At 38.6% G+C, this 107,403-nt stretch overlaps 2 protein-coding genes across 4 annotated transcripts; one reads left to right on the forward strand and one right to left on the reverse strand.

Moving 5' to 3' along the window:
- Nucleotides 1–3,837: 3,837 nt before the first annotated feature.
- Nucleotides 3,838–82,661, reverse strand: LOC102223739 (rho GTPase-activating protein 7-like). Of its 3 annotated transcripts, XM_023333310.1 has the most exons (17): nt 79,069–82,661; nt 75,142–75,276; nt 74,861–74,974; nt 61,918–61,951; nt 21,560–21,631; nt 19,950–20,031; nt 18,443–18,506; nt 14,830–16,481; nt 14,167–14,346; nt 12,104–12,263; nt 11,019–11,226; nt 10,403–10,619; nt 9,059–9,173; nt 7,410–7,625; nt 6,334–6,551; nt 6,050–6,223; nt 3,838–5,533 (listed from the first exon to the last, which is right to left on the reverse strand). In XM_023333310.1, exons 1-17 carry the CDS (start codon nt 81,274–81,276, stop codon nt 5,434–5,436), a joined length of 5,949 nt encoding a protein of 1,982 aa, XP_023189078.1. In that variant the 5' UTR covers nt 81,277–82,661; the 3' UTR covers nt 3,838–5,433. The 3 variants fall into 3 exon arrangements, with proteins under 3 accessions (XP_023189078.1, XP_014327487.2, XP_023189079.1); XM_014472001.2 differs by lacking the exons at nt 61,918–61,951; nt 74,861–74,974; nt 75,142–75,276; nt 79,069–82,661 and adding an exon at nt 51,014–51,382; XM_023333311.1 differs by lacking the exons at nt 61,918–61,951; nt 74,861–74,974; nt 75,142–75,276; nt 79,069–82,661 and adding an exon at nt 28,127–28,423.
- Nucleotides 82,662–90,057: 7,396 nt separating this feature from the next.
- Nucleotides 90,058–103,235, forward strand: LOC102217388 (choline transporter-like protein 1). Its single transcript, XM_005815160.3, has 16 exons — nt 90,058–90,313; nt 90,551–90,637; nt 92,843–92,991; nt 93,544–93,680; nt 94,423–94,516; nt 95,265–95,434; nt 96,800–96,889; nt 97,018–97,160; nt 97,359–97,545; nt 99,640–99,808; nt 100,809–100,965; nt 101,080–101,163; nt 101,263–101,400; nt 102,103–102,339; nt 102,815–102,889; nt 102,981–103,235. Exons 1-16 carry the CDS (start codon nt 90,290–90,292, stop codon nt 103,002–103,004), a joined length of 1,965 nt encoding a protein of 654 aa, XP_005815217.1. The 5' UTR covers nt 90,058–90,289; the 3' UTR covers nt 103,005–103,235.
- Nucleotides 103,236–107,403: the final 4,168 nt, after the last annotated feature.

Genomic DNA, 107,403 nt, shown 5'->3' on the forward strand with positions numbered 1-107,403 from the left:
TAATTCAATGTGATAAACTTGGAGAAGAGAAAAAAAGATATAAATGTGTTACATAACTCTTTAAAAGGGTGAGAGATTTTATTTTATAAAAGTGATACATTTCGGCTCTCACTTCCACTTTGGTTTTGGGATCCATAAAAACACAATTAACACTGAACATCTGATGCGTACAATTTCTTTGCGGTATGATTTAAAGAAGCACATAATGCAGGACGTCTGGATCACAAATATTATGGAGGGACACTGCCCTCTAGTGGTTTGCTGTTGCTCTGCAGTAAACGTGTAATAGATGCTGCCTTCACGGAAATTACGGTAATCCTTCTGCGTCAAACCAAACCAAAGACCAGCAGCATAATGAATAAAGAATAAAATATTCCTTAAATACAAGTGAATCCATATGTGAATAAACCATTCCTAGGAACAAAACCACTGCTACATGCTGCAAGATGGAAATGGCTGATATAAGTATTTACAGCAAAGCATGAACTTTCATATTTTAGTTCTTTAAGCTCTTTGTTTTCATGTTATTTCAGCTAAAACAATCAACTGTTGAAATACTGAAAGGTTCAAGCTGATATCTGTTGTCCGTTTACCTTTTTACAGAGAAAATACCAAGACGAGGCATTCTAACAAACACACACTCACACACTCCTCTGTTCAGGTGAGATCAAAGCTGAACTTTCAAAACAATGAGTATGACAAAAAAAAAATCAAAAATCAGCACAGTGCTATTTGAAAACACTACTTTTAGGATGGGTCGTGATGGTGGCAGCAACATGCTGTGTGATTGTTTTTTTTCCCAGTAGGGGCAAAGAAGTTAGTTAGAGTTGATAGGAAGATGGATTGATCTAAACACAAGTTAGTTAATACTGTTAGAAACCAATGGCACTAAACATACAATCGGACCTGCAATGAAATGGTTCAGGTCAAAGCATATTTGTTTTACGATGGTCCAATTGAAGTCCAGATCTAATTACAATTAATGATACGTAGTTAGATGTGAAAACTGATGTTCACAGAAACTGTGGATCACATTTGGGAGCTTGAGCGTTTTTCTTGTTTTTTTTTTTAACCAATGAATGAAGATGATGTACATAAAATCACAAAAAAAGTATATTTGTGGTTGCAACACACTTTAGTATGAAAATGTTTAAAGGTTTATGAGTAGTAATGATGAGTACTTATGATGTACTAATTCCAATGCATTTTACACTTTGAAACAGTGTAAAGTGAGCTAAATGTGCAGCACCCAGACCGAATTTACATGGTACAACCACGAGAGGGCAGCATGGAGCTATCAAAACAAATGTAGATTGTGATTTGCCCGTAGCAACTTAACACAGAAGATTAATATTTCCTTCACTTCTATGTTTTTTTTAAACTGTTCAGGCAAAACAATACTTTGGTCAAGGAAAAGGAAGCTGTGATTCTGAGATAATTATGTCGGTGATCAAAATATCCCGCGGTGTTTCCGTCCATCCCAACTCTACTCATTCAAAATGTTTTTGCTTGTGGTTGGCTTTTTATTCTTCTTTTTTTTTTTTTTTCAAATAATGCTCTTTTATTTCTGGTATAATAATTTTCTTCTCCCATAAAATCTAAGTTATGAAGTTGAACATGCTCCATTTTATATAAGCCAAACAGTGAACCGTTCATTTTTTGTGAGAATTATGAAGATGGGATTATTGCTCTTTTGACAGACTTAGATAAAAGTTTTATCTTGCAGAGAAGAGACAGTCACATCCATTTTCTTGAGAGCAGACACTTCTTGGGCAGCCGTTGGAAATGTCTGAAACATCGAGCCATGACAAGGAATAATACGAGCAAACACCGAGACTAAACTTTCCTGTGTTGACTCTTAAATTATAGTCTTATCACAATGGCATACCGTTCCTGTTACCACAACAGTACTACAGGTCATCCATCACAATGTCTTACGCCAAACTGGATATTTTATAGTTTTTCCTTCTGGATTTGCCATCTTTTTTTAGATTTACAGTGCCATGAAAATGCAGTTGTTCTCTTGGAGATTGCTTGCTTCTCTTTTACTTTTTTGTCACACTGTCATGCTTTAGATCATCAAATCCAATATCAGACAAAGGTAACCATAATAATTACAAAGAAACTGTTTCAAAGGATCTAAAAATGTATCCAAATCAACCTGGTTCAATGTGGAAAAAGTAGTAGCATAGCATGTCCTCAAGCAAGTTTGAAAAGCCTCCAAAACAGTTCTGCAAAGGAAAGTGGTCTAAAATGTATCCTCAGCGATTTTAAAGAATCTTTTCCAGTTGTTGTAAATGCATAAAGGCAGTTGTTGCTGCCAAGCATAGCACAATCAGTTACTGGTTTAGGAGTCAGTCAGATTAGTGAGCCAGGTTGGTATGGATTGCTTTATTCCCTTAATAAATAAAATCATGGGCCTTTGTTGTGCATCTACTTTAGTTAATTCTGCCTGATGTTAAATTTGGTTTAATGAGCTATAGCATTTCAAGTATGATGAAAGAGAAAAAAAATGAAACAAATTTGTAATGGGGCTTGGGGTAGTGGTGCTTTATTACAGCTGCCAGCTGATGTTGGATCTGAAAATGGTGTTCAACTTATTAGTCATTACAACAAATGACTAATGGAGGATACATGTAACGGTCCAGTTAAGAGTCAGATTTGTTCTCTTTAAAAAGAGAAAGCACTGGCTGAAGAATGTACACATTCATATGCATTTATCAATGTGGGAAACCTTCTGTGACAGATTCTCAAACAGCAGTGCGGGAATGCAGCCCTGGCGCTGACTCCTGCTTATCTGGAGCTGTGCAATCTCTGTGAGGTGTTTGGGCCGCTCAGGGGAAAAACACGTACACAGCCCCAAAAGAAAAACATGCCAGTCAGGGGGAGAACAGTTCTCTCTGGAGATGTTTACGTTATTCAAAAAAGGAATAAAATCAAGCCTGATGAATGTTATTATGGCGGCTGTGAATTGCTATTACTTATGCAAGATGCTTACTCACAATAATATTGAAAATTACACAGCACTGACTAGGGTAATTTTCTGAGTAAATGGTTGCCGCATAATAATCAATCACAGAAAATCCCACAGACTTTGGAGCAACAATGTTTTTTTGAACTGTATTTTGTTTGGCAGTATAGCAGTCAGAAATTATCAGCAGTGTAGAACTGATGCTTTTCTAGTGTGCTGTAAACATTTAGCTGTCACATCACAGTTATGATGTGGGCGACTTGGAGAGTACAATAGTCATATTGCGATCGGAAGATAGTAGGTATAACTCCAGCTTTCTCCTGTTGAGAGCAAGGAACGGACAGTTTTCGAAATGGGTAAATTCCCCTTTAGTGTAAGGTATGTTGAATAAGCATTTCCAGGTTTAAGGAGCGTAAGGTCTACAATGGTAAGATCAAATTTCCTGATATATTGTAACACTTTCCCAAGTGGTTAAGTCAAACAGCTCAAAATTGGCAAAAAGGTCCGTCCTCGCACGGTTAGAGCCCCTCTTGCTTTTGCCACATGACTGCCTGGCCTCTTATTAAGCTTCCCCACTACAGTACAGCAGACCCCACAGTGTTCTGATAACAGAAACTTATGTAAGAATAATAATTAATAGTGAGATCACTATCCTCCTGGCCTCTCTAGTCCTATCACAGATTTACTGGTGTGGAATGGAGTCAAGTCATTTGAGATTTACGGTGTAAAGGGTCAGCGAGAGGGAAAAGCTGCAGTTGGAACAAGCTGTGGTTTAAATAACTGCCTGCAGAATTTTGGAAGGTAAAAAACAAGCCAACGAAAAAAAAAACTTTACAATTTACAAAAGAGAACAGCAAACAAAGGCATTATTTTAATACATTTAATAGTGCACTTTAATTAACCTGTACAGAAATAATATTAATAATAAAAAAGATAAAACACATTTCTGTAGCACAAAGCTTACCATGTACAATAAAATAACATAAAATGATACAAAAACACACATATTTGAGGTATAAATATATTTGCTTTAAATTAACTGTCATTGTCATGCGTTATTTGGCAGAGACACTGTTACAGGTACAAACTAGTAGGATATAAACAAAGGACTTAGTGAATTAATTACACACTGAGCACAAACAGCTTGGACAGTCTCCTATCGAAGAGCGTCGGTGCTAGAAGAAGTTACGTGGGCACAAATCTCTATAATTACTTTTTAAACACAGCGAGACAATAGAGAGAAAGACGCTTACGCAAATAGATTTTTATCCTTCTTGTGAAAAAACACATTCAGTCTCCCCTCTTCTTTACAGTAAAACCTGTAAAATCCCCACCTTTATAAAAGGACATTTTTTCTCTCTCTCTCATCTTTCGTGTAGCTGGAGGTTTCAGTTGCAGTGAGTTGTGTCTTCTGTTCACTTGTGCACAATGAAAGTGGAACATGTATAGTTTTCAATATATTCCTAATAGGATAGAATTGCAAATAAAAAAAGAATGTGAACTGTGCTGTTTTTGAGAATAAAGCAAACATTGATGCCTTCTAGGATGAGCTTTAGCTTTTTCTTTATTTGGTCCATTAAATCTGCTCTTTTTCTCTCTTTTTTTTTCCTCTTTCTGCTCTTCTCTTCTCTTTAAAATCACTAACGAACTAACTTTTGGCACTAGCACGGAGACTAAACCCGTCTTGTGAATCTTCGCAAACAAAGATCAGCTTCCACATACAACCCATGACTCACTCAAATCCTTCTGGAGGGGATTGCAGCGACTTTTATCTGTCAGTAGATGAGATCCCGACTGATCGGTGCTTTCATTCTGGTGAGCCAGCCACCGGTCCTCCTCCTTCTCTACCGGCAAGCACTAAAACCCTGCGTGCAGTCGCCCACCTGTCATCTCACCATATCCTGTCTTTTATTTCCACTCTGTCTGTGGATTTGCATCTGTCCTCACCCACACATTCATTCATCAGCTCTTAATAACATCTACAGGTCCTCCTGTGCTTCGCTGTAACAGAAAAGTTGGTCAGAGGCAACTTGAGGCGGACGGCCACATCAACTTTTTCTGACTAGAATATTTTATATGTACATGCTTTCCTCTGACTGTAAACCAACACGACAAATATGCACTTAGCATTTGTTGCTTTGCACACACCCGCACACACAAGCTCACCCATACCTTGAGTCTTCTTCGCTTCTCAGAAGCCGTATCATCCCTTTAGATAAAGTCAAAACCACACATTCCGAATCAACAACAAAATGTCTCCAGGATGAGACATGGCTGTGTGTGAGTCCTCACAGCAGTCCCAACAAGACCAGTTTAGTCAGTCTGTTTTGACTCTGGGGAAAATGAGTCCTTGAATCGGGGCTCCATACTTTGTCTTTTTTACTGTGAACATGACGACGACTTGACCCCATCCAAAGTTGCAGTCCAAGAATTTGTTGTGGTCTGAATTGCACGCTGCCTATTTATTTATCCATGGAAACGGTGAAGGAGTCTCTTATTCGCGCCACCTCAGCAGCACACAGCTGTCCGTGGAGTTTATTGTACCACTCTGGAAAACGACCCCTACAAAAGAAGAAAGAGATTTAGTGTTAGGATGACGCAGCTCTATGACAATGTTGGCGTATTTAGTGACAAGCTTGCTTTAATCAGAGGTGCAACGATCAGGTTTCTATTTTTGGGTTTCATTAATGGTCTGACCTGCTGATTCCATTTCTAAGATTCAGCGATTTTTTAATAGATTATGACAAATAAAACGTGAACACTATTGTTCATGATCTTTGATTGTAGTTTAGTTTTAAATGGGTAAAACAGTGAAGGATTTTAAGATTATACCCATTCATGCACCAAAGTCCACATCCCCAAAACTTATCTAATTTTTACTGAATTCAGGAAGCACTTAAAGTACATGTTGGTAATTAATTAATTAATTTTTTACTAAAAACAGAAGGAGACTTTAATTTTGATGCATTTAATGATTTGGGAATTTTTTTCCCAGTGTTTGATTGAGCTGATTCTGATCTTATACTGATTGGTGCATCTCCAGATATGATCATCCTGGGTTCTGTGTAAGCCACTAACCTGAGGTCAGTTCTGGAAATGTGCGTGAGTCTGGATTTGTTGGTTCCACAGGGCTCTATGTAGTAGCGTGAAGTGAGCACATTGGCGCGGACACCCACCACTGGCACCCCTTCGTGGTCCACAGACGTAGATACAAGTGCACACGCACCTTTTGGTAGGTCCGTGATCCATGTTCTAATAGTAATAATCAAAATATTTTTGCATTAATGTGAAACTGAACTAAAGCGAAATTTTTTTTTGAAAAAAAAAAAACAAAGCATGAGGTGAGAAGAAAACAAGCTTACCTTAGCACCAGGTGGTCTCTGGTGGGATGCGGTGCCATGACGTTCCGAACATACTGGTAGATCTCTGTCTGCTCATCCAGCGTCTCCACTACTCTGCTTTCCAGTAGATCCTCATCCCAGTGACCCTGCTCTCGCAGCACTCGGGTCAGAACTTCATCGGGACTCGCTGGAATCTCTACAGTGACTTTCCAGAGCCTCAGTGGAAATCCATCGTGAACCTGCAGGACAGAACAGAAACGACAGATAACATTACACAAACATTCTATGGGACATTTTGTGTCCTCTGAGATAAACTTGAACATATTAATCAGTTAAAAATTATTGTCCTGTTATAGCCACAATCTACTAAATATGTTGTTTTGTACTTTAGGTGTTTTTTATGTGGTAAAGGGGATGATACATGGTCTCCATTTTCTTTTAAAATTAAAAATCCGAAAAGTGTTTGGAGGATATATTGAGAGAGAAAAGGAATACGTATAAATGGGCACCAAATTTTGAAAATCCTGGATCATTTCCCTTTCACTTCTCCATTTTGTGCTACTTTGAGTTGGTCAATCACAAAAGTCTCTTCAAAATAAATTCAAATTTGTGATTCAGAGTAAAAATCCAACTTAAATTTTACAGCTGTATTTGAAAATGATCTCATTATGGTCCATCAGCTGCTTTGTTCTCCCATCTGACAGTAAAACATAGCCGCTGTGACTTTCACACAGGAGAAAAGATAACTCTGTCCAAGTCTTTAAGCACGTTCAGCACAGGAAATGTAGGCCTGGGAGAATGGAGAAGTTGTGTTTGTGTGTGTTGCGAGATGAAGCTGATGTCATTCTGGGAGAGAGTCCAGAGCAGAAGGGATGGGAGCGAGAAGCCAAGAGTGAAGCCGTTTTCACACGGATGCCTTTCTAGACAGGAAACCCTAATTTCTGTTTTTCCACTCACTATTTAAAAATGCAAGTTGAACATGAAGATGATAGGAAACGGAGATGGCAGCTTGTTTACATACCACAGACAGACTAACCCATATTTCTTTTTTTTAAAATGAATTTCACCAGCTGGGTGTTTACTTGAGGTGGACTTACCTTCCTGCAGGCCAGCTCTGCATGCTCAGGCGTGGAGCAGTTGTCGTAACCTTTGAACTTGTCTTTTGCCTCCTTCAGAAGCAGGTCCAGGCTGTCCTGGAGACAGGCTCTGTAGCCCCCCTGCCCGGCCTCTTCACCAGCCAGCTCCTCGAAGCGCTGCGGCAGCAGAGCCTGCTCCAGGTATGAGTTTCTGCAGCGGTTCATCTCTTCGGGGATCTGGAAGGAAGAATCCAGCAGATGGAAGGTCAGGCCATTGCAAACCGTGAGGTAGTAATAAACGCTGCTTCACCAATTTTGTTTTGAGAGGCTGAAAAAGTTTTACTACAGCAGTTTTAATTGGTTTTACAGATTTGAAAAAAGTGATCAGCTAAAACTCTCTAAGGTCTCCCTTATCACAACTATCTCCCTGGTTTATCAGAAACTATTACGTTCTCCTTGGACATATCCGTGTCTCCTTGGATGCAGGATTTGATTCATTTATATTTCTAGGCTTATGCGGCTCCTTTCTTGTTGTTTATCTCTTTCCTCCTTAAATTGAATCCTGACAATGTATATGTCAAAGGTCCTCTGAAAGACTAGCTCAGATCAAGATAAATATATGTTAATTTCACGCCTGCTTCCTCCTGAGGAAATGCAAATCTAATCAAATATCATTTAAGGGCTTTATTGGGTTTACTCACTGGATAAGAGCACAACGGGAGGGCAGGAAGTTTGTCCACAATCTAATAAAGGTTTAAATGACAAAAATAAGTCAAATGTGTGTCCCTTTAGCTTTTACATGTCTGAGATGAAGTTGCAAGACAGAGCATGTTTCATAAAAAAAATGTTGCTCCGATAGGGTTTGCTGATTATTTAGTACACCTTGTAGAGGGAACACACAGTACTCACTGGTATGTGCTATACAAATAATTGTGTAAGGATAAACTGAAGACAAAGTAAATTGTTCAAGATGGAGTCAGTCGGGACATTTGTCACAGTGCTGCTTGCATGACATCCATAAGAATGGCAAAGATGAGTTATATAAGAGGCAGTGTGTTTACATGACAAATGCATGGACAAAAAGCATGTGACAATGACTCAATCAGCAACGCAGGGTCAAGTCGCATTTAAGCCGTAAAAACAAAGACTTTAGATATGACGTAGACTTGCAGCCTAAAGACTCAGGATTTGACTTGGATTTGCTTTCTAAAAACTAAAAACACTTTTTTTTCCGATAGTTGTTTAGCTAACAGCAAAAAAATAAATAAAACAAATTATATATATATATATATATATATATATATATATATATACTGTATATACTGTATGTTATTTAAAATAAAAAAAAGTTTGTATCATTAATAAATTCATCATAATACCATAATAGCAGCTACAGTTAGCTAAAAGAAAAAACAATCAATAAAATGTTGTCAAATATTTTCATGTTAAAAATCAAGCCATGCAAACCAGTAATTTAGGTCGACTAATTAGGTGCACTTTAAGTATGTGAATGCTAATAAAGTTAAGAAAGACTTGAGACTTAGAGAAAAGTATTTCATTGTTCTCTGGAAAGTGACGGGCGGAGTGAGGTGGAACTGAAATCAAAACAACTTTATGCTTCAATCTACCATAAAGTACAAGTTTATGTCCTACTGCGTTTGAGAACTGACCCTGAAAAGCTTCCTGCACTCCTGGATCATGTGTGCCAGTCCATGCGTGGCAGCGAGGTTCTCATTCAGGTCCCTCTGGTCAGGTTTTCCCAGCATCTGCTTCCGGTTCATCACCCTGTCACAAGCCAAAAGAGAAAGAAAGAAGATTTATTCATCACGACAGAGTGGAAACAAAGGGTCAAACGGTACAGAGCCGATGAACCCTCACAGGCAATTCCTATATGTGGAACAATGTCTGTCTAAGTAGGTTAAGATGTAACCTTTTCTATTTCCTTCCATCTCTTCCCTCCATCTACAACATCCTACTCTTTTGTTTCCCTGGAGTGACCTCTTCCTGTTTTTGAAATATCCAGGATGCTTCATGTTATGTAACATAAAAAGGAAAAAGAAAAAGACACAGATCATGTCAATCACAATCAACAAGCTCCTTACCAACGTCCACACAACTATCAAAAGAGTCAAAGATGAGACTGTTGAGGTATTTCATCTCAGTGTGTTACTCTAGCTGAAAAACAGCAGACAGGAGGAGGCCTTGAAAGGTCACTGGAGTGTCTTTCACCAATGTAATACAGGATCTGCATCAGATGGATCAGCTGCACAAACAGTATTTATAGTCACAATCTTTCCATTAGCGGACCTCAAGGTAAATGTAGAGAGGCACTCATTAGGCTTTTCCAGCATGTTTTTAGGTTTCTTTAAGATTCAGTCTATTTTTTTTTCTTTCAGAAAAACAATAACTCATTGAAGGTAGATAGATGTCTTACTCGGCATAAAAATGAAAAAAAAAATCCAAATTATTCTCATTCATGCAACAAAGCATGGAACCTAAACTCTATCTGATTTTTATTAATAGAAAACAAAGTTCATCTAAGGGCGCCACGCTGGGTTTTGGGTTTTATAGATGAAAAAAGTTGGAATAAGTTGGTTTCAAAAAAAGAAAAAAGTACAAAACTCCTTTTTATGTGTTAGACCTACCAATCACTGATCAAAGCTGATAACTGGCCAATTCTGACATGTGGATGATTAATTGGTGCATCTCTAGGCAAATGAGACCACCGCATGATAACACACAACTTTTTATTTGGTTTGTCACTTTCATTGTCGGTACTCTAGTTCCCCACCCCCACCTCTTTCTTCTTCTCTGTCCTTTGTCTCTTTGTAATTGTCGTAGCTTGTCCAATTTTCTGCCTGAACCAGATACAGCCTTTGGTGCATTTAATAGTATACTGCACAATGGGAGGAATAACTGAATTGCAACCCTATAGAGAATAAATCTTAATAATAAATCAGATTTTTAAACTGACTGGTTAGTTTTTCAATTCCAGACTGCTCACACTCGCACACCTGGGAGAGGAGCTCTCTTTGCGGCGGAGAGTGTTGAGGTGGAAGAGTGACGGCGCCAGACACACGGCCAGGTTGGTGGGCGTCATCTGGTTCTCTGCCACGCTCGCCGTCACATCGCAGAGCAGGCACAGCAGGGTGCGCAGCGCCTCCCGGTTCTCGTCTGGCAGCAGCAGCACAGCTGCGCGGGTCGCCTGAAGACGGAGTTCCTTGGGCATGTCTGCAGGGAGGAAGAGAAGGCGGCATTTGTCATGGCTGCTTGTTAATACAATTATCCGCCATCATGCAGCATCATGTCATCTTTTTATGCAGAAATTGGTTAATCCAATAAGGATATTCTGAAAGGAGCCACTTCGTTGGCAGAGTATGAGCAATGGCAGGGCTTGAAAGTGGTGTGTTATGCAAGACACAGGATGTTCATAATATATCTTTTTTGGACAGGACTCTGTTGACTTGATCTTATTGAAACACTTTGTGAAACAGTAGGGATTAAACATTGTAGGATTCTTATGCTACACAGAATTATACACAAGGTGATAAGTATCTACAGAAGCAAAAAACATTATTATGAGATGTAAAGCTGCCTACGTGAGCCTTCGTCTTTTTTTTGCTTCCTTACATTGATAAATCTGTAGGAAGGTCTCAGACAGCTTGCTTGTGAGCAGCGGTTCAGGCAAATCTCTGAAATACTGCTTCAGCATGTCGGCGACGTCATAGGCCGACTGGCCCTCGTAGTTGACCCCTCCACCATCTGCGCCGCTTGCCTCGTTCATTTGGCGAAGAGCTTGTATGCGAGATTTAACTCCAGATTTCCTGAAAAGGCCAACCTGGGAGGAAGACGGAGGAACGTCATACATTCAGCAAATATCTGAAAGGATAACCCTCCTTCCTGGTTGCACGAGAGTTTGTTTTAGGGCATAGGAGCTAACAGGGCTGAACTCACAACTATGCAAGGCTGACGTTTGATATAATGTGGAAAAAAAATATGAAGATGTTCAAAAGATAAGAAAATACAAAGAAACACTGAAGTCCAAATTCCTTACCCGTTGTGGTAAGATTAAATGTTTTCCCAATGATCCATGCCTCACATCTTTTGAATCAATAATTTGTTTTTGAAAAGAAAAAAGAACATTCTTGACTCATCCACACATTAAGGGCTTACAGTTAATTGGAGTTACATCATAACAGAGATTGTTGACTGTATTCGAAAGAAGCTCCCATGACACCCAGTGTGAATTCTTGTACAACACACTGTGTAGGACCTCATCAGAGGCCTTTTTGGGCCGTACGAAGAGGCACTTGGGGAGAAAATGGGGGCTAAGCGTCCAGGCAGAATATTTTCTCTGAACAGAGGCGCCTTGTCCCATTTGAGAAAAAGGAATCCTTCTTCTCTCTATTTTTGTGCTGCTTTACCAGCTATTTTCTCCACATACGCCCATTCTGTATGTATGAATGCACAGACGCGCTTTGCTAAAGGAAATGAAACAGCATTCACAGTGCCTTGCGAAAGTTATCATACCCCTTGAACTTGTTCACATTTTGTAACATTCCACAAGATTATGAATACTTTTTCAAGACACCGTATGTTTGGGATGTAAGAATGGAATTGAATGGAGGTTTGATTGACCAGATGTGTAGGAACAAAGATGTAATACAATTTGTGCTAATCTGTTTACATGTGTACATCTGGGCAATTAGACTTACCTGGTCAAGACACTGATTGCGTAAATAGCGCATGGCCTGCTGAATTCCCTGAGGAAGTGGCTGGCCGGTTCGCTGGACGATGACTTGGAGCGGCACACCGAACACGTTCCGGTCTTTGTAGTCCCGCACTTTGATTCGCTTCATAAACTTTGGCACAGCCCTGCAACACAAACACGCAAAAAAAAAGAATGTAGCTGTAATCCTCAAGCAGGTCATTTTGCTTGAGACTTAAGGTAAAAGGCCCCCACCAAAAAAACTAAATCAGAAAACTAATCCGATTTCTATGGAAATAAACTAAAAAGCATGCATGTTTAACATAATATCTACAGCATGCCTGCAGATATTTGTCGCCACAAAAACGAGGCCAGGACAAACCAAATACAAATACAAAAGATGGAGGTTGAAGGGAGATGCCACAAATTTACTGTGGACAATCTTTAGCACCTGTTAATTTCATTGGATGTTCACTGACATGGCCACTGTTGGCCAGCATGACAAAAACCACAAAAGCTGCTGTCACCACCATCCTGTTTCACACAAACCTGCCCACAGATTTATAGATTTTTTTCTGTATGGGTGTGAGTGTGTTTAGCAGAGTGCCTCTGTGCGTGACTAGGGACAAATGCGTCTTTGTAAGACCAGCTCACAAGACTCTGGAGTACTTCTGAGAACCCCAGTTTGGGAAAAATGAAGAAAAAGAAGCATTTTATGATCATGGATGGAATTCTGAATATGTACGAGGGACCAACAATCAGACTCTGTCTTTCAGAAAGACTGTGATCTGCCATATGACTGTCAAGATGCTTTCTGTTTTCAGAGCAATAAAGGCCCTGAGCGAGAGAAAAACATAAGAAAAAATATTCTATTGGCTATTAGTTGATCAGAAAACTTGAAAACTACCCCAGGTCCATTTGGACACACTGTAAGGGCCCCATAGAACTTATTGTTTTTCTGTTAAGACTTACTGGGAATTTATTGGCTGACTGGAGCTGCTTGATTTTCAGATACAACAGTGACAAATACGCCTGTGAGTAAATATACCACTCTCTTCAGTGTGGATGTTGTTATTGGAAGGAGCTAGAATTTAGTTATCTTCAATATCTGAACTGAAAAAAAAATAGTTTAAGAACTGAGATATTTCCAATATTTTCAAAGTGTTATGCTTTGCCATGTGACTCTTTTAGGCTGTAAGGTGGTAAGAGAGAGCAAGTCGTTGGTAGATAGCAAGAAAGTTGGACATATTTTATTCTGAGCTTTCATCCTGTTTTGAAATGACTTTAGATTCACTTATGAGTCTAAAGTCAATTTTCAGTATAATCATTTTCTTTTGTTTTAAAATCCTCTTTTTGACATTACACTTGTTAATAATACAAATAAGGACCTCTCATGGGAGAAGAGCAAGAGAAAAGTGTGTTGAATGCTGTTCAAGAGAAGTTAGAATAGGCTGAACTGTATTCAGTTTCAGTTTTGCATGAACTGAAGATGACAAAACATTTAAAATATTGGTATATCTCCAATTTTCTGTTATCTTTCAGGTTTATTATGACTTTCTAGAGCAAAACTTTAATTTGCATTATAGGTTGGAGCCTGGGGGAAAATCATAACCAGTTGTTATACATATTAAGGACAATGAGTGAGAGTGAATATTTTTTAAATAAAGTGGCTCAGGTTGCTGGCTTAGAGGGTGTTCTTGAAATGATAAGTTAAGAAGGGGGCAGCTCTTTCGTGCCTTCAGCACAGCACCTTGCGTGTGAACAGCCATAATTGCACCGTTAAAAAGAAGACAATGTGCACCCCTTCCCAGCAATTATGAGCCTGGGAAAAGAATGTGAAACCCAACCTCTGTGGACAGCCGTCACAGTACCATACAACAACTTGCAGATGGACTGCACTGGGAGGCGGGTGGAACTGAAGGGTAGTGCCTGGTTGAATGGATTATGTTTTGGGGCTTTGAGAGGGGGCCGGGGGGATAACTTATAAGAACAAATGTGACCAGTTGCAGCCTAAGGGCAAACAACTTAAGATGGCTCTAAAGGGCGTAAACTCCAAGTCCAACCACTCACCAACTGAAGCCATGCTTGTTTGTCGGAGTGTGCTTCTCCAGGAGAGCAGTGAGCTGCAGTAGAGAGAGTTTCTGCAGCAGATTCATCTGCAGCACAGACTGGCAGCTGATCTGGAGCTGAGCCGAGGCCAAGCTGGGGCGGTGGGAGTTCTGGAAGCTTGGCCAGCGGAGCTTCTGTGGTCTGGAAAAGAAGAGGAAGGCACAGATTGAGAACTCAGAAGGAGGAACGATGATTAACAGAAAGAGCAGTTAACCCCCTGGGACCTGTGTCATGCTTTCGTGTGTACAGGAATGCTAAAAACAACACAGAGTATCCAAATACTGTGTGTGGTCGAGTGATCTATGTAGGGATTACGAAGACGTATGCGTACAGCAATCAAGAGATTACCTAAAAGAAACCAAGAGTAATTCTGCTGGTAAATTCCTGAGAGTGTAGAAACAGTCTCCATGGAGACAAGAAGGCATTCCTGAGAACCTAGCACCATCATGTAAGAGGAGAAGCCTCAGCCTGTTCTTCTGTTTATCGTTTACTGGCAATTTCATTTAGAATATTCTTTGCTTGTAGGCAACTTAGCATTCATGAATGAATACCAATGAAGAGAAAACAGTTCTTTAATAGCCTTAAAGCCTGAGTAGGAGGAGAGTTTAGCTTGTTTTTACTGACCTGCTGGTTCGAGTAAGAGACGCTCCCACGCCTGAATCTCTTCTCTCCCTCATCCCATCCTCGACGTCGCCCAAGGGGTTTCCTGTGCTGTCCTGGTCACTTCCGTTCTCTGTCTCTTCCAATCTGTTCTGCAGAGGTGAGGAGGGGCACGGTGATGCCGAATCCAACGCAGAATCAGAATCTCCTTCTTCCTCTTCATCCTCCTCTTCCTCCTCCTCCTCACCGGCCACAGCCTCTGACCAGGCATTGACGAAGCCGGTGACATGCTGGAGTACCTCCTCTAGTTTGTGTTCGTCTCCCTCCTCTTCCTCACCGTCCTCTTTTTCGGCATAGGGGACATTGTCATAAAAGCTAAGCCGGCTGTCGATTGACCCTGAAGAGGCGCGACGCTGACGCCTGCTTTGCCGTCCCCTGAGGATCACTGAGTTCCCATTATCATTCCCATTGTTGTTGCGCAAACTCCCATCCTGCAGGGCTTTGGGGAAAGTTCCAGGCTTGTGGCCTTCAGGCAAATAGAAGAAGATCGTGCCCCCTTCTTCATCCTCCTCCTCATCTTCTTCTATTTCTTCTTCTTGTCTACTTTTGTCTTGAGCACTGCAGTTATTCCTGCGGTTCTGCTCATTGATGGACATCCCATCACTGGCCTGGCAGGGGATGGGCGGTGCTGATTTGGGCTGCGGCGGCTGACGACTCAGCTCTTGTTGGAGGAGGCTAAAGGGATCAAAGCCCTCCAGATACATTCCTCCTCTCTTACTGGAACCTGCTGCTGTGCTGTGACTGCGAGCTCGAGTCACCGGACTCGGTGTGCTCACCGCACTGCCACTGCTGGCTTCAGACTGACTGCTCCCAGTGCTTCCAGTGCTCCCATTGCTAGTCTGAGTGGAGTACGATACAGAGCGGTTCCGGTTGAGAGTCATGGTCTGAGCAGGATTGCAGTGGTGATTGAGGTTGATGCTTGAGATGTCCACACAATTCAGCCTCCTCAGTTTGTCGTCATCAAAGCCTTGTTTGATGACAGGTCCGCTGATTTCTATTTTCCCTCCGACTGCGCTCCCTTTCTTTTTTCTCTTGGAAGAGGTGCTGCTGCGTAGTCGCAAACTCTCCATCCTCTTCAGGAAGCTTTTAGCTCTTGAACGAGTGCTTTTGCCACTGCCACCTTCTCTATCAAGACTTCCTCCTACTGTTCCTGCTTTGACATCAAAGGTGAAGTGTCTGAGGGTCTCCAGGGGCGATGGTGGCAACCCATCAGACAGAGAATCCTCATTTTGACCTGCTGATCCCCCGGTGCCTGAGGATGAACACATGCTGGCTACTGAGCTAGCCCGTGTGGCACCAGCAGGTACCACTTCATTTATCGAGGCAGCACCATGGATCTTTTCCTCTCCTCTTCCTCCACTCCCACTGCTATGGATGGAACTCACTTCAGGCTGCTCACTGAGGTCAGTCAGCACGCTCTCTGAACTGTTCCCTTCACGCAGAGTCAGCTTACCCTTCTGGGGTACTTGGTCTTTAGGAAAAGAAACTTGGACGGCATCTGTTGGGAAATTGGAGAAAACCTCCAGCTCTTCCATCCGGGACCATCGCTTGCTGTCCCTCTGGAATGTCCAGCGGCCACTGATGGCACAAGGCTCATCCTCATCTGAGTCCTCACTCTGAATAGGAAGCGAAGGAGGGGACAAGAGAGGGAGGAAGCAGGAACATGGGAGGGGTGGGGGGGAGGGCAGGAGAGCGGGAGGGAGAGGAATAGTTAGGAACATTTTCCACATCTTTCACAACATTCCTCGCTGCAATCCAGGAAACTCGTTGGAGTTATGAATCCTTTTTCCAGAATTGTTCTAATTTTAACCTACATGGCATATAATTATGTACAATACCTGACAAATTCTGTCATAACACAGGATCCTTTACAAAATGTCAGAGGATTTATCAAAAGCCAGTGACATAATAAGGAAGCAAATTTGGACAAAATGACCTCAATCTAAGCTTACGGTAAGCTCATTTCTCTCTCTTCAGGTTGATTGACAGACATATACATTACACTATGAAGGCAGCTGCCTTTACTGAGCTCCAATTAATATAAAAGCACCAAGTCCAAAAAATGTAACCCCCCTAGTTTGGTTAATCTATCGCAGACCCTGAAGGGCGTTCAGGAAATTCCATTATGACCCCCGTAGCTCGCAATGCAGCCAGCCAGACTGGGGTCACCACCCCCACCCAGTCGTCGTCAGACAGAGACGGACTTATCTACACTAATTGAAAATATAAAGCACTAAAATGTGGGAAGATTTTGTCTTTTATTTGGGTTAAAAACTCAAACCTAGTTTTATTTTCAGCTTTGATGACCTTATGCACCTTAATTTGTCTTAGGAAAATATATACTTTATTCAGTGATGTCACAGATCATGTATGGTAAGACAGTTTGTTAACTTTATATTTAAATTTTAATAACCAAACCAACGGATCTGGAATTAGTTGATTTTGAACTATTATTGTGGTGTCTTTTTCATATGAAAACCCAAGAAAGTTGTCAGCTAAGGGTTAAACATAAACAGCTTCCAAAGTTCAACTGAACATCAATTCAAAAATTGGGAACCAAATAATTCTTCTATTATTGGTCCAAAGTCAGGAAACATCTAAAGTAGGTATCCAAATACAAAATGGTACGATTCACCCTAACTACACATCTGTGAACAATTAAGTTACACAATTTCAAATAAAAAAAACATAACTGTGCTCAAGTCTCCAGTTATGCTGGCAAGCACGTGAGAAAACAGTCATGTTTCATTTGCTGCACACAACGAGCACCGACCACTCTGAAGCCGAACTGAAGCCATTTGTCAAAGTTTTGCAGATGCCTTATCCACAAACCCTCAAGCCACCGAAGCATCTGCTGGACCAGCGACCACTTTGAATTGTAAAGTGAAAATTATTTATTTTCTCAATAATTCAACCCAAGAAATAAACACCACAAAGAACGAGACCGAGAGACGGAGTGGTGATTCTGAAGGGATGGGGAATGCAAAGACATGAAGAGATCAATGCATTCCTAAGTATTCTGCGGAGGACAGAGGGGGTGCAGTGTCTCATAAGAGTAGAGGAGTCAAAGAGGTTATTTGCCTCTTTGACTCCTCTACCTCTGTTGACTTCTGAAATGAAAGGTGACACAGGGAGGGTCATCCTAATGAATACCACCACCCACCAAACAAGGATGTTACTATGCAGCCCTTCAGGCTGTTAGGGAGTTATGGTTGATTTGAAACTGGGTAATTACTGTCACATAGTGTCACTGACTCGGTCAAGATGTTTGGACTGAAAATTGTGTTGTTTAAGACTGACCTTTTACCGATTTGTCACTATATGATCCAGGTGAATGCAACCCCTTGATGTTCCTCTCCCTCCCCCAAGGGTCCTTGCTATCTTGATGTATAAATACTCTCAATATTTGCCTTTTTAAAGATGATGAGAGGAAACATCACTCCACCCAGTGTCCAGTGGTCGATCTGACAGTTGAAGTGGGGAAATTCAATTGTGTTTCTGAAGAAGTTGTTAAAGAAGTTGTTTTTCTTTGTTCTTGATAATACAAGCAAATGCAAGTATATGCATGTGTACTTACCCTCTTTCTTTGTGGAGAGATCTCCAGTCTCATTAGAGCACACTTGTTGAGAGTGTTCAACCTCCTGCAAGTACAAACACATGTTCGAAATAAGCAGGCTTTAAAAGTTAAAGCTCCTCGACCTTCGCTAGAAAACAAAACTCTACCGGAAGGAAAGGAGAAAGGAGGAAAAACTGAGCAAGTGGAAGAGCAAGACAACAGAGCAAGGTGGGGTGCCACCAGTCTGGCTAATGAGCTGCTGAAGGATAATCCCCTAGAACAACGGGAAGAGCCCGATAAGCAGTGAAATCTGCCAGAGTGGAGGAGAAAATGTGGGGAGGGGACCGAAAGCTTATCCCTGCTGCCACCTGGAGAAGGGAAGAAGGGTGGTGGGGTTGAGGTCCTCTCTCTTGTGAGCTCTTAGAGCATATCATGTAACAACGGAGAGATGAAGTGATGGCAACTGAAGGATAGCTATGAGGTAGAAGGTGGGGCTGAAAGCCTTCCAAGAGAAGAGACGCTACGATGATAGCCTCCAGATGTACAGATGGACACCTTCTGGATTTTATGAACAAGAGTTGACAAGTTTGATTAAGTGGCTAACTCTGTGAAAGAACCGTTACCTCACTCCAATGAGTTAATTAATATGACAGAGATAAAAGTAGTCTTTCACTGTGAATATCACTGCAACTACCAAAACTGAATCCCAGTCAGATAAAAATTTAAGGCATGGATATACTTGAAATCTTAATTCAATCATAAGTGATTGAATTAAGAAAATTAGAACATTAAAATTAGACCATTTTCTAATTTTAATGTTGGGTTTGGCATCTAAACCAATCCATGTACAACAGCCTCCCTTCCCGTTGAAAAGCTGGAAGTAGAAGATCTAAAGTGTAAATATGGAGGAATCCCATAGAGAGCTGGAGATATCTGTGCAGAGCAGATAGCATTGTATAACCTAACATTGTGTAAACTAACACAAACTACTTTCTATTCTGAATGCCATTGGAAGGTGTGAAAAGCACTTAGTAGATTGTTTAAGAATATGTGGAAATTATATTTGTTGCCTTAAAAATGAACTGCATTCAGCTGAGAGTAGCGCTAACAAGAACATTACAAACAGAACACCAATAACAGGTACATCAAGTTTAATTCAAGAGTATTAGGCTGATAATTCCATAATTCCCTAAATCAGATCAGGGCACCCCTACGAGAAACTTTTACTACCACAATGATGTTAGCATTCTACAGAATGAGAACAATGCCAAATTCTAAGACTCTTTACATCACCCTCATATCCAGCAGGAGTGAAATATCTGTATGGTGTGAACATACAAAAGAAAAACACTGGGTATCTCATTCTTATCTCACATTTCCTTAATCTAATCAGAAACGTTCTAAAGCGAGTCTCCTTTTGAAGCTTTCTGCTTTAGATTTTGTATAAGGGTCAAAACAAAATACCACTCAAAAGTAAAAAGAGCACATACCATCAAAAGTAAAGGTTGGATATGAGTTGTTATCTCACCTGCAGAGAGCCTCAATAGCATCTCGATCAAGGAAGTCATGGTCTCTAGTGACTGACGATATGTCAATGGGAAACTGGGAATCTGAAAGAAACACAAGAGCCAGTGGTTAGGTTAGTGTTGGCATTTTGTGCTCCTGATTCAATCAGCATGCTGAGATAAAACTAGAGTTACCATACCAAAGACACCCACCTGCTCAAACACCTAGCTACTCCCACACCCCCACTCAACCTTGATGAAAAGCTAAAAAAGGAAATGCCGTCTTAGCCGACCAAACAAACACAGCTGCAGCTTTCAGGCCATGCAGGCAGGGGGGATGTGAACCTCAGGGGTAAAAGAACAGGGGATTGATTGAACAATGACAATAGGTACTCCATCGCTGCTACTTCCTTCTCTGCTCCCCTACAACAGGACTGCCTCTTCAGCTGAGCAGTATCTGGCTAAAGGGTTAGCACCATGCCTTAAAGCTAAAATAACTAAGATTTTTTTTGGGGGGTGGGGGTGGGGGGGGTCATGACTGGAATGCTGAGGATGGAAGGACTCTGACGATGCTGAAGATGGAATGGGTTGACCGTACCTCAAAATAAGAATCTTGGATCTACACCCCTGGGGGCAACGGCGATAAGAAAACACCAGACATTTAAGACCACAATCTTTAACCTACTAAAGCTGACTGGAGATGCTCTATCAGTCTGTTTATCTTTAGAGGGGCAATAGTCATGACAGCACAGATAATCCAGATCTGTCTACAGATAATCCAGGGGGAAAATGACTCCTGCTTGGTGAGCACTGCTATTCCCTGTTAAGTGAAGATGACAGAAAGATATGAGCTGAATTTACCATGAAATCTACCCCTTTCTTCTGTTAATTAATGCATAAAGGGATACCAACAGCTGCACAGAAACACAATAGCCATTCAACTCTAATAGGAAAACCTTTCACGGTTAGGTGGAAACTTGCAGCGACCCGCTGACAAGCATAGCTTAACCCTTCTGTCATCATTCTGTAATTACATAAAGGCAAATGGCAGGTTACATGAACTGTTGGATATACTTTGGTCAGTGTGTATTTTAAAGCTCAAGCAGAGCCAGTGCTGGGGTGTATGTTTAGCAGAGAAGTTTTGGTTTTCAACAGTAACTGTACGTAATATGTTGGAAATGTGGAGCAAACTAATGTATGGATGGAATTCCTTCTTTTCATTGCTGCTAGGAAACACAGAGAAGGAATGTTATACTATGCAAAGTGTGTGCACGCATAGATGCATATGTGAATGCTGACCTTTTGTATTTCAAACAAAGAACATGTGGAAGGATGTGTGTGTGTGCATGTGTGTATTTTGTACAGCACATGTGCTGTAGAGAATAAAATAAAACACTGAGCTAAGTATTGACTGGTTATTATGATCAAGGAAGACCAAGGCTTACCAAAGATGTGACTATAAAACTTCTGCAATTTTAGGTTATACTTTTCCAACACAGCATTGAAAATGATTTATTGAGATGCCAAAATAAAAGTACTCTGAATGAGAATATCTCCAAAATGTAATTTCATCCCTTGTAAAAATCCATTGCACATGCTAAGTGTGTTTGAAGAGTCCCATGGTGTTCGTTACCTTCATAAAGCTGGGCGTACTGTGGGAATCCTGCAGCTCGGAGCCAGGTGCAGGCCTCTTTGGCTTCAATTTCTACACAACGAAGACAGGAACGATAGAGAACCAATGTCACAATGTGAAAATCATTAAAAATAAAAAAATAATATACTGAAAATGATGAACTAACTCCAAATATTACTTGTGAAATGTGAGAGAAGCAAGAAATAGTTGAGGTAGTTTTCATAGATTTTATGATCTTAGAAGCACTGATGGAGCTGGACACCTTAATCCCAATAATAAAACCCCTGTTGTACAAAGACAACATTGACTTTTATCTAAACAATGTGAAAAAGATTAAAAAGTATAAGTTATAAAGATATCTAAAAAAGATGCCAGGTAGTGACTAAGCCTGTCTGAAAATATGTTACAGATCAAATAGGCAAAAAAAGTCTTAATCTGAATCTTATAGGCCAGAATTTATAGAATAAAGTCACAATATTAGCAATCTGTAGGGTCTACCCTGCCTCTTTACCAATGACCACTAAAGATAGGCACCAGCCTCCGCACAACCCTTCAAGGATAAGACGGTATAGAGGATGAATGGATGGTAAATGGCCTGTACTTGTATCACGCTTTACCTAGTCCAGAGTATTCCAAACGCTGTATACTAAATTTGGTCATTCATCCATTCATGCACACGTTCACAAGCTGATGGTGGCATTCCACTATAGTTGCCAAAGTTGCCCTGGGGCAGTCTGGCAGAAATGAGTCTGGCCACCACTAGCAGGGAAGGCATGTGAAATGTTTTACCGAAATACGCAACGACTTAGACAGACAGAATAAGGTTCGAACCAGCAACCTACTGGTTACAGGACAAACTCCTATACAATCGCCATTATTGATATAGATCCGTCATCTTAAACTCGCAACCATCTAAGTGGTTCACAACACTGCCAGACAAACTCTTTCATAAGTGCCATTAAAGGCAGGGTGTGACATTTGGACTTGCTTTGCTAAGTGTTGTGACTTAATGCAGAGGTTCTCAGCATGTCAAAGGATCCGCAGGGACAGTCTCCCAATTATGTGTGAAAGCCTTTTAGATGACATATGCCAAATGGCCCTCAACACCCCAATCTGCTACAAATAAGCAAGCAGCTGGAAGAGAATGAAAAAAACACGTCTTTCAAGGCCTTTGAATGCTGACTTTACAACATTGTCACTGTGGCGAATGGATAGAGAGTGCAAATGTGGCACAAACTTAAGAAAGTGTTTCAAAACAATCTGACTGACAAAAGCAGGAAAAGAAAATTGCAGACCTACAAATGAAAGTTGGACTGCTCTGTTTGCATTTAGACATTATAGTCATGCTGTTTAAACCAGTGTTGATTATTCTTTCAATATTGTTGCCATGTTAGTTCCTTTTTCTAATACTTTAAGAATAATAAAGAAAAGCATGCAGAAAACTGTGACCTGCTGAGATGCTTACAGCACAAAGTTTAGTTTCTTGAAAATAAAAAAGGTACCCATAAAACCCTCTCAGACAGACAGAGAGGCCAAAGGACTCCTGTGAAAGGTCTAGTCTACACATTATGCAAGCATTTACATACCAACAACAAGCCTAGGTGGCAGATAAACTCTAACAACAAGGTGTGACACGACTAGAAAAAGTTCACCCCCTTGTCACTGCAGAGGCAGGCTGCTTCAAGACCGACATCAGACCAACTTCCACCAAAGTGACCAGTTGAAGACCTTTCTCTGTTTCCCACATGAACATGAAATTACACGTCTCAAAAAGAGTGTATCTTAGTGTGTGTTTCGTTTTGTATTTTTAGAGCATAGTAAATCCAAAGAAACATAGAAATTGAGCAGTAATTATACATACATTCCTCAAAACGAGGGCGAAAGATTTCTATGCTTGCTTGTGAATAGGTTTGTGTTTTTGTGTGTATAAGGCAGCCCCTGTGTCTGCAAAAACCAAACATGTTTAAGAACAAATCACTGAAAACACAGTAAATCTACTGAAATGCCAATTAGACATGCAAACAAAGTGATAGCCTTCTAACTCAAAAGTCCAGAATAACAAATATGGGATCTTGCAAGCTACTTTGGCTGTTGCCTATCCAAAGACATGCCCACTCCCTTAGCATGTCTATTAAATCTATTTTCAAGTGATATAGTTTGAATTTTATGTTCTGAGAAAATATTAAGATGAATAATATTTTTTACCAAAACACATTATTTATCCAAGTATGAAGCAAGAGAACGTATCCAGCTTTTGTTTGTGTCCAGGAAGTAGACAGGGGTATGGGGAATCTGAAACAAACAACTTAACAATAGAGTTGCTCCACACATGCACATGCATCTCACAAACAAACAACAAAAAGACAGTTCATTACAAACCCCCAACGCCCCCCAAAAAACAAAAGGACTTCTAACCACCCTTACTTACCTAACCATATCGCAACCAATTCTCTGGCATGATTGCATTTTATTTTACTTTCTTCCTTGTGTTCACCCCAACTCCTAAACCAGGGAAACTACCTCACTTCCTCTTCCCACACAGGAAAAGAACTGCTATGAAGTGCCATGGCCACTGACCGACCATTTGGCTGGATGGGCCCTGCCTTCATTTGTTCCAGGCCAGATAATAGGAGGAGAGGCAGCCAAGGCAAACACGAGGTCCGGTGATTGTGTGCACAAAAGCAAACCTCCTTCTGGTTAGAGACGTACACAAAGCCACACCGGACGAATGTCTTAAAGCACGCACTCAGAGCTTAAACTGTGACAGCAATGAGGGTCAATCACAGTGCTTGTCCATAGATACATTATTGACCGTAGTCGATAATCAATCCAACCCATTCAAACAACAAATCCGTTGGTAATAGAAAACTCAATGTACCATGATAATTATAGCTACCATTGGCCTTGCTTTTGTGAAAGAGCAAAATAAAACATCTCAACAGAAGAAGCCAGAGCAGAATTGTTAGTTTTGTACCCATGACTTCAAGCTTGTAGATGTTCTAGCAAAATCACCAGTGTAAAACTTCCTAAATACATAAGAAATGTGACAAACTTCTCTTCTGACTCTAATACCAGCTCCCACAAAGTTAGTGAACACAGGAAAACAGCAACCTAAACCGATTCAAAACTTTAGACCACAACACAGCTTGTATTTCTGACTGAGGGGCCAAACAGGATGCCTGAAATCTCCCTGTGCGCCAGCGAATAGTTGCCTGAAACTGAACTGGCCTCACTACCACGACAACAGCAGCCATAAAATTTATCTTAAAGCTTTCAAATATTTAGCCACATCTTAAGGTAAAGTCACTATTGTGCCAAGCATGAAACACCAATATCCTCTCACCTGGAGTTTTAGCTTGCCTCAAAATACTTCAGGTTGATTTGAACGAGCAGGAGGATAAGGTAAGAGTGATTTACTGTATATTATAAAATATGCCTATAACAAAGATTAAAAGTGTCATCATTCAAAAACTGTGGGCAAAGATCTTTTATCAAGTGCAAAACTTCTAATGCTCACCACTGTATCAGTTTCTAATTTTATCTATTGTGGTTGCTCTCTCTTTTTACCTCCTCTGACCAAAGTCTCCAGTGATGTCTTTTGCTTATTTCTACTCTGCTGACCCCTTCTCTGCTCCTCTCTCCCTTCCGGGGGCAGGAAATTCTCACAATTGCTGGCCACAGCTTCCCTCCATCGCAGGAGGCTACGGGGGTCTGGCTAGACTGGCTCTGAATGCTCAGCTCCGGAGGGAGTTTGTCAGCGGTGAGCAAACAAAGGATGCCGCTTGCAGTCCCCCACCTTAAAAGGCTCTGCCATTTCAAACTGGGGGTCAGAAGAGTACAGTTATCTTCAAGACTAGGTCTTTGAAGTTGAACATTGAGAAGAATGCTTAAGGTGACCTCTGTTGTGACCTGCGGTAGCTTATCTGAAATTGCCTGATCACTGGCGGGTTTCCAAAGGGGCAACTGTAAAAAAAAAAACTCCAAAGGGCAGCTCTAAGGGTTCTTATCAACTTCAGGTTTGAGTAGATCATTTTGAAAGAACTGCAAAGTGGACCTAGACAGGTAGGGTGATGAACCTCCAAAGAGTCTGTGATCGAGTAGTGGCAAACAACAAGAAAAGTCACAAGAATGACAGTATTTCTGTTTATTGGGTCATATTTTGAGCCGTTTTGGAGTAACAGTTTCCCTGAAAGGCTAAAGTTTGAGTCTGAACCAGTGGTAGCATCAAAACGCTGAGACCAACTGGACACCAAAGCTTCTTCTAGCGTGACCAGTATTGAAACCTAAAGATGTTTAGGATTGACAACAGATTTTTCTCTCCAATTTGGTATCATATTTTGTGATTCACATTCTGGGACAGTTGGTGTTCACAGAGAGGGTCTTGCTGTTAGCTAAGTGATATGGTACCAGAGATATCACCATCTGGTTGGCCTCAAGCAGTGTCTTCAACACACACACCCACACACACACACTTACACAAGAAACAAAAATGAAGTTACTCACATCAACCATTCAAGTTATTTACCACCAGCTGGTGTAGGAACGTAGGAGTGGATCCATAGACACATACACAAGCAAACTCCACAGCTGGGCCAGATGGATCATAGCTTTGCTAATCCCAAAGGCCTCAGTGCCCCTGATGACAGATTTATGCTCTCCAGAAGCGCCTTGTCCCTGGATCAGGTGACCTGACTTTCTCAAAGCCCTCTGCGGAGCTTCCTACAGCCAGATGAGGATTATCTTTCCTCCCCAAAACATTCAGATATCCAAGGATGTACCCTTCTCCATAAGGAAAGTAAAAGCTAAAGGGAACATATGGATCCACTTGCCTGGCAGGCGGACCAAAGCAGGATGTAAATTTACCAGATAAGGCAACAGCTAACTTCCTGTTTCACAGAGTGCAGATGAGGCGTATTTCCTTCTTCAGATCCTCTCACAGAAACAAATTTCTCTTCAGAGTTTAGTCTTGTGTTCTCAGTGAAAAAACAACAAACAAGCAAGCATTCAACTAAGATACTATTCTTCTCATTTCTGGGACGAGACCAGTTTTCTCCTGGTGTTCTTCATTAACTCCATGTTGCATCAAAATAAATATGTGTGTGCATGTGCGTGTGGGCGTGTGTGTGTCTGAGCACGTTCCCAATGGTTTTATGGTTTAAGTGAACACCTCTGCACTCATATCTGACCCAGACCTTAGTGATAACAGACAGTGTGTTGGAATAGACAAAACTGTTGGGACAAAGTGTAAAAACTGGAAACAAATTCAAAAACACATCCAGTCAGGACAACAGCTATGCTGAAAACAAGATTTCATATGGCTGCAACACAAGGCCAGAGGCACAAGTAGTTAACAAAGCTTGAAGTCCAGATATGGAAGATGAGTTAGGGATGGGTATTGGTCTATATACCTATGGTTTATCTAATTTTAAAGGCTAAATTCCATTTTACCATTTGCTGCTCAATGTTAGCCCACCACCCAGCAGTTCATAGGATTTGGTTGCCCCAGTTGATTCTGGGGTAGAGAGCAAAGGAGCTATTTAAACCTTGAGTTTTTAATTCTGTTCAGAGGCACACTGAAACAAACAAAACTGTGGCTGATTAAACGTCCAAATGTTCTTTCAATGACACAACAGCCACTTCCAAAATCCCCCTATTTTTACAGTATCACTTACAACTGTACAAGATAAATTTCAAACCCTTCTTCAATCTATACATCCCAAAAGGACTTCCATACTAATGTGTTATGATTCAGAAGAAGTGACAAATCCTTTCCACCGACTCACTTTAATGTAGCATTTGATTTTGTCACTATTTAACATTCCATCTCTTATTATTTTTTATATTTAAAAATATGTATGTACATTGGGGGTATGTTCCAATTCCCATCTTGCCCTTCCTCTTTATTCTGATGTTTTGAATCAAATTTTGATTCATTTGTATTTCGTAAAATCCAGCAGTGAATTGCGTAATTCCCAACCCAGATGTGCATTTTTATTATCAATTTTTATTTGTCAATGAAAATTTACAGCACCGGATTATACTTGGTAAGTGTAAGTATTCCGTCTGACCTCAGCGGTGCGCTCAACTGCTGGAAACTTTTTTTATTTTTTTGGCAGCGGTGTGTATTAAAAAAAAAAGGGAGGGAGAACCTGGTGAAGATTTTTTTTTTTATCAAGAGCAGAGAAGCATCCCTGACATGGTGTGCGTTTCTGTCTCTGTGTGTGAGTCGTGAAAGGTTATCTGGTAAACAAAACCCGGGGATATTCAGTGGATTGTAAACAGGACTGGGGACGTGAAGGTATGCGACGAGAAGGGGGCAGATTTCTTATCTGACAGCCTGAAGCGTTATACGCCTTCTAGACGACTAGAAAGAGTCTTATATGTGAGGGTGAAATTATAGAAAAGTAGTGCATGTAATAAATCAAATTTAGAAATAACAGATTTAAACAGTCACAAAAATAGGGTATAGTGGGTAAAAAAATACTTAGCCTACATCTTAAAAACAGTAAGAGGAAAACATTAAAATCATTTTATATATTTTGTGGTGGATATCAGTCACTGACTTACGTGTTAATATCATCATTAAGCGTCACGGTCGCGAGTCCCGCTGCGCCCCGGCTGATATCCGCTCAGATCCACTCCACTCAGTACAAAGTCCGCATAGTAAATCCAGTGTGGGCAAAAAAATTAAAAAAACAAACACTATAGCGTTGGTCGCAAATGTCCCTTAATCGTGTTACAAAACAATAAATCCATTTGTTTCTGGTTGGGTTCTGACGCGTTTCAGAGGTCTTCAGCACCTTTCAGCTCCCTCCGACGCTCAGGATGCAGATCCCAGCAGGAATGTGAATGGAGAACTGTGTGATTCAAGCTTTAGGAATGGGCAACTCTGAGGTGGCTCCACCCCCCACCCCATCCAGATCCACTCCTCTGCTGCGCCCCACCTGATAAGGAGCAGCTGCAAACCTGTGGAGTTGCTAACATGTAAGGATTGGGGACGGGTAAGGGAGGGGGGGCGAAACCCCCCCCCCAGCTCTACGGCAACACGGATTTTCAAAGCGCAGAAAGTGATGCGGTCTTTTTTTTTTTTGAGTTCATCAAAGTGATGAACTTCCCCCATGAGGTGATTCCTCTGTTTTCATTTCAGCTTCTACCTCTCCCCTAATGAGCTGCATTTGACTCCTGGGCTGGCACCCAGTTTGCATATTATTAGGAACGAGTGGAGACAACTGTGAGACGGTCCTTTGTGTCGCCAGATTAGTCTGAAAAGCGCAAGTGGTGCCGTCAAAAGACGGCCGCTGCAGGTATGACAATGCATTCACACCCCGCCCGCCCTTCACCGCGAAGCGCGCCCAGAGCACGTACGCCACACAATCAGGTCGACTGAATAGTGTGAGAGAAGAATGTAACCATTACTCTTGAAAATCCTATTATTTAGTTTAGGTTTTGCGTAATATTCTAATATTCCTGAGGAACTGGGTTATGTGTTTTCATCAGCTGTAAACCATAATCAACACAATTAGTAGAAATACGCGTCTGAAATGCAAAACCATGTTCAAGGAATCTCCATAATTTATAGTCGTACTGTCTTGAACACTTAGTGTAACGTGTTTTTTAAATAATATTCATAGAAAACTACCTGTATGAAAAGGAGTCCTGTCAAGTTGTACAGTAGTGGTTTTAAATTTACTCAAGCTAAAGTATAAAAAACATTTTCTTTTAAATATTGAATGTATTTCAAATTTATTCCAGTTAATAATTATACAATAGGAGGATAATTTTTTCCATCCACATCAAAAACAGAACAAATTTAGTATCTGGTTTACTCTTGATTCATGTCAAAGCAAACAAAAAACAAAACCAACAGAGATCTGTTTAAATATCTTGTGAGGCCTAAGTAGCAGCTTAGTTTCCATCTCTTAGTATCAGCTTGGTTGCGTCCATATATTTCACACCTCCACATTATTTTCTATGATCTCACAGTGTTAAGGTGGAGCAAGAAAAAGAGAAAGCCAGACAAGTCATCATGTGGCTAGGAAATGTCTGTAACCCAAAGCTTGGATGGCAAACAAATGGAGGGAAAGGATGATGCAGAAAATCCTGGATGACTCCTTTAGTACGTTGTTGGCAGCCATTTCTGTCCCAGCTGACGCCTCAGTCAGAAGCAATTTAGCCAGAAACATAGATCTCGCCAACTCCATTAAAGAGCATGTGTGTGTGTTGGTGTGTGCGAAGCAATGTAAAAAAGGCTGCATATACAGTATATATAACAAAGCATCAAAGTATTTCTCTGCTTTTGAAGTAATCTGCTTGTGACTTGTTCCAAGTAAGAACTGGATACTGAGATACAGAAGTCAACTCAAAATATTTCCTGTAAATCTCAAAAACCCATAAATCCTGAATAATATTTACATTAGATTTTTTTATATGGATAGATTTGATTGCCACTGCATTTTCATGTACTTGTGTCACTTCAAAACTTTCATTATTCAACTCAGACCTTTGTTACCATGTGTTCAGTCAGTTTGGTGACTTGGAGGGCCGCTGTGTCCTATAACTTTTAGATGAGTCTCTGCTTCAACACACCTCGGTGAAGAAGAAGTAGAAGACGTTTTATTTACATAGCACTTTACCAGCAACAAGGCCGTTCAAAGTGCCTAATAACATGAAATAATAATTTTATTCCCAAGTATCGGTTTGATCAGACACCAAAGGTGTCAAGACATGATTGAATTTAGCAAAAAAAACAACAGCCTTATTGCACTCGAGCATAAAACAACGTACAATCCAGTCAGCAAAACTATAGAAAGGGAGCTCATTAACTTAGGAAAACCTAAACGAAATTCATAACCTGCCGGAAGAAAGGGATAATTACTGTGTGTGAGGGTGTGTGAGTGACAGAGAGAGCAAGCATAAGAAGAGGAAGCACAAATGTAGAGAGATTACCAAACAAGGCCAAATCCCTGAGCAGAAAAAAACCCGACCACCCAGAGTCTGCGCCCAAAACACCAATGCTAAAACCTCTCTCTTCCAACGTGGGTCCACAACCCCTGCGAGGAGACGAGGGGGCTCCAACTCTCCGAGATGTTTTCTAGTGATAATTGTGAAAGAATGCCCGCAACTGTTGATGAATGTGTGTGGTAAAGCGTTTGAGATCAGACGAGCAGACGTGCCGCTGCTGCCAGTAGCTGCAGGGCAAATGAGTGCGTCTCTTTCGGAGTGTCTGCAGTTTCCATTCATCAAAGCTCGTCAGAGAGCTCGGCTTATGATTCAGATACAAATCAAATACAAGTATAATATGGGTGTGGGACAAAAGAAAGGAAATGAGGAGAAGCAATGGTGTTAGAAGGATTACAACCAGCGCTGCATATAAATGTGCCCCAGAAAAGGGAACTAGAAAGAAAAACTTCAACTTAATACATTTTATTTAATAGATTATTTTGTCTGTACTATCACCACTAATGACAATAGGTAGTCATTTGATTTCCAGTCCTTCAACTGCTGAACTGTTAGGCAAAGCTACTGTTGCAAGCCGTAACCTTTGCTTTGTCACCTCTGACCCCCAGGCATAAAGGAAGTGAAAATCTAGGCAAATCAGCATTAGAAATGATAAATTGAGAACTAGGAAAAAAGATGGAGAGAATAATAGAAGCGGTAGAAAGATGCAGAGTAAAGACAAAAGTCTTGCAGCTTCAAACAGCTATCCTCTGGGTTATAGCCTTGGGGTTCACCAGTACTAACCCCAAACAGAGGGGCCAAGTGAAGTTCAGCGGACGAAGGACTCATTCCAACACACACAAACCCAAGGCCATGTCAGCAAACAGTTCCAGCGGAGATAACCAAATTGTGGGTTTGTAAAGTTATAGTGGTCTTTTGGAGGTAAAAAAAATGTTGCTGTGTTCGGTCTGTGTGTGTAAACATCAGTAAGTTGATTTACTCTCACTGAGTTAAACATATGCCTCTGAAATATAGTTTTGTATTTGTTGAAATTTTTCTGTATACAGTTTGTCACAATGTTATTTTATCTCTTTAGAGCCTTTTTTTTACACATTGTTATTCTTACTATATTTGATTGAGATTTTATATGAGACACCAACAAAAAATACTGGATAACTATGAAGTGGAGTGAAAAGGAACTTTTTACAAACAAAACTCTTCAAGTTTACCAAGACATGGCCGTCCACTTAGGCTGACAGGCTGGACAAGGAGAGCAATAATCAGGGAAACAGCCAAGAGTTACCCACTGTAACTCGGGAGGAGCTGCAGAGATCTACAGCTAAGATGGAATAATCCATTAATAGGCAAACTATTAGTCACCAATTCTACAAATCTGGCCTTTACGGAAGAGTGGCAAGGAACACACTATTGTTGGAAGCAAGCCACAAAAATACTAGTTTGGAATTTTCAAAGATATAAATGAAGGTGCTCTGGTCAGATGAGACCAAAACCATTTGGCCTACATGTAATAACTATGGTGGAAATCAAGCATCATGTTACCCTGAACACACAGACACCACCATAAATCACAGTGGTGGCAGCATCATGTTGTGGGGATGGGTTTCTTCAGCTGGGAGAGGAAAACTGTTGTGAGAGTTGATGGATAGAGTCAAGACCATTCTTGAAGGAAATCTCATAGAGCCTTCATGTGACAAGAGATTGCAACTTTGCAGTGATCATCTAATTTGTGTTAATCTAGAGGAGTAAAAAAAGCACATATTTTTTCTACCTAATGAAAAGAAAAATAGATTGGAAGATATTACTGGTACGTTTATTGTCATTCTAGTGTAGAAAATAATGTCAATATTTCATGAACAACAATATTTCGTGTTACGGGGCCTCAGTGGAAGGCCACTAAAATCTTAATGAACTGAATGTTTAGCAAGTAGGTTAAAGGTATGCTCCCATATAGAGCATAGTTTATATCCTTAGCCTCTCACTGATGTAGGTTCAAATAATGGGTGCAACTGTTGAGACATAAACAGATAGGGTGGAGGGGGAGTGGATAATCTTTTCATAACAGGAATCTCCAGAAATAGTTCATCCATAGTCTCTGGGATCAGCCCAATAAGACACTGATTAGAGGCAGAGAGAGAGACAGAGAGAGAGAGCAAATGCTTGCAAACACACAATGGTAAGGAGGAAGTGCAAGGAGACAGAGGCTTGGTTTGGCTCTCACAAAAACACACGCACACGCATACAAACAGAGGAAGTGTGAAGGAGACAGAAGAACAAGCGCCTTGCCAATACCCTCTCTGGGCTTTGATGAACTGATCGTGGTCACAATAGAGACAGGAGCCTGACACACATGCTTTACACAAACAATGGATCCGTGTGGTTCTATCAAAGCAAGCATTCCGAGGTGGATCCATTTATCATCAGTGTTTCTTTACACGCCCCAGGAGTAAAGGCTCCAAGGGCTGCAGCATTCTGCTTTAGCAGGAGCTTTTAAGTTTCTTTGATTTCGTCTGCACAGCTGCTTAGGAAATTGAAACCAAAATTTGTTAATTTCTGCCATTGATTGTCTCAAATAGCAAACACATGAACACACATGTTCAAGGACGCCATGTTCTTTTCTAATACAATTTGAAGCTCTTTGGTATGGTTGTTGAAACCCTTTTATTTAATATCCTCGTTTAATCCTCAAATAAACTACAGATCCACATAAATCCCCATGTTAGTGAAATCCAATACTGATCGCTCCAGTTGGATTCTTGTACCACAAACCTAATCCAGGACCTCAGACTGAGCTTGCAGGGAATATTTAGCCCCAGAGTGGATCCTTCAGTTTAGAATAATAAGTGACAAGTGAGTGGTGGAATATGTGTTTAACTGATTTGTGTAATATCAGGGATTAGGCAGAACCTGTACCACCTTAGGAAAATATTGTTTACACATTCAAATATATATAAAAAAGACTGCAGACAATGGTACGTGAAAAAGTTGCTTTAGACCAAACAATTCTGGGGACTCCCTCAGGAAACAGCCAACTGGGGAACTCCCCGAAATGTTTCTTTTTTCCTTTCTGTTTGCATTCATACTTCTAAAGCAGAACTCTAAATAGCAACAAGAAGGTATCAATCCAGTCTGGATGTTGGTTGGTGTACATTTGTTTGTCAAAACTTGTATCAATATTTAATTTTTATTTTAACTTTTTGAATGATAGTTGCTGCTGCTTTAACTTGTGTTTGTATAGCAGGTGTCAAGTTATGTGGTCTGGATCAGTCATCACACAAATTGGGATACTTTGGTGCTCAGGTAGTACAAACTGTGGGAATAAAATGCATAAAATAGACATGTTATGGTTGGTTCCTATTGAAATGAGTACAAAAATTATTTGGTTTTAACATTTAGGAGAGAAAAACATAATACAGTAGTTAATATTAAAGGCACACCAATTAATTGATTAATGATTAAGATCAGACAAATCTCCCTTAATCGGCTCGATGTCAGGGATGCCAGTAACTGTAAGTTGAAAGTTATCTTATAGGCTTTGTATTTTCAGACAATGGCAATACAAAACCATTGTTCATTTTTAATAATATGATTATTTAAACTATGCTACATTTGTGTTATTTTACTAACTCTTAAAAAGCATAAATACTGAGCCTGGATCTGTCAGCACAAAAACAAACATCACAGTTTAAGGCCAAATATTTGTTCTAAAGTTTTCAATTCAGATTTCAATTGATCCGCTATAATGACTATTAACATTATTTCCCATTGATATATTTCATACTGCAGTTTTGTTGATTGAAAGCCAGTGAGTTTTCCTTTGAGATCACCCATTGGTGACCATGTGTGTTCAGCGAACAAGCAAGTTTTATGAGCTGATCCGCTCAACTAAAGAAGATATTGTTTTGGAAAGTACTTCATAATAGATCACAAGATAAAAATATGACTCTTTAAAGAAAACTCTTGCCTCAGGGTTTACCCAGTACTTGCCTGCCCTCGTGCTTGCTTGTGCACTATTTCTTTGATTCTCATGGTTGCTATTGCTCCCATGAAACTTTGAGGAACATCATAGCAAGTGTGTCACTTGTGTGAAAAGCCAAACTTTCTCAAATTGATCCTCATTAGTGTCCTGTCCTGTCTGACAGGATTTCTATTCTATAAGAATATATTTTCTACGTCACAAGACGGTCTGTAAACTTCTTTCGCTTAACTCATGCAGTTAATTTACCATTTCCCGGCAAAATGCTACCATACAAGGTGTCTACTAAACCTTGGACAGTGCATATATACACCAAAAATACAACATTCATGTCTGGAGAGGCAAAATTCCCCACAAGAAATGCACTTCACCGTTAGAGGGTAAAATTCTCACCAAATTCAATAGTCCAGTGTGGCTCGCTTCAGATTTAACATTTAGAGAAACTGCATCAATATTATGATATCAGAAGTTAGTTGATCAGTATCTCAACAAATACACAGGGCCAGGGCTCTATATTGTTGCTCATGTTTCTCCCATTAGTCATGCCTAGAGAAAGCAGAATAGGGGAGGGTTTGCTTCAGGGTAAGAATTAGATGACAGAGGAAGGAAGAACGCAACTAAAAGAGATTTTTAAGAGGTTAATAGAACAAGGCAGACACATGTTGTGAATTAGAAAAACTGGCTGAAGACACTTAAAGGCAAACTTAGAAAACAAGATGTTGCAAACAGCTTGGAAGTTCAAGTAAACCTTGAAAAATGTAAAGTAGCAAAGCACTTCTAGATTCTAAATCTGAAACATTTCTTCAAAAACGTGGGAAAAATTTGCTTAAAAATGCTATTCCACAAACGTCAGATCATTATTCCACCAAGACTGACGATGTTTAATGGCAACCTCTTGTTATTGGCAGAAGGAAACCATCTGGTTTGCTATTTCTACAGGCCCAGAGAGTGGAGGAACAGCTTTTCATTAGCCAAAGAGTTACTGTGTGTGCCTACATTTTCCAAGAATTACAAGCGGTAGCGGTTTGCTTGGGAAACCAACATGAATATTTGGGGAGTGGTTAATGATGCCAACCATATGGTTGTGAATGGAAGAGCGTTCAGAGCTGCTTCACGACGCCTGGAAACTTCCAGAGTTCCTGTTCCAGTCCCAGTGACGTACAATAATTGCTTTTTCGATTAACATGTGTTCCACATTGCTTAATTTTCCAAACATCCTGGTTTATCAGACAGATTAAAGTAAACCAAAATGGATGTTAGTGTTTATCCTCACCTGTGTGAGTTTAAAGTGCACTAACTGGGAAGCACATGTCTCATGAACTTTTTCTTTTAGCTGTTGTGTTTGCTAGAAGCTTTTTCTCATGTTAGAACCCCCGGTTTCTAATATGAACTTCATTCATTAATCTTGTGTTTTATCATTGATGAATTCTCTGTTTTATGAACAATTGTGATAACTGTACTTAGTATCAGATCAGGATTTGGTATCGATACAATCCTACTCTTAAAACAAACAAACAAAAAAACTTATCAAGACAATGTTTATTTTATTTATAGATCAAATCACATTAAAGTTTGTTGCAAAGTGCAGCAAAGTAATGTTTTAAGCAAACTAAAAACAATGACAAAAGGCAGTGGATAATTTAAACTATTTCACCCATTTAAGATATTTAACTAGTTTCTGGATCCTGTTTTTTGCTATCAAATAATTTCTCAGGTGACTGTTTGGTTCAAATATAAGGTCATCAGGTAATTAGAACTAACAATCCCATGCAGACTTCAGTACAATGCTAATTAAAATGTGAAAAAGATTCTGACAACTTGATGTATACAGAATGTGAGCTGCAGTCAGCTTTCTGAAGCTGTTATTTTCCTGCTGACATCAGTTTCCTCTTATATATCAAATGTTTAATAGCCTGTATTATAGTGCTGCTTACCATTAGTATTGCAAAAGGTTTTTCCAACTGTGGCGAAAGGCTGCAGCTCAGTTAAATTCATGTTTATATTGAATCTGAAGCACGTGCACAGGGCCTAGGTTGCACTTTTGTTCCAGAAATGTGGCCACGTCAGTTATAAAGAAAATACAGCTGGGAGGCACTTCTTTTGTACATCACGAAAATAAAGTGACAGTGATCTGTAAGAATGCAGAGTGTGCTGATAGTATCTGCCACTGTGATGAATTGTTTGGAATGAAAGTGCAGTTGGCAGATGCACAGAAGAGCTGGCGTTGGTGTAAACTGGTGCGTGCCAACTGGCTTTCAGCAGCGGTGACTCAGCTAGCCTTAGGTGCGAACTGTGATTGCAAACGGTCGGGAACGAGCCCCGTGGCAACGTTTTTGTAAATTTAGGAGTAGCTGGAGGTGTGACAGGATTATTGTCCGTTACCAAGGAGAAGGAGAAAAATTACATCAGGGTGAAAAAATTAATGGCTTACTTTGGGCACATGCCACGTGTTTTTTTTTTTTGTTTGTTTTTGTTGTTGTTCAATTGAAGCTTCATTTTATTTTAACTATAATCCTTTCCATGCGCATCCAAAGGGCACAAAATATGCGTTCAGGATCTCTAGAGAATTTTTTTTTTGCACACCTCCATTATCTTTCCTGTTTTTGACTTTTGTGTCAAACATAACTGAGTCCAGTGACGCCCAAATTCCATAAAACCAGATATCCATTTTCTCTCCCTGTGTGCATTATCTGTCAGCAGACAGCGCAGGAAGTTGAAGCTTTAGTCTTCTCTGCTCTGACCCATGACCTCCTTTGTACCCCTGACCTCTTGAGAGCCATGTGTCAGACTGTGCAGACATGAAGCCTGTCATGACAAACACAAACCAGGTTCACCTGAGAGATTGGTCCCTGATCTTGAGGTTCCTTCAAGCCAAAGTGCACCAAGTAGGTTTGAATTTCAGACTGATCTCTGCAAGCGTCAAACATCTAAAGGCTCCTGGGCCATTTTTCAGAGCTTAGGACAAGTGAGAGTGCTACTGATCAAAGCATGATAAATGACAGAACAGGTAAGAAAATGTACAGATATTGTAATTGCTTCTTAATAAAACCCAAACTTCTTCAGATGCCTATTCACATTTTTGCATAAGTAAAACGAAGCAAAATGCTATATTTATATTGCTTTGCAATAAGTATAACTGCAACCATTTTATATTTTGTCAGAATATAACCACAAACTCCAAGATATTTTACTAGGAATTTATGTGTGGTGAAAAGTTTAGACTGCATATCACTCTGAGCACAATGTCACCATAGGGAATCATGATGCTAGGATTGTCATGCTGTGAGGAACTTTTCTTTATTAGACAAGGAAACACATGAATATGGATAGAGATAAATGAAGCCTGTGCTGGAAGACTGGGGTTGACTGACACTTTTGAAAACTGTGCATAATTTTCCTACTTTGTGTTGGTCTAGCACATAAAATTCCAATTGGAAATTATGGTTCTAAAAATGTGATTTTAGAATACATTCTGTGTTCTAAAAAGTGTTGTAAGGCAGTACAATGATTCCCAGCTCTGACACAATTTAAATGATTGATTTCCAGGACCTCCTCAAGTGCTTCTTCTCTATTTTGCTTCAAGTGTGCTTCAGTTCAAGACTGCCAAAACACAACAGGAAAGCAGAGAACATCCAGCCAGTATTGTCTGATTCCTCACGTGACAACCTTGACCTACTAATCTCTGTATAGACATGGTATTCCCAAGGCAATTGCCTCATGCGCTCAGTAAACACAGAGACTCATTTGGAAACAGTTTCTTTTTTGCTTCTGTGCAAGCCAACATTTGCATGTGTGATATTTTTCAAGGAGTAGGCAGAGAGTCAACAATGAGGGGTTTTGATATGATTATGAAGGGGCTTCATTCAGTTGAAAGTCTAAATATTTATCTGTATACATAGCTGACCCCAATACAGCATGCAGGAATCGAAGGAATGTAAAAAATTAGGCTATGTGTAAATAAACAGACTGAACTTAGGGTAGGTGTTGCTGTATAAGGAGAGAGGAAGATAAGCACTGGATTGACCCTTTTTAGTTCAACTTATTTTTTCTTCAATTTCTACAATTTTACATGCTTTGTATCAGTTTTGGCTTTAGCATCTAGCAGATGTTGAACATTCTTCCTTTTCTTGAATAATATTCAGAAGATATTAGTGCCTCATTCTTACCACCGTTTCTTTATTTTCCCAATCTTTCTCTCGCTCGTTCTCTCTTTCTTTTCTTCCTTTCTTTCTTAGAAAGATGTGGTTGGTTTATTTACTCTGCAAACTAATAGATGGCACCGACATATCTTAGGGTGGAGACATTGGGTGATGAACAGGAGCCTCAGTGAGACCTGTGGCTTCCCCCTCATCCGTCTGCTTCCCATTGGTCCCAGGAGGATGGTATCTCTGCTCCCGAGTGTGGAGGAGGACTAATCCCCTCCAGCTGGAGTTTGGGCAGGAGAGACTGAGCAACCGTATTTTCAACTGTCTCGGGTTTGGATTGCATTGACCCTCGCTCAGTGTATTTATTTTGCAAGCAGCAAATGTCAATGAATGGATAGAAAACACAAAGCAGTAAATCTATAGAAATACCTGAGAATTAAATGCTATGTACTATAAATGTGATAAAATAATCAAAACTTTTCTCAGGTTTAATGGAGAGGTAGTAATTGTTGCTGATTCAAACATGTGTTTCAACAGACAAACGACAAGCATCTGGCATAATTCATGGCCTCATGAATTTTTGTTTAAACTCAAGGTGTAAATTTGTCATTTGTTCCAGTCTGCAAAGGCCTGTCAGGTCCTTTCAAAGGAAAGCCACTAAATCCTGCAGGATTTTAACAATGAACAACAAACAGTGGAAAACACATTGAGTTACAGAAATACCCAAATTTTAATACTAAAGGATAATCGTATAGTACTAAATATTCTTGGATAGAGTAGTTCCAGTACCAGTTGAGAACTAAGGTATAACTTACAACCAAAATGTTTCATTTGACCTTAAGCACTGCGGTACGGACAGAATTGATGCAACAACGGTTACTGCTGGTTCAAAGGAAAGGATAATGTGAATAGACATGAAACATAAACTATAACACATTGTAAAACTCAAACCTGTAGGAAACAATATTATTTTAAAGAATAAGACATTAGTCAAGAAAGCAGAAGAATTTCAAAATCATTTGTCTCCATTTGTAAATTCTCCCTGCTACTTCATCACTTACAAATTATCCCTGAGGGAAATTACCCATGATTTAGTCCCTTAGTCTTTCCTGATGTGCAGCTTACAAAAATAAGAAAGTTTGATAAATTGCTCAAAGTATCATAATCAGAAAACAGCCTACGGGAAAAACAGAGCGAAACGGAAACATAGTAGGAATGTGAGATTTTTTAGGTTTTGAAATTACTCTTAAAAAACAATGTTGACAATGAATGTTGAGGCCTGAGAGTGCCAGGATTTTCTAGGTCATGTCTCACTGCGTTTATATTAAAAGAGACACTTAAATGTTACACTTGGCAGCTATGTTGACCCTGCAGACAGAAAGACAAAGAGCGTTAAGGACTCAACATGTTTACTCATAATTAGGGTTTAAATGAACACTATCTGAATAGAGGAACGATGTCATAAACTGTCCAAAGCCTATTTTGAAGTACATTTTACATCTATTATAAGTTTGTCATACAATATGATGTGTCAGGTAGCAAATGGAAAATGTGTGATCTGTCAGGGCAGTTAGGCTAATTAATGCTGGACCTGTATAAAGTTCGCTGACCCTGACCTCGCCCACACATGCAAAAAACACATTAAGTTGTCAAAGTGTCACTTTGCCTACAAGCTAGTGCTAAGTGCCCCAGCACTTCTATTATTCTCCCTGTAAAGAGCTAAATTAGAGGCTGACTGGGACACAGAGTGTGACAACACTCAGCCAGTGGCCTTGTAGCCACCCATTCAGAGCGCCAAAGGGGTTAGCATCCCAGAGTGACTGCAAGGTGAAGGGTCACTCCCAACACCTCTTTTATTCTGGAGGATATATGAACAATTGTCGACTGATCAGTCAAAAGGCAGATTATGTTCAATCTGTAGTGTGGGGTCTTCAGTGAAGAGAACCCAATAAGTCGGAAAGCGAAAGGGATGTTGGGAATCATAACGGCTGCGTTATCAAGGAAGTAGCAGGTAATCTTTGGTGCATGTTGGTGTTCCTACTACAGTTCAAAGTTTCATAATGATTGGGTAAATAAGTCCACCAAGGAATGAAAATATGGCCATTGCCCTGTTGAGCTGAGGTGTATTTTGTGTTTGAACTATTATAATAGGGAGTTATAAGGGTTTTTTGAGGGGGTATCAAGTATTTGTGTATTTTAGCGATTCACAGGTGGCTGTGGTTCCCAACTCCTGCAAATACCGCGGATCCACTGTACTTTTGCCTATAGCCTTGTTTATACAGACATGCCTTTATAACCAACTAGTGGTGTTATCCAGGTGTTGTTACTATAAAATATTGCCTCAGTTGCCAGGAAGTTGAGCTCTTAGCATGTCATGACAGTCATGAGACTGCCATTCAGCACCAGTGTCTTTAGTGAGCAGTTTGAGTTGAATTTTAAAGACAAACTGTAAGCACTATGAGCAGTTTTGGCTGATTCATCACAAAAACCAAAATTCATATCCTGTCATCACATTTGACTGTTTCTTTACGTTCAAACAAATATTTAAACTTTTCTGACAACCTTTAAGGTAAGGAACTACATAGTTTTTGAGAATATAGTGAATGTATGAAATAAATTGTGACAGAGCATGAAAGTGATGTGTTTTAAATCAGTTTGTGGAATACCAGGAGTAACAGTGGAGTTAGAAAATGTGTTGATGTTTCTGTTGCATCTGAGAGACTGTAGCTGCCGTCTCTCAGCAGGTTTACTACTTTTACTAACATGGTGTTCTGCACATACAGTACAGACCAAAAGTTTGGACACACCTTCTAATTCAATGGGTTTTCTTTATTTTCATGACTATTTATAAGGCAAGAAATCCCACTTATTAACCTGACAGGGCACACCTATGAAGTGAAAACCATTTCAGGTGACGACCTCTTGAAGCTCATCAAGAAAATGCAGAGTGTGTGCAAAGCAGTAATCACCTCAAAAGGTTGCTACTTTGAAGAAACTATAAGGGGTATTTTCAGTTGTTTTACACTTTTTTGTTTAGTGCATATTTCCACATGTGTTATTCATAGTTTTGATGCCTTCAGTGTAAATCTACTATGTCAATAGTCATGAAAATAAAGGAAACTCACTGAATTAAAAGGTGTGTCCAAACTTTTGGTCTGTACTGTATAATCAACTATAATGTGGCGTTTTTTTAATGTGGCATATCCGACAGACGCCATCGTTGTTTACATGCTACTTTTCACTAATATATTTCTGTGATCAAAAACATCACCTAAGGATTAGCCTGTCATCTCCAGTAGACTAACTCAGTAAATTAAAAATGGCTGACCCACTGAGACTGCTTCGCCATGCTAAAATGAGCAGACATCCAGGAAATGAAAGCCCACCGGAGAGTAAACAAACAACAGACCATGAGATCAGGAACCCGGAGAGGCAGTTAAGTCACCAGAGATGAGGATGTTTTAATGGGGCTCTAAAACTTGGCTTAAGTACTCCATCTGGAATAGATTGTGTCAAAATGCGCTTGTTTAACAGCTAATGATGAGTGACGAGTCACTCTACCCACGCCTCATCGTTGTAGACTATGCTTTTATCAACACAAACACTGGCCTTGTCTTTTTAATCCCAAAAAACAATGATTCACACCCCTTGAATTTTTTATCACATTTTATCAAGTTCCAGCCACAAACCTTATTGCAAGTTATTTTATTAGAATTTAATTTAATAGACTACAAAAACATATTCAAAGATATTCATGTGTTCAAATGGGCTGGTCAAAGTCCAGACTTAAATCCACTCAAAAGACCCACACAAAACTTAATTGATGTCCAGAGATACTGTGTTACTTCCGACTGAGTTTCAGCTATGTTGGAAAGAAGAATGTGCAAAGATTTCACTTTCTACATACTGTATGTAAAGTTGATAAATACGTACCTCAAAAGTCTTGCAGTTGTAACTGCAAGAAAAGATAGTTCTGCAAAGTATTGTCTATGAAGCATTTTTAAATTGCATATTATTTTTCTTCTACTTCATAATTGGGGCCTACTTTCCAAAATTCCTGTAAAAAATACAGCTGTTGCAGATGTAACATCAAAAAAGGAGACAGTTCAGGGGGTATGAAGACTTTTGCAAACCACTTTATACAAACAGACTTACACACTGACTATCAAGAAATCCTCAAAGCTCTAGTTACAATGTGTGCCATTTGTGTGAACATAAGCATGCCACTTCCCGGTCTTCTTTTGCCTGATCTGTTCTTACAACTGTGTTCAAAACATCTGAAACCAGCTTAAATGTGTGCAAATGTGATCACTCATTTTTGACACTTTCAATTTTCACACCGTATCTTTGTACTCTGCATTTTAATCAAAAACACATTCCATTGGTATGATCAAATACATTTGCCATAAGAATGGTAAACGAGGGCTTCTGAAAACTCAACTATTTTTTTTTCCCAGAAGTGGCCTCTATTCCTATGTTTGATGTCCTGAAAAAACACAATCCTAAGTAATCACTAAAACGCAAACTAGTCACACGTTTTCCAGAAAATATTAATCACAATCAAGCTTTGTATTCTTTTCACAGTTTTACGTTGTTTTCAGACATTCAGCACAAGATGTTGTTGCTTTTCTTTTTAACTGCTTGCTCTACATTCCTCACTCATGTGCCTTATCCCCCCGGGGTCTCTTAGTCGACAACTCATGACTTTCCTCTAATAAAAGCATCCTTGCAGTATTGATTAAAGCTGGAGACGCAGCCTCTCCACAGTGATTCAAACTAATAAAGACGGCCCTGTCTACACAACAGCACTGCTCCACACAGCTCTCATAAATTTCTGCTGACGAATGAAGCAAGAGTCTATGAGTCTCTGAAAAACTGCAGCATGAAATGAATATTGAGACTGCAGAGAAATAAATAATTTGCCTAAATATTTGGAACAGCGTTTTTGGATTGCTAAATCTGGAGTTCTGTGAATGTTTGCACTGCAAGAATCTACTCTCCATCAGCACATAATGTTAGTAGACTCATGCAATAAAGAGATTCCTTGTTCTAGTTGGGTTTTTATTCTGCTGTTTGGGTCACTGAGTAAGTCAAGTGAGGGGGACTGAAGAAGTGAAGCATGCACTGTGAAGGGAACAAGAGGAAGTCAAGAGGGCTACTGGGCAATCCTGCTGAAAGTGTCTGACATCCTTCTATGTTTCAAAAAGAAATGATAGAGAAGGGCTCTTAACCGTTTTGTTAATAAAAAACAGACAAAAATTCCAGCTAAACACAAAATTTTCATTGATTTGGCTGAAAGATATTGTTAACCAAAACATGTTCTTAATTGCGAGTTGTGTTACTCCAAAAAATAAAAGATTTGGTTCATATGGCTTTCATTCTTTCAGCTCAAAAATGTCTCCTGTGATTTTCGTTTTCATTAAATGAAATGAGAAAGAAATGAGACACCTATCAATAAAAAACAGATGGATCTTTTAGGTCATAAGTCAGAAAGCAACCCAGTGCTCCAACAAGAGAAAGTGCAGAAAGATGGAAGGAGAGGGAGTGCTTTGCAGCAGGCAAAGCAAACAAGTTTGGCTCAAGCTTGTTGGAGTCACTGAGTTTAGCAAAACATTCCTGAGTCTTTGAAACAAGTGGCCTTGTGAGACAGACACAAGAGGGCTTTAAATCACCCAACAGGAGCAGGGCTGAAAGACTCTAACTCTTGTCATAAATATCTCAAGAGTTTTACCTGCATGTCAAGTTAAACGACTACCAGTTAAACTGCAAATGTTGGTTGAAAGGTGTACCACATTGATGTGATAAGTAATGAGAGATAACATGCCACTAATGACAGTCAGAGTTTAGCATCTTGTGAACCAGGTGATAAAAGGTCAAAATTTTATTAGGATGTCAAGTGTCAACAGGTAACATAAAACACTGCCAATGCACCAGTCATGTTGATTATCCCTTTTTTTCAGATCTGTTCTGAAAAAACAAAGTAGTTTTATTTTTCTGCTCCAGTCCAACTTTCAGAGGTGCTGTTTGATGCAATATTTGGTCTCAAACATTACAGCTGAGCTATTCTGAAGCAAATTTGCCCATTATTACAGCTAAAATAGATATATTTATAATTAAATTGCATAATGTTATGTCTAATAGGTGTATTCATGCTAAAGTAACATGTATGCTTTTTGATAGCCTTCGAATTATTATATGCTTTACACTCACAGAGACATGGTGCTTTAAAGACTCTTTTCAACCTTTTGAACGCAACACACTTCCGTGCTGAGACGCACGAGTGCTTTAATAAAATCTCTGGCACAAACTGAGTCGACAGATAAGCAAAAGATGCTCTTGGCCTATTTGTTCAAAACCTCATGACTGGGATGTGATGCAGTCGCTGTGGAAGAGACGATGGAGCATTTGGTAAAATAATAAAGAGGTGTACTATTTTTAGACAAACTTGACCTAAATGTCAAAGCATCCTGAAATGTGACTCTAAGTGGGGAGCTGGTGCCTTGGAGAAACATCACAAGCTTTTCTGAAGAGTGAATCACATAAAACGTTCAGAGGAACAAGAAAAATGACCACAAGTCAGAAAACTGAAGTTTGAGGTAACACTGCTCATCTAATTGCAGTGACAACCAAAGGGACAAAACAGACTGAACATGCGGTTGTGAGAGTTGATTTGCTTTAAAAAGGAAATAGATGCTGCACCAGGACCTGATTGACATTAACAAGGGCCAAATGTGATGGCAAAGCATTTGCAAAATAGCAAGTCATCTGGAATATTTATGCAGTGGTTTCAACTGGACTGGTTTTAAGAACCAGAAGTTCATTTTGGAAATGGCCCCATTCTGACTAGTATTTAGCTTGAGTAATTTCTAACTAATTTGTGCTTCTCCCATTACATCATGGGGATAAATATCATATTCATTCCAACTTTCAATGATGGATTTTGATCTTTTTATTCCTTTCAAAGGCTGCTTTGATGTGTTTTGATCACACTGCTACACTTAGCAGTTGGTACGTTGTTCTTAGACTGAGAGTATTTCCTCGACCTCTCCAAACACACTTCTTACAATCCTTGTCTTCACCTCATCGCATTCATTTTTTCTCCAGAACACATTTGGATTCCCCTTATGGGTGGCTAACAGTCCCAGTCTAACTTGAAGGCATCAGTTTTGACGGAGGTGCTTCTTTCTGGCTAGGCAATTTTTTTTGTCTATGGCAACATAAAATTGGCTTCAATGGGTTTGGTCCTTGGTGATTTTAAGAATATTGTTGAAAATCCTAACCCATTTCTCTGTGGCTGAAGTTGATAGTTTGGGTTATATGGTTAAAACCTGGACATAATTTGATGTTTTAGCAATGTTCTAACAATCATTGACATCAAAAAGGGTTTTGGAATGTAAACAACAAGCTAATATTGTCCTTCTGACATGGTCTCAACAGCAACCCTGTTGACAAAATAAGCTTAAATGACTAACAGCTAATGATGGAAGGAAAATAATACATTTTCAATGGCTACATTTTTCTGATAAGAAGAGGACGTTATCCTGCAAAGTTCATCTTAGGAACTTGGTAAGTTTTCAGTTTCCATCTTTAACCAGTTTTCAGTTGAGTATCTTTAACCAAGTACTAGTTAGGGTGTATGCCTGTATCTGAGCCTTTACCTGTAATATCAGTCTTGTGTGGATTAGAGAAAATTGGTGATGAATTAAAACTTTCACTGCACTGTGGTATCTACCGGAAGACAGTGAGTAGCAAAGCAAGATGTTATTTTCCTCTAATAAAACCACCATGTACTGTACAACAGTGCACTTTGATTCTGTTTGTATTTGCTTGTTCAATGATCACTCACTGAGAAAGTGGTGAACTTATGCAGAGCTACCAACCACAAGGTCTTCCACAAAACCTTCCACTTTTCAGTCCAGTTGAATAAAAAAACTAATATTTCTTTTCCCGTTAATAGAGAACTCAAAGTAATTCACCAATCCTGGTTTTGTGCTTCAAGATCTTATAGGACCAGGAGAACAAGTTTCATAATAGAGATTCTTCTCTTGACAAACTGAAGCAGTGATAAATTCTAAAGTCTTGCTATGAAATCGCATTCTTTTGGCTTATTTGTCACATGGCTGCTTGCTGTGTTTTTCTTTCTCTGAGACCTCTGCTGATGTCACTCTGGTGTGCCCCTTCTGACTTCCTCTTTTGGCCTCCTTCTACCATGAAATTATCCTGCTGGGTTGCTGTATGGTCCTGCAGGGCCTAACAGACCCATAACAACTGTGTGGTCTAGCAAAAGAAGGGTGTGAGCAGACCGGAACATGTTCACAGGCCTCCCCTGACCTACACACAATAGCTGGGTTGCTACTTAATAATCACCTTTTCATGCACAAATTGCCTTTGGTTCTTAAATATGTTTAAGCAATAGAGCAATTGTCATACTGAAGTCTCTTCTGTTGTAGATTGATCTCCACAATGATTCTTCAAAATGAATTGAACACTGCCTCTGTTTTTAGAGGGTCTACTGCTAAATCATTCAGTTCTGAGATGCATCAGACTGCAAGACGTCAACACACTGCCAGTGTAATCTACAGGATGTTGTTCAAGTGAAGACAAGTTGTGACTTGTGTTGACTTGTTATAGAGTTAAAGGAACTACTTGTTCCTGAAAACATGTTGAAAACATTTTCCAATTATCCGACTATGGCCGGATAAAAAGAGAGCCAGCTGTAAATGTTTATTATCTACAAAAAATTAATTTGAGAAAATACTCTGAATTGACAATTAATGATAAGTACATCTTCAAGGATGGCTTCATGCACACGGGATCTTCAGGAAATCATTGGCAGATGGAGATAAGGATTGCATTAGGTGATATATGGACAATGGCAAACAGCTTTTTGTGAAGTAGTGACTGCCTTGCCAACTACCTAAATGGCAGCCCAGCTGGTTGAGGTGTCAGAGTGAGGACACACAGAATATGGTATGCTTATAAACAGAGGTAGATAGTAGAGATAGTGTCGCATAACCTAAAACATGGCTTTCTGCTGCTGAAGTCTGCACACTGAATAACAGGATGGATTATTTACAGCTGGAAATACACATTCAATATGTCCACCCACAAGTATGAGTTTTTGTTTTGGACAATTTCAAAAGCAGTGCAAGCGAGGCTAACACCAGTTATCTGGTCTATTGCAAAAGTACTTGAGACTACAACCACCCATACTGCCAGTTGGGTCACAGTATTAGTCTCCATACTAACATCTAGTTTGTATGGATACCAAATAGCGACCAATGAATAGATGCTGCTGACAAAGGAATTACCCTAAATTTTTATGCAAGTCCCCTGCCTCTTGGACCTCAAGACCCCTTTAGGTGTGTCTTTTCTCTTCTTAAGGAAGACTCAACTTCAGCAATATCCACTGGACAATAGCAACCCATTTTCTTTCCAATGAATATATCTGACTTGAACTCACTGGCTACTTCATTACTGCCAGATTCTACCCCCTTTTTTCTTTTAGAAAATTTAACAAGGTGTTCTCCTTCACACAACTGCCACTCACTCACTGCACATTTCACCTCTTTATGGGACCATTCTCTGTATACCTGAGAGAAAGTCATGTTCGAAAATCCCAGTAGATCAGCACTTTCTGAAATAATCAGAGCAGTCTGTCTGGCACCACATTCAAAGTCACCTTTCTTCGCCATTCTGGTGCTTGGTATGTCTTTAAACCCTGATGTCTAAAAACACTCCTGTTTCAGCCTGAGTTGCTATTTATATTTACAATCAGTTAAGCAGATAAGTGTTTATGAAAAGATAACAAAATATTCATTGTTGTTGTAACAATGTTAACTTGAAAACACTGAGATAAAACAGAACATATATCCAGTAGGCAGAAAGTCCAGAAATCAGTTATACTTTTTAATTTGATTACCAAAACATCTAATTTTCTTTCACTAATTACCGACTTCAACAGAGACCTACACAATGTTCAGGTCACAGATGTGGTTTTAGTGCATGCTGAGTGCCAAGCAGGGGTGGAAAAAGCCTGTCAGCACAAGTGGCAAGGAGGGCATTCAAGCTGAGTGTTGCTGACATAATTCAGTAAGCAGTTTCTGAACATCCTGTACTGAGTGTTGCTGTGTGTGAAAAATCAAAAGCTCTATCTGTCTATTCCTTCCTGACACTCAAATCATTCACACCTCTAAATTAATTTTAAATCACTCTGGTTGATCAACGTGGATCAGCCCTAGTTCTATGTTAAATTTAGACATATAGGCTATTGCCATGCATGATAAACGAACAACTGCACAACATTCTAAATGTGTTGGTGTATGGAGAGCAAAAAATAAACTGATTTGAACAAAAGATGTGTATGTAAACATCACTTTGCACAGTAATGTAGGTACTCATTAGTATCTCTCTGGAAGGACACACCCTAACCCTTTAGGAAAGTTGTCTGTACATATGCTGAGGAAGTTGTGGTATCTTAGAAAATGTATTTATGGATTTCCGCTGCCTAAAGAGGCTAAAAAAAGAGAATGAATGAGGACAATAGCTTGGTGAATAAGTCATCTCTCTCATCTTTAAGTGCACAAAGACCGGTGTGAAAACTGGAACTTGTTAGTGCACATACTCAGAGTTCTTCAGAGCATATTTCTCCCTGTGGCTGTAAACATGATTCAGTTTGTGATGGAATCATAGGGATGACAAGACCAAGGAAAGGAAACATGGCTATTGGGTTTCAGGATGAGTCAAACTGCACAGGACTAACATGAAGTCCTTGAAAGCAAACACTCATGTTTCAATTTTTTTAATATAGCTGCCAATAAGCCTAAAGTGTGTGCTGAAAAGACAGAGAATCAAAAATATAATATACCAACAATATTCAAAGTCACAATTTTGTATCCTTTGTACCATATCTGACTTTCTGGAGTAAAAAAATAAAGAAATCTGCAACAGGACATTTTGTACCAATCATGGGTCTGTTTGTACCTGTCAGGGGATTTTTCTTACCAGTTTTGACAACAAAAGTAATTCTCTATATGTTCCTCAACATATAGAGAATATATTTACCAGGAAGATAAATAAACTAAATAATACATCAAGTTTGAGCATTTTGGTCACCATTCTTTTCAGAGTATGTAAATGCTTAGAAACCAAATAAGAACTGATAACTGACACGCAATGTTATAAATACATAAGAAAAAATGTCTTGTTTACAGTTAAGAAATGGAGGAAGGGAGGCATAAACTTTGTAACATGTAGATCTGAAATGCAGATACCAATTGTTGGAATGGTGAATGGAGTTGTGATAATTGGATCAACAAGTCTATCCCACTTTTGTTTAATTGTAAAAGGCTGTAAATATTGGATTCACGGCATCAGGCTACCCTGAGCTGGGATGGCATAAGCTCTGATTTCTGCAGAAATGTAAACATTCTGAACCTCAGCATTTTCTCTCTAATCCTGAATCTAAAAAGATAAACTGTTTTCTATATCTTTGTCATGTGGTCGTGAAAACAAATCAACACACCAATAAATTTCCACAAACTCAAAAGGAAATATTTGATCATGGAATTGTGGGTGCTTCATTTTTAATCACATTAAAGTGAGACAAGCAACATCACACTGAAACTTCAAAGTATTTCTATAGGTATTTATGATCTGCTTCTACTAACTTTACATGGCCACCAGTATTGCTGAGAGCATATAATTCTGGATTCATTTGGAAATTTTTGTACCCTTCATTGAATGCAAATCTATAAGCACTTAAACTTGTGTTGAGGATGATGAAATTTCATAATAAAACTTCTGCAATCTGCCATCCCAAAGGATGGCTGGTGGTCTCTTCTCAAACTTCTCTGAAAGTGCCTGATGCGTTTGATCTCAGCCATCTGGAGCCAACATAAAAAGCATTTCTGTAGCTAACTCTGTCCTCCAGCTGCTGCTCTTAGTGATATATATTATTAAGAGGTAAGCTAACCAGAGAGCTGGGTACTCTGGTGTAATGGATGTCTATCTGGTTCATAAGTTAAACATGGTCCAAACCACACCTAAAGCATTTGCAGGAAGGCTGGTCACAGGCAAAAAAAGTCAATACTGCTCGTCTACAGGCACTGACAGGGAAAATAAACTCTAGGAATGAATTACAAAGTTACCAAAATAGGAATGAAAACATCTTCAGATTCCACACCCCATCTATTAAAAGATACAAATCTGCTGATTTATTGATATTTTTGTCAGTTTATTTGACAAAACAACTTAAAAGGTATCTTTTCATTTCTTACAATGACAAAGCAGTTTTTTGTTTTTCCATACGGCAGATATTTTAACATTACATACACATGCTAAAACAATAACACCTGCCATCTGAGCCTATGTTCTTACCTGCAAGTCGACTTTCTCGGGTGGGCTTGCTGAGCATATCTAGAGCTTTGCTGGTGGATGACCTGATGTGGTCACTGAAGGACCTCTGCAGCAGCAGCAGCCTCATAGACCGAGACATATCAACGAGCATCCGCCCTAAGGTTACCTACGCCACACTCCTTCCCACACCTGTTCCTGATGAGATTGATTTTCCACGACAGATCCACTTTGCTCCTCTGCTACACTTTTCTAGCCCTAATATACATATGTTGATATTTGCCTTTTTGTATTATCTCCCCCTTTCTGGTTCTGTAGCAAGCTTATTTCAGTGTCCTTCTCCACCGCCCAGTCTTTGCTTTGTCGGAGTCCAGCCTGTACACTCCAGTCTGCTGCAGCAAGCATCAGTGCAGTAACTGCTGGGACACATCCAGCCAGTGCTGCAACGTTCTCATATTCTATTCTGCCAGCATGTGTGTCTGGGAGAGTGTGTGAGTATATGTGTGTGGAAGTGCTTTTTTAAATACAAGCTCCAGTGCTCTCTGCGAATATCTGAGTAGTTCACAGTCACGACTAGCTTTTTATCTCAACCCTCGCTCTCTTCTTATTTTGACTCTGTTCTTCATCAGATTCATCTTCACATATCAGCTCTTCTTTTTCCAGCACAGGTAGATACATCAAAGCCAGTTATATAAGTGAATTCTGTGGCAGTCTGCTTGTTGAGAAGCTCCACCTGTCCAGGTCCATTTGCTCCAAAAGACAAGTCAAACCGATCAAGGACAAGAAAACTAAGAAGGATCCTTTCAGAACTGTAAATTATAAAGGCCTTAAAAAAAGCTAAATATAGAGTTTCGACAACTGTGAAGCTCAAGGGTTTTAATCTACACTATGTTTCAACTTATCCTATGTACTTTAATTCTGACTGAAACATGCTGTGCTCACCCACTAAGTAATAAACACAAGCTCATGTGCTGATAGTTCTTGTGAAACTCAACTGCACTGTAACCATTATGTAACAAAAGCATTTAAGTTTCTAAGACGGACAAAATCGACACAATGGAATCCATTAGTGCTGCGGAGTTGATCGGATAATGCTGATTTAGCCTCTATTAGGAAAGCCGGGTTCTCTGGGGTTTATGAGAAAGCCTTAGCCATTAAATGAATCAACAAGAACAAGAAATATCAGATCACCTCAACTAACACTACAGATGTTTTTTTTTATGGTGGTGTCTCTAAAATGCAGATTCTCCTGTCAGTCTTTCTTGACAGCGACTGATATTTTATCCAAACAGCAGTTTTTGCTAGTCAGCCTCAACATCCTGCCTCAACATCGGTTGACTCAGTTGAAAATCTCATATAGTTTTCTGGAAACTGTCAACTAAAGTGCACAAAGCTTAAAATTTTGTTCCTAGCGATATAGCTGACTCGACACAGCTACAGCCGTCAATACACTCTGGTCTTGCTCCTGTTGGCATGTTTTTATGAGGAGCAGTTTACTCAAGGATGAAATTAACGCTAGCATGTTTACTTGCTGTATGGTTTACTGTCGATTATTTGGCTACCAAAATATATATATTTGTTATGCAGAGCAGGTCCCATGACACAGAAACACCAGGAAGATACTGCAGCCAAAACAGTTTCTCTCTCCCAGTGAACATAATTGCAAACTGCTTACAGTTGAAATCAAATATTTACATAAACTGTATGAAAAAAAAAACAAAAAAACTTTCCCTCTCAGTCATAGACAGCAAAATCAGATAAAAATATTCTGTTTTCTAACAGAACAATTCTCATTAACTTCTCAGGAGCATTTGCAAACAGTAAGAGCACTTCAAGGGAGATGAATGGCAATTCATTATATTGTGTCAAGAATGCCAACTTCAACTAAAAGTAATGTCTCCTGTAAACCTAAATTGCTCAATATGATTAAAAAATAAGGACTATAGCTTTGGTTGTATTACATAGTTTGTGCTGCTGCCCACACTTACTCTTAAAATTAAACCGACATCCAATAAAACTGACTTAAAATACATTCCCCAAAGTCCACTTAATAATAAAAGTAATGGTCTCCTTTTTAAAGTTCATCAAGCCCATATGGTTTAGTTTAATTTATGCAACTTATTACTCATTGTGGTTTGCCATTTTGAGCAGAATGTACTGATCAGACCGTTACGTTCTACAATAAGCTCCATGCTTGAGAAAATGAGCCAATCATGCCGATTGCCCGAGAAGGTAATGTACCCAGCATAAGGCTTATTTTAGCTTGCTGGTAGCACTGTGCTCATCATGGACAATTGACTTTATGGTCCCCAAGGTTTACAAAGAGTGATAAGGCTAGATTCCTGTGTTTTTACTTTCTGTCCGTCTCTGTGGCAGCGGACTGACCTTCGTAACAGAATTGTAAACGTGGATAAGACAATGGCAAAGAGAACCAGTCTATTAAAAGCAGGTCTTCAAATCCTTCAACACATTGTGTTGAAGTCATAAAATGGCAATCTAAATCAAGATTATATTCTGAAACTCTCCAATGTAAGCTTGTGCTAGTTGTAATATTCCAGCAGCACATCAGTTTATTTAGATTTTTTTTTTTTTAGCTTGAAGAATAAAGTCCTAAAAGGTGGAGTAAGAGGGATGGACATATGAAGGAGAAGAGTTTTTAATTATTCCAAATGCTTCCTCTGTGTGGCATTCCAGCAGCATGTTTCTACATCTGTCTCATCAGGAGGATAGAGGACAACTTAACAACATACTGACCCACAAATGGAAACAGGAGAGGCGGAGTTCAGTGGACTTCAAACAGCGCACATAAACAGTACGTGAGCGCCTATATGATCAAAACATCAGTGAAAACAATGCAACTCAGTCTTTTACAGCAAGGCCAACAATGTGTCAGCTGTAATATGTATGTCTGGGTGTGCCTGATTATGGTGGACCCTTTGATGTGATGATCTGCTAGAGGTTTTGTTCTGCTCTCAGCCAGGAACTCTCTATTTCCCTCATATCTATCTACAGATGACATTCCTGCACCTTGCCAAACTATAACATAACTTCCCAAAGATTGATGACACTGTGTAAACTAGAGTTCAGAGAAGAACACAAGTGAAGTGATTTGGAAATAATTTAAATTGATGCTAATTGAAAGTAAAATACATCATAAAACCTGGAAACAGTGATACAAAAAAAAAATGATTTACTCTTATAGGCCATTACATTAAAGACCTCTTTATAGTGGAAATTAAAAAGTGTTTCCCTCAGAATGGTATTAACTTTTGTTGGTGTCGCTTCAACAAAGTTTTGGAAACACTCCTCAGAGATTTTGGTCCATATTGACAGAACAATTGATATCTGTAAATTTTTTCTGAACAAATCAAAATGCAGGAACATTCACAGTTGATGGACTACTCTTATTGTCGGACGTCACCTCAGAAATCATTGAGGCATAAAAGCTAAAGTCAGTTTCTGGAATAAATATGGGAATCTTTAGCATAACTCAGTTTTAAAAAGGGAAGTGAACATTACAAACTAAAATGTAATACTGCATAACTAGATGTACATTTTCATAACAGTGACACCAATTCGTAAGGTCCAGTGAAAATGTGACATGCGCCGGTCATAACGTAAGGATTACACTGCTAGATCCCCCCATTGTCTGTCCTTGGAGCTATTTTCTTTGCAGGCGATTAGTGAAGTCAAGTGGAGTAAAACACTTGACTCCCCTCCTCCCTTCTCTTTCATGAGTGTTTTCAGGGATTTTTGTGTACACACTAATGACCCCGACTCTTGAACCGGTTCTTCACTGTTGAGCACAGTCCACGGTCCACAACTGCAAAGACATTTAACTAATAGGATGCTGGCACTAAGCAAATACTGCAAGACAAACATGCCCCTAAAATCTTCCATTTCATTATTCTGCAGGTTGATCACAAACTTGCTGCAAGTCATATGTTTAATTGAGTCAAGTTATTTAAACACAACACTGTAGATCCAACTAATCTACAGTGTGAATCTAAATTTATCACTTTAATAATAGTGATAAATATCAAGTGGGGCCCAAAATTTTGTACTAGTAGGATTTGAATCTGGAGTGACTTTAGACATCAAAATATAGATTAAAGAACTCAAACCACTAGATCTTTTCCACATTTTCTCACATTACAACCAAAAACATTTTTATGTTGCAAATCAATAAAAAAATAGAGCATGCTTGTGACATAATAGGGGAATCATGCATGGTTTCAAACTCTTTTTTTAATAATATTGCAAAAAGTTTCACTGAGTTCATTATTATAGAACCTTATTTCATTGCAATTATAGCTTCAAGTCTTTTGGGGTATTCTTTGCATGTTCTTATTGGCAGCTCTAATTCAGTCAGACTGGATGGAGTGGGTTTGTGAACAACAGTTTTCACATCATTCCACAGATTCTTAATTGTGTTTAGTTCTGTACTATTAACATCTTAAATGGTCTGGACCCATCATGCTTGTGTGATCTCAACATCTACACTCCACTGAGAGCTCTCGAGCAACAAGCTTGCTTTACATTACATTGTCCATGATTCAAACTGAAACATAAAGGTTTATGGGCCTCAATTCATTAGACTAGTTTACCTTCTCATATCTGGACTATTAACTGTGTTAATGCCATCATTCATTGATTTCGTTGTTGTACTGTTGCTATTTTCAGTTTCAGTTGTTTTGTTTTCTAATTACTGCCATCAGTTTGTATTTAGATTTTACTCAACATCTAAGGCTTTTTTTTATGGAAATACACTGTGCACCAATTAATGCTTAGTATGAAAATAATCCCTACTTGGAGACAAATTTTTCTGAGGCACAAAAAACAAAACATGGGATTTAGTCTTACATCCTGCACCTCATACCCTCAATATCTTTATGTGACAACCAACCAGAGGGAGTAAAGCAGCCAGAGAGTGACACAGCCTGTTGAACCAGGACTGATTCATTAGAGTAGAGACAGCATGAACACCTCATACCATCATCAGACAGACATTTATGATTCTTAAAGTGAAAGAACTGTTGAAACCTTTGGAAAAGGCCAGAAGGCCCCGCAGTAACAATGCATGGGTGACCAGGGGTAAATGAAAGAGCCTGAATTGGTTATGTAATTCCTTCTTAGGAAGACAAGCAAATGTATTTGTAGAAAAACATTACCTTTGGGATTTATTTGATACCCTACTAAAAAGTATTTGTTTCATTCAGTTTTGTTTGACTGTAATGTAACAAATTGCAAAACCCCAAAGGTCTGTAATTGCTCCTTCATGTCTTTGTGCAATTCTGTCTCTGAATCCTCTCTGTGGCATTGTTCAGGGGAAATAAGGAAAGCAATACATCCCACATAAAAAAAGAATTGTGGAATAAGTCCTGGTACATCTTTGCAGAGGAGAAGCTGCCTAAAGCCGGAAGGTGTTGAGTCTGGTGCAGGTGGACATGAGAGACAAGGAATGTGACCTTGCAAAAAAAAAAAGAAAGAAGAAACAAGTAAACACACTTGCTCTTTTACTGGATATGTTATGATGTAGAAAAAGTGGGCAAAGGCAGATTAAAACACAGGAACCAGGACAAAACAAAAAACAACAAGTGAGGCAATATTGTCTCTACTCAAGCAACACAGCTCCGATATACCCATTAAAGAACTCGTTCAGCTAAGGATAATGTCCTCAAAAGGCATGCAGTGACAGGAACCAAGCTCACAAGTAAGAGAAGCAAGTCATTCAGTGTTCTCCACTGTGGTTTTCTCAGAATTAAAAGAAAAGTGGTGTGAAAATGTGACCAATTGAAGAGATGAAGATGTGGTCTGTTGAAGCCACAAGGACAGTCACAAGATTCGAGGGTGGAGCGAGGGTTTCTAGGCGACCATTTGTGTAAAACGTATTTGTCCAGAAGACAAGTCACAAGGCAATCATAGTTATAGATTAAGAAAAGTTTAACATGGCTCTATTTACTTTTGACACCTCTTATGTGTTGATTTTTACTAAAGAGAATAGCAGTCAAATGAAAATTAGAGAGCGGTTCTAAAATCCTGTCACACTATTACACATCTCCCATTTGTTTGAGTGGCATAAGAAGAATTTATGCATTTTTATATTGTATGTGCTATATTAAATTAACAATCTCTACTAAATTTAGCAAAAGGCCAACTCTTTTAAAAATATGACTGTAAACACATTTTATTAGGGGTTTTATATGTTTTTTTCACAAAAGTAGTACACACCTTGATACAGTTTGATATTATTATTTCCATCCCCTTGATCCCAATGGGTGTGCACAATTTAAAACCGGAGACCATGAAAAGTGACAAACATACCTAAGACATGACAGCTTATTATGTTCCATTAAATCCAATTCATACTTTCACTTTTAGACCGAAATAAGACGTTTTACATAGAAATAAACATTGAAAACATTTACATTTTTTACAGGAACCACCAAATCCCTAACATCAACGTTACACTCCCCTAAGGGAGCCCACTGAGAGAGTATGAGGCTTGGTTCTCTCTTTCTCCTCCAGCCAAGTGAGGCTTGAAGAGCAGGTAAAAGTTCAAGCTTTAATCCTGATCTTGGTCCGGTGCCCATCATTGTGTTCTTTACTCTTACTGGTTTATATTTAGACTGGCAAAATAAAGCAGGCTGCCTTGAACCTCAATTACAAACGAGATGAACACGGAAAAAAGGCCATAGAGGAATTTGTTGAGTGTTGTGTTTACAAGCTCCAATGCCGGTATGAAAAAGTGCAACACAGATGTTTTAACACTCTGTTCTCCATGTTTGTGTGTTGCACAATCATTAAAACTGATAAACCAGTCATTGCCACCAATGTCATTTAGTACGTATATGGTTCAAAGAGTTTTCAATATTTTTAAAATGTCAGTCACTAACTGAGCTGTTGTGCATAAGGATGAGACAAAATCTATAAAATGTGGCATGACCAAGCTTGCCATGTTGACATTTTTGCAAGGGTCAAAATGTCAATGAAAAACTCAAACAGATGACCCGGTCATACTTTGAGCAAGTTCTAGGTCAATAAGGAGCAGTGAATTTGCCCAACCCTCTAAAAAGTTAAAGCCAGTGAAACAACTATAAATCCAGAAGCTAAAAATGTATAGGCAACCTTTTAACAAAACAGAATTCCCTGTGATATTTTGTACTTTTAATCATCTGTAGATTGAAATAACAAAAAGGTTTGCTTTCTTTTCTAGTTTTAGAACTTCCTGTAGCTGTTGTCAGTCCAAATACAATGCAGCCCAAAAATATTCTTACCTATGGAAAAATTAGATTGCAAATAATTTTATTTGAACCAAGAAATATGTTTCTTATTGGAAATGAGACGAGTATCTCTCACAATGTAAGCTGAGGCATTATGTTTTTAACTAGTGAGGCAGTTGATTACTTAAGAGATTGGTTTTGTAAAACTAAAATGAATTCATGTTATAACACACACAAGAAAACAAACTATAGACTTAAACAATAGCCGATTCAAATCTGTTTACATGTAGTTAGTAAAAAAAGATCCTTCCTACAAACAAGTAGGAATTATAATATTTATCACAAGCAATTAACTGCTTGAACCCAACATAAGAGAGAAATGTGTAGTGAATGTGTGTGTGAAACATTGTAACACTGGACAATAGAGTCCTTAATTACAACTATCACATAGGTTAGTTTGATTGCCACATGCAGAAGGAAGCCTTTTTGACAGAGTTCAAATGAGAGCATTTGGAAATAATGCGAACCTTGAACTTCTCTTTGCTCTCTTGCATCTTAATCTTTCATTCTTTGTGTTTTCACTCGCACAAACTCAAGCTGTCAGCGTCCTGGTTAGGAGGATATGAGGTCACAGAACTAAACAAGGTGTCCCTCTAGATAAGCACACAACGCACACCAATCAGTGCCCACAGAAGAGGCTGTAGAGACAGAAAATATTGAATCTATAGGGCATCACATCACAAGGGGTATTTGACAAAGAGGCATTCTTCATTCATTCACAATTGTTGTGTTTGATGTTCATGTTCCTTGCACAAGTATTCATATCTCTGGAAGTCTTGCAGGTTGTCACATTAAAGCCAAAATCTTAAGTGTATTTTATTGGTAATTGACATGATAGATGGACCCAAAGTAGTGGTACTTTACTGTAAAGCATAAGAAAAGTGATTCATGTTTTTAACTAATATATCTCTGAAAAGTGAGGTGTGCTTTTCTCATTTATTGTTTTAAAATTGCTCAAGCTCAGTCAGGTCATACAGAGAGTGTCTATGCAGTGGCAGAAAAGGTTTGCAAAGACAGAGAGTGTCTTTGCAAACCTTTTCTGTTCCCAAAGGTTTGCAGTCTGACTTAAGTTTGGATTTTGACTAAGCCATTCAACAAATTGATATGCTTTGACCCAAACCACTTCGCTTAATATTTAGTTGAGCTTCTAGGTGAAGCTCCACTTCTCTCTTCCTTTTGGAGGACAGCTTCCTCACAGCAGTATGCAGCCACAATCACAATGCTTCACATTCAAGAGGATGTGCATTGCTTGCTTTAGTCTTGGCAATAGACTTGCAAAAAATATGTGGTTTTTGAAGCCCATTTCAATACTGTACTTTAATACTGTCATCTAACGTTGTTTCTTCTTTTTTGCTTAATTTGTACATTTCGCAGTAGCAATGCTGAAATGTCACAAGAAACCATTTTTATAAACTGTAACTATAACATCAGAAAGAAGTGGAGTCATGAAATGTCCAACTCTCCTTTATTATATTTAGATTACATAACTTGTGTCATTTCTTGCTGCTATAATGTTATGCAGGCCTCACATGAATTCACATGAATTTCAGCTTGTGATTGGACACGCAAAAGAAGCAGCTTGGCAGCAATGGCCTCATTGTGTTCAGGAAAGACAATGACCGCTCACTAAGGTATGTCCAACACGGCGAGGAGGTCTCGAACTGCTTCAATGCAAAGTGACAACCATGGAAACATCTTATTAGCTACTTCTGAGCTTCTGTTTGTACCCATGGTTGTAAAATTAACCATGAATGAACCATCTTTCATGGCTGTGCAACAGGAGCCTTCAGGGCTTGTCGTGTGATGTAACACTGTCACAAATGTGCCATTCCCAGGGGCTTTAATGGACAGGGCACAGAGAGGGCTTTGAAGTGTCACAATGAACACAAGGCTCTGTGCTCCCCCTGCCAAAAAATCCCAACATGTCCCCTTTTCCCCCTACAGAGTAGTGGGTTTTGACACAAAGACACAGCGATGGGGGTTACATAACTCGCTTCCAGGGAGTCCGATTGATTTAAATGAAGAAAAACTACCAAGAATGCGTGACCCTTTTGAAGTTGGTATTATGCATTTTTAGGAAGCTTTCGCTCACATTGGGTCATTTGCCAAAAAGTAGAACTCAATTAGACACGTAAGACACGCAACCACACACAAGAAGAAGAGTGAGAGAAAGAGAGAGAGAGACAGACAGCGAGTTCCCATCAAGCATGGAATTAGCAGAAAGCTTGTGCCTACGTCACGTCTCATGTCCCGTTTTGTTTACTAGAGGTCTGATGACACAGGGGATGAGGGGAAATGAGGAAGATAATGAACGTTGCCAGGAAATAAATCTGTTTGACTATATTTGCTAATGACCAGGCATTATAAACTGACATAGAATCCTGAGTTTATTGTCTAGCTCAATCCACAACAAAGTCAACATGAAATAGACATGTCCTGAAAGTAGGCCTCTTTATCACACGGACAGATAACTGTAACTGCATAAATGACTTAAATGAATACACAGACAAGCTAAGGAGAGCATTTATCAAAAAAGCAACCAATAGGGCCAAGATAACTCTGAAGGAGCTGTAGCTCAGGTGGGGGATTTTTTTTTTATTTTTTATTATTTGTTTATTTATTCATATGCTCTACAAATTTGTCCACTGTGGAAGAAGGGTAGAGATTGAGAAGCTGTTTGGGGGTATTGGAACAATAGATGTTATGAAATTCAGGTAAATCAGAGAGGAAAGACTTTTAGAGGCAGCAAAACACTTGAGACTATAAAACAATTGTCCTGCAGGACATTGACCCTGAACATGCAACCAGAGTCACAACAGTTTAGATAAAAACATAATCATGATTGGAAGGGTGCAGTCAAAGTCCAGACCTATGTCCAGTTCTGAATTTGTGTAATACCTGAAAATTGCTGTTCACATACAGTGTCCAGTCAGTTTGACTGAGTTTTATCTTTTTTTTTTTGCCAAAGAGTGGTGAGAAACACATCTCTATTGCTACAAATTGTGGTTCTACAATGTTGACTTTTGACTTGGGGAACTAAATGATAATTAATATACGTACAAGTTCTTAAATTCTGTCCCTTTCACTTCATAACAACTCCCTACTTTGTTTTGGTCTAACACATAAAATAATATCAAACACATTCCAGTACCTTGCATATCTTTGCAAGTTATGTAGTATTTATTTATATCTTTACTACTAGTTGGTGGAATACTTTAAAAAACTGGTGAAGGTGAACTAAAAAATGAGGACAAAAGGTGAATGAGAGAATGGTTCAAAAGTGCATCAGGCTCGACGTCTAGTCTGGCTTTTATCGTCAAAAGGCAAAGGATGGTTAAGAAGACGAGACTGGGACCTTATCTACATCTTGCATCCAGTGTCTGCAGCTAAACGTTGTCTCCTTGTGCTCTCAGTCCTCTTTGCCCTCAAGTTTTGAACACAGAGAAGGTTATCTATTAGAAAATTCTTTAAAACCTTCTCACGTGACCACAACTGATAAGTAGCAAAGTGTTTTCTTAAGCTTCATAGAAACGACAAACAGGTTAGAAGAAAAAGGTGCTGATCAAATCAGAAGATTTCAGATTCTCAGGTAGCAAACCACAGATTATAAACAAACTTCACATTTTAAGATTAGAAATGACTTACCTGCTTTTTTCTTCCCAGAAGGAATGGAGAGGCCCTGGGAGGGGAAAAAAAAGATCAGAAAAAAGAACATAGTTGAGATATGGTTTCTAGAATTTTCAGAATGTTTTAATGTTCATACAAATCGCTGCACTTCATTGCAGTGATTGGCTGATAAACCGAGTTTATCAGCAGATATGTATTGTGGTGGTGAAACAAAACACATCTATAGAAACTCCTTGCACCAAAAAGTTTAATAAAGATTTACCACACACTCACCTAAACATACAGTATTAATAGAAAGTCACAGGGCTGCACTAGTACACTGGGATTACACTCAGAGAAACTCCAGAGACTCTACGGTCCCAGAAATAAGTCAGCATAGTTTTCTGACGTGCACATGTTTAATAAATGATCAAAGCAGATAATAAACTCACTAGAGACCTCTGAACAAATATCACATCATTAAAAGTCTGAGCAATATGAACACTTCTTTCATGAGTCAGTGTTGTTTCAACTCTCACGTAGGGGAAACATCATAGATAAAAATCACAGAATAGTAGATTTTCATTATGCAGTGAACTTAATATGTCCTTCTTTGGAGTTGTTGTGGATTTTAGGAAATACTACTGCGTTAACAGCGAGTGGAGAGTAAGGATAAGTGTTTGAGGGTGCATGTGTGTGCGTATGTGTGCGTTTGAGTGTGAGTGGAGAGCAGCAGTCACATGGAATGCAAAGGTCTTTCTTGCCCATGACATTTGACCTCCGGGGCTTTGGCTGAGCTCCGCACCCTGACCTGTTTTAATCTACACTCCTCTACAAGAGATTGGAGCTATTAAAAAGAATTCCTGTAATACACTGACAATGTCCACATTTCCATCCATGTGCAAAATGTAGGAAACACTCCCCCACATTCTAGGTGTATGGAGCACATAGTACCAGTGCTGGCCCTCCCCAACGTATTGCGACACACTGCTGTTCAAGAGACTGATAGAAAGCTGCTACATTTTTCTCTAGCTTACAAAAAGAACAAATTGAGCTGTCTGGGAATGTTCAAAAGTTAAAAAAAACACAGACAGTGACTGTTTGTAAACTAATGGAGGACGATCACTCGTAATTCAAACTACAGTTCGTTACAGGTAGCCGTTCATTTTGCGTGGAACCCGTTGATATAAGCTTGTGATGTCTCTGTTACTCTTTAGAGACTGAAACAACAAAATACATGTACAAAATACATGCATGTTTTGTTTAAATACTTGTGTAAGTTGTTGTATTGGTATTCTAGATATCATTCATGAGATTTGGTGCAAACAAAAAGACATTGAATGAATGAAGGAATGGTTAAACTGTACAGAATTTAAAACATTTCATTTTACTGCCAAAAAACCTAATTGATACTATTCACATACTTTTTGGGAGTAAACATAAATTTATGACTAGCAGCCATATGGTTAAAGTGGCTGCTAGTCCACTTTAACCACAGTGGACTAGCTGTGGTTAAAGCTAGTGTCCCATGTGTTCCCATGATCCTTTTGGGATCCCATTGGGATCATGGGAACACATGAGCCCAGTGTTGACAAAAACACTGGGATCATGACGAAAACGCATGATTAGTTTTGTGTTTTCAAATCTGTAGCATATCCCAAGATCTTAATTTAGATTCAAAAGCATAATTTATTATTATTATTAATATTTATTTATGCACCAAAATGCACTGTGTTGCAACATCCCAAATCTATGTAATAGTCTGAAGTGCAACAAACTTGGGTGGATGTAAATCATCCCTTAATCAGGACAACTGAAAACAAGGACACAGTTTAATGTAATGAACTTTTTAAATTAGAGTAAACAAAGATGATGGTTTCTCTTTTACAAGCATGTGGTTTTGTTGCACCACCCATTCTCAATGTGTGCCTGCCCTCTGCTCCTGGCAGGTTCTCACTGCGTGGGATTGTCCAGGCAAGTGTCAAGTGTTCACTGGGGCTAGCAGAGCCACTTCAGCTGTCTCGTTTACTGCCACTAATTTCATGGAAGTGACCTGGTTTGGTGGTGTGGTATTTGTTTCCCTTACATATGTGTCTAGAAAGGTCTGTGAGCCTGCACAGTTATATGCCATATGGTTATTGTTTCCCCGACCGCAGTCTGCAGTTTAGTGAAACCAATTTTCACACGAATTGTTTTGCTATGGTACATGTACTTCAGAAATTGTGTCTTTGCATCTACATCTGAAAGCATTTCTTCCAGGTTCAAACATAAAATCCTTAATAGGTTTATTTAAAAACCTTAAAATGGTTTATAGCATATCTTTAAAGATCTGTAAAACACTAACATGGCAGAATTTTATAAAAGTTTTTTCTTTGTTTTGAAAAAAAAATGCCTTGATACTTAACACTTTGCCTTGCAGACAGATGCAATTTTGATTTACCCCAACACAGTATATTTTGTTTGTGCCTCTATAAATGTGATAAGTAATCACTGGCATGTGGCTCATACACAAATCCAAGCAATCCAATAAGCTAGTTTCTTTCCCTCCGTTAGCCTCTTATCGCCTGTTCCACCTCTGGAGCTTGGAGGCGTGTGCGTGCGTGTGTGTGTGTGTGTGTGACCACCCATGGTCTGTGCTAGCTGGGGATTATGAGTCTTAAGCTAACCCAAACCTTTTCTCCACCACTTAGCGCAAATAGCTAAATTGATCCATATGGCTAACAGTCACTCAACATCTTAAGATAACTGTGTGTGATCAGGGAAGGATTGCATGTTCACTGCCACAAAAACCACTGGAGATGCTACCTGGAATTTACTTATTTATTATTAACAGCAAGAATGTGTTGCAGTGCATCTTCAAAGAAATTCATTTTCTCTATACTCTGTCAGATTAGAATTACAAAACGTAAGAAATTGTGATAAGGTCAGATGTTAGCTTTTTTGTTGAAAGGTTGACCCCAAATGCTTTTCGATGACATTCCACAATTAAATAGGTTTCATATGCCACAATTATTTTATATCTAGGGGAAGTGAATAAATGACACAATGAGTTGGTGTAATGACATTCTAGAAAGTTTCCTGCAGTAAAGGCAAATTAGTGCTCAGATGTTCAATTTAACAGTTAGAACAAACCAAAACAGCGAACAAAATTTACAAAGCCATTACGAGATCAAAAGCACAAGTACTTTGCAATAGCATTTCTTTTTCTATAAACTTTTTTCACATTTTGTCTCATACAAATTACCAACATAAGCTCATTTACTGGGATCTTATGTGATTCAAAACCAGAAAGTATTGAGCTCTTGTAAAGTAGAAACAAACTAATAAATGCTTTACAAATACTTTGTGCATATCTGGAGGTTTTGGTTTACTCCACCATTCTTCCAAGTGCAATAAATTGCAAGCCTGAACTTTGAAGAACAATATTTTGTCTTTGCCCGCTTTGTAGACCTATAGACTAAAACACATGTTCCATTCTTCTTTGCTGAGACCCAGACAGATTGGATGGGGTGAACCTGTGAATATTAGTCTATGCCACACTTAATTCTCAATTGGATTTAGGTTTTGATTTAGACTGAATAGAATAGATAGAAAAGAATAGAACAGATTTTCCTTTGGGGCACACTTTTCAGATTATTATCTGCATTTTGAAAAGCATGTATCAATTGCTGTCTAATTCACAGTTATACACAGCATTGGTGTAGTTTGTAAAATAGTATATAAAAAAAGTGTTTGGTTGTTGTGCAAAATCAATTTAAAAGGAGTTCAAGGTGCATGAGTACTTTTGCAAGGAATTGTAAAGGCTTTTTAGTTGTATAAGAAGGTCAATATTTATATTGAGCACAGAGTTGGCCCTCAGTGATACTGTCAATTGGACACATGTAACTCAAACTCCAGAGTAGAGTTATGGTCTCCATCTCAGCAGAATGAAAGTGGGACAGGTTAAAATTCAAACATTGACACCCATTTTCACAGATATTTACACAAGTAAGCTAATTGATGGGGCTTCTTGTTTCAGGCAGGATCTTGAGGGTCTTAAAACTGGTCTTCATTAACATAAATGGACTCTTGCCTGGTCTTAAAAATCAATTACTGGATTAGACAAGAACTGTGACCTTAAGGCACAAGACATGGCCAACAAAAACTGCTATTAGTTCTTATAGAAAAATAGTATTTTACAGTTAGTTTGTAATTTAAAAAGGGAAGCAATGGCTTCCTTTTTAAAGGGGAAGCCTTTAAATGCATGCATCACATTGTGTTATGCATGATATATACATTGCATCAAGAAACTAAACAAGAAACAAAGAACACATCAGTTTCTCCTCAACACGTAAAAGATTTTTGGGCTTACGGGACAAAGTTAATGAGAATAAGCGCAAATTCCCAACTGCATCAACTATGCTGGCTTGTGGAATTGCTTCTGACATTTTGGGGAAAGCACAGAGTGGGTTAACAAGAGAGATTACACTGTCACAACTTCCTTCGCAGAAGGACCAGTCGGAGACATCCTGGGTCAGACTTTTAAAACACTGACTAAGCCAAGCACTTTAGATGCAGTGTCAATTAGGTTAGCAAGGGCTTGAATGCTTACTACCTTACATGATACAATCGCCTGAACAAATTTACGACATTCCTTCGAAATGGTCTTTTAAAAAATCAGGGGAAAAGACAATAATCTTCACTAACATGAATCATCAGTGAGGTAATGTAAGTTGAAGGAAAACACAATGAAATCACTTGAAAACACACTCCAGCTAAGAATCTCACTCGGAACCTTGAACCACACGGGCAAACAAGCGTCCCTGTTAATTGCGCCGTGGTTTATTGTGCATTCCTGTGCACTTGTGTCTGAGTGCATTCAGTTTGTTGTTCTCTGATTTATGACTCTTCATTATCAGCGTGCTGCGGGGCTGTTTCCAGATGCTTGAATCTTCTAGTCATCCTTAAGATTTACAGTCAACATGTACCGTCATCCTGCAACTATTGCTGTACCGCTTGTCTTCATCATGCAACAGATGCGCCTTTTTACAAGGCAAATGTACTAGCTTCTAACACCATGAGTGCTCATAAATGCTGTTTTAATAAAAAAAAGAAAGAAATCTATAGAGAAATATTAAATGGTACTTGAGGTTATGTTGATTTGATATCGACCCTTAATTTAATTAAGAGGGATAATGAGAGCAGGGTGAACACAGCAATTTCTGAGCTATTTGACTTTGGTGAAAAGGTGCAATAACTAAAGGTTCACTCAGTCAAAAAAGAATTAAGGGCATCAACATACGAATCTGTTTAGACAAAAAGTTGGATATGCGAACTGGGTCAGGCTCACACATGTGGATGGTGTGGGCATGTTTTGACTATGTGAGGTGCTTTCTTTTAGATGTAGTGTTTGATAATCATCAATGATAAAATAAAGAAACCTCCAAACTCTGCATATGTTTCTTTCATGTCTTGTTCTCTCTTGATGCACCGATATAAAGCCAAATTGACAGGAAAAACAAGATTTCCTTGTGGGAGTTGAGGATAAGTTCATTTTCAACATCCTGTTCCAAACATAAGCCTTTCTCTTTTTTTTCTGATCCTCTTACTGTAAACCACAACAGGCCTGTGTTTGTATCCTTACTACAGCTGCACTCAGCAGCGAAGTGACCTTGGGGACAATGACACAACACAATGCAGCTAGAAACGTGGCCATGGCCAGAACCCCTACCGCCAGAACTTGTTGGACTGAATGGTCGTTGGATTCATAGCTCACTGACTCATTCTAGCGGCCTTTAAGCCAAATGTGTGGGTGGAATGTAGGCAAACATGATTATGCCTGTTGCAGTCTGTGTTGACTATTGACTAAGAGCAGGAATGCAGAAGCAAATGAGAAGATAAATAAAGGGCAGTGAAAGTAGCAAAATCCCAGGGCTTTTATCTGACTTGGACATTGGGAAGGTGTGGTTTGGATGAAGGATGTTTGGGGACTGCATGGCTGCCAGAGCGGAACACGGAGGAAGGACAGAGCAGAGGTCTGAGAGTGACCTTAGCACGCAAACCACAGCAAAACTATTGTCTGCCATGAGCAGACAGATAAAGAGCTAATTTCATACGTAACCTTCTGACAGGGAATTTAATCTGTTTCTCACTGTGTAATAAAAATATCTCTGAAGTAAGTGTCCTCTGAAAGAAAAAAAAACTGATGCAGTGGCTTGCAAGTGTTTATACTTCTCAAGCTTTTTACATTGTCATGTTACAACCACAGATTTTATTGCATTTTATGAGAAAGCATGAATTTCTGCACAATTGTGCTCTCAAACCTGTAGTCAGTACCATGTTGGTTCGATTTTACTGTAGTTGCCATTGTCTTTAGGTGAAGCCTTTGCATGTTTGGTAATCTACAAACTAACAATTCTATCCATTCTTCTTTGGAAAATGCCTTAAGTTCAGTCAGAATGGATGGAGAGCATTTATTTTTAATTTGTGAACTCCATTTTTGCCTCCGATTTGATGAGGTTGCATCAAATCTGACCAGCTTGCCTGTCCATGCTATTACAGCAAGCAAGGACAATGACCAGGGGCAAGAACGGCATGTTTGGCGTGCACCCCCTCACGCTCTGTTCAGTGTGTCAACTGTAAACCCAGCTTAAGAGGATCTGTGGTCCTCACCTATTCAAATTTTAAAATGTATCCTCAAAACAACAGGAAGCCCGTGCAGGAAGCCCAAAACAGGTGTGATGTGATTATGTTTTATGTGCTCCGGTTAGAAGTCGAGCAGCTGCGTTTTGGACTTACAGTTCGCATGTCAAGGAAATGTGGCTACAACAACACTGCTCAATACAGTAGTCCAGTCAATTTATGATGGAAGCATACTCATTTTTCATTTTATAATATTTACTAATTTTAGTCATTTAAGTCTTAACTGATTAAAAAAGGATTCAACACCATCCGCTTATAAAGTTTAAAATAAAAAGCCATCTTAAAACCAAGATAAGTTATGATGGTTTTAATAAATTGATCAAAACTCCACTAATTGACTAATAATAGATAAACCTTGATTAATGCTCTCTTTGTTCCCTCTTAGTTTAGATGTTTATGTACCTTATACTTCTTGGTATAAGGTACAGTTGTTCCACACACTTTGCATTTTCAGATAGACAGTATGAGGGGTACAAATATATTGTTTTGTAACTTAGGCCTGCTTTTAACTTTTTTTTACAACTTTATCCCTGTCCTGTCTGCTGGGTTTCTTGGTCTCTAATGTCCCCTCTTTGTCGTGTCCAACAATTTTCCGAGGCTTTCCCAGAACAGCTGAACTTATACCAAGATTACATTGTACAGTACACACTCTGACTCTGTTCACTAATTAGCTGACTTCTGAAGGCAAGTAGTTGCAGTAAGTGTTGCTCAGGAGCATCAGAGTAAGGAGAAAAATACATATAAATATCAAAGTTTTCTTAAAAGAGAAAAAAGAAAGAAAAAAAGTGTTATTTTCCTTCCATAACGTCTGAGCACCAGTTACGGTAGATGGGTTAACCCAAAATGTCAATATTGCCCATCGATGCTTGTGGAAAAAGGTGACAAAATGTGAAAATGTTCATAGAATGCAATAATTTCTATATACATATATCTATAGCCTGTATTATAATCTCTATTCCCATCAGAGGAATAGGGTCAAAGGTTGCCCTGTTACAGCATGTTTACAGAAGATTGAGGGGATGAAGGCTGGTACAGAGCAGCACCTTCCCCGTCAACACATGCATGACACGTAGAAACACCCCCGTGCTAAATTTAACACGCAGCTATGTGCTTTGTTCAGCAGCTCCTCGGGTTCTGGAGGATTCTGGCTCGTAAGCTTTGCTGGTGGGAATGACTGGTGCTAAAGGTGACTGATGTGTTGTTTCCGACTGTAACATTCAGAGGAAGGTGGTCAGGGGTCGGCAATCTCCACCCGACTCTGCAGCTTGATACATCCTGAGCAGAACGCTGAAAATAGAGGTGGGCAACAAATGCTTCCAATACATTTAGATCTTCAATTTACACTTTTGGAAAAATAATTAGATTATCGAAATTGAAATAAGCTCTAAGAACAGTCAAAAACGAAATGCATTTTAAATTAAAAGTAGCAACACAATGCTAGCAAAACAGGAGCGAAACCACATCTGCTACACAAAATACTGCCAAGAAAAACAGCTTGGGCAAAAAATAGTTGTTCCGGAAAAACACCTGCTGTGACACAACATCCGCTAGATGTTAGCCCCATGTCAGACACAAAATCAACAACCACCTGTCGGAGGCTAACAATAGCCTGCAGCTAGGCTAGCTGGAAGCCATATGTACAGTGTTGTGATCTCAGTGGCTTCTTCATAGCAATAACTTACAGATAATGTTATTGCTATTTAAATGGCCACTCATCAAATGTGCCACCACTTCACCTTTGCAAAGGCCAAGAAGAGAATGCTTTGTACTATCACACCACAATGTTCCACTATGTGTTAGGAGAGTGACACTGGAACACAAATACCAACCATCGCTTACACATCCCAACAGAAGATGATAGGAATGCTTTGCATTTCACCAGACACAGCCTACGTGAACATAAATATCAAAGTACAAACAAAGACACACTCAACTCTTCTGCAGGAAAAAAAAATCCTGTTAAAAATCAAATGTTCTACTTCATACTTTATTGTACGACTAATTTTGCTTTAGCAAGTCATTTTTTAATTTAATTATTTTCAATTCAGTTTATGTAGAGATAATTGTCAACAAATGTCATCTCAAGGCAATCATACAGACAGCTTCAAAGTCAAGCAGCTAAAAAGGAAAACTCCCCTTTAATATTAGAAACCTCCAGCAGAACTGGCACAGAAAATTGTCCATTTGGAAAATCCATTTGTCCCCAAGCTTTAACTTCGTGGCTCATATACTGTATGTTGAGATGTTGAGTAAATATTTCCACATATTGTTCTTTTATCATGCCATCTATTTTATGAGGTGCACCAACCTAATACAGTCTACATGAATATCCATTTTTGTAATTACGTAAATTATATGAAATTATCTTGTGTAAATTTGTAGAGATATTTCTAGTACCAAAAACAATAAACCGTATATACCCATGACACAATAATTTTAAAATAAAAGGCATTAATAAAAAAGATTGTATTGTGTGTAAAGTAATTGCTTTGAATTGTCAGAGTGGAAAACGTCTACTTACATCTAGTACAAAGCTGTCTTTCAACCACAGAAACTTGCCTCAAAGAACATTGACTTTTGATTTGACCCTGTGGATTTCCACAGCAGGAAGTATGGAGTAAACAGTGGATATCTGAGAATATTTTCCTTCTCAATTCACCCTGATTAGGAGTAATTCCAATAGATTATTTTCATTTCAGAGTCCTCACAAGTCTTTTTAGATTAAAGTATATGCACAAAATATTGTTACTTTCAAGTATTTCTAGAACCTTCTTTCTGTTTTCATATCTCATTCATTTGTAGGTCTTAGACCTTTGCCTACTCACTGCTTGAAAAATGTGTCATTGCATAATCTTTTTATACTTTTATAGTCAATCCTTCCATTCCTTTTTTATGTATTGATTCAGAATATTACAACAGGGTGTTTTCCTCTTATGTAAGAGGAAAAATATAAAAAATAAAATAAAAAATACAAAATCAGTTAAAATTAAAAACAGTGCAAAACCAAAAAGTGATGTCTGCAATAGAAAAAATATAAATCTAAAAATTTGCAGTAAATAACTAAAGATGAAATAAAAATGTTGATATCTGAAAGTATCTGAAACTCAATTGCAGTTGAATAGTTTTCACTATAGTTTCACCTTTATAGGATGATTACACCACTACAGCAGTGTAATCATCCTTCTCAAGGTAAGCACAGGATCAAGGTTTAAATTGCAAGTTGATAAATTACTACTGACAAAGTAGTAATCCATCCATGAGGCAAGATTTTATTGACTTATTAAGGTAAACAAGTGCCTATTGCTCATTTGCACTCTAATGAATGTTGATATTTGATACAGTTTAAATTAATTTAAGCACATAGGGTAGTTATTTAGGATATATGTTTTTTTTAATAAAGTTATGTGCATAAGTTTTAGAAAAAGGTCTTGCTCAAAACAAAACATAGTAAAGGTGGGAAAACAGAAGGACAAAAGATTAAGAACACCAGGGCATGTTAAATTTTACTATATGAATTTTTTTTGCACTGCCATTTTATTTAAAAAGTTCAACAATCAGTTCAGATTTGGATTTCAAACACTTGTATCCATAGGTATTCGCTACTCCTGGAGAGTGTCAACAATTAAGTCACCCAATTTATGCTCTTTAGAATAGTTTATTTAGCATTGCAACATAAGATTAAACCCATGTCAAAAGAAAACAAAAGTTAGTCACCTCTAGTAAACCTTGAGTAAAATGTGACATTCTAAGTGCGGGGTATATGCCTTGCCTTCTATTCAGAACAAAGTAGTGTTTTTCCTAGTCGGGATCCTTATGCCTCTGAATATTTGTGCTAATTATAGATGATGTCTTTTTAAAGTCAGTGTATAATCTTGTAAAACTTAACATTCAAGCAGCTGAAATGAGATTTTAACCTCAACTGTGATTCTTCTTGACCCACATCTGTCTCATGTTTACCTCATTTAAAAGATTTGTATTGTCTAGCTAAAATGTTTAAGTATGCATCACTGGTTTTTGGTACTCGGCATCATTCTGAAAGTATTAACTACTGTGAATATCCTTCAGAAAGTCTTAAACATTTTGGCTTTAATCATGTCCCCCAAGGGGCCAGTGCTGTAAAAAGTTTCCCATTAGGTGCAGTGAAAGCACTGTTCATGCAAGCTTAGCGAGTTTCCTAAGGTTACAGGCCGAATGAATACAGTTGCAGGAGCTGGTTGCAGACCAATACACTGTGCATCATCCACTGTTCATATAATAACTAATGATGTGCAATAAGAAAAAACAATGTCAATGTGATACTCCAACAGATAATTCAGGAATGTCATTAAAGCCAAGGAATTCTGGTAAACAAATCCCTGCTTTTAGCACAGATACATTCTATTTCCCTGTTATGGTTTTTCTCCATTTTATCTTATGGTGAGATAAAAGCACAGACTAGCTAAAGTCCATGTTCGCAGACCTTCTTGAACAGAATGTTGATAAATTGTAAAATGAGCAAACAAGGAGCATAAAGACGTGTCTCACTTGAAGCGTGTCCCCCTGCCCTGGCTTTTCACCTTTCAGACTCCCCTTCTGACCCCTTTGTTGGGGTGAAAAGGGATAGATCTTTGCAACCAGCTAATTATGAAGTCTTAGCGTCTGCTTGGCTAACTCCTAAGAGCAAAGAGAGATCCTTACAACTGAGAAACTCATTTTAGGGGTTAGACCCCCTGTTGCCTTCACAACTGTTTCCATTCAACAGTGTGCAGGAACATTCCTGGACCACATTGATATGATAGTTGCTGCAGTTTTGTCGGCTGCCCTTCCATGATGGATATCTTCCACTCTGCAACATTCCAAAGGTGCTTTGTTTGATTGAGATCTGGTGACTGTGGAGGTCATTGGTGTACAGTGAACTCTTTGACATAATCAAGAAACATGTTTGAGATTATTTGACTTTTCTGAAATTGTTCATTACCCTGGTGGAAGTAGCCCCCAGAAGATGGGTGCACTGTGGTCACTGAGGGAGGCTGCAGTGTTTAAACGGTGCTCATTATTAAGCGACTAAGTGATCCAAGAAAATATTCTCCACACCACTACACAAAATCCACCAATCTGAATTGCTGATGTAGCACACAATGAATTCTTGGTAATTATATAAAATATGCAAAATTCTGACTGCCATCTGAATATAATACTTGACATACTTGAGTTTCATTCACCTGTGCAGCATTTTTTAATCTATTCTTGTCTAATTTTGGTGATTCTGTGGAAGCTGTAGCCTCAATTCTCTGTTCTTAGTTGACAGAAGTGAGACGCAGAGTGGTCTTCTGCTGCTGTAGCTCATCTGCTTCAAGGTTCAGTGAAGAAAGAAAGTGGTCTAAACAGTGTAGCATTTTGTTTTTAACAAGTGAATGCAGCACACAAAATGTTATGGTGTCTAACTTGAAAGAATAAAACAAAGTAGTAACTTTTAAGCAGGGCAAAGTAATTTTTTTCTAAAATCATGAAAATATCCAGATGGAGTTTTAATCTAAGTTGCATCAGAAATCTTAACTTGAGATATTAAAATGACTTCCAGTACACAGTGCCATTAGTTTGCCAAATTGGGTTTTATGTGCCTCAACAAACATGTGGAAGAATGTACTGTGGTCAAATGACACCAAAAATGATCATTTTTGGCAACATATAAAGAAAAACTAAAGAAACCAATCAACCTGAACATACTATCCTCACAATGAAACATGGTGGTCGCAGCATTAGGCTGTGGAAAAGCGTTTTCCCTTTTTCCATTAGTAGGGACATGGTTAATGGGAAGTTGGATGGAAGTAAATATAGGGTAACCCTATATCTTGTTAGAGATATAGGGTCTATTGCAGACTGCAACAGACTGCAATAAACTTGAGACTGTTGAGATAGAAAAACCGGTAGGAAAAAAGACATGTAGATGTTAAAAGCTGGTTTTACAAGTCAGGGTTGCTGAGTACAAATTCTTACCATATTGTTCAGATTTTTGCTTGGAACGAAAAAGTTATGTATTTTGCTACTTTTTCTGTTTTTATGCTTGAAAGAAAATAAGACTAACCCTAACTCTAACCTTCATTTCTGCATATGACCAAAGTCATTAAGGTATTATTAGACTTATGCAAACATTGTTCTAATTATCTTGCAGAGATAGAGGGAAAGGCCAAGTCTCTTTACCAAGTATGACCAATGAAAAATGTTGAAAAGCAAAGAAATCATGGTCACTTTTACCTAACACTAATTTATGTTGCTATGATATTAGCAAATAATTGAAAAAAGTGTCTCCGCCATGACTTACCTCACTTTTAGGCTTGGCTCCATGAGATTTTGTAGATCCTGATGAGAAAGTGCCAGTTGCATGTAGAGGTGGGAGTGTTAGTGAAGTTGCTGGTGTAGATCCATGATCGGTAGTCTGCACAAATGGAACGGAAGAGGGTAAAAATCCCATGATAAGAAGTCATTTGTATAGTTTACAAACTCACAGATACACTATAACACATTTGTATTATCGCTGATAACACAAGAGTTTAAAACTGTTGAGTTTAAAACAGTTAAAGAACATTTAGCATGGAGACACACCACGTGATGACGGCGGTGAAGAGTAGGGGTGCTGTCCATAGAGGAGGTGGCGCTGAGTGCGTTTTCAATTTCCTGGTCCAGCTGGTCCAGTTTCATCAACAGCAGCACCATTGAGTCCAAACGGGCATGTTCATGCTGAATAAAGAAACCAATCAGTTAGGAAGATTCAGAGCACTTTAAATAGATAAAAACCTTTTAACAGTCTACAACATTCTTTAAGCTCCAGTCTTTAATGGATCCCAATAAACACTTTTATAACAAGTGTCACACTGACCTCAGGTGGCTTGACTTCAGTAAGACAAGCTGTACTAGATAGTTCAGTGCTGCCATCCACTTCCCCACAGTCTAGTGTCACATGAAGCATTGTAGAAACCCTCTGAGTGTTTGAAGCAATATATTTTGTTTTCATTCTGTTTATCTTTTATCATATCACTGGGTGTGGAACTGAAAATATCCAGAGAGGTTGTCTTAAAAAAACTTCCCAGAGAAATTTATTGGCTGGCCTAATAGTTCTGAACAAACCTCGTTACAAGCCTGGCGGCCCACCAATGAATATTTAACAAGACACAGCTTATGACACACACATACAGCTTATGATTGCATGGGCATTTAAACTTGCAGCTGCAGGGCTGCTTGTCATGTTGCGACTGTTTCCTGGCATTGAGGGCAAATCTCATTGGGTTATTTGGGATAAAGTTAAACTTTATTCATTTAATTGAAAACATCTCTTGAAATGGTAACTGTGGCTCCCTTTTCTGAGATCAACTATACAATTCTGGGTGTGTATGCATGACAACATTCATTGGCTAAGAAATGCGGGTAATGTTAATGTGTTCCTGGCTATAGCTCTGCTCGATCCCTCTGCCATTTGTAAACATATAAGGACTTGTGCATGAATTCATTTTTCTGTCAGTGATGAATTAAAATAAAATAAAAAAATCTGGTTTTATGGGATTTGCAGAGGGAGCAAATAATCAGGTCACAAAATGGCACCGCACTGATGCATTGAGCAGCATTCCTAGCTCGAGGCGCCGCACATTACTGTGTCCTTGGCAAAGTATCACAATGAAACATTGTACCGTAGTAAAACAATGACATCTTTACAAGGCTTGTGTGAATGAACAAAAGCATCTGTCTCACGATGGCAATAACAACCACCAAACTGCAGCACTAAGAAAAACCAAACAGGGCAAAAACAGCTGCATCGCAGGCTGTGATGTTTACCTGTTCTGTCATGTCTCTTTTTTCAAAAAAGATTTTTAAATGCAAACAGAAAGCCTAAGTAAGACAGAGCACTTAGAGGGATGTTTTCCAAGTCATCTGGTCAGAGATAAACGACAGTTGAGCCTTTTTGGCCCTCAGGGGCTAGGATCAGGCCTTGTTGCTAAAACAAATAAACACAGAACCAAAAGCCAATATCAGTTTAATCTCAAGCCATATTGCAAACCAGATGTCTTCATTTTACAGGCGGAACCTGCAATGTGGTCAGCTAGGGACTTCATCATTAGTAAGCACAGGAGATTTTTCCATCTTCCTGCTGCCTCTAAGAGATATTGTTTGCAGAAAACAGAATTTTTTTAATGGGATTCAAGGTTTTTGTCTCTTGTGTTTTTGCAAATTAATCACTGACTTTCATCTGCTCTAGGCTAAACACTTTATTTTATTAATTTCCTCTTGTTATTGTGCCTTTAGATCATTTTTGTGCGTAAATTGGCAGAATTTTTGCAAGCAAATGTTTTAACTATGAAGAGAAAAGCTATTACTAGCTGGTGAATGAATTTTATGTTATATAATTGTTTCAAATCTATGCAACCCTGAACTTTTAAACTCTGGTTTGACGAAAAGGAATATATAAAATGAGTAAACATGCTGTCTCATTTCTTTAAATACATTAAGAATAAATGTATTCTTAATGTATTAAGAATACATAACACCCTTCTGGATAATAAATAGACAATAGGTATGCCTATTGAAGACATACCTCTTCAATAGGCAGAGGTCATCATTAACGTCATCATCTTTTAAGATGACGTTAAAAGATGTCGTCATCTTTTAACGTCAAAGATGACGTTAAAGGATTCTAAGAACTTCTACCCTCAACAAAGTATAAAACATGAACATATAGCATATAGGCTACCTTCAGTACTACTATATTGCCTTGTAAAAGTGTTCATAAAACTTTGAACCTTTTTATATTTTGCTGAACTAAAAACAACAGACCTTTCTGTAATAACCTGACATAATGTAGTCCATTACTGTGTTAAAAAAATAAAATTGGCTTGCATTTCTATTCAACCTGGGTATAGAAATACAAGCCCTGTCTATACCATTTCTAACCAATCTCTTTCAGGGAATAAGTCTGATTCCCTGAAAGAAATTGGTTAGAATAAGTTTGAATAAGCAGTACAATAGGAACAGACATGACAAGGATAAAACTGTGAAGTGTAAAAAAAAAAAACCTAGCAAGCTTTGAAAATCTCAGAGCACTGATTAGTCCATCATCAAACATAAAAAAAAATAGAAACAAACATTCACAACTTCAGTGGGGCAATCTGTTCACAGTATATCTATTAGATGTACAAATCCACAAATCTGAGCTTTGTGTAAAAGTGGGATGAAGAAAGCTATTGTTGAAGAAAAGTCATCAGAGGTCTTGTTTAGAGTGGACCACAAGCCTTTTGGAAACACCAAACGTGTGCATGAGGGTGCCCTGATTGAACATACATGAACATTTCCGTGTGCTGTATAGCAGGGATGCCTTACTTCAGTGGGGGTGCAAGCTATTCAGAGTTGATTGAAAAAATGATGCGGCTAATAGCAGACCTGAAGAAAAACTATTAGAGACTACACATGACTTGAGATGTTCACCTTCCAGTAAGAATGGTTCATATCAAAGCATATTCATGTATTAAATTTAGCCAGTAAAATAACAAACCTAAATCCAGTTAAAAGTTAATGGCAAGACTTGAAAATGTATGTTTATAGATGCTCTCCAGCCAATTTGGTTTGTACCATTTAATAAAAAAAAGAATGTGCTGAAGCTTAAGTTTCTGGATTCGCAAGACTGGTAGAGCCATAACCAAAAAACTTTAAGCAAAAGGTGGTTATACACAGTATTTATTTAAAAGGGTTTGAAAGAAATGTACAACTCAGTATATCATTTTCCTTTCAATTCCCAATTATGTGCTAATTTGTGTTGGTCTTTCACACCTCAAAATTAACTCCCAATGACACTGAAGTTTGGTTATGATGTGACAGGAGGAAGCAACTTGCAAGGCACTCTGAGTGACAGGGTTGTATTGCATTTAAAAGGTTTTCTTGATAGGCATGCTTTTTTCCAGCGGCTGCTGAACTGCAGGAGATGAACATGCAAAATTATACACAGTTATATTACAATCTGGAGCTAGTTAAATAGCATGCTTAAAGGGGCTTGCACTTTCTATAATTAAGAGTAAATCTAACACTAATGATTGAGAAGTTCTATGATCATTCCTTTTCTCCAATGAATCAAAATTCACGCAATACAATAACAAAATGTAAGTTATTGTATTGCATGAGAGTACAGCAACAAAGTGCATAAAAAAGATAACAATAAGTGTTTGCTTCAAGAAAAACCGTTTGAGCATTTCACCTTGTAGATTGCTTAAACTCCCAACTCCCTCTGCTATTACAGCCTCCATGCCCTTATAGGACCTTGTTTTGCAATGAGTGGTGGAGGATAAGTAAAACATTTCACAGAGCCCCCCCACTCAGAGATCCGAAAGCATGTGAGAGTGAAGTCATTGTTTTCCAAACCACATTGCCAGAGTGTGGGACATTATTTGTCAGACATTTATTCCCATTAAGGAAACTGCTCATTTTGACAGATCACAATTACTGCGCAACAACAGAAAAAAACTTAATTGTAAGGTTTCTTATGGCACTTACCTTTCTCATCCGCACCTTGACCACACTGTCCTCTTTCTGATCTCCAGCCTCATGTGTCCCTTTGAGATCTGAACCGGATGGCTGTGACTCGCTGGAAACAGCTGAGAATATGGCATCACCCAACTCCCCCATCGCAGAAACTCTTCCTCCCAAGCTGTGGTTTTCCCAGTAACCATCTGCCACCTCAGAGCAAGGTGACTCACTCAAGCCAGAGGTTTGGTTGCCATGGAGTCCCTCATTGACCTCTTTAGAGAGGACGGGAAGCTTCATATGTTGCTCGGTAGCGTGGTATTTATCATCTAGAAGGGTGTTATGGACTTGGTTTTCAGTAATATTAGCTTCTGTTTCCTTTCTAGTTTTTACCAAAGTATCATCATCTGCCGCAATCAGGCGGATCTCTGGAATAGTCACAAGTTTAGAATAGTTATTTTCAATAGGCAGAGATATGTCTGCATCCTTGCATGCAGTCAACTCTTTGGGTAAGGAGCTCTCAACCAGGTTATCCAATGACTGACTTAAAGAAGTTTTCACAAGCTGATCTGCACAACAAATAGTGCTCGTCTGTGTGGATTCTCTTTCTGAATTTCCAACCCTCTGGTGTTCAGCTGATACAGTTTCTATCACTGCCAAACACTGATTTTTAACTTTAGACTGAAATGTGTCAAATGGCTCTCCTTGTTCTGCACTTCCCAGCGTATGAGGCCAGTTCCTAGCTGTTTTTGCAACATTATGTTTCTCAACTAGTGTCTGGTTAAGCATTTCACAATCATTACTCTCATCTAAAGCCATTGCACAGTTATAAGAATCCTCCTCAAAGTGAACGTTCATGGAGTGATGGGTGTGTCCTACATTTTCATTTAAAGCTTCCGAGTCATCCGATCCATCCAGCCTGTGAGCAAAAACGGGACTCTGGCATTGAGTAAATCTTTTGTCACATTGTTCATCCAGTGAAAAAGCCACAACAGGTTGCACTGACAATGTATTGTCACTGTCCATTCTATCAGGCAAATTTTGTAGGACAAAAACAGGTCGTCCTGCACTTTCCTGGTCAGAGATGGAAATAATCCCTTTAATCTCCGGGTAGTTGGTTTGAAGTTTCTGTTCAGCAGCAACAGGAAGGTTCAGGATGCCCTTGGAAATTTCACGATCACTGGCTTGATCTAATACCACAGCACAGTTCTGCTCATCTACAACATTTCTTAAATGATTGAGTCCTGTATTTTCATTTTTTGTTTCCAACTCATTCAGTCCACCCAGCTGATGAACAAAAACAGTGTTCTGGCTGTCAGTAAATCCTTCGTCACATTCTTCATCTACTATAGAAGATAAAAATGGTTCCTTGTTAGGCAAGGACAGTGCACTCCCATCTTCCACTGCATCAGTAGAATTTTGCTGTGCAAAAAGCAGTCCACTTGTACCAGCGTGGTCGGAGGTGGAAATAATTTCTTCAACATCTGGGCAGTTGGTTTGAGATTCCTGTTCAGCGCCAGCGCAACAGTTCAGTATGACCTCAGAGATTTCAGGAGATCTGCTGTAACCCTCTATGTGGCTCTCCTTTGTCTGCTGATGGGTTGGAAGTTTGCCAATCTGCTCACCAGCAGATTCAGACAATGAAGGCCCCTTGTTTGAAGAGATAGCGATGAATTGTTGTTCTTTAAGGCCTGTAAAGACAACATCATCCCTGAATATATAACCCTGGCTACTTTCTATGCCAGTTACCACTTTACTGTAAAGAGCTTTTACACTCTGATTATCAGTTGCAAAAGAACTGTTAACACTGGAGATGGTACTGTTTGAGTAACAACAAGGGCCTCCAGAAATCCCAGCGTTTGTGGCTGGGAGATGTGCTGATTTGGAATTCCTCTGTGGAAGGCCAGCACCCACCAACTCGTGAACTGTCTCCTGGAAATCCAGAGGCTTTCCATTGTTTTCAGTTTGCCTAAAGCATCCCGATTCATCGACATCGTCAACAGCAAATGCTTCAGCTAAAGTCGTCTGACCCAGGTCATCTGAAGGCACCTGGCAGCCCTCTGGCATGGAGGCACACCTCGTCCGCCGGCCCTGTTTTAAAGCCCCAGAGCCCACCCAAAACCCCTCTCCGTCTACTCCATGACAGCACACCAGATCCAGATCATCAAAGCTATACTGTAATCCTGATGGGTGAGTCACATGTTCTTCCCAACTTCTTTTCCGAATAGCAACAAGCATAATGGAAAGCCGAGTATTATCCCATAGGGCTGCTGTCTAAATTAGACTACCAGATCTGCTGAAATCGAGAAAAGAAATGGGAGTTACAAATATCAAGTGTTCACTAGTTATAAGTTTACAGTAACTGAATGTCCAGATGACAGTATGACAAATCAAGCCCTGCTTCTCACTGTAACAGGAAGCAGTGGGTGAAAGTTCGAGGATTGCAACAACTCTGCATACCCAGTGCCATGGGAACTTATAAACTGGACCACAATAAGATGTCAAGACGCCTCATTATGTTAATCTAACAAGGAAAACTAATATATTTCCAAAGCAATGTCATTCTGAATTTTACTTTAAAGCTGGCCAACTACAGTCAGTCACCCTGAGACAGAACATATGTTTATGCTTTCAGATTTTTAAGTGGATAAACCTCACAAAAAAGATTCTGAAGCTGATCTCCCTTATTCACTTTTTAGGGTCTTAACGTAATTGTCAAATCACAAACCCACAAAATAGGGAATGACATATAAAAGGGAACTAAAACAGCAGCTGAGAGTCAGCTTAAGTGCACACTAAGTAAAATGTGTTGTGGTACCTAACAGATCGAACTAAGTAATTTTATCTTACTTTACATTTATTGTTCTGAATATTACAATATTTTGTTTAAGCTCAACATCTGCTTCGTTATAAATGTCAACCAGTCTAACAGCACAGTATATACAGTATGCAACTCACTGAAAAACTGACTTAAAAAGTTTTAAATATTAAAAAATTAAATTATAAGAAATTGTGCTTTTTCAAAAAGTTCCTTTTTAGGAAAGAAACCAGGGGATGGTCAGCTTCATCTACCATACTTGGCATTAAACTGTAATAGTTAGTAGAAGTACAAATAGATTTAGTTAAAAATAAAACAATTACACATTCTAGGAGCCCATTAAGCCAGCAAATGATGTCCAAACTTCAACACACATTGGAGTTGAATAGTAACATTTAGTTTTTGTACATTTTCTAAACATGACATATCATCTTACAATAAAATCAAGTATGTGGATTATTTTCCTATCCGGCAGAATGTATATTCCAACAAGTCAGGTTTGTTATAAGTGATCCAGAGAGACCCACTGGTTGTCTTCTCATTCATTTACCAGAAGCAATTCCTCCATAATCTGTGAAACACGAATCTATCTCTGTCCAAAAGACATGATATTTTGCAAGCGCATTCAGAATCCGGTCCTTAATCAGAAGCAGTGCAGGCCATTTTCAAGGCTCCAGTCAGTATTCTCGCTCTTGGATTGCTGTACAAGTCCTGGCAGCCCCAAAGGCAGAAAGAAAGCCGGGAAGCAGTGAGACGTCCATGGACAGCTTCCATCTTGATCACATTAGAGGTTTTCTGCTGACACTGAGTGCTGAAGAGCTGAGGTGGTGTAAGAGGGGACGGCTTTTCTTCTCCCCACTCCACCCCTTCTCTCCTCCGTTCTTCCCGTCTTCTGATCAGGTCTCCTCCCTGCTGCTTTTTGACAGGGAGTATGAATTACATCACAGAAGACCCCCCGTTTGTAGAAATCCTAAACATTTTTAAACAAACTTTCCTTCAGTGTACGCTCCCTACTCACTTTTATTTTAAATAATATTTTTCTCACTTTTTATAAACTGTTCTTTTAGCTTTTTTTCTTCACTCTGCTTCAGCTCTGTTCACTGGACAAGACTCCCACCAGTTGGTTCTGATTAGTAACAGACTGGCTCGCTTGTAAGCCTTCTGGCATTGCGCCAAAAGATCGCTCTAATGTTTTGGCAGTTATATCGAGAGTATGCTTTGCATTTTTCAATTTGTCATCTTGTAACCTGACAAATGCTCTTAACAAAAAACAATGGCAAAATACACTAGCCACTTTCTTAAATACAATTTGCTAGGAACAGGTTGCCTTTTGTATTCAGAACTGCCTTCGTTCTTTTTGGCAACAATTCAACAAGATGTCACTAATGCTACTGAGAGATTTTGGTCCATATGGACATGATAGCATCATGCAGTTGCTGCAAATTTGATGGCTGCACAACCACGATGAAAATGTCACGTTTCACTGCATTCCAGAGTCTCTGTTTGATTGAAATTTGTTGACTATGGAGGCCTTTGGGGTACGGTGAAATCATAATTATTTTCAGTAAACAGCTTTAAAAGAATTGAGTTTTGGGACATGGGACATGAGTTTTGGGACATGGTGCTGGAGGTAGGGCACATGTCAGATACACTAACATCATAAAGGGATGGGCATGCTCACCAACACTACTCAGGTCAGCTCTGGCTGAGTAGGGATGCTTACTTGGTACTAAAGTCATCAACAAAATACCTACCACACCTTTACACTACCAAAACCAAGCTGAACCACTGACACAAGACAAGATTTACACTTTTGAGGATGTTTATGCCAAATACCATTTGAATGTCCCAATTGAAATAAAGGCTCAAGGACCAGAAACTCAAAGCAAATTGTTACTAATTTTATTGAACCTACGATAATTCTAGCATCCATTTCCTGTTTTCACTGAGATGATTAGCACCAAGTGTAATCTTTTGCTGTAGATTAGTAGTGTTTGATCTTTTGTTCAGCACCGTATTTCTCATACCTTCAGTGTAGTGATTATTTGAGGTAATGTTGGCTTTTCATCAACTGAACTAGGCTCAAAGCAGTCCACCTGGCACCAATAATCATGGCACATTCAAAGTCACCCAAAACTTCTTTCTTCCTTTAACATTAACTCAGTTAAAACATAATCAAATTGTCTCAATCATAAGTAGATGTCTACATTTAGAGCCAAGGCTGAGTATACTTAATTGAGTGGCAGGTGAATATGAGTGAATGCATGTCTAATGATGGTTTGAGTATGTGTTTTAAAAAAACAGAATAGTTGATTAAAAGTCAGTTATTTAACAATGTAAACAGAAGCAAGCTCTGATCTTTTCATATTCAGAAGTTTCTTCGAGTTTTTCCAGTTCTTTTGTTTTCCCCAAAATATAGCTATTAGCACAGCTCAGCTGCAAGAAATGTACCAATGTGCAAAACCAGAAGGGACAATTCAAACAAGAGAAAAGTGGAATGATGTCCCCTCTGAGTGTTCCAATAATTCTTGGCCTCTAACCTTGGGGTCACCCAGATGTGAGGGGAAGCTCTGGGTCAGCCTTTTCTTAGACTCATCTCTGGGAAAACCGTGCACTGCCAGAAATGTCGGCTCTCCAGAGACACAGATGGGCCCTACTGGTAGTGAAGAGGAAGAGTCCAAGTTCAACAACACTGCTCCATATGTCACATGTTGTGTAGTGTAGTGTAATGTAATGAAACACAGATTTTGTAGGGGGATGAAAGCAGCTCCTATGTGGATAAAGCATGTGATTAAGGCGCTGAGACCAATATGACACAGGACAGAAAGCGAGCAATTTCTTCAGATATAATAATTTAGGATGACAGGCCTCTTTTTTTGTCACCAACCATCTGGTTTAATCGCAGTGCAGCTGGTCTGTGTTACACTGTAAACATCTCCTCACTTAGTTAAACTCAAAGAAAAGTAGACAGTAACAAAAGAAAGACAACTACTTTTACCTGCTCATCTCTTGATGATTTCAGTTTAGAGCTGGGCAAGATTTTGGATTGCAACAGTCACTGTAACATTCATTTGTGCAATACCACAATGGCAAGTTTCTGATATGTAAATTCAGAATGCTAGTAATATTTAAAGCCTACACTAAATATTTATAAAGGGTGAGATGCTAAAGTTTACAAAGAACGGTAAAAATGTAGGGTTAAGTTTTCATCATAGAAGAAGTAACTCTGGCCTCGTTCACTGCAGCATGCATCCTTTAATATCCGATTAAGTCCAAACAGCATTAAATACAGGACACATTGAGAATGGTTTTCAAGTAGAACCAAAAATAACTGCATAAGACTATATCCCATGTGTTCATGGAAAAAAGATATTTATCAGTCCATCTTTCCTCAAATTTGATTATTGTACACATATACAGTACATTTACTTGATTCTTTTTCTCAGAAATTAACATTCAAAGTAGTCTGGCAAAATGCAATTAAACTTTTTCTGTATTTTTTGGTGTTCTCTTTAAATCATGCACTATTTTTATGATTACAATGAGATACAAAAAGCCAAAAGAAATCAAATATACCCTCCCAGAAGGATTTCTCTTTGTGAATGCGCAAATGAGCCAACGGTATAAATTGTGTTTCCGGAGAAGCTCATGATGCTGATGCTAAGCATTGAAAAATCTAAGTTAAATCACAAGTCCTGTTATACAAACATCTATTAACTTAAGAGTTCTTGGTAAGGACCATGCGTCAGTAACCATAAGCCTGACCACTCTAATATCCATGTAAAGTGGGACATCACAAGTCTACAGCAGTAACACAAGAAAGATCCATTCAAGAATCACCTCAACATCCCCCAGTGTTTGATTCTGATGAGAAGTGGGCAGTTCTACGCCAGAGGAAACGACTCCACATTCCTCGCTGGTATAGTTTATTATTAGAAAAAATAAGGCAGCATAGATCATTGGCATTGAGAACACTGTGTGTTTGCCCATGTAGGAAAATGTTAGTGACATTTGCACAGAAGAAAACAGAAAAAATATATTTTCCCTCCCATAACTGAGTCATTTTAAGTCCTTGAAAATACAAAGACTGCTTTGAGTCGATTTCATAGCAACTTTTTTTAAGCCTTCCCTAAAAAGCTAAAAAAAAAACCCACACTTTTTAAAAATGTACATGAAAAGCAGCTCTGGAAATACCAACCCCCCCAAAAAAGAAAAAAAAAATCCTCTGGGTCATTTGGACTGCAAAGAAAACAAAAACAAAACACTAGATTCTCATTTTGAGGCTCCAAAAATAACATCAACAAACCACACCAAGATTCCTTTCCTGTCACTCGCTTTGCCCTGTGGTTACCAGGCTCTTTTCAAGAAGCCCAGAGTCACGTTGGTTAATAACTATCTTTGAGGTCTGGGTGGGAACTCAAACAGCTGCAATATAATGTTAGATGTAACATCCTAGTGTGGATGATGCAAGTTTGGAACATGGAGAAAGAAGTCTTAAACAAAAGATTAAAAATGTCTTTAATCATCTGGGGATTTAACTGCGTTTTCCTTGTGTGAGTCTAACCACAAGTAGTCATCGTGAGAGACAGAGTGGGCCTTGGACTGATCATGGGTCCTACTTAGTCAGTTACTGTGGGAACAGGAAATACCAGTATATGTTATTAAGACCACAGCAGGTTTAATAATATAATCATTTTACAGAAATAAGCAGCAACAGCAGACTGAATTTTTTTGAGTGAGGTGTATGTTTATAATGTCTGTCTTGTATTCGTCTATGGGGATTCATACAACAATTACAGCTTGTACGCTCTTGTAATTAAAAAAACTCATGACCAAATGGGTCAGTATAATTTAACTCAAAATTTAACTTTAATGATAACTTTTAGTAAAGATTTAAATGCTAAATATTTAAAACTAAAATGTGTGACTTGCTCTTATTTGAACAAGAAAATAAGAACAATAACAGCAGGAAACAATTATTCCTGTTGTAAATATAACATTGATCACTGCAGTTTCAATGATGTTATCTTAAACATCTATTTATTGTCATTTAAAATTTTTTACATAAGCTGTAGAAAAACATAAGCACAAAATGCCCACCAGAGCAGATCCATAGTACTTTATCTGCCATGTCATAGCAAGATGTCTAAATCTATATTATAACTGAAGACTTTTCTGATTTTGAACCAGGAAATAAAAAATATAATTGTGTTTCCTAATGCCGAAAATCTGATAGTAATCAGTAGTCTATCAGCCTATTAGCTCTGGTTGCTAGCCTGCAGTCAGTTGCTTAACAGACGGATGTTGGAAAACTGTATCAGTTTTAAAATTGTAGCTTTCAAAAATCGTTGTTTTTCTTGACATCGAAAACAAGCTCATCCCTAATTAGAAACATATTCATTTTTAACATATCAATATGAGAGAAAACACAAAACTATCAGAAAATAACTCATTAAATTGAGAAAACATGTAATATCCGATAATGTTACAAAAATGTTTTATTAAAAGTTGCAACTGGCTAAATACTTCCAGCATCAGCAGGAAGTATTTACAGGCAAGATTCTGGGTTCAAACTAATTGAATATCTTTTAATTCATACCTTTATTTACTCAGAAGGATCCATTGAGATCTGCTGTCTCTTTTTTTAAGGGAGACCTGGCCTAGGAAGCAGCCACACAGCGCAAACCGTGGTCCAGTTCTACATCAGTCATAGCCATACCAACAATTTATCTAACAAATACTTTCTGCATGCAACAAGAAAGCAGCACAACTTCACCATAAGAGACTACAGTTCAGATAAGCTTAAACAAGGACATTTAGATTCAAACGCAAATTGGAGTCTACTGAGCACCCAAATATGGAGCTGAAAAGGAGAACCTGTTGTTTTGAGCTCTGAAAGTTCAATTAAGGCATGTACTTTGTGGTCTCTGCTAAAGCTGCAGCTAAAATAATAGGAGTTGTGAGTGTTATCCAGACATGAATGTTAAGATGTTTGATAAACCAAAAAAGGAGCCTTAAGCTGATAAACAGGCTTTGAACAGAAGGGGAAAAATATCAATTGGAGAAAAAAAAAAACCTTCATAAAGTTCATTGTCACAGGCGTAGTAAATAAGGTGCACAGGATTAGAACATCATTGGTAAGATTTTTAAAGGTTTGTTAAACCGTCGTTTTGTGGGCTCTCACCTCCTGACACTGAGGTGAAAGTGGACATCATTGTGAAATATAAAGAGTCATGTGAGCCTTTATGAAGGAAGATTGTAGTAGTTTATGACTCAGGCAAGTGATTTAAAGATATCTCTAAGAAAATTTGAAATCAGAAATAGTCTACAAGTGACAAGTTTCAGTTACAGTCCTATCTGCAAGACCAATAGTACAATAAGCAGTACTGATGTTTTAGCTGTTTGGTGCATGAGACTGCCAGGATGGAATTCATCACATCCTCCAGGGCTGCACACTGCTTACATCATGAGTCGCGAAGGTATCCGAGGAAAGGCAAAGATAATATTTATCCTTGTGTTGCGCTCGATATGACGAATGACTCGGCCCAGACCCCGGGCAGGCCAAGACAGTGACGCACTACACCTCTTCACCAAGAATGCTGCTGAACATATGCTGCACCGGCAACGACTCCTCCAGTAGGGATCCAGAAAGCCCTGTTGTCCTTAGATACAGTTGCCAAAGCAGCATCGGCAGGAAGCATTTACAGGCAAGATTCAGGATATGAGATGCAATGAGCTGCTTCATCATATGATGAAGGAGATAGATCTCTTGGCAGTTGTATCAGAACATGTTCAGTTGCACTTCAGTAACAAATTGACCTAACAGAACATCTGCATGGTTGCTTATTCATACTGTCAGAAGTACATCTGTGTAAAAAAAATATATTATCATAAGTTTCAATTTAGAGTTGATAAGCATGGAGGTGACACATTATCTGAACTTCTACAGAGTGACAGCTGTATTGCATTCCCGCTCCAAGAGATTTGTCTCCACTTATAAAATCCAAAAGAAAGCCAACTTTGCATTTACTGTGGCTTTTAAAAGCAGTCATGTTACTTAAGTTTTTGTACATTTAATCATGTTACAACAACAAACTTCAATGTCCTTAACTGGGATACAAATGTACTGCTTAAGAGTGAAACGTAAGAAAATAAATATAACACTGTCTATGTCTTTATATTCAGCCTCATTTACGTTTTTACATTCTGTGCAAATTTATCGGTGTGAAATACTCACCAATGCTCATTAGTGTTAAATGCTCACATGACATCCAAATAAAATACACAAGTTTTTGATTGTGACCTGACACAATGTGAAAATGTTCAAGGAAAATAAATACTTTTGCAAAAATATTGCAATATATAAGTCATGTAGTATATATAATTCAGAGAAAAAAGGGCTTCAAATACATAAATCTGGTCATCACTCACCAGTGGCAGGAAGTTTGATTAATCTGCTTTCTTGTCCTAATCTGAGCTCATTCATAAAGTCCTACAGAAACTCGGTCCCGTATAAATATAGGAGGTACAACAAACGTTCCAAAAACGGACTACACTTTATTATCACTACATCATTTAAGTCAATTTGTTTCGTCAATGATTGTCTAATACTTAGATATTTTAAGCACTGACAACCTGTCATGGAAAACTTCCCACACCTGCCTCTCGCCCAATGACCGCGAGACCGAGATAGGCACTAAGCCCCTCCCTTCCTTGGCGTGGTCACATTGAGCAATGACGTCTTTTCTCCAGCAAGTGGCGCCAAACTCCACACGGACGCTATGCATGCCCTTGGTTGTGATGCATTTAAAGAAGCGCGTAATTTGTCAAGTCAACCTTGGAAGTAACAAAAGTATATCTTGGCTGTTGTTATTATTATTATTATTATTATTATTATTATTATTATTATTATTATTATTATTATTATTATTATTAATTATTATTATTATTACTGAAAATGTAAAAACAAAACAACACTGCAAAGGGAAAAAGCTTAGAGGGCCAAATTAAAAGCAGAATGCCATAGCTTAGCAACAGAAATAAAAAAAAAATAACAATTGCACATAGCCATGGCAGTTTGAAACACATAAAATAGTTTTCTTTGCAAAAAAAGAGAGATCGTATGTGTTTGTGCAGTGTGTTATTTCCTACAGTCCTTGAAACAAGCACGCATATTTTCACTGGTAGGGTGTGGAGGGTGGAGGGGTGTATAATTGGTCTTCTTCCGTGTTTACCTGAAGCTGTAGGGAGTGCCTCTAACGGGAGAATTTCGATGAACCAAACGAGCTAGCAACGAATGTGTGTGTATGTTTGCGCGGGTGTGTGTGTGTGTGTGTGTTTTGTCTTTTCCGGATAACTTATGAAAAGGAGAGAAAAACGAGAATCGAAAAGTTGTGACGGAGAGACGCAAAGTTTTATTTTTACTGTAACACAATGGGATGTTGTAGTAGCACAGAGGTGAGTTGCAGTTCATGTGCTGGAGGTTAATGGCTGGTTCTCTTCACAGCGCCTTTCGAGGGCATTGCAATGTGACATCTTTTTCAGCAGCAGCACCAACTGTGGCAACTCTTTGTCTTCAACTCCTCAGTAGTTGGTTGTTTACCGGCTGAGGGGAGCTGCACACAGAGAGGCGCTCACAACAAAAACAGGCTCCAAAAGAATAACCGCTCCTGTCTGTCTCTCATGCCTTGGCAGGGTGAACGGGACTGGAAACCGACGGAGAACCGCAGATACACGGATATACCATGGCTCATCATATTCTCACTGTTTTGCATTGGCATGGTACGTCTGCATGATGATGACAATAATGATTGCTTTTGTTCACAGCTTACCTGTTGAATTCGATTATCAAGAATTTGGTATTTTGCCTTGTAGGACCAGTTAATCAACTTTTGCACGCTAGATCTCATATTCCTGCGTTGTTCCAAAGAATCAACCTTTACACACACTTTTACAACTGAACTTAGCAAATGTTGTTAAACTGGTTGTGCTGTGAGTGATAAACCTTCAGTATTAAATGCATGGATCACCGTTATCATTTTCCTGGAAAGTGTAGATTAAAAGTTTAGAAAGATACTTGACTTTACTGATATTGTTCCTTCTTAAATTTTCTAAGTGAAAACATCTAGTAATGCTTAACTGTAGTGGTTTTCACAGTGATTTATATTGAATAGATAGATCAGATATTGTATCTGATTTGCCAAGTGACACCGTAAATTGTAACATTTTACCCAGTGGCAGTTCTTGCTGCCCTGGTCGAGCCCCTCCTTCTGATGTCCCGTAACAAATCAAATTGCATTAAATCATCAAATTTTTGGGATGGGATAAAAATGCAGTAGTCCCATAAAAGAAGTGTAGTATTTGTTCTGAGTTGCAAACAGGTTGCATGACTGCACATGCATGCAAGCAATAGAAAACTTGATCAAGACATAACTGACAGATAACTTTTAAATCTGTGTGTATGTGAAGCCACATATTACCTTGATGTCAATAACTGAGCCATTTCTACCCTTAACAATCAGAATCATTAAGCTAAATTACAGCCTCCCCATAAAACAGAACAAAAATAGCATCTTGCAAACAAATCATTTGCAGCAAAACTGTCATCTTTCCATCGTTGTATTAATCCCACAATACTCAGTGTGCATACCCTAAAAGTGTAGTTACCATAGTAGGAGCAATTGTTAGAACTTTTTCAAATTACTACAGCAGCCAGTGGAGCACAAGCAGAGGATCAGAAGTCAATTTATTATTATTATTTTTTGTCCATTTTTTGACAACCTGCCTCGTTCTCTGCTAAATGCACTTTGATTCACAAAATGATTCGTTTCAACATTTTTGCAAATAAAAAAATCTGAACAGAGTTGAGTGTCCCTCCCCCACACCATGAGGTACTCTATAGAATTGTTGCTCATTCTTTTTTGTGAAATTTGAAGAGCTCGGGCGGGTGTAGAGTGTCTGTGAAGATTAATTTTCAAAGCTGTGTGGATTATCCCATTTTAACAAATGAATATGTGAATATAAGCTCAACCTCCACCTGACACTCTGTTGCGCTCTATCTAACTCTAGATGTGACGTTTTGTATTTAGTCCATAAAGTTAATTTGTCATCTCATCCAATCTGAGCACTGTCTTCAACACGTTAGCATTGCCCCTGAATTTCTTGTAGCAAATTGCCTACTGGTCTTCCTAAAGCTATTGCGTCAATGAAAAAGACCAATTTGTGCAAAGCATGACTCATTGCTCTCATATTGACAAATTCATCCACCTAAGCAGTGGATCTCTGCAGCTCCTCCAAAGTTTCCCTTTCCTATTTGTTTGACTCACTGTCTGTTTGCCCCGCCTGTGAGTTTAGATGGACGATCAGGCTTTTCATGTGATGTGTCGTGCATCGCTCTGTGAGTTGTGCATTAAGATATTGCTTTACAATCTCACCCTGTTTTAAAGTTCTCGCCAATTTTATCACTTTATCATTTAGTTGTGTTCTCAGAACAGCTCTGTTTGTGCTGTTTTTTCTTTCCTTATGCTTAAAAATCTTTAGTGGTGTCAGAGTAAAGGAAGAAACACATACACTCGCTACACTGTTTAAAAAATGTATCTTAAATAACTGGAAATGCTGACTTACAGCAGGACTTAGTTTCAGATTGAATAGCACCAAGGTAATGCTTCTGGCAAGCAAGAGAGTGTCAATGTATAAAAATCTTAATAAGTGCTAGTCAAACAACAGGCCTAGTCAAAACACATTGTTTTTACCCTACGTGACTATAAAATCCTGTCATTACTAGCAGATATTGCTAGTAATGCAGAACTGGCCATGCACCAACATTCATATAAAAACAGGATGTACTCGGGTGAAGACTCTTCATAATTATATAAAATTCTCAGCATCGTTTTCCTTCTGCCTTGCAGTTCAGCGTTGGACCCTAACAAGTGCCTTAATAGTATTCTGTTAACTGTCCATGTCCTCTTCTGACATCTGTGTCTGCAGGCCTTAATTTGTGGCTTTGCCATCGCCACAGGAGGTGCCTCCCGCCTCGTCTCTGGATATGATAGTTACGGCAACACATGTGGCCGGAATAACACCAACAAGAAGATTGACGGAGTACCACTCAGCGGCGCTGACATGACTGAGAAAAAGTAAATACGTCTTCATTTTAATCATTCGATCTCAGCTATTCTATGTCTCAATCTAGGTACCAGAGTCATTTCATATAGTTGAGAACAAGAAATTCTTGATTTGTGTCATATTTTTAATATTTCTTTTTTTTTCTTGACTTCCAGAGCTGCATAAGCTGGCAGCCGTTTCTCAGTTCTGAGTTTTTCTTACACGACTGTCTCCACCGTGGGGCAATAAAGGAAATTTCTATTCTGTAGAATATTTGGGGCTGGAGGTTACCACCAGCCCACTGTCTGAAGGCCTAGCTTCAGGGAAACAAAGGGCGATGCTTTATTGATGGGCTGATTGCCCGTGGAGGCTTTGGAGAGAAAAAAAAAACAAAGCAGAGTCTGTCTGATGGGGTAGCGAAGGTCAACATCTTTAAGTTTGTGCCCTCGTTAACATGGCAACCACAAAATGAATTTTCATCACAGAAAATTGTCTTTTTTGTTTCACATTCTCAGATGTTTCGATTGTGAGCTGTTTTAAAATTAAAATACAATTTTGTTTCTTTTTCTTGTTTTATTTTTTAGGTACGTTTTCTTTCTAGAGCCTTGCAAATTTGACGTAATCAACAGAAAAATCAAGTCCATCGCCTTGTGTGTCTCCAAATGTCCAGCCACAGAACTGAATACATACAGAGAGTTGAAAGAGTTTGCGCTCAGTAATGGTGAGTAAATTATCAGAAGTGGAAATATCTCAAGTTAAATATCTAAGGTTAAATGTCTAAGGTCTGGTGGTGGTACACATTTGTTGTATTCATCAACAACATTGCTACTAAGGACAGGTCATTTTTTCCTTTTCTGTTTTGGGAACATTGGTTCTCAGGGGTGGGCAATATAGCTGAAAAACGTATCACAAAGAGTGTTCATATCAATTATTAATTAGTTTTTTGTCTTAAATATCTAAAATACTGGAGATTTTAGCTTTCCTGTATCATCCACAGTTTCTTCGTAATCTCAGATTCTTTTTTCACTCCACACTTTGGTTCATTTTGAAGCATTTATGAGACAGGAACCAGGAACTGTAACAGGTTGTTGCTAGGTAACCAGTGAGTGAGTGAGTTAGCTGATGCCACTCACCTTGCTTAGCTGGCCATGAAAAGTTGAGCGATTAGGTCTTTCCTCTGCCTACATCCCCCCAGAATCACTTGTGATTCTTAATGAGCATTCAATGAAATGATTGAATATACTATTGGATGTATTTTCTGTTGATATTGATCATATGTCCATCATTATTGATTTAATGCCCAGCCCTACAGCTGATTGTTTGGGTCATATAGACTTTTTAATGATGTTTCTGGACATCTCTGGAAATTTCCTCAACATGGAGGTCTAAATAATCTGTAGACACTTTTTCTTATCATTACTATCTTTCTTTTGAATCATTTACTTGTTTTTTTCTGTTGTTAGGGTCTAATCTCTGCTCCTATGAGCTTACTCCAACAAGATATGAGAGCAGCAATGAAAGATTCTTAAAATGTCCAAAACTTCCTGTTCCACAAAGGTGAGTCATTTCCATGCTTTGGGTTTTTAAAAATGTTTTTCTTTTTTACACTACATTCAGTAGCTTACAAAAGCATTCATACCCAGTGAACTCTACGTTTATGTTGCGTTACACCAACAAACGTGAGTATATGTAATTGACATCATAGTCATAGAACATCACAAACTAGTGTTGGGTGGTTTGCCATAACCTGTCCCTTTTTAACATTTCTTCAAAATTTGCCATCCCTGGCTGTGTTCCTTAGATATTTAAGATGCTGTTTGTTTACTAATGTTCTATGACGTAGGGGTTTCCAACCCAGGTCCTCAAGGTCCACTGCCGTGTTTTAGATGTGACCCTGCTCTAGCGCAACTGATTCAGTTGTGTCAGTGGGTCGGTCTGCCACATAAAATCTAAGTAAATGCTGTGAAGTTTGAGGTCGAAACATGATGAAATGAGGAAATATTTAAGAGGTGTGAATACTATTGCAGGGTCATCTATATACAAATATGGGGTTGACCTGTTACAAAAACAATGGAAACGTTCATTGTGAATACTTTTGATATTAATATTGGACTTTCAAGATAGAAACTGAGATTCAAGTCAATTTTAATCATAAATTTCCTCTCACTGGATCAATCTGGCTGTCCAGTTAGGGCTTTAAGTGGCCATAATAAAATGATTGCTTGATGAATTAAAAATAACAAGTAAAATTATTGTCTCCATTACTTTTGTTTTCAAATAATGTTTTTCTCCTCCTTGTTCTCAGTAAAGCTGTTCCCGTCTTCCACCGCTGTATCCCTATGGACATCAGCTGCTATGCTGAATTCGCCCAGGCTTTCATCACATTTGTTGGTGACAACACTGTGCTGCGGCGTGTCATTGCAGGAGTGATCACCAGCAAAGAAATCATCATGGGTCTTTGTGTTCTGGCTTTTGGTATAAAACTTTATCTGTAACATCCATCATATGTAGTGGAACGTTTCATTGGTTATTGAAGTGAAACATGCTTGTGAGGTTTGGTTTGCTGCTGTCCCACTGCTCAGCTCTAGTTGCTTGTTGGGATTTTAGCAGGAAGGAAATAGTTTTCAGGGAAACTGTTTTCGGTGCATAAAGGAAAAACAGGAAGTGTCTGAGTGGTTACAGACTTTGGATCCTTTATAGTTAGTCCTGTATACAGGATTAACTATCTATAATAGATATTATAGATCTATAATAATAATAACTATATAGATATTATTTTACATCTATATAGTTTGGGTTTTTAAAAATGTTTTTCTTTTTAAATGACTACAGGCAGTCATTTAATATCTGCTTTGAGTTCTTCTGCTGGTACAGCAGGGACGATGGGGCAAATCTTTGTCCATTTTTATCTTTTTATTTGATTCGTCTGGTTTGTTTTTCAAGAGAGAAATTGTCGCATGACAACATTTTGTTTCTTTTTTTAGAGGGACGTTTGTCATTGACTAAAGTATATGTCAAACTCAAGGTCCAGGGGCCAAATTCAACCCTCCATAACTTTTTATGTGGCCCTCTAGGCTCTATGGGGACACAACTGGCCCTTTGGGGACATTTGTTATCTTGATGTGGCACATAACGAAAATGAGTTTGAGACCGCTGCTGTTTTTTCAAGGTAATTCAGGTTATTTGCCCGACAATAGACGCATTCATCATGGGCATGGGCTTGTAACAAAGGACTTTAACTTTGGTTTTTGAAAGGTATACACAACAGACAGATTTTTTCAAGTTTATTTGGGGTGAACAAATTAGCATTTATTGCAGATAAGATAGGAGGAGCCTGAATTTGTTGATTTTGGGCGTGCCGTGGTGGCGTAGGGGATAGCGCGACCCGTCGCGGGTTCGACTCCCGGACCCGACGACATTTACCGCATGTCTTCCCCCCTCTCCTTCCCTGTTTCCTGTCAGCCTACTATCATATAAGGGACACTAGAGCCCACAAAAGAACCCCTGGAGGGGTAACAAAAAAAAAAAAAAAAAAAGGAATTTGTTGATTTTAATCAGATTCCAGAAATCGTCGATGTTGTTGATGTCTGGCCCATCCCAGACATCTAAGCTTTTCTCCAAAGGACATTGGGGTTTCCAATGTGGGCAGCAGCAATTTGTATTTTTCTTAGTTCTGTGGTTCCACACTAAAAGCACAAAACTAAAATAGTCATACAAATGATCAACCTATTTAAACATCTGACTTGAACTGTAACATTGCAACCATGTTTTATCTACCACAAAGAAAATACCCTTTTTATGAGTTCATGGTGTGTTCTACGTTTTCTCTCCTTTATCCAGTTTTGTCGCTGATCATGACGCTTGTTATTCGTTACATCTCTAAAGTCCTGGTTGTAATTCTCACAATTCTGGTAATCATCGGCTCTGTAGGTAATTTGTTCCATTCTGCTACTCTCAATTAAAATTACTCACAAAATGCTGCAGTACATGTTGTTTTACCTTCTACTCATGATCTTTATTTTCCAGCTCAAACTTTGTAAGTTTTTGATCTTTTTCAGGTGGGACAGGTATCCTCTGGTGGTTGTACGCGGACCAAAAATATGCCCTCAGCAATAACAGCACAAGTATATTATGGAAAGAAGTGGCTGGAGACAACGACAAAGCTTTGCTTGTTTACGCTATTGGTGCTACTATTTTCACCGTATGTATTTCCACAATTGGTAGACTTTTTTTTTTTTTTTTTGTAGAAAAAATACGTAATTATAGTCAGGGTCACACTAAATACTAAAATGCATTGATTTTTGTAATGATATTGTGAAAACTTTCATGTTGTGCACATTGTTAGCCACCTGATCCATTCTAGAAAAGTATAAGGAAAACCCTGTGTTTAATCTTGCAGGTAGTGCTGCTGCTGCTGATGTTTTTCTTGAGGAAGCATGTGTCTCTCACCATCAGCCTGTTCCATGTGACAGGTAAAGTGTTCACCAGCCTCCCCATGCTGTTCCTGCATCCCTTCTGGACCTTTCTCAGCCTCATGATGTTCTGGGTTTACTGGATAGCTGTGCTTCTCTTCCTCGGGACGTCAGGTCAGCTAAAACACACATTATTTCCACTTAAAGTATTTACATTTTTGAATGTTCCTCTGTAAGTCATTTCTTCAAATTCTGATGGTCTTTGATACCATTCCCAAACAAACAGACTATTAAGTGTGTGGCATTTAGTTGGGCTTTTGTGTCATGGCTGAACTCCCACATCTGGAATCCTGTGGCAGTCTCATGATGTGGAGAACAAGGTCAAAGGGCTTTCTCAATTCATCTCCCACTTCTCCTTTCTGCTGGGAAATAGTCAGAATGAAAACAAAAGACAAACACAGAAAAGCTGATGAGTCAAATTTATGCCTTATTTGTGTTTTGGGGCATTTTTAGTTTTATGGAGAAGATATTTCATTCATTATTGACCATTTGCGTTATATTAACACCTTGAAGTATGAATTTTAGTGACAGTAAATGTACAGTAGATGTACTTTATCGAGTGGAGACAAGTTTGTTTAGCGTTGCTCAGGGAAAAATAACAAAATCACTGCAGTGAATGAGAATTTGAAGGGCATACTTTTCTTTGCATTCATAATTGCTTATTTGTACAAGATTGTTTTTATTCTGGCAGACACTCCCAGTTAAGATGTGCAAAAAAACTTTTAAAATAAATTCACCTTTTATTGGAGCAGCAAAACCTCTTTTAGAAAGTAGCCTTTAGGATTTGGATGTTGGGACTGAGAGAAGCATAAAAGGTTGGTTTTGTGTTTACTGAAGCATTCTTCACATGGATTATTATCCAACTGAAACATCAGATGAGCTGTTTTTAGTTTTCTTGCTGAGTCTGCCAATTTTTTTTCTATTTAAGTTATCCTGGTGCCTCAAGACTTTTTGATACCATGCAGTCTAACAAGAACCTGTGGAACAGAATTAGGCCCAAAGCATTACAGATCCTCCTTCGAACCAAAGCGAACAACATTAAAAGGTGTAAAAAAAATTAAAACCTTACACCTAAAGCAAACTGTTTTTGTTCTGATCATTGTTGCATTTAGCAAACTCCACTTATCATTTGGGCCGGAAGGATAAAAAAGGTTTTTAATCATAAACTTCAGTATCATGGTCAAAAAAAAAATCTTATGTCTGTATTGACCTATTTAGGTATTTGTAACAAATATAAATTAAACTTAAATTTATTTTCAAAAAATAGTCATAAACAAAAGCTTAACCATTTAGGGACATTATGAATTACAATTTTAAAAATGACATTTTTGTAACTAGCAACATATTGAAATGCAAAACCAGTTTTTAGTACTGTTTAAGAGTGTAAATACGTTTCAACACAAGCATAAAAATCATTAATCAGTTCACACGACCCACTGGAATCTCTTCATTTTTGTGAAAAAATGCTTAGATATGTATTCTGTCCTATTGAATTTTAAAACCTAACTTTATCATTATTTTGTTGGTTTCTGTCCCTTTATGGAATGTTCTAATAGTTTAAATGCCCAGTATCATTTAATATGATGTTTATAACAACTATTGGTTATAGAATTTCAATTCCCCTGAGAGGTCACTTATGGCTTCAGTAAACTTCTCAGGTCCTTATCCATGTTTGTCACTGTTCCAATTGGTTTAAAGAGGAAAAGAGCAGCTAGTATCTCTGCAGACCCCACACATTCTGAACACAAATTGTTTAAACTTTTACCTTCAGGTTGGTGCTACAGAGCGCAAAAACCAGCTGCCGCAGAGACGGTTTCTACCCCCAGGCTGACTCTCTGAATACAATGTTCTCTTTGCAGCCAGAATACTATATAGAGTTCGTTCACTGCTCAACTAGGAAGCAAAATATACATTTTGCATCATTCCAGTTTTGAATATGTGGTATGCTACATTACATTTATTACTCATGGAAGCAGAAAGTCTTGAGCTGCTAATCTAAAATTCCTAGGTATTCTGACTAATGTAAAAAAAGCAAACATGTCCCACAGTTTCAAGTGACTGACAAAGATAAGAAGACAATCAAAGACGCATGATAGGAAATTAATGTTAAAAGGGAAAAACTTTCCAGGCGTTTTGAGGGGAAAGAAAATCTACCAGTAGACAAACTGCTTGGTTCTTGTCAACTGTATAGCTTGTTTTGTCCTCCAGGATCTCCTGTAAAGAACAACTCCACAGGTGTGGTTGAGTATCAGATGCAGGGGCCTCTTCAGTACATGGTGTGGTATCACCTTGTTGGTCTCATCTGGATCAGTGAGTTCATCCTGGCTTTCCAGCAGATGACCATCGCTGGAGCAGTCAGCACTTATTTTTTCACAAGGTGCTATAATAGTTGGAAAAGACGTGTGTTTCCATTTTATTTTAACTTTACCTAAAAAAAAATTTAACCACTCAGTGTAAAGTAGCTTCATTGGCAAAACATACAAGCTAGAGGGTGTTTGCAATAAACGCATCCAAAAAGAATTACTTAAATGGCTAAAAACTTCTAAGATTACAAATGTCCATTTTTGGTTGAAAGGTTCCATCATAACATTTCTGGAGAAGAAATTTGTCTAATTTGTCTTCAGCATACTGCATGTCTCTGCTATTAGGGGAAGAAATGTCAAAGCCCCAGAGGATCACACGGTCACCACCTTGCTTTACTGTAGATATTATGTTCTTTTCAGCAGATGCTTCATTCCTCCTCCTCTAGACATACTGCTGCTGTTATGAACCAATGGAAGCTTTTCTTGCGTTTCTTGTTTTTGGTCGGAAGTGATGCTTCCATCACGTCCTGAAGGTGTAGCCATTGTTCTGCAGCCTATGCTCCCAACTTTATGTTTAGGAATATGCAGAGTAGTTGCTATATTTTTTATAGCTCTTTTTCTTGTTTTTGCAAGGCAAAATTTTTCTCTGACCCTTTTGGATGTTGGTCTAAGATTTGGCCATTTCTCTAACATGAGGTGAAATGTTACTATCACCTGTGTAGGTTTCTTGTGTCTTGTCTCAAGGATACTTGATGCAGTAATGAAGCTCATGATTGGTTACATCAGATGTACTTTAAAGCAAAACTGATTTGTAAATGTGTGCTCTATTCAGGGTGATTGAATTCCTTTTGAGACTGTAATTGATATTAAAATTTGGCCTTAACATTAAATTTGGAAAATGATTTTTGCAATTTTGTTTCTTTACTTTTTAAGCCATTCTTGTGTTATTTGTTCATTGTAAACACCAAAATAACTTCAGATTTTGCCCATGAACCTACTCTGGAATAATTTTTGGAACAATTGTATGCTACATGATTTCTATTACATTGTCTTTTTATGTGTGACTGAATTTAGGGACAAGAATAACTTACCACAATTTACAGTAGTTTACTCTTCAATTAACACCTTGCGCTACCACATGGGCACTGTGGCAAAGGGATCCTTCATCATCACACTGGTTAAGATTCCTCGTATCATCCTGACGTACATCCACACCCAGCTCAAAGGAAAAGTGAGCCATAAACCTTTATAACCAGATTGTGCAAGTTGACATTACGTGCATTTTTATACATATCTGCAAGCTAGGATTTTATTATATATATAATTTTTTTTTTTCATTTTCCAGGAAAATGCTTGCGCTCGTTGCATGTTGAAAGCCTGCGTCTGTTGTCTGTATTGTCTTGAAAAGTGTTTGGCATTCCTAAATCAAGTAAGTAGCAACAGGGATATGAGGACAGAATATACAAGATTTCACTAAAAGCATTTTGTTTTTGTACAATTTAACAAAGCAAATGTTGACTTGTTTCAGAATGCCTATACTGCAACAGCCATCAACAGCACCAACTTCTGCTCTTCAGTTTGTGATGCTTTTAAACTCTTGCTTGAGAACGCGGCCCAAGTGGCAGTCATTAACACAGTAGGGGACTTTGTCCTCTTTATGGGAAAGGTAAGATGCATCACACATTTGTTTTTTCCTTTTCTCTTTTTGTGACAATTTTTGTTAATAGCACATTTTGGATGCAGTTTGACAATATCCCACGGTCAGTTTCAATTCTTCTCTCCCTAAAATGTATTTAACCAAGGTAAAACCTAAATTCTCCTAAAACAAGCTTCCACACTCGTATGCCTCTTGTGACTTAACAAAAAGCAATTTAACAGATTTCTTTTGAATAAATTACATTACAGTTATTTTCCTGTTGTTTTTCTTCAGTGAGCTTAGTCTTCGGTGGGAAAACACTCTCCCTTACCTAGCTGGGTTTATATTGTCAGGGCACATTTGTTGTTGTAAAAAATATAAAACACAGTGTTATATTTTAAATAGTTTACAATTCTAAACTTAAATTGAAAATGCATTTTGACTTGAAGAAAATCGATGTCATCGTTCAGAACTTCTTCTGTTCGCTGTTTGGCCCGGTACAAATTCTACCAGAGGAATCAAAGTCAATGGGAGAAATCTTGGATTCTCTTGGATTTTAATCGAAAGGAATTGCGTAGGAAGATGATAGCCAGGCTAACTTGACACTACAATGATGTTTAACTTTGAATTCAAACATGATGTGAACTGACAGCTTGTGTTTCCATCTAGTGGGCAAAATGTGTATTTGTTCTGTCCCTGTTGAGAAACCTCTAATCAGAACTTGTTTGTCAGGTTCTAATAGTCTCCTGTACAGCTTTTGCGGGCATCCTGGCTCTGAATTACCAACAGGACTACACCGTCTGGGTGCTACCTCTCCTCATCTCCTGTCTGTTTGCCTACCTCGTGGCCAACTGCTTCCTCTCTCTGTTTGAGAACGTGGTCGACGTCCTCTTTCTCTGCTATGCTGTGGACAAAAAGCACAATGACGGCAGCTCTGGGCGACCGTACTACATGGACAAGGAATTGATGGTGAGGCGGCTTGTTGAGTGCCTGCGAGTTATTGTCATTATAATTCCATGGTTCGGTAGCTAAACATGTTTTAGCTTCAGCTCCCAATGAGTCATGGTAGTCCAAGGGAAAATTTTATGAAAATTCACTGATAAATTTTAGACTCTTGAGAAAATTGTATTTCTCCATTGAAGGTCTGATATTCAATTGTGAATTTTCCGTAACATTTCAGATCTCATTGGGAGCTGAAGCTAAATCATGTCCATCTATTGCTTTGATAGGTACAAGTGAAATGGCAGTTTACCTTACAGATGAATTAAAACTTAGCTTCACCACTTTATTGTTGTTGCTTCATGATTTGCTAAAATAACAGTATAATAAAAACTTAAACATTCAGTCTGGATATGTGTGGAATTTTGAATTGGAAAATTGGTGTTGACCCTGATCTTGATTCTCATAAATTGAGTTTAACAGAATTTTATTTTTTTTGTACCAGGAGCATATTGAGAAGAGTAGTAAAATGGGTAAATACAAGTCGCCAGAGGGAGAGGGACGGGAAATGAAGCCCATGGTGAGTAGAAAAATCTTCATGTGATGTGGCGATGTATTTCTTTCTATCTACTCCGTAAATAAGTACTAAATATGTTTTTTGCATCTTGCAGAGAGGTGGAGAGAGTTCAGCTTGACCAATTATCTAACCACCATGTCATAAAAGCTGCTTTAAAAAAGCTCCTGAAATGCACACAGTATGACAAGAATGAAGTCAGGCTTACCGGTAACCAGCATCAAATTCAGAGGTTTCAGCAGAATTTACTATTCTTTTTGGACAGAAGCTCTGAACAGTTATACCGTATAGATTTTACTGTGTTGTAAAGAGAGGGATTTTCATAAAAACTTCAAACTAACAGGGAAAAGGAGATGTTTTAGCTTTGTTTTAGTCATTTGATACGTTTTGGTTTGTTTTCCCTTTGCTGCCAAATATTTGCTTTTATTGCTTTTTTTAAAACATGCGATTCAGTACTGTTAACTCATCTGTATGTTCTTGTTGTATATGTTAAGGTCAACAGATGTATTAACACTGGTGTCCAATAATGCATTGAATTTGTTTGGTTTTTAAATGGGTTGCCTAAATAAATCTTTTTAATATAAAAACTGTTTTATTATTCTGCTTCGCTGTCCTCAGTCTGCTTTATGATGATTATAATTAGGATTTAAAAAGTACATTATTTTGTGAGGGCGGATTCTGACTTGGTGGTATCACTATCGTTAAGTGACCATAGGGACAACTTATTCATAACTTCATGAATAAATTTGAGGCTTTTTGAATTGCATGTGTAAAAGATCAACATTTCATGGTTGTGTTTAACCACTGGAGGGCAGCAAATCCATACAAATGTTATTGATATTTTACCAACAATTTTGAGCTGAAAATCTTAAAATAAGGGATTTTTAAAATTATTTCAAATACTTTTGTATATGTTCTAGATTTTAAACACAGGACCTACTTCAATTTTGTGTATAGATTAGACAAGTTAGTGGAAGCAGAAGGCCGACTCGGTCTGATCTATGTCAGTTTCTCCTAACTGTATTGATCTATAGGCTCCTGCCTCATCCTTTTCAGTTTGTTGAACAGCCACGGACCAAACCACTGAGCAGTTAGTGGTTATTAATGGGACAGCTGTCTCTGCAAACTGCTTCCACCTCCATAAAATACAGGAATCAAGAGGAAAACCGCTCGATGCTCAGCTCGTGACTCACCCTGGGCTGATTTCTATGAAACAGCACAATGACCATTCATACAACGTCCTTCTCTTATGGAGGAAAAGGAAGTGAAACTCACATAGCCAAAACATGAGAATTAAATAATTCATAATTTCCAGAAATATCATACGTTTGGTTTGCAAATGAGGAATTGGCATTATGCCCTTGTTTCTATCCTAATTATTATGTATCAGAACATGTTATGTTTTCATCCTTTCACCTGAGTTTGTACTGTATAAAAGGACATTCTTTCACAGAAAAATTTAATTAATTGTAAATGGTAAATTGCCTGGTAAGCTTTATAGAGCTTGTGTTTGTTCTGACCCATGAAACACAACACATAGTCAAAGGTCAAAGTTTGACATGGCCTGCATTTGTATAGTTCTTTACCAAGTCAGAGGACTCCAAAGCACATTACGCTAAATTTAGTAATTCATGCACACAGCGGTGATGGTGAGCTACACTGAAGACACAATTCCCCTTGGACAGACTGATAGAGACCAGGTTGCCATACACTTGCTTTCACCAGATCCTCTGACCATCAATGGGCAAAGGCAGGTGAAGTGAAGTGAAGTCACTTCTTTCTGCCTTTGTATCATCAAAAGTTAATTTAATTTATTAATATTGGCAATTTAATTACCAATATTGTGATTATATTTTTTTAATTCTTGTATACAATTTTTTTCAACATTTTTTCCTTCCTGTCAATTCTCCATCAATATGCTTGGATCCAGCTGTCCGTTAACAGCAAGCTCCTATAGGAATTACCTGTTGTGCCTTACTCTTATTGTGCAGTCTGTCATTAACTGGGCAACTGCCAGGTGTGAGTTTGGAGGAAGTGAGTTTTGAGTAAGATTTTTTTTTTACCATAGTTTTTACTTTACATGCATTATAACATCTGCAGATCACATTATAAATAAATTGATAACTTCTTTCTCCAAACTTTCACCTGCGTATCATAATTACTTTCAGATGTGAGCAAATTTTCTGTCTGAGTGCTTGAGTGTTTCACTCTTGCTGGAGTTTGTCTGTCAGTATTTTAAACGCAAATCACATCAGCTTGGAGTGACTTTTTAAATTTTCCTTTGAACAAAATTTTGACAAGTACACTTTATATTTATGAAAGTGTGACTTTTAGCTGCATCCCTTCACTGAAGCTATTTACACTATTACATTACACTGGGGATTTCAAGCTCATTTTCATTTTGGGCCATATCAAGGTCATGAATGTCCTCAAAGGGCTGCTTGTGGCAGAATGTATTGATGAAACTACCCATTAACAAACGGTTAAAATATGAATAAATAGCTGTCTTTAATTTCGATGAGTACATCTTGAAATTAAATAATACTAAACATCTTTTCACAATAATGTAATTTACCATTATATAGATGAAAACTAAAAACTGATTTGATTTGATGGATAAAACAATATTTTAGCACACATCTCTTAACTTGAAAGTTCTATTTATGAGGCCCTCTGGAGTCTAAAAGAGTCATTTACTGATCATGAGTAATTGCAAAATGCAGCACATTTTATAATGGCACAACAGCATGATCATTCTTTCATACAAACGAACTTCTGATGCAAAACTGGCACAGTGTTAAAATAGTTCATTGTAGACACTTCATTTAAAATGCCTCAAATTCTTTGTCATACCCAATTCAGTCCTTGAATGGAGAGAGGACCGATGTTCTAACATATGAAGTAGCACAGAAAATGATCTCAAATACATTGAAATGTAAACTAAAACCTGAAAGACTTGGCAGAACATGAAAAACTTATTTGAATAAATGGAAGAATTGCCAAAAATGGAAGAGGCCGACAGTTCCTGGTGAAGACTGTAGCGCCATGAAGCCGAGCTGCCAGCAAAAAGCCACCAGAAGTTCCATTTCTGATAAACGAGAATGTGCTGAACAAGTTATAATTTGCCAAAGAACACACTGACTGCATGTCAATGTGTTGACTGGGACATGATGTTTGTGAGGCAAAATCTAAAAAAAAAAGATGCAAAGTAAATTGGGACCATAGTCCAGATTTTCTGATCTAAAATACCTTTACAGAGGTGGCAGAGGAACGTTGAGTCTATGCAACACAGATGTTGGGCAGTTCTCAGAAATACTACTTAAATAAAAATAAATGTTAATTCTGTGATTCCAGACAAGGCTAAATCTTCAATCACTTTTCATTATATATAGCAATGCAATGTTTCTAAATGTTTTGGTATGTAAGAAAAGTTATTTACAACATTTTTGTCAACATGCAGCTGTTAGACTTAGCATACCATTAATCTGAGCTTGTTTTACTCTATTATTTACTAATTAGACAAAAGGTTCAGGTAATTTAAGTAAATATGGCAACTCTATAGTTGGCTAAATCTCTTGTTACAACTAAACGTCGTCATTTATCAATGTAAAAGTGATAAAAGAGCCTGTGCCATAAAGTTGCTTATCCACAGAAACCTGATTTCCAAACACGGAAAGTGCTTCCTGCAATTTGAGGCATTTCCCATCAGCTCTCAGTCAGCCCGACTCCCCATCTGCAGGCAGATCACATTTTATTGTTGTTGAACAGTCTCCAGCAGCAGGCTCTCCGGTGTTTGGAAATGAGCCGCAGAGATGGTATCTCCCTTCATTTCTATGGTCAGCACAAAACAAAAAAGGCCAGGAAAAAGTGTGTGAAAATGAACGTTTTATATTTACTCAGTAAGTTCCTTATCTCCAGCTCAAACTGACAGCTTCTGCTGCCAACACCTTCTCACATGTGTTGGTCTATTGTGTGAGTTCCAGCACCTCGCTTACGACACGCTGTTAAGTAAAGCTCATATGGACGTTTCTTATGTTTAGAGACAGAAAATAAAAGCATTTTCTCTCCATTTTGTTTATATAGCTATTTTGATCTTCATCTGTTAGTATACACCTGAATGAGCTCAGTGAATGCATGCCTGGATAATGTGGGCATCATAAAAAATTCACCTTATTTCTTCTCGTACATAATGCATTAATGTTTGGGCATGCAAAGATGCAGAGTTTGTCACACATGCCTACAGTCAGCTTTCTCTTTTTTTCTTTACAGCACAAAGATTTTTCATATTTCGGTTTTAGACTTTAACTTTAACATTGGGAGTAGTTTATTTAGATTCTATGGGATACAACAACGCAAAGTAGTCCATGATTGGATTGGAGGACAAGTGATAAATTTCAAAATAAATTTAAAAAGTCCACTTCTTTGTAATTTATTCTTACTGACATATATGTTAACTTGAAAATGTTTATTTTATTCTTTTACATGTAGCATCATAATGCTGTGTAAAAAGACTGTGGGCC

The sequence above is a fragment of the Xiphophorus maculatus genome, chromosome 5 (genome assembly GCF_002775205.1).
Source record: "Xiphophorus maculatus strain JP 163 A chromosome 5, X_maculatus-5.0-male, whole genome shotgun sequence".
Classification (NCBI taxonomy): Eukaryota; Metazoa; Chordata; class Actinopteri; order Cyprinodontiformes; family Poeciliidae; genus Xiphophorus; species Xiphophorus maculatus.

What these genes read in the sequence shown, in the direction of transcription:
- LOC102217388 (XM_005815160.3), top strand. Translation starts at nt 90,290, where the DNA reads ATGGGATGTTGTAGTAGCACAGAG. An exon ending in AAACTTCCTGTTCCACAAAG is followed by an intron (nt 94,517 to 95,264) that starts GTGAGTCATTTC and finishes CCTTGTTCTCAG; the next exon opens with TAAAGCTGTTCCCGTCTTCC. An exon ending in TCTCTTCCTCGGGACGTCAG is followed by an intron (nt 97,546 to 99,639) that starts GTCAGCTAAAAC and finishes TTTGTCCTCCAG; the next exon opens with GATCTCCTGTAAAGAACAAC.
- LOC102223739 (XM_023333310.1), bottom strand. Translation starts at nt 81,276, where the DNA reads ATGCTTGTTGCTATTCGGAAAAGAAGTTGGGAAGAACATGTGACTCAC. An exon ending in GCAATCAGTGTCTTGACCAG is followed by an intron (nt 11,227 to 12,103) that starts GTAAGTCTAATT and finishes TCTTCCTCCCAG; the next exon opens with GTTGGCCTTTTCAGGAAATC. An exon ending in AGAGACCACCTGGTGCTAAG is followed by an intron (nt 6,224 to 6,333) that starts GTAAGCTTGTTT and finishes TATTACTATTAG; the next exon opens with AACATGGATCACGGACCTAC.